This window comes from Eulemur rufifrons, chromosome 2 (assembly GCF_041146395.1).
Source record: "Eulemur rufifrons isolate Redbay chromosome 2, OSU_ERuf_1, whole genome shotgun sequence".
Classification (NCBI taxonomy): domain Eukaryota; kingdom Metazoa; phylum Chordata; class Mammalia; order Primates; family Lemuridae; genus Eulemur; species Eulemur rufifrons.
In genome coordinates, this window is record NC_090984.1 from 83,581,426 (window position 1) to 83,725,604 (window position 144,179).

At 38.9% G+C, this 144,179-nt stretch overlaps 1 protein-coding gene across 2 annotated transcripts; it reads right to left on the reverse strand.

Moving 5' to 3' along the window:
• Positions 1-14,949: 14,949 nt before the first annotated feature.
• FERMT2 (FERM domain containing kindlin 2) lies at positions 14,950-93,386 on the reverse strand. 2 transcript variants are annotated; one of them, XM_069464925.1, is made up of 16 exons: positions 93,205-93,386; positions 92,628-92,793; positions 63,283-63,516; positions 47,087-47,221; positions 38,264-38,489; positions 38,053-38,155; positions 35,993-36,100; positions 32,574-32,708; positions 31,470-31,519; positions 30,133-30,257; positions 22,623-22,729; positions 22,270-22,491; positions 19,011-19,031; positions 18,298-18,422; positions 17,837-17,978; positions 14,950-16,212 (listed from the first exon to the last, which is right to left on the reverse strand). In XM_069464925.1, the coding sequence occupies exons 2-16, from the start codon at positions 92,782-92,784 to the stop codon at positions 16,039-16,041; spliced, it is 2,064 nt and encodes a 687-aa protein (XP_069321026.1). In that variant the 5' UTR covers positions 92,785-92,793; positions 93,205-93,386; the 3' UTR covers positions 14,950-16,038. The 2 variants fall into 2 exon arrangements, with proteins under 2 accessions (XP_069321026.1, XP_069321027.1); XM_069464926.1 differs by lacking the exon at positions 19,011-19,031 and having other exon boundaries at positions 14,992-16,212.
• Between the last annotated feature and the right edge of the window lie 50,793 nt (positions 93,387-144,179).

The following is a 144,179-nucleotide window of genomic DNA, read 5'->3' on the forward strand; positions in this document are numbered from 1 at the left end:
CAAAAGCTCATGCAGGTTTTTGTGTATGTGTGGTAAAATATACCTAACATGAAATTTACCATTCATCGTTTTTGAGTGTACAATTCAGTAGCATTAAGTACAATCATATTTGCCACTATTTCTGGAACTTTTCCATCATCCATAACTAAAACTCTGTACTCATTAAACATTAGCCCCTCATCCTCCCCTCCCCCCAGCCCCTGGCAACCACCATTCTACTTTCTGTCTCTATGAATTTGACTACTCTAGGTACCTCATGTAAGTAGAACCGTGTAATATTTATTCTTTTGTGATAGGCTTATTTCACTTAGCATAATATCTTCAAGGCTCATCCATGTTTTAGCATGTGTTAGGATTTCCTTTTTTAAGGCTGAGTAATACTCCATTGTATGTATGTATCACATTTTGTTTATCCATTCGTCTGTCAGTGGGCACTTGGGTAGCTTCTACCTTTTGGCTATTGTGAATAATGCTGCTACGAGCATACAAAAATCTCTTCCAGCACCTGCTTTCAGTTCTTTTGGGTATATACCTAGAAGTGGAATTGCTAGCTCATTTGGTCTGTGTTTAATTTTTTGAGAAACTGCCATACTGCCTTCCACAGTGGCTGTACCATTTTACATTCCCACCAGCAATGCACACAAGTTCCAATTTCTTCAAATCCTTGCCAACACTTGTTATTTTCTGGGTTTTTTGATAGTAGCCATCCTAATGGGTATGAAGTGGTATCTCATTGTGGTTTTGATTTGTATTTCCCTAATGATTAGTGATGTTGAGCATTTTTTCACATGCTTATTGACCATTTGTATATCTTCTTTGCGAAAAGGTGTAAAGTTCCTTGCCCATTTTTGAACGGCGTTCTTTTGTTGAGTTGTAGGAGTTCTTTATATATTCTGGATATTGATCTCTTATGAGATAGATGATTTGCAAATATTTTCTCCCATTCTGCAGGTTGCCTTTTCACTATATTGAGAGTGTCCTTTGATACATAAGTTTTAAATTTTGATGAAGTCCGATTTATCTATTTTTTTTCTTGCCTATACTTCTGGTGTCCTGTCGAAGAATTCATTGCCAAATCCAATGTCATGATGCTTTACTCCTATGTTTTCTTTTAAGGGTTTTATAGTTTTAGCTCTTACACTTAAGTCTTTGATCCATTTTGAGTTAATTTTTGTCCAGTTTCATTCTTTTACATGTGGATATCCAGATTTCCCAGCACCATTTGTTGAAAAGATTATCCTTTCCACCATTAAATGGTCTTGGCACCTTTGTTGATCATTTAGTTTTCTTTTTTTAAAATTTTTATTTATTTATTTTAGAGGCAAGGTCTTGCTCTGTCACCCAGGCTAAAGTATAGCGGCCTGATCATAGCTCATTGAAATCTCAAGCTCCTGGACTCAAGCAATCCTCCTGCCTCAGCCTTCCAAAGTAGCTGGGACTACAGGCACATGCCACCATGCCCAGCTTACTTATTTATGTATTTATGTACTTATGTATGTATATAGAGAAGGGGTCCCAGGCTGGTCTCTAATACCTGGCCTCAAGCAATCCTCTTGCCTCAGCCCCCCTCAAAGTCTCAGAATCACAGACATGAGCCACCATGCCTGGTGATCATTTAGTTTCATTTTACATTGAGAAAAGGAAACTGTTAGAATTACATCTCATCTTTTAGAGTTATATTTCACTTTTCAATAAGTTTTCAAAATCTGTGCATCTGCCACAGTTTTTCACCAACCCCTTTGCTCAGGAGTCAGTGGGGGTAGTGACTTTACCTGTATCAGGGTGAGGAGACCAGGTCCGGTGGAGGACCCTGCCAGCCCGATGGCACTTGGATGGTTCAAGGAGATTCAGACCTCCCCAGATTATCTTTGTTGGGTATCCTACCAATTGAGTTTTTTTCCTAAGGAACACATTCCTTTAGCTTAAATTTTTTAAATGCCATGACATATGGGAAGAATAAAAAATATTAGTTACATGCCAGTATGAATTCATTTACAACATTACTTAACTCCCAGTTGCTTAGCTGAGAAGAAGGAATTTTAACTTGAACATTATTGCGGGGTTGAGGAGAGGGAGAGGAAGAAACACTGCTTCAGGGACGAGGCCGTGTTCCAGGGAGGGCAGGACTGGGTGTGGTGCCAGCCTGGAGAGCATGAGGCATCGAGCACCTCGGATGGGCCCAGAAGCGAGGACCAAGACGCAGAACGGGAAGTAGGAGAGTCTGCAGATACATTTTGCCTACTTCACAGCTGTGCCAGGGAGAGGCCCTGGAAGTGAGCATGAGTAATCCAGACATGTGCATGCCCAGGACCGGCCCATGCGTGTTTACTTTAATGCTGCCCTGGCAGCAGGACACACTTCTCCAGGCCTGGCGACGTTTCTTTTAGATACTGTCTTCTAATCCGCCCTTAAAGGGAAAAGTGAAAAGTCTACGGTGCTGAAAAACTTCTAACTAGAGGATTTTCTTTCTGTGACACTCACCTCTACCTCCAACACATGTACACACACAACTATCTCTTTTTGGGATCTGGAATGATTTTGTAATGATTCTAATGTGAGTTGGTTGCATTCATTTAAATAGCAGATATTTAAAATCTAGAGTGTATCATTGATGCTGGGATATATCTGGTGAGTACTAGATATTTTAATAGTTCTATGCATATATTTCAAGAATTAGGATGTTTTTTAAATTAATAAAGTCTGACTTTTAGTCCCATAAGCTCCTGTTTCTAGCCAAAATCATCTCTACTGCACAGTAAAGTAGCCTTAAAATTTGGTTTAGTTATTGCTAATGCACCTTTTATTCATTCACAAAGGAAAAGATGTACCTGGATCACATTCAAAATGTGTATCTCAATAATGCCTCCTTAATCTCATTGATTCGGCCATTGGGACTTAGCCATTGCCGAACGTTAGTCTCATAAGCAGCACTGGAAAGCCGGGTGTGATTGTGTGCCTGCAGTCCCAGCTACTCTGGAGGCTGAGGCAGGAGGGTCGCTTGAGTCCAGCCTGAGCAACATAGAGACCCCATGTCTTTAATTAAAAAAGAAAAAAAAAGTACCACTGAAGTCAAAACCATACTCCCTTTGTTCCTTGCTAAGGGTTTGCCCTTTTCTATTACAGAACCAATTAGTCTCTCCTCTTAGTCTTTGTACTGTTGCAAGAGTTGACTTGTGACACCATGCAAGATCTCACAAATCACTCTAGCCAATGCCTTTTCTCTGACAAATCACACAACTATTTTTAAGAAGTTAATGAGAGAGCCTGTTTTATATTATCACTAGGAAGCTGGGGTTTTACTTTCCTGTATCTTTCATCCAACATCTCTTTTTTTTTTTTTCTTATGTTGTCCAATGCTTCAGGGCTTTAAATCTTGTGACTAACTTTCCCTACCCTCAGGTAGAATGTGTGACATCCCCTTAATATACTGCTTACAGAAAAAAAAAATTATGTACCAAACAAAATAATATTTTAACACAGTAGTGGACATCTTGCTAGATTAGCTCATATATATTTCCTTTATTTACATTTTGGGGAGCATTTTTCCCTTTTTGTTAAAAAGGCAAGATAAGTCACTAAGGAATCAACAATGTTTTCAACAAATGGTGCAGAAATACCTAGATAACCACATGTGAAAAAAATGAACTGATATACCTCAATTTCTTCAAAATTACATATTTCTAGTTATCAAAACATCATTAAGAAACAAAAGCAATCCATAGCTTGGAATAAGACAGTGGGAAAGTGTACATCTAACAAAGTATTGGTGTCCAGAATATATAAAGAACTCTAATAAAGACAACCCACTTTTAAAAATTAGGGACCACCAAGCATGGTGGCTCATGCCTGTAATCCTCCACACTTTGGGAGGCACAGGTGGGAGGATGCTTGAGGCCAGGAGTTCAAGACTAGCCTGGGCAAGAGCGAGACCCCATCTCTACAAAAAAACAGAAAAATTAGCCAGGCATAGTGGCATGCACCTGTAGTCCCAGCTGCTCAGGAGGCTGAGGTGGGATAATCACTTGAGCCCAGGAGTTTGAGGCTGCAGTGAGCTATGATGATGCCACTGTATTCTAGCCTGGGCAACAGAGAGAGACCCTGTCTCAAAAAAAAAAAAAAAAAAAAAGTAAAAATCTTAAAAAAAAACATTTCACAAAGGAAGATATATAAATGGTCAGCAAGAACATGAAAAGATGGTGGTAACATTATTAGTTATCAGGGAAATGAAAATTAAACCCACAGTGAAGTGGATTTACACAACCATTAGAATGGCCAAAATTTAAAAAACTGACATCAAATGTTGATGAGGCTGTAAGCAACTAGAGCTCTCATGCATTGCTAGTGGAGATGTCAAAAAATAGGCCAGGCGTGGCTGCTCAACGCCTGTAGTCCTAGCACTTTGGGAGGCCAACGTTGGAGGATTGCTGAGGCCAGGAGTTTGAGACCAGCCTGAGAAACAGAGCAAGACCCCATCGCTACAAAAAGTAGAAAAATTAGCCGAGTGTCATGGCATGCATCTGTAGTCCCAGCTACTCGGGAGGCTGAGGCAGAAGAATCGCTTGAGCCCAGGAGTTGGAGGTTGTAGTGAGCTATGATGACGCCACTGCACTCTAGTCCAGGCAACAGAGTGATAACCTGTCTCCAAAAAAATAATGAAAATTTTTTTAAAGTCCACTTTGGAAAAAGTTTTAGCAATTTTACATAAACATCAAACGTACACCTACGTACCCTTAGACTTAAAAATTCCACTCCTAAGCAAAATGAAAACACATATTCACACAAAAAAGACTTGTATGAGAACATTCATAGTAGCTTTCTTCATAATGGCCCCAGACTGGAAACATTTCAAATGTACATCAGCAGGAGAATGGATAAACAAATTGTTATGTGTTCATATAAGGAATGAACTGATACGTTTGACAATAGTTGATATATCTCAAAAACGTGCTGAACAAAAAAAGCCAAACATGAGAGCATATACTGTGTGGTTCCACTTATATAAAATCTAAACGAGGCAAAACCAAGGTGGGGGCAAAACCCTCCACGTGGTCTGCAATGCCCTGCTTGTGCAGTACGTGTTAGTTATTGCTGGTGGAGGTAAATTGTGGCAGAGATCACCTTTAAAAGAATGTATTCTTATTTGGCTTTGGAAAAATCCTTCTGTGTTTAATTTAAACATGACTGTCTCTGATACTTGGGGCATCCGCATGACAGGGTCACACCACGGGAGGTTTGGCTGAGAAGAAATTAGAAAGGGGCTCCTGTCCTTGCAGGGGACTCTTCTACTTTGTGCTTGACTTGAGAATTAACGCCTGAACGTTATCTCCTAACATAAAATATGGATAATGCAGACAATCCTGAATTGTTTTTCTTGTTTATTTGCTTTTTGAATTTGAACTTACTTGTTTTTCTTCGGAGAGCAACTACCTCAGGGTTGTTTTGATTGGGCCGATATTTAAATTGGCTCCACTTCCTGATTTCAAAACAGCTAGTAGTAGAAAAGGCTAAGATTTTTGGACCTAAAAATAGCAGAAAAAAGGAAAAAGAAAAAAAAAAAAAAACTCTAGCTGGCTAATAAAAAACAAAGTATATAACTATATTCAATCCTAGGCCTGGAGTGCAGTTCCCTCTGAGTTTCTTTTATTAGCAACTTTCACTTCCATGTTTTCACTTTGTTAAAGGCTAATTTTTTCCTTTTGCTGGAATTCCGTCCTTCCCTCGTTCAAGGAACACGTAGGAAGCACCTTCTCTGTGCCAGCCCTGTGAGGCTCTGGGCGCGCGCCGATGAGCAGGGCCCTCCTGTGCAGGCTGGGAGACACACGATGAATAATGATAAGGACCTTGTGGGGACACTTGAAAGAGGGTCGTCAGGGAAGGCCTTTCTGCAAGGTCGTGAACACAGACCCTGTCGGACGAGAAGGGCTCCGCTGGCCTCTTTTTCTTGCTTTACATAGTCATGTTGGTGTCATTTTTCTTTAGAGGACCTAAATGGAATTTGCTAGAAAAAGCTGTCTTTGAAGACTTACTATTTACGGTAGTCATCTTTCCACATCCCCTCACAGAAGCTTCTCTGAGCAGCTTCAGGCACATCTGCTCGGGGTCCAAGGTCTCTGCACTGTCCTTACCGTGTCGCAGAGATTCCCACGCCTGTCTCTGGTTCCTTCCCTTCCTGCCCGTCCTCCCCTGAGGGTGTGCGCACGTCCTCGTGTCTGTTTCTGGCCCAGTTCTCTCCTCACCCTACATGTAAGGAGCATCTTTTAAAATGGAGGTTGGCCTTCCCACGGGTCTTCTCCGGGACATCTTGTTTGGGAAAGCTTCAATGTGTTGCATTCTTTTGTGAATCCTTTTTTGTTGCTTTCTCATTTTTGTTCCTGCACTACTTAAAACGACAAGCATTTAAACAAGTTCAGGCTGTAGCTGATGCTTCCCGCGTTTCTGCGGGATGACTTTCCGTAGACGGTCTCCCTCACGTCCTGGTCTCCCCATCTGCACTTCAGACACGGCTGGCTACATTTAGCTCCGTTTGAGAACTCAGACACGTACCACATTACTGCACAGGATGTCTGTTTGTGTATTTTATCCAATTTATTTTTTCAAAGTAAAATCCCTCTGAGGTGTTCACAAATATTTATTGGGTATCTACCATACCCTCATGTCAGGCTTGGGATTATCTCACTTACCTGGAGCCTTGCTCCCTTCCCCCTGCCCTCACGCCCTCTCCCCAGGGCCGCTTTCCACGCCCTTCAAGGCCCTGCTGGTGTCCCAAGGCCGGCACTTTTCCCGGGTGGCTGTGGCCCACAGCTGTTCTTTCTGCCTCGTGAACACTCATCACCTCATCACTCACTTGGCTGTTAGTCATAAACAGCCGCGTGACATGTGTCAGACTTCTCGTGTACCGTCTTCCCAGGGTCCTCCGTGAGCCTCTTCATCTCTGGCCCCACATCACTTACTATAGTGTTCTATTCCTTGTGGCCGCTCAGAGTATGAGATTTATTAAAAAGATAACAGCCCCTTGCTTTCTATTTATCCACCTTCAGCTTCAGTTACACACTTTGGTCTCCAGCTCTCCCAGAAGTTTCTTCTGTTTCTCAAAAGAATAGTCAACCGAGCGGCTCTACTTGCCTTGTCAGCGTGGACATAGGCTGAGGAGTGGCTCGGAATTTGTAGATCTCTTGGAACAAAATGCACTCACTGGCCTCCAGTGACTTGGGACCTCTGTCTTAGAGACAGAACTCAATTAGTTAAGTACCAAACAGTTAGTTATTATACACCTCCCCCCCCCCCTTTAAAATAGTTGCCTAACAGATTGCAAAAGACTCGGCCCCAGGGTTTTATGAACACAGCTTCTTAGCTCAATTTCTCAGAATATAAACCAAGAACAAAGGTTATAATCAAATCTTACAGGTTTAGAAGTCATTTTTGTTTCGAGATCAACATAGTTTGATCTCATACTTCTTGAGACTAGAGGAAACATTGTTAATTTATGTTATTTGCCTAAAAACAACAATAAAAACCTTCTAGAAGCTCTACATTCTACAGATTTGTCTTAACTATTGAAGATTAAAGAAAACATCTGTCCAGTTCCCTCTTTAAATATCTTCATAGGAGGAATTCTGGGCATGTGAAAAGGTCAAGTTCACAGTGTTAGGCCTCCATCCATAGCACAGCAAGGTCTGGACGGGGCACTGCAAGGAACTTAGTTCCGGCTTCCTGCTAAGAACAAGGAGGCATTTACTCTGCGTTATGTGGCTGCTCTTAACAGAATCTACGAGAAGGTAAAAAGAAGTTTCTGAACTGCTGCCATATGGCAAGTACTTAGAACACTGAAACCAGAGACTAAAGCCCAACCAGAACCAACACTTAGAACAAGACAGGCCTCTTCTGAGAACTCCTGAAACTGAAGCATTATAAACCTTCCATGGAGACATTTGGGCTGATTATGCAAAGTTAATTCTTGGGTATGAGGTTTAGAAATAAAGGTCAAACCTGAGTGACAAAGATGAACCCAACAGTGGTGTCCTCTTGTTTGCTACCTGCTCTTTCCTCAGCAAGTAGGTTTCTTCCCTGTTGCCACTGTTTTTGAAGAGCTGACTTCCTTTCCCCCATCTTGGGTACAGATCAACGGGGATTGTCACCCCCTTGTAAAAGTGGAGGCTTTTCCTTCAAACTATACCGTTGTAGACAAACCTATGTGCGCCTCCTTCAGTCTGTGATACTGTCGATCTTTTCCGTCCTCACCGAAGCTGCCCCTGAGCCAGTTTTACTGAATAATTTTTCATAAAACCGCCTAATGGTTTTACCTGCCTGTAATCATTGCTTTTGCCGGTCCTCTCTATATGAACCGGGGGCATTTTAAAAACAAACAAAATAGAGTCTAGGTATTTCAAGATTGGCTTGCTACATAGCAATAGGTTTTTTATCTAGCTTTCCTATTCTGTTGACTTCATGTTCATACAGTTATAAATCACTTTCAAATCATGACAGTGCGGGTGATTTCTTGACGGGCAGCATCATTTGCAGAACTTCTATTTCGTAAAGTTAGCGTTAGCAGAAGGCTAGATCTAAAGTACAAGAACGACTTTGATACTAAGTATTCCAGGCTGCAAGAGATGGTGTCCAGGAAGTGCCTCGACTCCTCAGCTATGCCTTGGGCGGTTTACTAAGATTTGTGTTGACATTTTCATAATTGCTTATGAGTAGCAATGCTGTGATTTGTCTACCGACCAGACCTTTGAGCTTAGTTTGGTTTTCTCATAGAAACAGATCTGATAGATCTGTTCTTGTCTTGTTCAGTCCCTCTTGTGGGATTTACAGGATAGTGGCACAGCCTGAGTATGAAACAGAGCAAAGCCAACTGGACCTCTGACCCTGGGCTCATTAGCTCCTTTCTTAAACTCTGGCAGCCACACAGTCAGCCAATTAGTCATTCACTTGGCGGCAGGGCCAGACCCAGGACAGCACATCGAGAGAGCAGAGTGGCAGCTGTCGAGAGCAAGACTCCCTCACTTCCCTTAGGCTACGGTCACTCTGTTTCACGCTGGACTTCGGAATCATCAGTAGTCTAGCTTTTAAAAACACAGCTTTTACTCTATTTTCTTTTTTGTTTGTTTAAAGATTTTGCACATTCAAAACTTTAATCATGCTATGTATCTTTTGCAACTGGATTTTTTTTTAAGGCTGACATTACATTGTGATTCATCCATGTTGTTTTGTATAATGGAATTTAATCATCACTATTTTAATTCCACTGTAGGACTGGGTTATAATTTATCCATTCGACCATTATAGACATTTGATTATTTCCAGTTTCTTGCTATTATAAGTAGTGCACCTGCATATTCTTGTGCTCGTCTCCTGGTGTGCATGGGCAAGTTGCTCCAGGGTATGTACATACTTAGCAGTGGATTTCTGAGGTCATAGGATCCACCTGTAATTTTACCAGATGATGTCAAAGTGTTTCTGAAGCGCTCTGTTCCGATTTATACTCCCACCAGCAATATATTAATATATTCCAATGATTCCACATTCTGGCCAATACTCGATGTTGTCAGACTTTAAATATTTTACTAATATGGTATGTGTGAAACTGTACTCTAATTGTATTTAATACCCCCCTCCCCATTTTCCAGAATATTAGTGAAGTTAAAAACACTTTTTCATAGGTTTCTTAGCCATTTCAAGTTTGCTTTTTTGTGAAATGCCTATTCTAGTGTTTTGTCTATTTTTATATTCTGAATACTAATCCTCTGTCAATTACTCGTTTGCAAATATCTTCTCCCCATTTGATTTGCTTTTTACTCTTTATAGCAGCTTTATAGTTATTTTAATGTAATCAGTTTGTACTTTTTGTGTCTTAACACACAAAATCTTTTCCTAATGTTATATAAATGCTCTGTCATCTTTTAAAAGTTTTGTGGTTTAGCTGTTCACATATAAGAATTTAATCCAAGGCTGGGCACGGTGGCTCACTCCTGTAATCCCAGCACTCTGGGAGGCCGAGGGAGGAGGATTACTTGAGGGTCAGGAGTTTGAGACCAGCCTGAGCAAGAGCGAGACCCCATCTCTACTAAAAATAGAAAAATTAGCTGGGCGTCATGGTGCTCACCTGTAGTCCCAGCTGCTTGGGAGGCTGAGGCAGGAAGATCACTTGAGCCCAGGAGTTTGAGGTTGCTGTGAGCTAGGCTGATCCACGGCACTCTACTGAGGGCAACAGAGTGAGGTCTCAAAAAAAAAAAAAGGAATCTAATGTATTTGGAATTGATTTGGAGTGCTGCATACGTATAATATATGAAGTAGTGGTCCAAATTCTTTTGTTTCATAAAGATAAACACCACCACCATTTGTTGGGAAACCCTTCCCTTTTGTGATTTGCAATATGCCTGTCGCCTCTCAGAACCAAGTGACTGCACTTGTGCAAGTGTGCTGCTGGAGTCTCTGGACGCTTTGGTTAGTTTATTTTTCTCCGTGCCAACATTACACTTTCAAGGTAGTTTCTTTCTTTCTTTTTTTTACTACTACTTGCTATCTGGTAGGGCTATTCCCCTCACCTGTTGTTTTTTAGGAGTGTTTTGGCTGTTCCTGGCCCTTTGCTCTCCTGTTTGCCAAATGTTTCTTCTAAGAGCTAATTGAATTCGCCATTATGCAGGAAGATAGAAACAAGGTTGTTTAGATACTGTGATCCGTAAACCTGAGAGTAAATGTATTCACTTGAATTTTACTTGGTCATACAAATAAAGCTCACAGAATTTACATTTGAGATGAGAATTTTATGCTCATAAAAAGTATTCTCTTTATCATGCAGTATCTATAAATCATATTAATACAGATATGAATTTAAACCCATTTGGTTGGTTGTGCTGTTTTTAATCACAAATTTAATTAACATTGAACTTGGACCACTTCCCTGAGCAGTAATACAGATAATGCCTGGCCAATGAAGCCACATGAGACTATAATTAGATTTCATGAAATAATGGTCTCAAATTATTTTAAGTGCTTGTAATTTTTAGTAATACGCAGGCCCATGCACAAATATCAGAAGGGAAACTCAACCGGGAGTGAGAGAGAGAGAGAGAGAGAGAAGGCAGATAACTGTTTATTAAGGGAATGGGGACTTTTTTAATGTATACGTCCAGCCTGGGAAACTTTGTATTGTTTATTAAATAAAGCAGAGCAAACAAGAGCGGAATCAGCAGTGGGAAATAAGGTCAGCAGATAAGATTTTTGGCTACTCTGTTTCCTGTTCTGGGTGGCTCTGCAATGCACTCTGAGAATTTCATTCCCCTTCCCCAGATGGCAAATTTCCCATTTCCTGTCAGTAGTCTCTACCACCTCCCCCATTCTTGACCTGCCAGACCTAGGCAGTTCAAACAGATAAAGTTGCAGTTAATTTGCTGAAAGACACAGAACTCTCCAGTAAACAACTTCTTCCTGGGTATTACTTTGTGGCAATGACCGGAACTCTATCAGTAGAATAAGAGTGGGGGCTCAACTTCTTATTGTACCATGTCCATTAGATCTGCACCCGTATGGTCAGTCAGCCCAACCTTGCCTTTCTGGAGCAATTATATGGCTACAAAAAGAGAGGATGACGAAAATAGCTACCAAAACGTTTGGGGGTGGGGGGTGTCAAGATTTTTTTTTTTTTTTTAATCAGCATCTACATTTTTAGAATAAAGCAGAGCATAGATGGCATCTGTGCATGGTTAAGCATTCAGTATCCGTGATGATAGCGTGAACAAAAGTTCTGTGAAAAGGAATTTGGAAGAAAGAGACTATATTTCAGTGAACAGTTTGTGAATCTGTGAAAAGTCAGCCTCAGGTGTAAAAGGAAGGTGCAAATTCTAGACACCAAAGGGATGACTGGAATTTTATAGCAAAAGCTCCCGTGCAGGTTCCCAATCAGGTCTGTTTATGGAAATGAAGGATTGAAACTTGCTTGGGTCTGATTGGTCACTGCAGCTGAACCCTGGTTGGTTGATACAGCTGAGCCCTGATTCGCCAGGGCAGGTGAGCTCTGACTGGTTGGTTTCCAAGCCCAAAGATAAAAGGTGCTGGTTTTAGGGAAGCTCAATGTGTGTAACCCCAACTCAGCAAATGGCCATTTGGCAGTACTTTACATTTTGGCCCAGGTAGCTGCTCAGGATCCCTCTTGAAAGACTGGCTCTTTCAGGTTCACGTTTGTTCACAATAGTATGTCACAAAGGGATGGATTTCAGAGAGCCCTATGCTTATACTTTTCTGAGTTATCAAAGTGGTGAGTAGATGTTATCATGTTTTACGTGATTAGTCTAAACACAGCTGCATCCCTTGTCAAAATTATAGGGAGTATATAAATTGTTATGAAAGGCACAGTATGTACAGAGGGTAAGAAAAATTTTGAGTTAAAAAAAACCCTAACATTTTACTGAAAAATTACTATATTCAATGTAGCTAGTGTTGAGGACTTTGAACATCTTATTTAACCCTGTTTTTTTTTTCCCCCTAGATAAATTATGGGTCAGAGAACCAGGTTGGCTTGATCTCACTAATCACTAATTGATAACTAATTAAAAGCATCTTAAGACTTTTAACATTAAAAAAAGAGCAAAAACTACAGTATACAGAATGAAAAAAGCGCACTCTGCCACATCTTTGCTTTTTGGCCCATGTAAGAACGCAGGGTCAAGAACTGCAAATGGCATTTCTTTTACAAAGTTCACATCCCTAGCTCCATACTTTTCAAGTTCAAGGCTGTTGTGCTCATTTTGGCAGCACATATACTACAACTGAAGTTCAAGGTTGTGTAAAAAATTTATACTAATGTTACTGATTAACTAAATCAGGGGCTTCCAGCAGGTCTCTAACCTGCTGATTTAAGAGAAAAAGCTGGAAGGAAGCTTGGTTGATGTCCTGTTACCAGCACCTTCATGTCCATGTGAACTTCAGTCACACAGAGCAGAAACCTGCATCTAGGTGTCTGGATGCCCTAGCCAGTCTTACCTTTGTAGAAAGGACACTATACTTACTAGTAAGGTCCCTCAGGATTCATGAAGGGTTTAACACTACTGGGTAGGGAGATGCAAATCTGGGTTCCACTTCTAGCTCTCCTTTGGCACTAATTATAGCTGTGTGACTTCAAACAGGTCACTTGGTCTCTCTGAGCCTCATCTATAAAATGAGGGGGCTGGATTGTATGAATCCTTAAGAGAGAATACAATAGCACTTAACGTAGTTCGTAATGCATAGTTGGTGTGCAAAAAACGTTTCCTCTGTATTAAACTATGGTGACGGCTATAAAAATTCAAAGTTCTAATTCCTTGATTTCTAAAATAAGCAATATTATATACAATAAACAAATGTGTTAACTGACCTCTAAGTAGAATTCATGGTGCTCCGATCTAGTCCTCAAGGGCAATAGGATATACTCAACTATAATAAGGATGATTGCTCTGAAGTTCCACAAAAGGATCAAATTCAGTGGCAGTTCATAGAAGGGAATAGAACATTTTTGGCTTTAAGGAAACCTGAAAGAGCTTATGGAAGAAAGAGCACTTGAGCTGTTTCTAAAATGCTAAAGAGAGGAGGTTTGGACAGGTAGAAGACATCCCAGGCTTGGGGAGTGACATGGAGATGTGTGAGTGCCAAGTGTCTGGAGAATGTGAGCTGCCCAGTTTGGAAGAACACTATTGGGAGACAATGATGAAGATCGGAGTTGGGAGGCCACAAAAGACCTCTGAACATTTTGGCTTTTATTCCTGTAGACAGCAAGGAGTCATTAGAGTGAAAGGGAGCCGGTGCTGTGCTGAGGCTGTATTAATCTCAAAATCACTGAGGGTGGGGGGCAAACCAAAGGCAGAGAAATCAGTACAGAGGCTGTTTTCACTTGTGTGCTGGCAGTGGAACTAGAAAGGACACAAGTATGCTGCGGTCTCAAATATGTTTTGGAGCTTTTTAGCAAGTGACTGCACGTTGGTGGCCTATACTTAAGATGAGGGAAGGGAGTACATTATTTCAAAAAAACTTTAATGGGAAGGAATTCTTAAATTTTGGAGCAAGGCCTGTTATATGGCTTTACAGTACAAAGAAAGGCCATGGAGAATGTGACCAGGGCCTTGCTTTAAGACAGTGCCGCACCAGAGCAGGCACAGGACAAAGAACTGAATTTGGGTGATGGTGACAGCAATGACAAGGGAAAGATGCAAAGCTGTGTGAGGGAAAAATCAACAGGAATTGGCCTGATTAAATGCAAGGGGTAAAGGACTGAAATTTTGAGTCTGAGTGATGATAGCAGTAACTGGCAATAAATTCATAAATATGTGTTGTTTTTCATAAACCAAGATAATTTTGCTGTTTAAAACAAATTCTGCCCTAGTCAACTTCTGTTTATAACTACATTTCTTTTTTTTTTTTTTGAGACAGAGTCTCACTCTGTTGCCCAGGCTAGAGTGAGTGCTGTGGCGTCAGCCTAGCTCACAGCAACCTCAAACTCCTGAGCTCAAGGGATCCTCCTGTCTCAGCCTCCCGAGTAGCTGGGACTACAGGCATGCGCCACCATGCCCGGCTAATTTTTTCTATATATATTTTTTTTAGCTGTCCATATAATTTCTTTCTATTTTTAGTAGAGATGGGGTCTCGCTCTTGCTCAGGCTGGTCTCGAACTCCTGAGCTCCAACGATCCGCCCACCTCGGCCTCCCAGAGTGCTAGGATTACAGGCGTGAGCCACCGCGCCCGGCCTATAACTACATTTCTAACATTTAGATATTACTCATCCATTTATAAGTGTTAAGAAGAATGAGGGATTCTCAACTTAGAAGAAAGACTCTGAAAAAGTATATCTAGCTGTTAACTTTGTAGTACTAGCCAGTTCTCACAACACATGTAGGCAAAGTGTTTCCCAAAGGCAAAAGTTCATTCCTACAAAATTAGTACTGTGTAAACATTAGAAACAAGGAGTACAAAAAGAAACATTAAATAAAAGTTTTGCTTTTATTTAAAATAAAATGCATTTATACAGTCTTTAAATCATGAGTTATTGGACAATACTGGTAATCCACTCCTCCCTGGCACCCTTTTGGGCTATGCGAGCTAGGAATTTTCTGACTAGCACCAAGGCAGATTGTAACAGCACAACAGACTAGAACAAGGCCAGTCAAGGCATTAGAGTTTAAGGACACTGTGGCAAATCATGACCATAATTAAGTCATTCTTAATTTAGCAGATATTAAAATTGCATATTATATCTTTTAAAAGCATTTAATTAATGCAAGATGCTACATTTAAGCCATTTGCTAGTCGTGAGTAGTTTTAAAAAAACTGTACAATTTTATAAAATTTGTGTTTGTACATTAGTTACACAAAATGAATACTTCATAGACCTTTACTTCATATTGTAATGCAAAAGTTGCATATTTTAGGCAGACAGTGAATATGCTGGTGAATACTAAAAGTGTTGTAATACAATATGGTGTAAAAATAAACACACAAGACAATATACATACATGCTATTCAAGGACAAAAATAAACCAAGCATAACGGACTAATAGCATTTTCCTTCAAGGTCAAACAATGACACTATTAAATAATTAGGCATCTTTTGCAGGCCTGATTTGTGGGGGGTGGCAGGAATCAAATGGCTACCAAAAGTAGGATATTTCAAAACATGATGTCAAATTAAGCATACATTAAAACACATGCATTAGACATGATAAATAGACTTCATATAGGTTAAGCCCCTGGGTAGCTTTAAAGTAGATGGCTTGTTTCTTACAGTTTGGTTAGCTTAAATCAGTGACGGTTTGCTCCTGATTTGCCCACTATCTCAGTTTTCGATCCATGGCCCTAAGGGATACGTGCCAAATCCAACAGACCATTTATTGTATCATGATAGCAGATTAATAGTCGTGCTTGTTTAGTGCACATGTTAACTGTTTGATAAGGCAAAAAAGTTTTCATGATAAAATAAATTTCAAGCTTACTTTATTAAGCAGCATGTAACAGACAGCTTTTAAAGTTAAATATTGTTATGGCCGTGGAGTTTCATTACACAAAATTTCTATTCACACCCAACCACTGGTAAGTTTGTAGAACATCTCTTCATCTAAACTTTCATTTTGGTCTTTTGCACGTGTTGAGAGAAATATGTAGCCACCGATGAATTCATGAACCACTTTGCAATCTACTTCAGTACAAATGAAGGACAATCGTACTTCATCTGCAAACTCTACGGTAACCTGGAACGAAGACAAAGAACTATCAGAAAACTTGAGGTGGTTGGGTCCAAGAGAAGTTACTATGCTGCTTAAGATGTGTCTTATCACAAAATACTTCATGATCCTTAAATAGAAATCCTAAACTTGGACCTTTAAGTCCAAAGGAACAGTAAACAGTTTAAAAGGGGGTGGGAGGAGGGCTGGTAATTTTATGTTATAGAAACGAAGACTGAATGCAAGGGTTTAAGGTCATTAAGTTCCCAAATGGTCTCTGGTGAGTCAATTAGTAAGAATGTATCTCTTCAAGTCCTGGAGGAAAACCTACTTCCTGTGTTTTATTTAATATTTGCTTTAGCTATTTAACCTTTAGTATCATGTTTGAATATTTCAGAAATATGAGACTCTATTAATTGATAGGAATTAATACAAATCCACTATGATCCTAAATCAAATGATTTATTAGTAAAAGGTTCTATTTATTTTAATTGATACTCATGTACTCCAAGACTAGGGGCAGCATTATATATAGTGGTAAATGTGCCAGGTTTTAGTTTGAATCCGGATTCTGTTACTGGGCACATGGTCATGGACAATGATGCCCCTTACGCCTCTTTTTCTTTTTTTCCTCAGGAAATGGGGTCTTGCTCTGTTGCCCAGGCTAGATGCAGTGGCATGATCATAGCTCACTGCAGCCTTAAACTCCTGGGCTCAAGCCATCCTCTTGCCTCAGTCTCTCAAGTAGCTGGGACTACAGGAGCGTGCCACCATGCCTAGCTACTTTTTAAATTTTTCTGTAGAGATGGAGTCTTGCTATGTTGCCCAGGCTGGTCTTGAACTCCTGGCCTGAAGTGATCCTCCCGCCTAGGTTTCTAACTTTTAGTGTCCTCATTTGTAAAGTACTGGTAATCCATTTACCATAGAAGGCTATGATAATGTTTTTTTGTTTTTTTTTTGTTTTTTTTTTTGTTGAGACAGAGTCTCACTTTGCTGCCCAGGCTAGAGTGAGTGCCGTGGCGTCAGCTTAGCTCACAGCAACCTCAGACTCCTGGGCTCAAGCGATCCTACTGCCTCAGCCTCCCGAGTAGCTGGGACTACAGGCATGCGCCACTATGCCCGGCTAATTTTTTCTATATATAGATTTTTAGTTGTCCATATAATGTCTTTCTATTTTTAGTAGAGACGGGGTCTCGCTCAGGCTGGTCTCGAACTCCTGACCTTGAGCGATCCACCCGCCTCGGCCTCCCAGAGTGCTAGGATTACAGGCGTGAGCCACCGCGCCCGGCCTATATGATAATGTTTAAAACAGGGGACAAATGTAAACATCTAGTATCATTCCTGGCACAGAGCAAATATTCACCAAATATTAATAGCTACTATTGTGAGTAGAAGGGATGTATCTATTATAGACAGACAACTTTCAAAAAGATCAGGCAATATATTCTAAGTAAATTAGGTCCTTAGAATTTTCATAACTGGGTTAGTTATGAAACAGGCAAATTTAAGTAAGAAATGAATAGCCAACTATAGTTTGTACTTTAAGAGGTAATGGTACAAATCATCTTCAGAATTTATAGGCCTTTTATTCTTAATTTACTGATGTTTATCTGAAGGACTATATCCAAGTATAGCATCATTACTAGCTTACCATTTTGATTTCCCAGTTTACATTCCACTGTTTCATGTTGCTGAAACGCCATGTTTTAATTGCATCTCCTGTGCTGGCATCCATCCTAATTAGTCTGTTGTATGCAATTCCAATAAGTTCTTCTTTTTTGCCCCCTTGGAACCTACAACATTAAAGAATACTTAAAAACATGTTGGGGAAAAGAAACATCATGCTGGTCTGGTTTTCTTCAAGATAAGTGCTCTCTGACCCTAAAAACAAAAACTGCTATTCTCTTACAAGTAAAAACAGAAATGCAATTACTTTGGATTTTTAAAGTGAAAAAGTTTAGAAAAAATCTAACGTTCTTTAAATTTTACTGTAAAACAGGTTAATGGGTCTATGTATGTATGCTTTAACTTCTAATTACATGAAGTATTAATAGATAAAGCAAAAATGTACAGATTAAAGTTTACACATAGATGCTTAGTAGAACCACTGACCTTGCAATGAAGTGTGTGATGCCAAATTCAGGTAATGACTGCCAAGCTTGAATAAATCTCATTTTGGCTTCAATTAAACTCATCTGAGCTACATTCTGGTGGGCCTCCAAGATTCTTGCCGTTATCTAAACATAATTAAACATCACCTTTACCATTAGACATTATTCTTTCATGGTAGAATCAAGACAAAAAAGATTTCAAAAGATTGAATTATGCATTCCCCCCCCCCCCCAAAAATCATACACTGTAAGAGTTGAAATTAGAAAATATCTGAAGCTACATTTGGGGATTTTAATAATACTGACTTTCAAAATTATATCAAGAAACAAAAAGTACTAACAAGAGTACATAATTGCCATACTTGAGACATATTCTAAGTACACACATGGTACTATTATAAAACAGCATATTCTAATACACATATACACAATGAGCCTTAATTAAATTTAGCGCCAATATATATGATCAGAATGAACACCTGGAATACAAGTTTCTAGCAGGAATCTGTGTTAGCAGCTTTAAAGTACTTGAAATCTCCATAACTAAAAATTTCTAAAGAAATTATTATTAGAAAAGTTATTTATTTAGATTATGCTCACTTTGGGACAACTGCTCACCAGGGATGAAATCCATGAGGGAAGGTTGTGACTATGGATTTTAAATTTTTAATTAACTTTTTTTTTTTTTTTTTTTGGTAAATATAGAGAACTTACCAAATCTCTTATATAGCCTGGCTGTAGATGGCAATGCGAAGAAAGAAAAAGGAAGCGGAAAGAAAAAAAAAAAGAGGCAATCAGAAAAAATGGCAATGAAGCAAAGAAAAAGTTGCAGTAACCTGAAAACCAAAATTCCAGCCAAAAACCATGCAAAATATTACTTCAGGTAGAAACCAAGCAAAGTAAATGCGAGAATGAAAATGAGGAAGCAGTAATTATTTTCCATTTAGAATACTGAGAAACATTCCACATTATTTTAGAATGTTAAATGTTACTAAAAAATTAAGGGTAGAAATTTGTAGGGAGAAAATAGAGCAAATACCTCCTTGCCCCCTCATATACATACCAGGTTCTTACTGGTTAGGGTAAAGCTAATTATTTTAGTAGCAAAATAAAAATTAATATTCAAAAAGCCTTTAGAGTTTTCTCAGATTTAGTCAGATAATATCCATGCACTGCTTTTCAGAAATAAGAAGTTGAAGGCATAAATAAGTGCAGTGCCCAAACTGTTTCTTTTTATACACAAGAAAAGCAAACCCCTCAATTACCATCTGTTTTTTGCATCCTTTTTCCTGGAAGGAAAAATAAAGAGATGCCGTACACTATACTAGAAATTGTGGCTATAAACGCATTAGACATTTCAATTTGGATTAACATATAGAACAATTCTTTTCTTTAAAATTTAAAAATCCATGGCCAGGCGTGGTGGTGGCTTATGCCTATAATGCCAGCACTTTGGGAGGCCAAGACAAGAGGATCGCCTGAGGAGAGGAGTTCAAGACCAGTCTGGACAACACAGTGATCAACGCTATTTCTAATTTAAAAAATTTTTTTCAATTAAAATCCAGTTTAAAAAGTCATATTTACTTTAAGACATGGATAGCAAGTTTAGTTAATATATGTATAATTGTAGGAAATTAAAGTAGATTACATAGACCCAAAGGAAAACCGCGTGTTTATGTCCTGGCTAGGAAGCATGACCCTGCTACCTGCAGACTTCAGAATGTCATGGAGTTCAGTTTAGCAATTACTGAGCGCTATGGCCAGTGGATAGCACAGTGCCTGACACACAGTAGCAACTAAAACTTCTGAGTATCAGCACTTACTAGGTGTCAGGGCAGTAACACATGGTCCCTCCTGACCTTCTGGGAACAATCTAAAGCCTAGTTAGAGAAAGGAGGGTTAAAAAGGAATGTGCATTTGGTAAGATGCCAATGTGGAAGACAGATGAGAAGGATTCCTAACCACGGACCACACACATACTGTCCTCCTGTCAGTTAAAGATGAGTGAAACATCATTTTTGTCCTCAAGGGAATTTTCAGTCGACAATTTCTAGTCAAGAACTCAGGAGTAGAAAACTGTCGTTTTAAAGGCTTCTGAGAAAACAACTCAATACAGAGTTGACAGGGAAACCAACGTTTGGCAGTCTTCACATTTATACTTTTTTTTCCTGATACCTAATAGTGAAATGATAAAATTGCTAACATTTGAAATTATTCACTGCCTTTGAAGGCAAACTTTAGAAACAAGTTTCTTTACAAGTAATTTAAAAATAACTAAGAATAAAAACTGAAATGAAATTAGTACTTGCTTTACTTTCCCTTTTAACTTACAACCTACATTCCACAAAGTTCCCCAGGGCAGCATTTCCTCCATTCCTTACTACTCCCACATCGTATGACTATGGGATAAACAACTGCTAGGCTTACACCACCTCTGAAATTTAAAGACAAATACTTCGTGATTAAAACTTCTGAACAATTCTAACTGATTTCAGGGCCATATAATAGACACTATATTTAAAGTTAAGGAATTAATAAATGTTCTGAGTATTTCATTGAGCCTTTTCAGTATGTTTTAAAATTACTGCTAAACGATAAAAGTGAAACTAGATAAAAATGAAATACTTATTTTAAAGGTCTTCTCCCCTACCCACCCCACATCTAAACTGAAGCCTTTTCCTTTTATGGCTGACGTTTGGTGTAGAGAATACCGGGGCTATCCCAAGTGAAACTCCCCTGCAAAGGACCTTTTATGTTGTACCGGAGAACCATTTTCCTAAATAGCAATCCTTTTATGGTATTAATTTCCAGGAAAGGCATTCTAAACAGAGTGGACAAAAGTGAAATTTGGATTTCAATGAAAATCTACCAAACTTTGTAACCTTGTGCAAAATTTTGGTTAAAAAAAGACACTTTTAAAATGTAGACTGTTCCTACCCTTGTAAAGTTTCTTTCTAAAGCTAGAAAAGTCCACTTCAATAGCAAGAATAGGTATTATAGATTTTGTTGGGAAATGCTGGCTGTACTTTGTATCACATCTGCTTAATTATATAAGGAATAAAATCAAATGAACTAAGGAACACAAAGCATTAAGAACATGTTCAATTCTCTGAAATGTTTGAAAGAAGAGCCTGTTAATGAATGATTTCAAGTTGTTTAAATGTTCTCCACTATTCCACCTCATTATTTATTCTATTAAAACGATAAAGATTTTTCTTTCTTTTTTTTTTTTTTGAGACAGAGTCTCACTCTGTTGCCCAGGCTAGAGTGAGTGCCGTGGCGTTAGCCTAGCTCACAGCAACCTCAAACTCCTGAGCTCAAGCGATCCTCCTGTCTCAGCCTCCCGAGTAGCTGGGACTACAGGCATGCACCACCATGCCCGGCTAATTTTTTCTATATATATATTTTTAGCTGTCCATATAATTTCTTTCTATTTTTAGTAGAGATGGGGTCTCGCTCTTGCTCAGGCTGGTCTCGAACTCCTGAGCTCAAACGATCCGCCCACCTCGGCCTCCCAGAGTGCTAGGATTACAGGCGTGAGCCACCGCGCCCGGCCAATAAAGATTTTTCTTTTAAATGACCAATTTAAACTGACTAAAGTCTACTTATTTCCTACAGGTTGAGTATCCCTTACCTGAAATGCTTGGGACCAGAAGCATTTTGGATTTCAGAATATTTGCATTATACTTTCTGGTTGAGCACTCCTAATCTGAAAATCTGAAATCTAAAATGTTCCAATGAGCATCTTCCTTTGAGAGTCATGTCAGCACTCTAGAAGTTTCAGATTTTGGAGCATTTCAGATTTTCACATTAGGGATATTCAACCTGTATTTTATATTCTAACCACTTCATATAAAGACTACCAATTAAGACTAAAAAGTTTTGTTTAAGAGGAAAAACTAAATTTAAAGTATATATACAAAATTATAAAACAAACCAGCAGAAAACAGATGAAGTAAAATGAATCAAGTACCTGCTTGTTCTTATACTTTTTTAGATACCGAGGGGACACCAAACATTCAGGATTTATATCAGTTGTGATCTGCTCTGGTATTAACTGAGGATCTGGGTTTAAATGCTGCATCTTCAGAAAGGAAAGAATATTTTGTACTTCTAAGTTGTAAGAACTGTCTGCCATCGTCTTGCCTTTGGAGGCTAATCTGCAGGCTGCCATCCAGTGTGCGTACTGTTTCTCCTGTTGAAGGAAACAGTGATGTATGAAATGCAACACGTTGTGGGTCTTTCAAGTATAAAATTTAAGGATGGCTGATCAACTCACATAAAAAGCAAAGAAAACCGAGGTGTACTTTTAACTTAAAAACTTACATTGTCACAACGAAGCCAGATTTCATTCATGCCCTCTGCAACTGGAATCAGGAGTTTAATGTTAAATTTTTGGCCTGAAATGTTTACATCTGGGGTAACTTCACATCCTGTAATAAAAAAAATTTGAATATTAAAATAGTTAAGTTTACTTTTAAGAAATGCCAAGCCAATACAAGCAGTCCTCATTTTGTGGCATCTTAACGTGTTGAATTTTGCCACAGTATTTCAGGAATGTATCTGCTACAGAAGGTAGCATACACTTACATACTTGGAAAGTTGGTGTGAAAATAACTGGTATTCAGAATTTCACTTCATAGGCAAGTTTTCAGGAAGACATTTATGGGTTGTAAGAATCCATATAATCAACTCTGTTAAGCTTTAGCTGGGGGCTTTACAGAAGTGCATACAAATTAATTGAACTAGGTGTTAGATAATGGCATAATGGTTGGCATAAATAAGCAGTACCAGTATAATATAGTAGAGAAGAGCTTTGCAATCAGAAAGACTTGTGTTCCAGACCTTTCTGTACCCAGTGGTAAACAAGCAATAATTATGAGCAATTTATTTAACATCTAAGTCCAAGTTTCCTGACGTTACAGGGACGCTATGAGGATAAATAAGATAATGTGCACGTCAAAGCTCCCTAAAGGGTGTTCCAATGTTCTGCACTTAGTTCATGTCACCCTCAATGTCATAAGATCATCCAGTAGGATCTATAAGGAAAACTTTAAATTGTTAGTAGGTCGTGCTATTGCAATTCCTTTTGGCACAGAGAGTACAATGAATAACATAATAAACACCCCTATACCCAGAAAGAATAAATGTTAAAACTGTCATTTTTCTCTCTCCAAAGTATTAAATGAAATAGAACACTTTAGATAAAGGAGAGGTTCTTTTTGTTCTCTTTAGAAGCAACTCCTTTCATGAATTTGGTGGACTCCCTGCCCCACCCCCTTTGTTTTCTTTTTAAAATATTTACTACATATAAATAGTTCCTTTTATAACTCCTCTCATACAAGCTTTAGAAACGATGACAAAGTTATGTGATGATCTGTTTAACCTGCAAAGTTAAAACAGATGTTTGAAGATACACAATCTTTTGCACAAATATCATTAATAATTCAAGAGGATTTAGAGTATACAGTCATATAATAATTATCATATAATAATTAGGTCTCTTTTACCAGGATAACTAAAAAGGGAGAGACAAAGTGAGTGGTAACCCAGGTACTAGCATAGGAACAGAGGCACTTACTGGGCCACATCTCAGACATACATTCCATGCCACCTTGGCTACCTACTTCCATGGCAACAGCTGGACTTTGTCAGTTACCCAATTAGTATACCTCTGAAAGGTTAAATGCAAACAACCCATTCTGATCGCAATCTCCAATCCTAACTCTCATCACACTCTCTGAGAGACGCTATCCTGCGACACCTTGACTTCCTCCCCACTAGCATCGTGTTTTCACCTCTCCCTTCTCCCCCAGTCCGGCCTGGACCTCATTCACCAGCTATCACCTCCAATTCTCTAGACTCACTGTCTTGACATTATATATCCACTCAACAAAACCTCGGCCCAAGTTCACTCCATCTATTTTTTACTTGCCTACACTTAGGCTGCTTAGTACTGTGAGAGGGGAAGGGGCAAGGAAAAAAAAGAAATCACAAAACTGAGCAGATAGGTTTCACTAGAAATTCATGGACCTCAATCTGAACTTGGCCCTTCACACTTCCAACCCTTGTGTTTATACAGACATTTTCAACAGTGTCTATTTCAAATCTTCTCAGACACCCTACAATGCCACTCATTCCCAGGGGACAACTTCACCTCTTTTGTCTCCAAGGAACTGAAAGCCAGAAGTGACGTCCCTCAGCTTCCTGCCACCACACAAGCTAAACCTAGCTGCCCTTGCTTCCACACAGTGGAAGAGGTGTCCCTCCCTCCTCCAGCTTTCCTGTCCAAATGGGCTGTTTATTCACCATCCCAGGAACCTTGCTCCATCACTGAGATCCTTGCTCTCCCCCAGATACTAATATTTCCTTCTTCCTGCTGTCACGTTTCTGTCAGCATCTAATATCCTGAGTGTCTCCCATCTTACACCACAACATACTCCTCTCTCCTCCACTTTACACCTCCTTCTTTGGTTACTGCCCTCTTTCCTCCTTCCTTGTCATGAATAAAGTTCATTAAACAGCTGTCTTTGTCTCAATGACTTTACTTCTCAATGACTATACTTTGGCTCCCATACTCAAAAAGCCGTGAAATCTGCTTGCTCTAATCAAGGTCACTAACCATTTCCGCAATGGCTACATACGATGGAGGCTTAACTATCTCACTTCTCTGTGGCATTTGACACTATTGACTATACCTTTTGAAACAACATTTACCTTAGCTTCCATCATACTTCATGCTCATGGTCTTCCTATGCATTTTTTTTGTTTCCTTCATAAGCTCCTCTTCCCTGCCCTGTCCCTTAAACGTGGGTGTTCTACAGGGTTCTTCCATTAGCCTTCTCTTCTCATAAACAACCATTACAATGGCTGCATTTACATTAATGCTAACTGCTACCCTATCAGGGTTTGTAGCCTGTATCTCTCCCCTGATCCCAGTGGTCTACAGGCTCTCTCCAAATAGATATTCCACATGCATCTCAAATTTAAAACCCCCCCAAAATAATCTCATCATCTTTTCCCCCAAACTCAGCTTCCTTATACATTCTAATCTCAATATCACCCTGCCCATCCAATTACATAAGCCAGAAATATGTGCCCCCCAGCCTCCTCCCGTATCAATCACCCATCTGTTGACTGAACTTCTCAGTATCTATTCAACTTGCCCCCTTTCTCCTTCTATATTGATTCCCTTAATTAGATTACTATCATCTCTCTAAAATTACTACTCTATACCACAGCTGGTAGAAAATACAGATCCTGTTATTTTGCTGTTAATAATCTTTCAGTGACACTTCACTGCTGCCAGTTCAAAAAATAATCTCCTTACCATTTTTATCATCTAATTTCTGCCAGTTTCTTCTGCTATTACCCTTCATGTTAGCAGGAATCAGATTCAATAACTATTAAGAAAGTATTCATCCTCCCCCTTCAATTCTATATTCTATGTTCCAGCAGCACAAAACCCCCTGCAGTTCTCCAGCTGGGTTTTTTTCTTATTTTTTTGAGATGAGGTCTTGCTGTGTAGCCTAGATTAGTCTGAAACTTCTGGACTCAAGCGATTCTCTAGGCCGGGCGTGGTGGCTCACGCCTGTAATCCTAGCACTCTGGGAGGCCGAGGTGGGCGGATCGTTTGAGCTCAGGAGTTCGAGACCAGCCTGAGCAAGAGCGAGACCCCATCTCTACTAAAAATAGAAAGAAATTATATGGACAGCTAAAAATATATAGAAAAAATTAGCCGGGCATGGTGGTGCATGCCTGTAGTCCCAGCTACTCGGGAGGCTGAGGCAGGAGGATCGCTTGAGCCCAGGAGTCTGAGGTTGCTGTGAGCTAGGCTGACGCCACGGCACTCACTCTAGCCTGGGCAACAGAGTGAGACTCTGTCTCAAAAAAAAAAAAAAAAAAAAAAAGCGATTCTCTGGCCTGAGCCTCCCGATTGACTGGGACTACAGGTGCACACCACCATGCCCCGCTCTCTATGCATTTTTGCACAACATTCTTTGCCTGGAAGGCTTTTATATTAATTCTCCTCCTTCCTTCCACAGATCTCAATTTCTCTTTGGACCTTAACTCAGACATCATTTCCCATGGAGTCTCTCCACCCTCACTGCAGACTGACTTGAAGAGCACCCTTATCCCTTGTTCCTTTGACTCTTTACTTACTTTTTAAAGTACTATTTATTGCCCAAATTGTAATTCTTTATCTCCCCAACAGGCCCTAAACACTTTGAGGGTTGGGACTGTAACTGATTCTTCCTCGTGTCTCTAGTACCTAGTACAGTTTTCAGCATAAGAGTTTAATTAGTATTAGCTGAACTGAATTGTTAAAAACTTCATATTATAAATTTCTATGGGGATTTAGAGAGCATCGAGTCCCCCATTTCTCAGAGGAAGATACTGGGGTCCAGATAGACTATCTTTCCAAAATCACAGGGCTTGTTCAGTAGCAGAGCAGAATCGAGGCCATCTGATTCCTAGTCTAGTGTTATTGGTATGATACGTGGGGAAAGTGCTCCTTGAGAGGACTTGGGAGAGAGAAGATGAGAACTGAGAACAGCTTACAAGTTTATTACTTCCATGCCAAGACCTGACCTCTTAGACATATAGGAAGAAGGTTAGGAATGTAATAGGGACAGTGAGGACAAGGGCCAGAAGACCAACCTACTCTCTAAGTCAACAGTGGATCATCCAAGCTGGTCCTGGGCAGCTGGAGAGAGAATCAAGAAGAAAGCTGCAGCGGATTCTGAGAGACCCAAAAGTGAAACTCACGTGAGAGGAAGGCAATGAGCCTAATTTAAACTACAGGATTCCAACACATAATATCAATTCTCTACCCAAGACTGAGTGAGGTTTTCTATTTTTTAATGTGTATAACTGTACAGTGACAGTTTAGATGGCTACTAGGCAGAATTCATCTATTAGGTCACAGACTTGGACATTTTGTTGCAATATACTAAAATATCCTAATGTACAATCTATAGTCATGCACCACATATCATTTTGGTCAATGACGGACCACAATTACAACAGTGGTCCCATAAGATTCTAATGGAGCTGAAAAATTCCTCTTGCCTCAAGTGATCGTAATGTTGTAGTACAATGCATTAATCATGTGTTTGTGGTGATGCTGGTGTAAACACACCGACTGCACTGCCAGTGGTGTAAAAGTACAGCAATCCAGTTATTTAAAGTACATAATACTTGATAATAATAAATGACTATGTTAACACTTTATGTATTTACTATATTATACTTTTAATCATTATTTTAGAGTATATTTCTTCTAATTATAAAAAAAATTAACTGTAAACAGCCTCAGGCAGATCCTACAGGAAGTATTCTAGAAGGCACTGTTATCATAGGAGATAACAGCTCCATGTCTGCTATTGTTCCTTAAGACCTTCCAGTGGGACAAGATGTGGAGGGAGAAGACACTGATACTGATGATCCTAACCCTGTGTTGGCCTCAGCTGATGTGTGTGTTTGTGTCTTAGTTTTTAACAAAAAACTTTAAAAAGTAAAAAAATAAATAAGTAAAAATAAAAAGAAATAGAAAAAAGCTTATAGAATAATATGACAACAGAAAATACTTTTGTATAGTTGTACAATGTGTTTTAAGCTAAGTGTTATTACAAAGTAGTCAAAGTCTTCAAAAAATTTAAAAGTTTATAGTTACAGTAAGCTAAGGTAAATATATTATTGAATAAAATTTTTAAAATAAATTTAGTGTAGCCTAAGTGTACAGTGTTTATAATGCCTACAGGACTGTACAGGAATGTCCTAGGCTTTCACATTCACTCACCATTCACTCACTGACTCATCCAGAGCAATTTCCAGTCCTGTAAGCTCTCTTCATAAGTGCCCTATACAGATGTACCATTTAAAAAAACCTTTATATCATATTTTTACTGTACCTTTTAAAATATTTAGATACACAAATATTTACCATTGTGTTCCAACTGCCTACAGTATTCATTACAGTAACAGGCCCTACATATCTGTAGCCTAGGAGCAATAGACTATACCATCTAGCCTAGGTGTGCAGTAGGCTCTACCATCTAGGTTCGTGTAAGTAGACTCTCTGATGTTCACACAACAATGAAAGTGCCTAATGATGCATTTCTCAGAACATATCCCTGTTGTTAAATGATACATAACTGTACTAAGTAAAATTCAGAATATAGATGCAGGAATATAGATCACCTCTGTGTTGTGTCAAGTGAAATTATTTTGGGAATCATTCTTGCAAAATGAGTCAGAAGCCCTTTTCTTTGGTGCTTTTGTCCAAATACAAGTATTTTAATTAGAAAGGCATATTGCTTTACAAAGAATGATATAGGTACACACAAAATGTACCCAAAGGTGAGATAAGCTGGGCCACTAGGAATAACTCTCAGAACTGGCCCCCCAAGGGAGGTAGAACCTTTGCTACAATCAAGCAGCTGGGAAACCAGGAGGCTGCCGCTGCTGGCTCCAGAGCTCAGATATACCTCACTCCTCTCTCAATTCTCTATCTCTAATCCCTTAACTTAATTCCTAATTCAAGTCTCACATGAATGCATCTGATTAGAATCTAAATCTCACTGGAAATGAGTCTGGAAAATGTTATTTTAGGTTTCTGGCTTTTGCTCTAAGGGAAGACGTGTAAGAGGACTGTGGAATAGAAAGCGAGGAGCCAATCTACTGCATCCTCCACCAAGCATGCCAAGTGCCAAGGAGCAGGTCTCACTTCCTAGAGGAAGTAGTATCTAAACTGGAACTGAACCAGGCAATTTTAGTGAAAATTATCATCACAAGTGAGGGGCTCATTTACACCCTGTCAGACCAGCTAAAGGCTTTGCAAAGAAGTGAGAGCAGCAGCAGGATGTCCTCCATGTGCAGAAGAACCAGATCAACCTGGAGAGGACATTTTCCTACCACCTGAACCAGTGCATGAATCAGATAAAAGTGAAGGAGTGCTGTGCAGAACCAACAGAAGAAGTCATCAGAATAGGAAATGAAGCTATAGACTTGACTTGAATGGACTTGAATGAAAAAAAAGAAAAATTAAAGCCAACAGGTGAGCCTTCATCCAGGCTCACCCAGGATGCTGGAAGCAGGCCTGCCGAAGTTGACACAAGGGAAAGGGAACATGTAATCCAAATACCAGCCCCTAGTTCTGACACAGCTTTGGATTTGAAAAGACAAGAGGAAACCAATGACATTGTTAGCAAGGAGCCTCAGAGGGATATCCTGGGGTTGCCCTGGGAGCCAGGCTGAGGGCAGAGTAAAGACGACAAAACTGCATGAAGAAGAAGTATTGGGGAAGGAGGAGAACATGGCCAAACCCTGATGAGCCAAGAAAATTAAGAGGCTAAAGACCCTGAGTGAGACCAGCCTATCATCAGTGAAGGCGAGGAAGAAGAATGGGATGCCGATGGGGAAGGGAGAAACCAGCAAAGCCCAGGAGGAGATAACTAAACCATGGTTGAAAATAAGGCAGACTCTGAAACAGATGAGGCGGCAGCCCCTGAAGAATAAGGAAAACCTAAATGTCCTTAAATGCTGGAGATCAGAAAACAGACACCATAAATTTATTTGACAAATGAGAAAAGCAGACTCATACACTTCAAGTGAGATCTGCACAAAGATTACAACAAAATATTCATGTGGAACTGAATACTCAAAACTGTGAAAAGAACTAAGTTAAAAAAAAAAAAAAATCTAAACATTTAAAAAGTACCCAAAGCAGTACAGAGACTGCTAAACTTTTTTAATCCCAGGACGTGAAGTTCACTGACTATTAAGGTCAACAGATATTCCACCATCAACACCAGTCACGCGAGGCTCCTCTTACCTCTGAGGTTCATCTGATGAGCTGGTGTGCCACTGGATTCTTCTTTGCTCTTATAGCAAGAAATAGATGTGTCTTTGAAGGTGCACCAATATTGCTTGTAACCTTTCAGAGTCAGCTTTTTTGGCCTACATATCAAATAGAAGTAAAAGAACCACTTTGATGTAATTTTATCAATGCTATATTTTAGTAGCAAAGTTACACAATGTTAAAAGTCTGAGGCCAAGTTTTACACATGCTGAATTCAGTTCCCTTTGGCCAGTGTCCTATAGTCAGTGTTGTCATTGACTATATCCCTCCCCTCTCAATCTATTCCGCAAAATCACGGTGAGTGAGTGGAGGACAGTAGGGCGTACATTCCAGTACTCCTCAGTTGTAGCCACCTCATCTATCATTACCAGGTCACATGGAAAGGATAGGAAAAGAAAGGTGAAGTAAATGTCAATAGTTGGAAGATTCCCAGGTTCCAGGATTATCTGCAGGTTCCTGGGTGTCTGTAGGGCTGCCTTTGGAGCTGTATGAAGAAGCAAGTTTAACTGGCATGACTGGAAGTGAGGGAAGTGCTCCTCTCCCCCAGGGATATATTCCAGTGGTGACATTAACTTGCCACTCCAGTGTCGAATACAGAAAGAGGACAGAGCAATCATGAGGGAGGATGCATAAGGAAAGGTGCAGATGAAAACGGTGTGCATGGGAGAAAGAAGAGGGCATTTCAAATGCATTTGAAATCTTGCCCTATCTCAGAAATGCTGCGTATTTTGAACTTTATATGTTCAGCTATATTTATTCTATAATAGTTTTATGTCTTACAGAGTAGAAAAAAGTATATTTTGCATCACCTCCTTTCTTTTTTCCCCTCTCTGCCTTAATGCCCAGCTCTTCTGATTTGGTGGAATGTAGCTGGACTGTTTTAAAATTTAGGTAAGATATGCCAGAACCTTATATAAAATGTTCCATGAACAAATGAACAGAATTCAACAGAATCTGGGGCTCTGAACAAGGAAATAACCACGGTAATAACAGTTCATTAGGTACTGCTTTCAACTGAGGCCAGTGGGCTGTGCCAACACATTACTAAGTTTCAGCATCTCAGCATCTATATGATGCAATCTAGGTTTCACAATCTTTTTTTAAAGAAAAATGTTTATTTTTGAGCACTGTGATTTAATAATTTGGTAAAAGTGGTTATTTTCTCTCATTATAATTTAGTGTTTACTTAATTGGTAAATCCTCTTACAGATGCATTTGCTAGTTAAACTGACAGTAAATTTCAATAATGTGAACATGACTGTAAAACCAACCTTGTTAATATTTGGAATCCTTCCCACTTTTGTACTTACTTGAAAACTTTAATATAGTCAGCAAGTTCAGGAATGGAAGTAATGTCACCCTAGGGAGAGAGTTCAATCATTTTCTTATTTTTTAAAAAAATTCTAACGTTTGGTATATGATATCAAGAACCAGCCTAATAAACAGAATTACATACGATATAGATTACAAAGATTTTAAAAACATAATCATGTTACATGGTCTTATGGACCATACATACATATTCTTCTTGGAATGAAGGCATTTCCACAGAGGAAAAAGTTTATAAAAATTTGATGAAAATGGCAATTTATACAATACACAAGAATATATTATGTTACTACTTCTAATATAGTTGAAAATGTTTGTAGCTGCATATGGAAAATTTGTAAATCATTAGAGCCCTGAGATAACTGTTTCTTCAGTGATAACTAATTCCTAACTTACTTATTTATTTATTTATTTAATTTAGACAAAGTCTCACTCTGTTGCCCACACTGGAGTGCAGTGGTATCATCATAGCTCACTGCAACCTCAAACTCCTGGAGTGAAGTGATCCTCCTGCCTCAGCCTCCTGAGCAGCTGGGACTACAGGTGCACACTACCACATCCAGCTAATTGTTCTATTAATATTTTTTGTAGGATCTCGCTGTTGCTCAGGCTGGTGTTGAACTCCTGGACTCAAGCAATCCTCTCCCCTTGGCCTCCCAGGTGCTAGGATTATAGGTGTGAGCTACCACGCCCAGTTTAATTTCTAACTTTAAAACCAAACTTTGCATTTAAAAGTTTTCCTGAGATATATTTTTCTCTTTTTGTAATATTTCATATGTGTAGATCATTAAATGAATTTTACTATAACTTGAGATGGTTTCCTTGCAGAAATGCTTTCCCACCACTTGTAAAAGAATGTGTAGTGTATCAAAGATCTATCTTTACTATGTTGAAAGTACTAGAGATTAGTACAATATTACTTTAAAAAAAAACTTCCCTGGAGGTTCCTGAAAAAAATTAATATTTGACTTCTCTAAAGCATTAAATATTTCTCCAATATCCCCAAGTACTTTGTGAGAACCTAAATCCATAAAAAGGAATGCATCAATTCAAACTAAATTAGAAGGTAAAAAGATTCACCCTACCAAAATTGTTGATGTTTTACCCCCTTCCAAAGTAATCTCCAGGTCTGAAAGGGCAGCATCAACTTCATCAACTTCTTTGTCACTGTTGTTCAAATGATTCTCTGACGTCATGATTGACAGCTTATTGATATGATACTGGAACCAGAAACATTTTATTAAAATGACCGTTAAAACTGTAAAACTCTAAAATGAAATTACTATCTGAATCTGTATTGAATGCTTTTCTTCACCTAATCTGAAAAGCTAAAAGTGTCAGAAACTATTAACAGAATGATAGCAAAATAGAGGGCAGGGCACCTGAAATCAATATTCTAAACCTGCCAATAAATATTTAGCCAAAAGAAGTAGGGTCTTTGGATATATACAAATGAATTCATAGTTTGGGAGTCCTAAGACTAGAGAGTTACCTGGTCCTCAATTAAGCTCCACATGAGCAGCAGCAATTTTTGAGTGTTTTTTTCCAGTGTAGTCTTCCCTACGTCTAGAACAGGGCCTGGTATCACTGAATATTCAATGAATGCACAGAATAGGCATGAAGTCTTTTGTAGAAATGCATTAACATTGAATACCTTATATTACTACTATTACGCAGACGGAAAACGTGATCACCATTATGTTAAAAGCAAAAGCTCCACTTGCCCCCCATCCTCAATTTGATGCTCTATATTCTCAGCTATATGCGAGATTATGTTTATATGTGAGTACGCACACAAGCACCCACGTACACCTGTGCGTATGTGTAGATATACTGGGGGAGGGGTAGCGTGTGCATGCTCACGCAAGCATGCACAGTGAGCAGTGGTAACTACTTATATATGTAGATTGGAAAAATCTCTGGGTACAGAGTAACTAGTTATTGATTTTAAACACACTTGGGAAAATGACTTAGAAGAAATATTAATAATCCATTAGATTTTGATGTTAAGCCTTAAAGAGGTTTTATGCAAAGGTCAGCAAAACTTTTAAATCTAACTTAATCAGTTACCTTTCAAAGCAGTAAGTAGCACTCCAAATTTCTGAAGTATTCATTTACTTAAAATCTATTCATGGGAACACTTACTGAACAAATCTGGGGCCAATTATTAGTATCAGTGTTCCTGTCTTTTAAGATTTAGTGAATTACTAATGAAGAGTCTTTGGCTATACCTTCAGTTGTGATGAAATGAGATCCATACAGTGGTAGAAACTTCCACGTTCATTAATTATGAAGAATGAGGTATGCTGAGGCCCTCAGGCAGTGGCCCCAAATGTCAGAGTGTATTAAGAATCACCTGGAGAGTTGGTTGAAAATACAGATCCCTAGGTTCATACCCAGAGATCCTGATTCAGCAAATCTCAGGTCTAGCCTGCACTCTGCATTTTTACTAAGTGCCTTAGGTGATTACAATGCAAAAAGTCTTCATGAGACATACTGGAAAAATCTTGGCTGTGAATGGGAGTTGTCATAAGATCCAGCTTTGCTTTCAAAAGTGTAAGGTGCATAGGATATCTGTTAAATTTTATAATACATACTTGGAGCTAAATGTTTTTAAAAACAAACAATGTTACCAACTTATCTACTTTATTTTTTATCCACAGCTTCTTATTCTGTGTTACTTTGTTTCTTTTTACTATTGTAAATTTATTTTACACAAGGATCCAGACACCCCAAGAAGAGGATACTTCAGAGTACAGGCTCTGTCTCTGAAAGAAAGCATACTAGGCATCTCCTCACCATACTTCCAAAATGTCCTTATTCTGTTGCTGGATGGCTCCCTACAGCCTGAGGGACAGTATCTGAGAAAGCTTCCAACAACTCCGGGGACCTGTACTCCAAAATTCTCTCATTAAATCTAGAGTTTAAAATGATCCAGGAGGACTGTGTATGCTCTGAGACTGACAGTTTCCATGATTTAAAATCCATGGTCTCTGTGGTGTTTCTACTGTACTGATATGGAACATCCACTACACATTAGGAGGGGGTGGGCTGCAGAATAATGCCACTTCTGTGAGAACACGACTGTTTCCTGTCATTCAACAAATACTTTCTGAGCACCTGCTATGTGTCAGGCACTTGCATTTGTTGGCTTTAAAAAAACAAAAATGATAAGCATGCATTTCTGTAATAAAAAAGATAAAAAAGCAATACTATACAATAAAATCTGTGGTCTTTCACACATATATTTTACAAGTATTATTATTCTGTCATCGGCAAAACTTCCACTAGAAAATTGTTGAGTTTGTATTCAAAGTGAAAAAGATGTACGTAGAGGGTACTCCTAAAAACTGCTCCAGAATTTAATTCAAGAAATCCTTCAAATAGTCTGATTCACCCAGAAACACAATGCAGGATTCTTTACTAGTTGATTAAGCAAGTGTCTAGAAAATAACTGATTAATCCATCTGTCACCTAGGATTTTCCTCATTTGTCCTTGTTTTCAATTCCATTCTTTGATCACATAAACTAAGCTGTTCTTGTTCCCCAACAGCAACCTTTTGAGTTGTAACTGAAAACTTTTCTGGGTACATACAAAAAGCATTTGGAAGACCAAGAGCATTTTTGTTTGTGTTCTAAGGAAAAAATGAAATCACTTTTACAGTGAAAGCTCTTCAAAACTAAATGTCAGCTTTGTATCCTGTACTTCTTTTATTTGAAGATCAACTTTATCAAGACTTTATGTGAAATGAGAATCTCATCATAATCTGAGAACACTCTCTAAAGCCTTACTCAGGTACCTGAAATTTAGGAAAGATGAATTAATCTGGTGGTCATCAGACTTCAGTATCTCTAAGAATGTGGATTTGTAGATGCCACCCTAAAGCTATTTTACTAGATGGTGTATCAATAATGAAGCAGATAATTTTTAGAATAAGCCCCATTATAATTTAGAAGCAAGTGATGTACAAGTACCACATATGGCAAAACAGTAGTTTAATCTAAGGAAAATGTTAGCTACCTACTTCTTAAGGATTATCATTCTAAAAGCATATTTATGTTTAGTTTCACTAGTCTCTTAAAATTTCATCACCCAAAAGGGTATCAGTTCTGCCATAGCCTATATAGTGTGTCTTATCCCCAGCTGTTTATGAAATTATGCGGGTGAGCTCTGGATCAGATCTGATTTTTAATACATATTTTCTTTCCTAGGGAAAACTGCATAGCTTTAAGCTAATATACATTTGGGGGTGAGAGGATAATTTTTTCCCACAAAACACATAAAACTAACTATTAAGTATACCACTAAACTCTTATATAAGATAAACAATTAAACTAAATTCATGTATTTGTTTCGCTTTCCTAAGTGTCTATTCACTTTCCACATGGCAAAAAATAAATACTGTCTATCAAATGCTACTGGAATTACTATGCCATTTAACTATTTAAGAACAACCTCCTACCTTTCCCCCCAACAAGTCCCATTTACCAAATCTTTCAATACCTGCAAGGCTGCAAACATCATCATTTCTTCTTCTGTGCATTCAATTTCTTCTAGGAGAATAGCCCATTTGGCCTGCTCATAAAGCTGATTAATTCTGATTGCATCATACTGCAGCAAAAGAAACAGTTATTTTGTAATATATCACCTTTAACAGTGAAAAACTTGAAACTCTAAATATTCATTTTTTCCCCAGGATTTTTATTTACTATCAAATACGGAAATATAAGAAAGATACCTATAGGAGTAGGTAGATCTATACATATGCCCTCATCTAATTTTCCAGTGAAAATGACATTAAAATATGACAGAAGATAACTGATTTTTCAATAATAAAAACAGATTCTGTATATTATTTTCCAGGGAAATAATCACTAGATATTATAGCTTTCAATAGAAGAAATCTCATTTGATGATATTAAAGGTAGAACTACTTGATTACTTTTCAGTATTGTTACTGCAACTTGCCATACTAAAGTGTAATCAGAAAACTAATTATTTGGGAGAACATCTCTGTGGAGATGCATAAAGTGGCAGGTCCTTAGAAAGAGTAGTTATTTTACGTATCCAAAGTAGACGGTACATAAATACTTGTGGAAAATAGATTTACTTACATGTTATTGAAATATCCATTTAATTATATTAATAAAAATCAATAGGAATGCATTAATAATACTACAGGTTAAGTATCCCTTATCTGAAATGCTTTGGACTTTCTGTTTTGGATTTAGAATATTTACAGGTTTTGGAATACTTGTAATATACTAGTTGAGCATCCTTAATCCAAAAATCCGAAATGAGCATTTCCTTTGAGCATCATGTTGGCACTCAAAAGTTTCTGATTTTGGAGCATTTTGTATTTTCAGATTGGGGATGGTCAATCTGTACCTTAGAATGTTAACAAAATACATCTCTCCCCTCCCCTCACAAATGTAACTATTCCCAAAATAGCTTTAGTTTTACTAAAAGATATGATGTGGCCTGAAAATGAATTAAAATTATTTTTTAAAGTTCTATTATGTACATTTTACTGTTGTATAAAGATTATTTACGCACATAAGATGATAAATATATACATTAAAATCTAGACATGAAAAGGATGACAGTATAGCCAAGAGAGGTTTTCCCAGGATGACAGAGAAGAAAAAGATCCAAACCTCTGTGCCAACTGTTTGCTGGGGGGAAAACATCCAAATCTTTATAGCAAAGTTAAATCTTACCAGAAAAGCAAAGTACCACAGTAGCACAGATGATACCAATCAGAGTAAAAACAGATGTTTGTCTGTTACACAGGTAAAAAGGTAGACTTAAAAAAAAGTTTTTTTGAAGCAAGATCTTTTGACTCATAGTTATCAAAAAGTAACTGAAAAGGTAATCTTGCTAAAACTTTTCTTTTACTTAAAATATAGTTGAAGAGAGATGTTAAATTAAGAAAAACCTTTACCAAATTCTCCAGTATCAAACTAGTACCTTCAAAATACAAATCAACCAAAAATGTAATTATCTTGACAAAAAAGAAGGTGGTTTAGTTATGCTTTCAACCTACTAAAACAATAGGCTTATTTAAAATTCAGATGCCTTTGCCTAAAGCTTTGGGTTTTAATTTAAATTTTTTTTTTTTTTTTTTTTTTAGAGATAGGGTCTTGCTCCACTGCCCAGGCTATAGTGCAGTGGTATGACCATACCTCACTATACCCTCAAACTCCTGGGCTCAAGCCATCCTCCCACATCAGCCACCTGAGTTGCTAGGATTATAGGTATGTGCCACCAAGCCCAGCTAATGTTTTAAAAAAAATTTTTTTTGTAGAGACAGGGTCTTACTATGTTGCCGAGGCTGGTCTCAAAGTCCTGGTCTCAAGTGATCCTCTCCCACCTCAGCTTCCCAAAGTGCTGGGATTGCAGGCAGGAGGCACTACACCTAGCCTGGGTTTTTAATATTATTCAAGACTTGCCATATACAAACAATTCCTTACCCCACCAACTTCCAAAAACTAACATCCAAATGAACAGAAAACAAACAAAAAGGAAAAAAAAAAAAAGAGATCCCTTTAAACCCTCGGTACCTTTGGATTCAAATCAAAAAAGCTGTAATACTTGAATCGGAGCAGCAAGGCCTCATTTTCCTTCACATCTTGTTCCATGAGAGATCTTGAAGAATCAAGCCACCTGAACAAATTAACAAGAACAGTGGAACAAAGCAAGACAGAATTAATAAAATAAGTCTACCTCTAGTTAGATAAAGAAATTCAGTTGCTTCTCTATCTTAAAACCTACCCTTGGTTGATTTTTGCTTTATCAAGAAGAGCTTGAGGCTTGAACATTTTTGCCAAGATTTCTGGTGATGTGATAGGTTGACTGACAGCAAGTATACCAGGGTTGCCTTCTGACAAAGCACTATCACCAAACCAGGCAGAAGTTGGTGACAAGGGGCTTCCATCATGAGCATCATAAGTGGGGGTCATTGTTTTACTATAAAGTCCTGGGCTTGAATATATACTTCCTAATAAGTAACACGAAAAATAAGTAGTCAGTATGAAGTACAGAATCTTAGTTTTCAGTAATAACACATACTATGATATAAAGCACATTGTAAAACACAAGTTTCATCCTGAAAGGAAAGCTTAGTATATTATTTTACCTGTTTTGAAAACATGTGAAATTAACTTCATTTGCATAAGATTAAAACATAATAACAGAGCTTTAAAAGTATAATTAAATTGGCAGAAATTCTGGGGAAAAATGAGTTCAAGAGAATTAGGAAATAAGGATATAGCTGAAGCAGACAAACACTTTTGTGTGTAAATTGTGGCAAGGCTCACCTTTCAGAGGGCCAATGTAAAGAACATCAGTGCCTATAGAAAAGGAAAGAAAGGAATTCAGAAGGTAAAGGAAAGGCAACAATAAGAGGACAGAAACAAGGATGAAAAGGAAATCGGAAAAAGAAAAAACAGATTTTTTTTCCTAATTTTGAATGATAAACTGAAGTACGTATTTCAAGTAGATTTCAGAGTAAAGAACCTTGGAAACTACAACCTAAGAAAAACAAATTTCTTGTCCAATTCAAAAGCACGAAGCTGCACTTTAGTTAAGCATATAGTGACAAACATGTCTAGAATGTTTACCACCATTTGAAATTCATACTCTGTTTTAAGATAACTCAATGTAATTGAGTAAATTCACATAAATTAAGAGAATAACTTTATGTTAATGTTTTCTCAGTGAATAGCTAAACTGGTTTCAACAGACTTACAAATAAAGTATTAATGTAAAAAGGTGGATAAAAGTTTGCCCTAGAAAGAGGCTAACAAAGATGCATTTTATCGGGCTGGGCACGGTGGCTCATGCCTGTAATCCTAGCACTCTGGGAGGCTGAGGCGGGTGGATCGCTCGAGGTCAGGAGTTCGAGATCAGCCTGTGCAAGAGTGAGACCCCCGTCTCTACTAAAAATAGAAAGAAATTATCTGGCCAACTAAAAAGATATATAGAAAAAATTAGCCGGGCATGGTGGCACATGCCTGTAGTCCCAGCTACTTGAGAGGGTGAAGCAGTAGGATTGCTTAAGCCCAGGAGTTTGAGGTTGCTGTGAGCTAGGTTGACACCATGGCACTCACTCTAGTCCGACTCTAGCCCAGGCAACAGAGCAAGACTCTGTCTCAAAAAAAAAAGATACATTTTATAATTAAACCCCTGAAAACAGGGATATTGTCTTATCTTCCAATTCTTCAGTAAGATAGGGCTAGGCATTCGGTAGAGGCTACATAATAAAAATGTTAAATGAGTCATCTAATGACACAGTTTCCTTCATTTAAACTACAAAAATTAGGCCAGGCACAGTGGCTCACCCCTGTAATTCTAGCACTTTGGGAGGCCAAGGCAAGAGGACTGCTTGAAGCCAGGGGTTCGAGACCAGCCTGAGCAAGAGCGAGATCCCGTCCCTACAAAAAAATAAAAAAAATCAGCCAAGCGTAGTGGCACATGCCTGTAGTCCAAGCTACTTGGGAGGCTGAGGCAGGAGGATTGCTTGAGCCCAGGAATTTGAGGTTGCAGTGGGCTATGATGATGCCACTGCACTCTAGCTCAGGTGACAGAGCAAGATGCTGTCTCAAAAACAAAAACAAAAAACAAAAAAAAATACAAAAAAAAATAAAAACCCCAAAATAATAAATAAATAAAACAAAGTACAAAAATTAAGGAGATTAGATTTAAGACATTTTAAAAAGTTTAGAATGACATTAAGTAAAAGCAGCTTGCCTCTCACCCCCACCAAGTCTTAACTCAGGTAAATGACACTCTGTCCTATAGTCATAACTTTTAAAATGTGTAATGAGTATAACATTGTTAATGGATGATGGAAAGAAAATGGCTTTTCTATTCCCCAACTTAGGAATATGCTTAGGAATCCCTCTCTTTTCCTCTCTTAAACTTTTTACTCCCATGCAATGATAGAAACAATTACCTGTCAAAAAGTGGTAATGCTAGAGATTTTTACAGGTGTCATGACCTAGTCTAGGAAGAGAAGGCAAAATAAAAAAATTTTTTTTTTTTTACTGAAAACATGTGATCTCTTGCTAGCCACAGTATATCTGATTTGATGTTCCTGATATGTGTTCTTCCAATGTTAGTACTAAAAAACTAGCAAAGTTGTAAACTCTCCTTTTATCAATGTTTAAAGAAGAACATTGAGAGGATGGGCGCGGTGGCTCACGCCTGTCATCCTAGCACTTTGGGAGGCCGAGGCGGGTGGATTGTTTAAGCTCAGGAGTTTGAGACCAGCCTGAGCAAGAGCGAGACCCTGTCTCTACTAAAAAAATAGAAAGAAATTAGCTGGACAACTAAAAACATATAGAAAAAATTAGCCGGGTATGGTGGTGCTTGCCTGCAGTCCCAGCTACTCAGGAGGCTGAGGCAGGAGGATTGCTTGAGTCTAGGAGTTTGAGGTTGCTGTGAGCTAGGCTGACACCATGGCACTCTAGCCCGGGCAAGAGAGCGAAAGTCTGTCTCAAAAAAGAAAAAGAAAAAAGAAAAAAAAAAAAAAAAGAACAACATTGAGATAGTCTTGAGGCTTTGTTTAAAAGCGGAAACCTTAAACTAGGTGGGTATTTTTCAAACTTAAAATTGTGTGACACTTTTGTGAAAGGGTTAATTGGGTACCCCACACTAATTAAAAGGGCTGAAAACATTACTCCTGGTCATCTGGGCAAAGAATAATTCTGCTATAGAGAGTATACATGTAAATAAGATATGAAAAATCATCAACTTCTAGGTAAAATCTTACTGTTTATTTCAAAGATTAAATAAATTTTTTACTTAAGAATGTTGGAATACTGAAAGTTTGTTCCTAGTATGAATCTATAATTACTATTCAAAATTGAGTGAAGTCAGAACTGACAATTTTCTTCATGAAGCTTCTAATACAGAAATATGTTCCCCCTAAATCATACATTTTAATAGAATCAGTCACCTACCCAATCTCTTTCTTCCCTTTCAACTGAAGTTTGTATATCCTTCACTTCATACTTTGTCACTTCACTGTTCCTATTTGTTCTATGGACACGACATGGTAGTAACTCATTTAGTGTTCCCAACAACTCCATTATTCTCATTTTAGAGGAGGACTCTGAGGCAAAACAAGGTTAAATAACTTGTCCAAGGGTCAAGAACCAGTAAGTTGCAGAGCCAAGCTATAAATCAGCCAGTCTAGCTGCAGCTGTGTGCACTGCCTCCATGTATTGTAACTTACCTAAGCCATTCCCAAGTGATTTGTCTAGAATTTTGTTACTAATGTCACTATTGCAAACAATATTTCAATAAATATTTTTGTGCTTATTTCCCAATTCTAGCAGCATTGCTGGGTCAGAGGGTATGGGCATTTTAAATTCCTCAGTCTCAGGTCAGAGGCAATCCCAACTAGCTCGTTTTCCTGATTATCTGACTTAAAACATATCTGAAGCAGAAAACCAATAAAGAGTAAGGTGAAGTAGCAGATTTAGTCAGCTGAATAACATGGAAAGAAAACTTAAAAACTCTGAGGAGAAATGAAGAGTTCAAAAAGCACTATAGTCTAAGGCCACCTACTATAGATATTAAAAATTCCATGTAAATGAATAGCTCCAGAGTATTGCTGTATTTTAACACAGTAAAATCTGCCTCATAACCCTCATAACTCAGTTATCACAAATTCTTATATATTTTTTTAAAAAACATGAAGTATTTAATACATTTTAAAGTTTTCCATCAAAATACCTATCTCATACCATACTTTTTAAAAAGGATTTTTATGTTATTTTTATAGTATTTGTGGAGAAAATTTTCTTTAGCTAGAGTAAAAACCTAGAACTATAAAAGTAAATGACTAACAGGTATTTGACCACATAAAAATGGAAAACTTAATATAGTTTAAAAAGGCCACAAACAAAATGCCAGTACATAGGGGAAACTGTCTAACATATTAAAAAGATTAGCATCACTTAAAAACAAAAATATAAAAGAAAACAAAGCCTATTATTTGAAAATTAACAGAGTAAGAATGGCTAATAAATATGTAAAATATTATTCAGCCATACTAATGTTTTCTAGAGATGGGGCCTCACTATGTTGCCTAGGCTGGAGTGCAACAGCTTTTCACAAACACGATCACAGCACGTTGCAACCTTGAACTCCTGGGCTCCAGTGATGCCCCTGCCTCAGCCTCTTGAGTAGCTGGGACTACAGATGCGTGTCATTGCATCTGGCCTCTGGAGTATATTTGATGGAAAAGTTAGATACCACCTAGGCAGACGATTAGGTAAATACAGATTTTCTACATGGAAAACTTAGAAGTCATTTATAAGATCTAGGGAGACCTCTCTGTTCTGACACAGAAAGATCATTAAAACATATGGTTCAGTGAAAAAAATCAAATTACAGAATATACAGTATATATTAGGATCTCATTTATGTTATTTAAAACAACTAGACATGCAAGTATATACTCACACACGTATATAAACACATAGAAAGGGTATTATCAAGTTAGACTCCAAACTGTTACAACATAGTTATACACAGTAATCGAGAAATGGCTACCCTCTTGAGGAGTAGCCAGGGAGTAAGTTTAGGAGAAATTTTCACCTTTAGCTTAGTACATTTTATAAGTATTAACTGAGTTTATGAGAATTAGACTGTATTAGTGACTTTTGTAATTAAAAATATATATGAAGTCCACTAGTATTATAATTGAGTGAGAAAACACAATGTATATATAACACAGTCCCAATTTTGGGGGGAAAAAACCAAAATAAAAAATACGTAATTCTGTAATATTTAAGCATGCATTACTTTTGTACTTTAAGAATAGTTTTTTAAAAAATGTTTTGATGCTTAAAATGGTTAGGTTCTAGTTAGGAAAAATGACATCCTGCATAAATGACTTTCCTAACAGTGCCAAGCAAGTGAAGTATTCATCACTTTCTGTATTATTTTAGAACTCAGATTTTTCCTTTGTCTAGCTGCCTTTAAGATTTTTTAGAGAAGTTTCTACTGAGATAATTTTCTGTCTACACAATAAATCCCGACATTAGTTAAATTTCTTTGTTAAGTCTGCAACTATACTATAAAATTTATTCTTACCTTGAAAAAAGTTTTCTCCAGACCTAGGATCAGTCTGGAATAGCCCTATTGACTCCTTCCTCACAGGTAATTAGAGATTAGATATTTACCCAGTTACAGCCAGGAATAGCAAAGCATTCAAGAGCATGCCACCGGGACACAGGCATGTAACGCAAGGTATTTAAGAACTCGGATACTTTATCATAATTCTATGTAACAACTGGACTAAGTATGAGAATCATTAATGTTCCCTGTGATTTTTAGGCAACAAAACTGCCTCAGCTTCCCAAATTCTAATTCTCTAAGACTTACAACAACATGCAGCATTATAAGGTTCTAATTTCAATATGAAACTATTTTGATTGCCACTACATGTGCACAGTACAATGTAAAGATTTCTCAGAGAATTTAAATTAACCATTTTTTTCTTTTTTCTTTAAGGTAAACAAGGCTACAAAAATTAAGTAAAAGCTAGGTTGTAGCATCTCTGACCACTGACACATGTGCTAAAATTAAGGGTCTGTGTGTACTCACTGAGAGCACAAGAGGGAAGGAGGAGGGTGCGAGTGCAGCAGGATGATCAAAGCTCCAGCTCTGGAGCAGGACGGACCTGGGCTCAAAGCTCAGCGCTGCCATTTGTTTGGTGTTTGCTCCTAGGCAAGTGATTCAGCCACTCCGAGTTTCTCTTCCCGTGCTACCTATTTTTCAGAATTGTTCAATTATAATAAATATATTTAATTGTGAAGATTAAATATATTACATGTAGTGTTTTGGACAAAAAGTTGCTCAATAAATGTGGTTGTCAGTAATAGCAACCTTTTAATAAAAACATTGGTTTTCCTTTCTGAAAAGAATCCCTTGCGAAGAAATAGTCCACATACGTCCCTTGGGGCACACAAAACTGTCCAAAGTGCAAGCCTCTAAGAGAGAAGAAGTGAGGAATGATACACAGACCAGAAATAAACAGCAGCTGCAGCCTGGGTGAAAAGGGAACTGGTGTAGTAAGAACAGGGAGCCCAAGATGGGGAAGGGCAAGAACTGGTAAGGATGCCGTCCTTGGGTACAAGCTAGCCAAAAATTGAGCAGTATAAGAACAGCCCGGCTGGGCACTGTGACTCACACCTGTAATCTCAGCACTCTGGGAGGCTGAGGCAGGAGGATCACTTGAGCTCAGGAGTTTGAGACCAGCCTGAGCAAGAGACCCCATATGTACTAAAAATAGAAAAAATTAGCTGGGCATGGTGGCATGTGCCTATAGCCCCAGCTACTCGGGAGGCTGAGGCAGGAGCATCACTTGAGCCAGAAGTTTGAGGTTGCTGTAAGCCTGGCTGATACCACGGCACTCTAGTCTGGGCAACAGAGACTTTGTCTCAAAAAAAAAAAAACCTAACAAAAAAACAAACAAACAAAAAAAACCCAAAAACCCAAAAAAACCCAATGATGGAATCACAAAGGAGCAAGTTAGTACAGTCATTTGTCAATTAATAACAGGGATGACAGGGATACATTCTGAGATATGTGTCATGAGGCGATTGTCATTGTGCAAACATCATAGAGTGTACTCACACAATCCCGGATGGCATAGCCGACTACATACCTAGGCTATATGGTATAGCCTACTGCTCCTAGGCTACCAATCTGTACAGCACATTACTATACTGAAGAGCATAGGCAATTGAAACACAATGGTAAGCGTTTGTGTATCTGGATATAAACAGAAAAAGTAAAAATATGGCACTATCATCTTATGGGACCAGTCATATATGTGGTCTGTTGTTGGCCAAAACATCATTATGCAGTACATGACTGTATATATTTCTCATTATGTCACAATATCACATGGACATAATCTTTTATTCTCCCTTACCTCCTCAATCTGTGGGCTCCTTCTAGCAGCCCTTTCCCTCCCACATTCCCTCCTCCACAATTATTGACTGAAAGTAAATTTCATGCTCTTTCTAAAGTAATGATTTGTTTTGTAACATGTCCAGAAACCAATGGCTCTACAGTGCACTAGTCTACTCTGTAGCCAGGTATTAAACACCCTCCCCATGGGATCCTGAAGTACCCTGGAAGTCTCTCCCACATAAACTGGCTCATATGATTTATTCATGTCTTGTACTTTTTTTTGGCCAGGACGTTCTTTGTCAATATCATTCTTTCTGCTTGGATTGCCTTATCTTTCCATCAAAATTCTAGCCACTGGAATTTAAAAGCTTAATTCACAAACTTAATTTCCCAACCCATAAAATTGAATACACTTTATTTGGAATTATTTTGTGCTTTGAATTCTTAAAACATTGTTTTCTATAATAGTAATTTAGTTTATATATTACCTCCTTGAATATAGTAACTGTATTTTTCAACTAACCTATAAACTCAGAGCAAGGATTGTCTTATTTCTTTGTATGTCTCAAATGCAATTAGTACATAGTTACAGAAAAGTTACAAGGTCCATGACTTTAGACTTTACTAGCATTACTGTGCCGTAATTTCTTCACCCTTAAAATGTAATAACAGAATCTACTTCAAAGGGTTGTAGTGAGAATTAAATGGGTTTCCATGGGTAAAGTACATACCCATGAAACAGTTGTGGGCTCTAAACAGTAAGTGCTCTGTATTTGCTTTATACATCATTATTTCAGAATTTTAAAAATCAGAATGAACTAAATTAGTAGTATTAGTTTAGATATTTGCTGATGGGACCCGTCCTAATAGATTTATAAATGTGTAGCCAATGGAAATGTGGGAAACTGTAAGTTCAGTCCATGCATATGCCTAGGACTGAAGAACTATAGAACCTCATTCATTAGTCATCTAGCCTCCCAGCAGACATTACCTACGTGCCTGCTCAATGCCATATGCTGAGTTAGGTTCTGGCAACAAAAAGGTGAGACAGTCCCTTCATGCAGGGAGCTCACAATTACTAGGGGAGAACAAGCAGTGTAACACCAGACACAGAAAAGTTTGTCGACTTATGATAGAAGATGCCTAATTCAGGTTGGGGAAGTGACGAAAGGGAATTTGAGGAAGTTTCTCAAAGGGGCAAAACCTTAAAGTAAAAAAGGTAGACAGGCAAGGGAACCAGCATACGCAAAACAGAGGGTTTCTTTTTTAAAGTATTAATAATTTAATTAAGGTTTTAAGTAATAACACATTAACCAAATAGTGATGTTTTTCAAAACCTAAATACTAAAAAATTTCCAACTTCTGCTTGAGTCCGATTATGGTACTATCCCTTTTTGACTCTCTGAGCAAGAGAACCAGGCTTCCTCTTTAGTGATTCGACTATTAACAGCTGACACGATGATACGCACATGATAGAAACTAATGACACGGATGCTGATTTCATGATTGAGGGAAAACATGCTGAAGGAGAGGTGGTTTTTTTTTTTTTTTAAACCTTGCCCACTCTCCTGACCTACATAATCCATTTATCCACTGTCAGAAAAACACAGGCACACAGTCCACAGTTCCCACTTTGAGCTCCTTGCTTAGTCAAAGTCTTACCTGATCCAGGCGTGATAAGAGGCCCCTCTAATTCAAGTGCCTCATCTTCAGACTGGTCATCTAGCTTTTTCTTTTTTTTCTTTGTTGGATCTCTGGGCTTTTTTAAGAGAGAAAGTTCTTCAGGGTGTCTGATATCTGTTAAGATAAGAAAATGGATTATTTTACTAGAATAAATGAAAATTTAAAAACTTTACACTTAGTAAATTTGTTAATTGTTTTAAGATAAGAATTTGTAATTGCCTTCTGTGTATGCATATGTTTGAGTTTTGCCAGACATTGATGCCATGCAAAAAACTGATATATGACACTGTAAAAAAAAAAAAAAGAAAAATCTACCAAAAGCACTCTTAAATTGTTAACAACTATCTAATGAAAGTAATGACCACAAGGTGGAGAAAGAACAATCTACTGGGGTACATAAAGAAAATATTAGAACTCTAATTTATTTATTTGTTTTTTACCTAAAACTGGAAGAAAGATATTAAGCTTTATAGTACATGGCATCCTTCACTCATTCTCTATGTTATACAATACGCATGATACATGAAGTAAATGTAATGATACTTTCACATCATTTCCAAATTTCAAATTTTAATTGATTCAAACTTTTCTGCCTAAGGTTCATGTGGGATGATGGATTGAACCCAGGAGTTCGAGGCTGCTGTGAGCTCTGATCATGCCACTGCACTCTGGCCTGGGCGACAGACCAAGAACCTGTCTAACAAACGAAAACAAAAACAAATTTCTCTGCCTTGTATTGAATGGCTACAAGTTTCTGTATCTACCTATTTTCATTTGAGGAGTGTGATAAGAAGCAAATGGTTAAATGACAATAACAAAAGGAATTAAAGATGACCACAATAAATAGATATATATTACATTATATGCAGTACCCACCATGTTCTCAAATTGCAATACTCAGTATTGCTAAGAAGTCAATTCTCCCCAAATTGAGCTAAAGACTTAATGGGATCTCAGTCAAAATTCCAACTTGATTTTCTATAGAAATTGACAAGCAGATTGTAAGATTTATATGGAAATAAGAACAATCCTAGAATAGTCAAAGTAATTTTTAAGAAGAACAAATTTGGAGGACTTACACTGACTGATTTCAAGACTCATAAAGCTACAGCAATCAAGACAGTGCAGTTAGTGGCTAAATGATAAGATACATAGATGAATGAAAGAGAAGAGAGGGCCCAAACCTAGACATAGGTGGCCAATAATTTTTTAATAATTTATTTTCAACAGTGAACAGACAGATTCATATTTTTTAAAAAAGAACATTAACCTTTAAATAATTCAATATGCAAAAATTAATTCTAAATAGATCATGGATCTAAATGTAACAGCCAAAATAATAAACTAGAAGAAAACATAAGATAGACACTAGATAGGACACACAAAAAAAGGGAACCACAAAAAATTGCCCTTTATTTAAAAAAATAAATAAACCAACCTGCTCTTTGAAAGACACTGTTGAGAAAACAAAAAATGTAAGCATATACTGGCACAAAATGTTTGCAACACATGCATGTATATCTGACAAAAGGCTTGTATTCAGAATGTATAAAAACTCATACAACTCAATAATAAGACCAATGGGCTGAAGATTGGGATAAGCACTTCATCAAAGAAAAATGGCCAAGCAGCACATGAAAAGATACTTGACATTACTGGTCATCAGGGAAATACAAATTAAAACCACAATGAGATAGCTTTATATCCCCATCAGAGACGTCAGCATTAAAAAGCCTGATGATGCCCAGTGTCAGTGAGGATGTGGAAGAGGAACTGGAATTCTCATACCCAGCTGATAGAATGTAAAAAGAGTTTTTTTTTAAACAGTTCAGCAGTATCATATGAAGTTAAACACAACTACCACACAACTTAAGAAAGGCCTCCAGGGAAGGCAGAATTAGAAAGATATCTCCTTAAGATTCCTACCCATGGTTACGCAATCAAACACTAATCTAGGTACTGCTGGGAAGTCTTTGCAAATGGAATTAAGGTTACTAATCAACTGGTTTTAGGGAGGTTATCCTGGGTTATCTGGATGGACCCAATGTAATCACATCAGGCCTTACCAACAAAAGAGGGAGGCAGAGGAGAGAGGAGACACCAGAGGTCAGATAAACTTACAAAGAATATGACTTGCTGTTACTGTCTTTCAAGATGGAAGAAGGGAGACACAAGGAATGTGGAAGGTCTCTGGAAGCTGAGAATGACCCCTGGCAAACAAGCCGGGGGGTACATTAGTCCTACAACTACATGGAACGAAATTCTACCATGCAAAATTCATTCCCAGAGACTTCAGGAAGGAACGTAGCCATGCTGACACATTAACTTCAGTCTTTTAAGACTCTATACAGAGGACGCAGGTGAGCTATGCAGTGGCCACACAGGAGAGCATGCAGACTCTTGACATACAGAAACTAGGAAATAAATCTGTGTTGTTTTAGGCAACTAAATTTACGGTAATTTGTTATGGCAACAATGTAACACCACCAGAGCTTCTAACATGAAGGACACCAAACAAAAAGGAAAAAAAAAAAAACAAACAACAACTTAAGGAATATAATGCATAGTACAGAGGACAAAACATCATTAATTAAAATGCTGACAAAGGTAAGACAGTAATATCTATAAGAGATGAACAGGATACTATAAAGAACAATCAGAGATGAGGAGATCTTGGATATTAACAATGGTAGAGAAAAGGTCCTTTCCATTTGTTTTCACTATTCTGTTGAAGTATAACTTAAATACAGTCCACAAATCTTTTTTTTTTTTTTTTTTTTTTGAAACAGAGTCTCACTTTGTTGCCCAGGCTAGAGTGAGTGCCGTGGCGTCAGCCTAGCTCACAGCATCCTCAAACTCCCGAGCTCAAGGGATCCTCCTGTCTCAGCCTCCCGAGTAGTTGGGACTACAGGCATGCACCACCATGCCCGGCTAATTTTTTCTATATATATTTTTTAGCTGTCCATATAATTTCTTTCTATTTTTTTTTTTAGTAGAGATGGGGTCTCGCTCTTGCTCAGGCTGGTCTCGAACTCCTGAGCTCAAACGATCTGCCCACCTCGGCCTCCCAGAGTGCCAGGATTACAGGCGTGAGCCACCGCGCCTGGCCACAAATCTTAAATGTCTTCATGAATACCTGTGAAACAAACATCCAAATTTTATATTTATAAAAATATAAAACACTGAACATTAAAATTTGAGAGCCACAATTTAAAAACTCCAACAGAAGAGCTATACAACAAAGTCAGGTAAGAGGATCAATCCAAAAACAATGTCTGACTAATAGTAACAGAGAGAACAGAGAAAACAAAGGGGAGGAAATTATCAAAGCAACAATACGAAAAAATTCCACATAAATTACAAGAACTATCCACTGGTCAGAAGTCTCCACAGTGAATGAAAATAAAACCTCAACTAGGGCACACTACTACAAAATTTCAAAATGGCAGGAAAAAGAAAAGATCCTAAGTATCCAGAGAGAAAAAGTCCACAAAGGAAGGGCAAAAATAAAAATTAAGAACAATATCAGGACTATAAATAACAACACTTGAAGCTAAAGACATTAACTCCCAATTTTGAGGGAAAAATGATTTTTGATCCAACAATTATATCAAAGGGCAGATTAAACATTTTCAAATAAAACATCTCAAAAATTTACATCCCATTCACCTTTTTCTTACTACATTGATGGAGAATATATTCCACCAAAATAAGGGAGCAAATCAAACTCAGGAAAACTCAAGGATCAGATGCAATAGAAGACAAGACAGTATTCTTGGACAACGGTGAAGGTATGTCCTGGGGCTATGACTATGTGCCTTGGCCTAGAAAATATCCACTCCAGACAGGAGGAGGATGGAGGGGCTTCAGAGAGTGTCTGGGAAGAAAAAACAGAAAGAAGTAGGGAAGAGACTGATTATAATCTGATAATGTATTTGATTATGTTGAAAATTATAGGGAATAGAAAGTAGAAGAATCAGTAACAAGTACATGCTGCAAATGAAGCAAATGGTAAACAAAAGCCCTATGATACAGGAAAGATAAAAATATACATTTTGGCTCAACAAGTAAAACTGTAATGGTAAACAATGACAGTGATTTAGCCAAAAGTTATAAAGAGGAGGAAAAGAAAACGTTGAGCAAAAAGATGTCAACTTATATCTAAAATTGATAAATCAAATAATAATATAAGCATATATTTAGATTTATGAAAATAAATGTCAGAAACACTAAAAGAGTAGAAAGTGGAAGGGAATATAATTATGGGCTGGTGAGAAATAGGGCACAGAAACGTGGTTTTGTGTTATAAGACTTTTTTACTTTAATTGTGCATCTATTGCTTTCATTAAAAAATTATTTCAAAAATCTTTCTGCTTACTGTGTAAAGAATACATTGCAAAGAACAAGAATGGATAAAGGAGACTACTTAGGAAGCTGCTGGAACAATCTAGGGGAGAGGTGGTGGTGTGGACTATCAAAGCAGCGGAGGTAGTGGGGATGGAGAGATGTGAAAAGATTCAAGATACATCTTGGAGGCAAAATTAACGTTTCTAGGTAACAAATGAGACATGTAGGTGAGGAAGACAGTGGTGCTAAGGATGATTCCTACGTTTCTGGTATGTGTATCTGGGATGGTGGAGCCTTTTACTGATATGGAGACTCATGTGCGGGGAGGGAGGAGGGAAGAAGGGAGGAGGGAAGGAGGGAAGGAGGGAAGGAGGGAAGGAGGGAAGGGGAGAGGAGGGAGAACAGATTTGGAAAGGAAGACTACAAGCTCAATTTTGAACATGTTCAATTTGAAATTTCAGATCAAGAAATGGTTTTGTTATTATAAGTAATGCTTCAATGAGCAAAGGATGGCTTTCTAACAAAGGTACAAGGCTAGAAGAAAATCTCGGATAAATTGAGAATGGAGGGTCTCAACTAAGATGAAGTACACAAGGACTTGATTTACTCTCCTGCTTCATTTAAACAATAAGAAATAAAGGAAAAGAAAGTTTTTCAGACATTGGGCAACAAGACGCACAGAAGAAGCACCACAAACAGGATGAGCCCTCTGCGTGCACTAGCTTACTTCCTAGAGGCATGGGGGGGGGACGGGGGGGAGGGGGGAGCCAGGTCTTGTTGAGCTGAGTGAGAGATGCGAGATGGCTTTCAGGGAAGCCAAGATGGCTGGAATGTGTGGGTCAGAGATCAGGAAAGAAGGGAAAGCCAGAGAGAGAGCTCTGGAGGTCTGCAGAGGTGTTCCCTGGAGGCTGGCTGAATCCTTATCTGTGCAACCCTGGGATTGCGGGGGGTGGGGTGGGGATGGCTGAAACAGTTAACGTTCCCACCAGGGAGAGCACATACACAGGGTATTGAGGAAAATCCCTAGAAGACTATCAATTCAGTAGTGAGGCTAAATTAGCCCTAAGGCTAACAGTGTCTCTGGATCTACCCTAATAAAGCTTGAAAGCAAGAATCAAAGGTATCCAATTGATTCCAAGCAATTAGAGTGGTGAGCAGAAAAAAGGGCAACACTACTGTTCCCACAAAGACCTGTAAGTGAATGGTCACAGATGCTTTATTTGTAACAGCCCAAAACTGGGAAAAAAACCAAATTTCCTTCAACTGGTGAATGGATAAACAAATTATAGTATATCCATACAACAGACTACTAGTAATAAGAAGTGATAAACATGATAACATGGATGAAGGTCAGAAGTATTATGCTAAGTGGAAGAAGTCTTACAGAAAAGACCACATACTATATGATTCCATTTATGACATTTCCGAAAAGGCAAAACAACAGTGATAGAATGCAGAGCAGTGGTTGCTAAGGGTCAAAAGGGCAAAAAGGACTGTCAGCAGAGGGACACGAGGGAACTTTTTAGGGTGATAGAACTGTCCTGTATCACTCTGGTGGTACATTTGTCAAAACACACTGAATTTTACCCATTAAGATTATTTTACCTTAAATTATACCTTAATAAAACTGACTAATACGTAAAATTAAAAGCCACAACTTATGTAAGCCCTTAGGTACTCTTCTTAATCAAAATTTCATTTTTTATTTTTTTAAACTTTGAGTCTTTTGCTCAGTTTACTGACTACATGCTTAAGAAAGGGGCATGTGGCAGACCCGTTGATGGGCTAACTCACCAGCCATTTCTCAACCCTCTTGCTTGCCTCTAGTATAAGGAAACTGGAAAAGTCAAATATTCATGTTTTCCCAATCTCTCTTGCAGCTAAGGGTAGCCATATGATCCAATAAGATGTGAGGGGAGCTTGTGGGATGTTTCTGCTTCACTAATTGGACACAGGTATGAGAAGAGAGCCCAGCAGATACTCTACCTCCTGGACGTAGCTACAGGTTGAGCATCCCTAATCTGAAAATCCAAAATGTTCCAATTAGTATTTCCACTGAGCACTATGTTAGAGCTCAAAGAATTTCAGATTCTGGAGCATTTAGAATTTTGGATTAGTGATATTTAACCTGTGTATACCTGGAACTCTAGAAGGTATTTAACAAACACAAGGCCCACCCAATATGTTGAGGGTGGGGAACTGAGGGATGGAAAGAGCCTGTCCTTGGAGACACAACAAATAACCCAGTTTCAGCAACCACTTTTGGTTTTCTCATATAACTTGTTACGTGGAAAAAGTAGGCCCTAATTTAAATTTGGATGTCTGTTACTTCTACCAAAAACACTCTTAACTGATAATAGACAAAATATATGGAGATAAATAGTTTGGGAATAAAGTAATATAAAGCAGAATTTTCAGAAATAAGGAAAGTATAATCTCTCCCTGAAGGTACAAACAGAGAAAGAAGACACAAAAAACTAGTTTAAATGATTCTTCATTTCCTTTTCATCTTTATTTTAAAAACAATCAATCTTTATTGTTATCACAAAAACAAACTTTTTGTATTAGAGTTCTTATATATAGCTTAATTTACCTAAGTCAAATTACTTTTATAGTTAAAAAAAAAATTTTAAATACAATAGAACTTCACTCAATCTGAATTCTGTTCACTAGTACTGTGTGCTTCTCTATCCCTACCAAGTACAGATTCTTCTTCACAAGGGTAGAAGAAAAAAAATGGCAATGAATTAGCATATGTCTAATGCAGAAAGACCCGAATTACATGTCCTGTTGATAATACAGAAGGCTAACAAGCTCTGAACACAGAATGTATTCTTTTATAATAGCTCTCTATTAGTTGTCAGACTTAGAGAGAAAAATTTCCATTTACTCTTAATAAAGGTTCCTCATTTGCAAAGCCTGTGTGTGCTGGAATACACGTTACACAAAAGAATTTTGCATTCTTTGCCAACAGTGTTTCTTTCAAAAGAGAAAAGGAAAATCCAACTAAAACTTCATTTAATCATTTTCTTAAGAGTTAAATTAAAAAAGAAATATAATTTTTACCATATAAAAAACCTGGAAAGGTTATCAGTGTTCAGCAAAAGCAGATATTTCCCTTTATGTAAAAACAGTGTTTAGGCTGGCCTTGCGTCACTGTCCTTTTTTAGTGGTTGGTATACCCTTCACATTAATTGGTAATCTTAAGTAACAATATATTTTGGTAGCAATGGAAATGTCCTCATCTTTCTTAGTTTTAATTCTACTGTTCTTATAGTAAGTAAGCAAGAGCCACAGGAGTAGACACAAGGGAGCTAAATTAATTAAATCATGGTGACCAATACTTAAGCGAATTCATTTTAATTCAAGGAAAATACTCCATTACTTGGGTTGAATATTAAGTCACCTAAAATAATTAACAGGAAAAAAACTCAATTTATTCTGGGAAAAGTTACACACTGTCACTTCAGTGTTCAGTTTCCGGTAGTGAAAAGAAACCACTACAGTAGTGTCTCCCAATAATGTAATTCAGAGATGGGCAAACTTTATCTGTAAAGGTCCAGATAGTATATATTTTAGGATTTCCAGGTCTACTCAACTTTGCTGTTGTAATGCAAAAGCAACCACAGACAACACCTAAGCAAATGAGTGTGGCTGTGTTCCAATACAACTTTACCTACGGTCATGGTAATTTGAATTTCTGTAATTTTCACATGTCACAAAGTATTCTTTTGATTTTTTTCAACCATTAAAAAATGTAAAAGTCTAACTTTTATAGTTCATGAGCTATACACAACGTAGGCAGTGAGCCAGTTTTGCCACCCTGATTTAACTGCTTTGCAAATCAAATACCCCTCCCTCTTTCCTAATATACGCACAAAAATTTTATGGTATTTCCAAGGAATATTTTATAGCAATAAGAACAGTGTTAAATTATTGTTAAATATATATTAAAATATTATTTAAGGCCAATTAGCTGTTTTCTTCCTTATTTCTATAACCAAATCTCAACTTCATAACTGTTTAATTGGATCTTGATGCACTAATTTCTTCCTGGTTTCCTACAATTGAGGACTCTATCTTAGGACCCCTGCTCTGTGATTATCAACCCCCACCCTACCCCCAAATTCTCTATGATGCTAAGCAGACTGCAGCACAGAGCCTGCTCTCACCCCACTTTTCTGTTGTGCTGCCAACAAAGACATCTATCTATTCCGACATGTCAAAAACTTACTTGGGACCAGGTACAGTGGCTCATGCCTGTAATCCCAACATTTTGGGAGGCCAAGGCAGGAGGGTTGCTTCAGTCCAGGAGTTTGAAACCAGCGTGGGCAACATAGCAAGATTCCATCTACACAAAAAAATTTAGGCTGGGCGCGGTGGCTCATGCCTATAATTCTAGCACTCTGGGAGGCCAAGGCGGGAGGATCGCTCGAGGTCAGGAGTTTGAGACCAGCCTGAGCAAGAGCGAGACCTCCGTCTCTGCTGAAAATAGAAAGAAATTAGCTGGACAACTAAAAACATATAGAAAATATTAGCCGGGCATGGTGGCACATGCCTGTAGTCCCAGCTACTCGGGAGGCTGAGGCAGGATTGCTTGAGCCCAGGAGTTAGAGGTTGCCGTGAGCTAGGCTGATGCCACGGCACGCACTCTAGCCTGGGCAACAAAGCAAGACTCTGTCTCAAAAAATTTTTATTAAAAAAAAAAAAAATTTAAAAATTGGCTGGGCACAGTGGCTTGAGTCTATGGTCCCAGCTACTGGGGAGGCTGAGACAGAATCACTTAAGCCCAGGCGTTCAAGGTTGCAGTGACCAATGATCACATCACTGCACTCCAACCTGGGCAACAGAGGAAGCCTCTGCCTCTTAAAAAACAAACAAAAACCCAACAAACTTATTTGGACTCTCACCAAGCTCTGTGATTGTCTGAATTTTTTTGTGCCTCTTAGAAATCTGTACTGTGTCCTTGGTACAGTCTATAAAGCCCAATCCCTTTTGTTTTGGACAATTTCATAATCAAGTGCTTTAGTTCCTGGAGTATTCTTTAATATATCTGCAAATAAAATTATCATTCATTAAGACTCTCTCTTTTCTGCAAGCAAGACTTGCGGTCTCACAACCTATCGAAACATTATGTAAATTTATACCCATTAATACTGATGGCTTATAAACCCTTAACTGTTAAGACTGTTGAGAGGAAATATAATTTATCCATCCAACAAAGCAGAATACCCCCAAACATCTTGTAAGAGATCACTGCCTTCCATATAATCCCAGTAGTATGATTAACTGATCCTCATTATTCAATCATTTATTCAATCTTTTTTCCCTCTTATTCATTTAATTAATGTTCTCTAAGGCCATGCCCTATGCTGACAATACAAAGATGGAAACACAAACAAACAAAACATCAAATGCTAAAAGTGGTTTTGTTCTCCAAATGGAAAATAGCTTTCTTTTCCTGTTTATACAAATATTACACATTAGATTGTTAAGGACAGTAACGACACAAAAGATTCCAAAAGTATAAGAAAAGAATTGGGAATAAAAAGAGCATACTTGAACTTTTACCACTGAGATAACCTCTGTCAACATTCCAGTGAAACTCCTCCAATGTATCTCTATGCAGATGTATCAACATAAATGGGATGATAATATAGACATACTTATCATACAGCACTTTCTTATAATCTAAATTTCAAACTTTGAAAGTGAAAATTTTGGCCGGGCGCGATGGCTCACTCCTGTAATCCTAGCACTCCGGGAGGCCGAGGCGGGTGGATAGTTTGAGCTCAGGAGTTCGAGACCAGCCTGAGCAAGAGCGAGACCTTGTCTCTACTAAAAAAAATAGAAAATAATTATCTGGACAACTAAAAATATATAGAAAAAATTAGCCGGGCATAGTGGCACATGCCTGCACTCCCAGCTACTCAGGAGGCTGAGGCAGTAGGATTACTGGAGCCCAGGAGTTTGAGGTTGCTGTGAGCCAGGCTGATGCCATGGCACTCTAGTCCGGGCAACAGAGTGAGACTTTGTAAAAAAAAAAAAAAAAGTGAAAATTTTAACATTATGAGAGACCCCAGGGTAAATGGGCCAGTATACCCATGCATGGATAAGTGCTCTCACTGGACTATGGCTACTCTGTCCTTAGAAGTTGGATGTTGCTGTCACTTATGCCATTGGAATGGGCTGTTTGTTGTCCTGGCTTATTTGAGTCACTAGCTCCTAACTCAAAGTTCTAGGAGAATTTTCTGATGTGCATGTGACCTAGACCCAACTGCCTGCACCCTATCTGTGAGGGGGGCTGGGAAACAATTACCTGGACTTTTTGGTTTCTGTATGGGGAGATGGGCTTTGTCTCATACTACAACTCATAAAGTTTGAAATTTCTAAAACATAGGGCCAGAAGTTCAGATGCTAGGCAGCCAAAAATAGTAGTAGTAGTAATAATAAAAGACCAACACACACCACAACTATATTTAGGAAGGCGGAATAAGTAATGGTAATGTAATAACTTGAAAATCCTCTCAACATCTAACCTCATTCTATACAATACAATGGAATGAGGGACTAATGTAGGAAGAAAAATCTACAAGATTTGATGACAACATGTGGCCAATGGAAATGGGAGTACAGCATAAAGCGCTCTATCTTAGGGCACTTGGTTAGTTCTTGTATCTCTCTGTATGATTGGGCGAGTCGCTTCCTGAGCTCCATTTGATTAAAATTTCACATGTGTTCATGAGTTAAAGCCATTAATAATTAAAACGAAACTAAACAAAGAACCTTCCCACAAACACAACAACAAATATTAAACTCAGTGTAAAATGTTAAAAGCATTTCCATGTAATCCTAGCACTCTGGGAGGCCGAGGTGGGCGGATCGTTTGAGCTCAGGAGTTCGAGACCAGCCTGAGCAAGAGCGAGACCCCATCTCTACTAAAAATAGAAAGAAATTATATGGACAGCTAAAAATATATATAGAAAAAATTAGCCGGGCATGGTGGTGCATGCCTGTAGTCCCAGCTACTCGGGAGGCTGAGACAGGAGGATCGCTCGAGCTCAGGAGTTTGAGGTTGCTGTGAGCTAGGCTGATGCCACGACACTCACTCTAGCCTGGGCAACAGAGTGAGACTCTGTCTCAAAAAAAAAAAAAAAAAAAAAGCATTTCCATCCAAGTCAGGACAACACAGCAATACTCATCATTACTGCTATTATTCAATACTGTACTAGAGGTGTAATCCAACATAGTAAGACAAGATAGAGAAATAAGACATACAAAAAATAGAAAAGGAAGAGAGAAAAGTTAATATTTACAAGGAATATAATCACTTACATAGAAAATCCAAGAGAATCAATAAATTAGAATTTATAAAGGAATTCAGCAAGGCATTACATAACAGGTTATAAGAAAAAAAATCAATAGCATTCTTAATAGTGTTACCCAATAGAAAAGGTATAAAGCACCTAGGAACAAGCCTTTTTTAAAAAGTGTAGTATCTTTCTAGACAAAATAAAATGTTATTTAAGGACATAAAAGATTACATCAACAAACAGATTTTATTCAGAGATGGAAAGATTCCACATAAAATCTCTCTATGTTGATGTCTGTATTCAATGCATTTCCAATCAATCACTATGGAAATTTTCCTAGAAATTAACAATCTCTTCCAAATTTCAAATGGAAACATAAAATTCCAAAAACAACCCAGACAATTTTGAAAAACAACAAGGATGGGGTACTTGCCACAGCAGATATAGAGATTTATTATAAAGCTACAGAAATTCAAACAGTGTGGTATCCATGTAAGAACATACAAATGTACATTATGAGGACATACTGTATCTAACAAGATATACTGTTAGACTCTTTGATTCTGTAAAATTAAATTGTTATTAATGATAAAAAAAAAAAGTCACCTAGCCACCCTCCTTAAAAAAAGAACAATGTTTAGAATACACACACAATAATTCCAGACTTGGCTTTTTCCTTACCCCATCTCCCATCCACATTTCTCCTGTGTTCCTCTGGCTAGTTCATTTTTGTGTGTCGGTGTTAGAAAAAGTGTCAAATTTCCCAGGAAAATGTCCCTTATTCACCAAACTAAGAAACACTATGTCCACATCTCTGTCATTGAATTATTTCATTGTACTATCATCATGTATTTATGTGCCTTGTGTTCAACTAAAACTCTTCTTAAGGAAGAAGTGCATCTTAATCAGCTTTGTTTCTTTGCTATGCCTGGGACATAGTGAGCTCTCAATATTTATGTTTTTCCAAAAAAAAAAAAAAAAAAAAAAAAAACATACAAATGTATCAATAGAAAGGAAGAGAGAACAGAAAAACAGAGCCATGCAACATGGAATTTTGGTATATAAATTCTGTATGAACAAAACAAATGTTCTTTTAAATTAAAAAAAAAATCAATCATGAACACAGGTTAAAAACAATAAACAGACTGGGAGAAATTATTTATAACACCTATTACTTTCAAATAATTAGAATTTATAAAGAACTAGAAATCAGTAAAAGATAAACAAAAGAAAAATGGACAAACGGACCAAATGAACTGAAAACTGACCACATAAAAGCCTGTACACAGCTGTCTATAGCAGCTTTATTTAAAACTTGGAAGCAACCAAGATGTCCTTTGGTAAATGAGTGGATAAATAATCTGTGGTACATTCAGACAATAGAACACTGTTCAGCACTAAAAAGAAATGGGCTATCAAGCAATGAAAGGACATGGAGGAAATTTAAGTGCACATTACTAAGTGAAAGAAACCAATCTAAAAAGGCTACATACCATATGATTCCAATTATATAACATTCTGGAAAGGGCAAAACTATTTAGAGGGTGTAAGAATTAGTGGGTGTCAGGGATTATGAAGACGGAAGAATGAACAGGCAGAACAGCAAGGATTTTTAGTACAAATTATTCTCTACAATACTATGATAGTAGATACATATCAGTACATATTAGTATTTTTCCAAACCCACAGCATGTACAACACCAAGAGTGAACCCTAATGTAGACTACGGGCTTTGGGTAATAATGACATATCAATGTAGGTTCAATAATTATAAAAAACATACCACACTACTGCAGAATTTTGATAGCGGAAGTTGTGTGTGTGTAAGGGCAGGGAGTATGTGAGAACTCTGCAGTTTCGCTCAATTTTGCTGTGAACCTACAAATTGCTCTAAAAACTAAAGTTTATTAATTTTTCAAAAATGGACAAATGATATAAATAGGCAAACGTATTTAACTTCATGAACTAAAAAGAAATACTGTCTTTTTCACTCAGAGAAACAAATAATAAAAACAGACAATATTCAAGTGCTAGAATCTGATGCAATGGGTTTTCATATATTGGTGGCTGGAATATAAACTGGAACAACCACTTAGAGCAACTGGACAGTACTCTGAAATGAATTAGGTGTACACTTAAAACAAAGTAATTCTCCTTTCTACTTCTAGGTGGATACTCGAGAAATTCTTGCATACACGTACGAAATTGTATAAGAAAATACCCACACAGCAATGGCAATAACATATATCATTTATGGATACATATATATATATATATATATGGATAGAGATAATGCAGCCACGTATGTGTATGGATTTTAATGGTACTGGAGGGATAAACACTAAATTCATGACAATAGTTGCTTTTTGAAAGGAACTTAGGAGAACGAGACTCAAGAACTTTACCGGTATTATTTTGACTTAAACAAAATTTGGAAAAATGACAAAATACCACAGCTATTAATTCTAGATAATGAGAATTAGGTATTCTTTGTACTTTTTATATTTTTTTCTGAAAAACCCCGTTAAAATAAAAAAATATTAATTCCAGAGGTATAAGATCAAAATGGTAATGTGCATCTGCCTGTATCTCCTCTCCTAACACCCCAAATATCTTTTTTTTCTCATGCAGAGTGCTTTAGGGATACACCCCAAATATCTTCAAATGACTGCCAAAGATAAAAAAAAAAATTGGAGAGTGGGAGAGGGAAGATGAATATCCATAACATTGCTAGAAAAAATACAGCAACAGGGTAAATAAGTGATTTTTGAAAGACAGAAAAAAGTTTGGCATTGGATTGATTAAAAGAAGACATAACCCGAACTACACATTAGAAATGGATGAGGATCCAGAGACTCCTCCAAGCTCCAAGTCTAGAAATATAAGGAACAGGAGGGACCCTGGATTAAGGGGTAAGCAGCTCCAGCCCCTCCACACCATCCCTGGCTAGAGCTTGAGACAGTGTACAGAAGCAGCACTTGCCCCAGGCTCTAGCAGTGAGTGTGAGTGCTGACATAAGCAAGGAAGTCTGGACGCTCCAGTAGCTATACCAACTAAAACTTTTTCAAATGTTTTCAACAATATTTAAAACATTTGAAAATGTTGCATTTGCTCTAATAGTGATGCAACCTAATTATGTCCATTAATAGGGAAATCTGGGTATAAACTGCACTTACCTTAGCCAAAAGGTCGAGAAGTGACTGGGTATAAATATTACATCTATACTCTGAATTACTGTGAAATAGTTTAAAAGAATAAAGTGTATACATAACACATGAAAAAAATTTCTAAGACATTGCTGAGTAAAACAAAAATACATACAAAATACTCCTACTTATAAAAAACAAAAAACCAATCTACATGGATAAAATTAATCCAAAGAAAATCATCGAACTATCAACAATAGTTACTTATGGGAAGGGGGAACTTATTAAGTATGTCTGTATTGCTTGATTCTTTCACAACAGACTATAATCATAAATTACTAGTGTAACTTAAAGATACAACATATGACTGGGCATGGTGGTTCATGTCTGTAATCCTAGCACTTTGGGAGGCCAAGGCAGGAGGATCTTTTGAGGGCTGGAGTTTGAGACCAGCCTGGGCAATGGTGAGACTCTGTCTCTACAAAAAAAATTTTTAAAAATTAGCTGGATGTGTGGCACATGCCTATAGTCCCAGCTACTCAGGAGGCTGAGGCAGGAGGATCACTTGAGCCCAGGAGTTGGAGGCTGCAACGAGCTATGATGATGCCACTGCACTCTAGCTTGGGCAACAGAGACACTCGCTCAAAAAAAAAAAAAAAAAAAAAGCATAAAAAGATGTAGTTTTTCTACTTGGAATTAAAGTATGGAAAGTCATTAAATGTAACTTTACCCAAGAATTTTTATTCAAGGAACAAATACAAAAGTTGGGCACCAGTGGTAATGACAATAGTTCACATTTTCTTTGATGGCTGAATACTTCCTGTCATATGACATAACTGGGTCAGCCAAAAGTAATCCACATCTCATTTCAGACAGCATAAATAGAATTACTACAAGAGTGTTCAAACTGTAGACTGGTTAAGGAAGACAACACTCATAGTCATTTCCTCAGGCGCTGTGTCAGGCCTTCAATGAAGGAAGTGACACAATCTTCCTCAATAGCTAAAATCAAACAGTGACTTATGTCAAGGAAACACTGCAAAAGCCATGTTCCCCTGAAAATGTCTTTTCCCTTCCCCACCCCACAAAAAAAAGGTCATCAGAATAAAGTATTACATAATAATAAATATATAATATAATCCCAGTAAGGAAAGAATCTCTACTAGATTCCTCCTGCTCCACCTTAACCCATCATTTCTTTATCTTAAACAAATATAAAAACCTTAAATAATAAAGTAGAAATTTCACACACATACATAATAGATAGTTCACCTCAATCCCAAACTCCCTGGAATAGCTAAATGCCAGTCATCAGTTATATGTATATCACATAACTCATATTTTATTGAAGAATTTATCTGATACTTACTAAAAGTCTTACAGATGTCAGAAACAGCTTTGAAGACTCTATCAGAGAAATTCACTTTCACCTTCACATACTTCATGTTGGGAAGTTGCAGGCGGAGCAGTTTGTGCTGGGGGGTGAACTGAAGCTTAGCATCTGCCTGAATACCATACTTATCCAAGGTCCAATGTGTCTTAAGAAGCCAGGTTCTCTTCTTTTCCCACCAGAGAGCATGGTCAGACCAATCTTTTTTTACATCTATAAAAAACAAATAATAAACAAAACATTTAAAAATCAACAAGATAACTTTGAGAGAAATTAAAAGTAGAAAACTAAATAACTGGGTATTTAATACAAACAAGTACTAAGTTCCTGTTATGTGACAGGTACAAAAGAAATACTAACAGCTGAGAAAACATACTCTTTGGCCTAAAAAGCCAATATAATATAAAAGGTAGCTGAGGCAAAAAACACAGGGTAACTAATATTGCTTAAGTCGAGCACAAATTGGGACACATGGAGAGAGTAATCTCTGTTATCAGAAAAAAAATAGAGCCCTGGGGGCAAGAATAGGAAACATTAATAAAGGAGTGGAGTTGGTAGGTTTGGAGCTCAGCCTTGCGGAATGGACAATAATAATATTCCTACGATAAAGTGGGGGAAAAGGCTGTGGTTTATGAGGTTGCAGAAATGTGCTAAGGTGGACAGGGGTGGTGAAAAATAAGCTGGGAACCAAAGTGAACAAAAACAATATCCTAGGAGAAGAGGAGTACAGAAAAGAAAACACCCACGAGCAATACTCCATAATCTAAGAGAAAGCTCTAAAAACAAACTACGTCCCAACCACACATGCTTTCCCAAATACATTCCCCCCAAAGTAACTCATAAAGTCACACAGTCCAACTGTTTTCCCTGAACGTATTTTGGTGTAAGTACAATAGAAAACATTAATATCTGTTAACTTTACATAATTAAATTAAATGTAACCAAATAAAAGAATGTAATCTACACAATATTTGGCCACCTCCAGATAAGGCAGATCATAACAGTAAACTTAAAGCAATAAAATTCAACTCCAACTAGTTTTTTTTTTTTTTTACAGCTGGTCAAGTGAAGCAGTGGGAGTGGAGACAGAACAAAGGAATCTGTAACTGGTTGTGATCAATTAATTGTAAACAATACTGCATTCGGACCAACCCAACTAGTTTTTAAAGTAGCAATAAAAGTAAAAACTTTTTGGATCAATTTTATGTTAAACTTATTAAGTGCCAAAAAAGGGAAAAGTGATGTTTCTAAAAAAAGAATAGCAGCCATACAAAGCCTTCCAGGAAAAGAAAAAAACAACCCTGGAGAATAACTTTCTTGCGAATAAAAATTAAAACTATCATCATGCCTCCGATATAAAGCTCATTTTAATATAATTATAGCTTTAAAAAGAGTTTATCAACTTTAAGACATTCAAAAGTATGTATTATTAATCTGGAACTTTACAAAATACATACACACACAACTGGTCTACCTTTAAGTAAAAAATCAAATTTCCACATGGATTATATGCCAGAAACACCTCTGTAACACCTTCTATAATGGTGAAATTTACTTGATATAATTGAACTTATTCTCTTTATGGAAGAAAAACAAGTAGGAAAAGACTTTCAATTCCCCATACAGTAAAAAAATATATTTTAATCAGCAAGTACTTTAACAGGAGAATTATAGATACCTGTGATTATACTGCCATTTTGAAATTTTTATATTTGTTCTGTTTTGGGAAAGTCCAGCCAATTATGGTATTTGAAGTTTGGCTACAGAAATATATATAACTGTTATTTTACAACTACTCACCTAATTGTGATACTTATTGTGTATGGTACCCTCCATCTTAAATTATTCTCCACTACAGAATTTGCCAACTGACTTTTAGAAATAGTAAATTCTGATCTAGACCATAGAAGACAACCAAGGTTGGGGCCTTTTCATATGCGATGAGGTAATTGGTCACGTTACTTTTCGGGAATAGAGAAGCAAGGGCAGAAAAAGAATACTTCCAAAGAATGTTGGTAACCAAGTAGAGTAAGGCTGGACTAAACTGAATTATTGGCAGGTAGGTAAATACAAGTTGAGGTTCCCTAATCTGAAAATCTGAAATCTGAAGTGCTCCAAAATCCAAAGATTTCAGATTAAGGATGCTAGTAAATATAATGCAAACATTCCAAAATCCAAAAAAATCTGAAATTGGAAACACTTCTTGTCCTAAACTTTCAGATCAGGGAGATTCAACCTGTGATACTTTCTTCCCCACACCTCCATCTAGTCACTTCTGCTGTACTAGTGTTAACCATTAATTAAGGAAGCTACATCATATAATCTGAGTGGGGGAGGGAGGGAGGGAAAGAGCTGTGACAGTAGTAACAGTCAGTCTGAGTCCGTAGGCACTGACTTACATCATTTGGGGTCCCGCAAAAGGCAACCCTGAGGTAAGAACTTGGGTGCAAGTAGTCTTATTTCAGGGAAAGGGAATGCCAGGAAGCACACTTGAGAGGATCCGTAAAAATGAGATGAAAGATTAAAAAAAGTCAATTAACGATTCATTAACTGCTATGAGCAATTGGAATTTAGTCCTCCTAAGGAATCATGTATAAAGCAGAACATGCCTTAGAACTGTCCCACTGAGGAAAGAGAAAGATGTGGTACCTCTCCACTTCCTTGGTTAAGAGTTGTTCCTGAGGCCATTAAATTTTAAATTCCTCACACTTCTTAGCTGCCAGCCATGGCCTGGCCGCCCTGCACTCTGGCAGGACAAGCTCAGAGATCCCTGTGCCTGAGGAAAAGCAGCTGTCAGCATGTGGGGGATGTGTCCACCACAGCTGCAGGTGAAACGTAGGGGGCTTCGATGCATCTGTTACAAGCCTGAAAGAAATGCTTACTTTAAAAAAAGCAGCTGTTTTATGGTAGTAGCAGGGCAGAAGCAATGCTATATAGACATAACAAAGGACAGATTCAAACAACAGCCCAGCAATAGGTGCTAAAACACAGAGGCAAAGACACCAACCTGGTAAGGAGCTCTTTGGGACAGAAGTTACAGATAAACTTTGATAAAGAGGCAATTTGCCACCAATCACAAAATTTAAAGACAGTTTCTATAATGTGAGGTGTGAAAAGAACTACTGGTCAAGAATCGGACTTTTCAAGTCAAAACTACACAAATGGACACCAGTACTGTTAAGCTGGGGCTGGCAAACTATGAATGGCCCAGGGACCAGATCCTGCCTTCTGCCTGTCTTTGTATGGCCACTAGCTATGAACAGTTTTTATACAGTCATTCCTCGCTTAACGATGGGGACACATTCTAAGAAAGCCATCATTAGCCGATTTCATCATTGTACAAATATCAGAGTGTACTCACACAAACCCAGATAGTACAGCCCACTACACATCCAGGCCTATTGCTCCTAGGCTACAAACCTGTGCAGCATGCTACTGTACTGAATACTGTAGGCAACTGTAACACAATGGTAAGTATTTGTTTATCTAAACATATCTAAAACATAGAAAAAGGACAGTAAAAAATATAGTTTTATGGTCTTATAATTTATGGACTACTATTGTATATGTGGTCTTGTCATTGACCACAACATTGTTATGTGGCTCATGACATATTTTTACATGGTTGCAGGGAAAAAAAAATATCAAAAGAATAGTATTTTAAATAATTTCACATAAAATTCAAATTTCAGTGTCCATATATAAAGTTTTATGGAACATGGTCACAACCTGTCTGTTCACATATTGTTTATGACTGATTCTGCACTACAACATCAGCATAGAGAGACCTTTTGGCCCAAAAGTCCAACATACCTACTATCTGGACTCTTGCATAAAAACTTTGCAGACCCTTGCTGTAAGCATTGTTATCTTGGACTTAATCAGATAATGTTGCAATAAAATCTCAACTTTCCATCAGGCTTCAAACTTTGACCTCAGAAACACACACCTCCCACTAATGCCTACCTTCCCCTTTAAAAACTGACCCTATCCATCAATTCCGCCATGGTTTTCATCGAAGGAATAGCCTACCTACACCTAGCAAGAATAAACATAGACAAGAAGGGCATATGATCCGAAGATTATATAACAAATACCCTATGACTGGTTTGTTTACCCACAGAAGGGAAGAAGCTCTCTTACTGTCAATGCTGGTAAGACAAGTCTTTTTTATCCAGAGAAAACAGTGTATAAGTAACAAAATAAGAAAGAAAAAACATAACAAAATCAAAGCAGAAACAGGACACCAGAAAAAATGAGAAGTATCAATAGTGCTCATGCCAAGAGACAAAAACAGAAAAGCAAGCATTCTGACAGCAAAGTAGAAGACAGTGCTGGAAGATGGATAAGTTGGACTGTAAGAACTTGTGATATATGTTAAAATAGCAGACTTTCGGTAGCATTCTTAACACATTACCAACCAGGTCAGCACTAAATATACAGTAATCACTACCACAGAATAAGACCATCAAACAGTATCTATTAAAAATATTCATTAACTCAACAAATATCTGTTGAACATGTACTATGTACAAGAAGGCACTGTTCTAGTGCTAGGGATATAACGATGAACAAAACAAAGTTCCAGCAACTCTGAAGGAAGCCAACATGACCTGAGGGGAGGTGGTGAAGTGAGCAGTAGGAGATGGCATCAGAGAGCTACAGGTCATAGCAAGCTGTTTACGTTTTATTATGAGTAAGAAAGCAGCCACTAGAGCAGGTTTTCAGCCTGATTGGCATTAGAATTAACTGAGTAGCTTTTTAAAAATACTGATGCCGACCCCCACCCTAAACTAGGGTTATCTTGGTTTGTGGACCGCTCTCTGTATTTTTTGACTAAAGGATGAAGGCTGGTATTTCCTATTTCACCATCTTGGTGACATCTCTTAACCCAAATATATAAGAATCTCTGGAGTGTGGGTCTGGAAATTGGTTTTCAAGCAGGGATGATTTATGTTGCAAAATCATCACTGATAATCTTGAAGAACTGCAGTGATAGGGGTGTGCAAGAATGAAACCAAGAGACCTTGCGAGAAGTTACGGTGAGAGTGGAAGTGATGAATGCATTTTGATTATAATGGTTGGGTGGTGAGGAAGTAGAAATAAGATTACAGACAACTTTTCCTGGATATTTCTCTATAACAGGGAGCAGAATAATGGATGATAGGTAGACAGAAAGGGGATGGTGGGCCCAAAGAGTATTTTTAGTTTTTAGCTTTTTTTTTTTTTTTTAAAGGGAAAGCTACTGCAGCATTAAACAGTGATTGGAATGATCCCATAAAGCTTAAAACACATTTATAATCATTATCATTCTTTGAGTGTCACTTGAAAACTTTGTAGAGACCTGATCAAGCCCTCTTAAATAGGCAAAGCAATGTTTTCCCAGTTTCTAGAAATTTTCATCTTTCTCTGGTGCTGGGTTTGTATTATCTGGTTAGTATCTTATCTCAAAATTAACAGTATCTCCACATCAAGTTCCACAAATGGCTCTACTCAGAGTAGCACAAGAATGCATCTAAATTATTCATTAGTAGCAAAAACAAATTTTATATGCTGGTCAGAATCCTGAGAAAAATGATGGTACAACAATTGAGAAGCACTTACCCGGGCAAGCGTAAGAGCCAACTGCACATCAAAAAGCACTTAACTGCACAAATTGTGTGTGGGGCTGTGGTGTGCAAAGTTTTATATCTCAAGGCAGTAACTCTTGAAAGCTCTTAAGTTATCTATCGTATTATAGCACAGCTTATCTCTACAGTGGCAAGTTAAACTGTAACAGTCTATGCTACTGTAACTTGTATAACCAATTATGTGCAGAATAGATTTCAGATACCAACATACATTTAAATATTTCTTGTTAAAGACTGAGTAGAAACATAAAAACATAATGACTTTAAAAGGAAAATGGGTATCTACATAACGGGAAGAAAAAGAAAATGCTATTGGATCACTAAAATAAAGGTTTATTTTTCTTGTGCGGCAATAGGATACATAAGGGAATAACTATTGAAATTCCTTGCATATGTTTTGGAACAACTTTCCATACATGTAACTCCCCACACCATGTTCTAATCTGGGCTCTGGACCATGCTCAAAAACATGCTCTGAGAGTCAATTTCTCCAAAGTCACAATTTTCAGTTATCCTCCAGGTATAGGGCAACTTTTTTTTATTTGATATACTGTGCTTTTAAAATTTTGATTTTAGATCTTCAGAAGCAACCTACCACAAATACAACCTTTCCCAGAAAAAAAGACTAAGGGGTAAAAAGTTATGAACTCATTGTTTATTTTCCTTCTTTGGGGGAGAAAAGGAGGAGCTTCATGATTTATTTATAAGTTTAGCTTGTTTAGTAATTCTTTAGAAGTCAAGAACTACTTAGATTATAGTTTAATATACCTAGCAAAGTTCTTACTTTTATAATAAATTTTAGTAAAATATGTTAATTCTTCAAAACATATTGCCAGGATTCTGGAAAGAATTATTCCTGTGTCCCTCCCTTATTTAACAGATCCAATCACATTGTACTCTGTTGCACATAAACAGTACCTGATAGGCAGTCAAACTCATATCATTAAAACTGCAAATTGCTAAAACATTAACTGGATCAATGAAAATCTCCTCCCTTGATTGTAAGAGAATACTATTCAAATTCAGGAAGTGGTCGTATATTTATTTTACAAAGATACCATCTGTGTATTCTAAGGAACAGAAGGGTTTTGGAGTTTCATCACTAGAGGCTGAGTATACAAATATTGCTTATTCTACCAGATAGCTTTTGGTATCACAGCATTCACCACTCCATGAGTCACCAAAAAAAAAGCAAAGAAATAAAATATTTCAAAACTTTTTGCTGTAGAGAAAATATTATGCCCCTCTTTATGCAATTACAGCTAGTTTACACTTTAGAAAATATGAGCACAAAGGGATACATTCTTAAAAACACACTATTTAATCTTTTCCTAAGAGGTTCACCAATTCCTGCTTGATTGTTTTCATATGGGCTTCTAAAATGCAATTATTGGCTTTCATTGTTAAAATTTTTTAATTGCTTGAAATGTCAAGAAAAATGCTAAATAGAAAGTTGATCAAATTATTTTTTTCTTACCTTAAATAATCACATCTAAAAATAATTAAATCTTATTAGTAAGAGATAAGATGTTACTTATAGATGGCAAAAATTTCTATTGCATATTTTAAAAGTATTCATTCAGGAAAGAAATGCAAATTTGTTTAGCATTTTCACACTTCCATAAACCAGAAGCAAAATTTATATTACAGTAGATAATCTTTGATTAGACAACTTTTCATTGTACTGGGCACATGCCTTATTTCTGGTAAATATATATTTTTGCACTCTGCTAATATCGTAAAACTTTCTGCTCTTTCCTTTTGTTTTAGGATCCTCTTGAGCCCCAAATGAGATAATATAACTATTACCATAATTAAGAATTTAGCCTGTCTTTAATGATGGTAAACAACACTAAAATCCTAGCATGCTAGTAACAAAGCTACTAAGCAGCTGGTTCCAACCCTCTCATGAGCAAACCACACAGACTGACTAGACCAGATAACATCACAGGCCAGTGTCTTCCTGCCTTCCAAATTAAGATTTTCAGACTATTCGCTCATGCCATTTACTTATACCACCTAGTCACTCAGCTGTCAAACTTTTAGAGGACTTTACCCCTTTCATTTCACAATGTGCTTAATTTCACTGAAACAATTACTAAAAGTTTCTGGTCAACAGGGCCCAAGACATCACTGGGGAATCCTATGTTTCTTCTGTTCACCACTGTATTTCAAACTTCCTAATCCTCGTCAAACTTCTGAGAATCCTGCTCCTCCACCTCCTCCTCAGTAGACAATCATAGATTCTACCACAGAAAATAAATACAGAAGCCATCAGATTGGAATATTTCACCTTCATGCTCACCACATTTACAAACTTCTTTGAACTTGTACACTTGGGCCTCCGATCTTTGTGTTAAGATGAAAGAAGTATCTCTTCCTATCTATTAATAAAACTGATCCCACTACCTATGCTCTGCTGCTCTTCCTATAGGAACCATGCTCCTCTCTCCTCACACTGGCTCTCTAGGTATCTCATCCATTCTCACCAGTTTAAAAGACACCTACTTGCCATCACTTTCCTAATTTGTATCTCCAGTTCAACCTTCTGCTCAGAGTGCCAGTTTACACACCCTGCTGCCTGCCTTACATCTCACATCTCCTCCTGGCTGACTCATGGATATCTCAAACTTAATATATTTAAAACTTAATTTATTCCCATCCCTACTATTACTAAATAACATGAACCATCAACCCAGGTTGCTCAAGCAAGGAATCTAAAAGTCATAGGTTTTCTCTTTCACTCATTTCCTACATTTATCCGAAAGCCCTGTCAATTCCACTTTCAAAAATCTCCACTGGCACCACCCTATTTCAGGCCACCATCAAGACTTCCACTGACTACTGCCTGCAACAGCCTCTTCAGTGGTCTCCTTGATTCCATTCAGCACTTGCCACACAACAGCCAGAGTGATCTATTCAACACTTTCATGTCATTCCCCTGCTGAAAATCCTTTTCAACCGCTTTCAGCCGCACTTAAATAAAACCCAAATGCCTTATCATGGCCGACGAAGCTTCACACAGTATGGCCTGTCTACTCCTCCAAATTTATCCTGTGCTACCCTTCCTTTGCTCCAGCCACAATGGCTTCTTTTAGTTCTAAGAATCATCTAATAAGCAAGCTCTTTCCTCCCTCAGTGCCCTTGCACATGCTATTCCAATCTCGGAATGTCTAATTCCCTCTCACCTTCCAGATTTTAGCTTAAATTCCATATTCTCAGAGCAGCCTTTCTTCACTACCCTACCTAAGACGAGTCCTCAAGAGTCCTGTGTCCCTCCATTACTTTCTACACTGTGGTAACACTGATCAAATTTGTATTCATTTTGTTTGTCTGTTGTTCGCAGGGTTGGGTGGGAGGCTGTTTCTTCCCTTATGGATCATAAACTCTGTCTAAGAAGACAGGGGCAATGTCTATTTTGATCCCTATTATATTTTTAGCACCTAGCACAGTGCTGAGCATGCAACAAATATTTGATAAATGAACGAATCCTCATTTTGAAAATTTTAAAGAACTCTAATTATTCCAAGAGAACCCCAATCATTACATTCCCAAAGTTCATTTGTAAGTCTCAGAATTCACATTAACCACAGAAAAGCCGTATAAATAATAGTTAGGTTCCAAATCAGACGCTAAGTTATCCAACCAAAATAACCCAAAGTATATTACTAGCAATACTGTGCTGACCGTCATATCATAAGGCTTTTTGTAGAATGTATGGTCATGTTTTAACTTGAGGTGTAAGAAAAACTGTTAAGAGGCACCTGCAGAGTGTGTGTTGCAAGGGGGAAGAAACACCATGTGCTAAGTTGTGAAGCAGACATGGTCTTCCTGCTACACATGAAACTGCAGGGCACTTGTCTATTCCCTAGCCATGGGTACCAAATGCCAAGAATTAACCTATTTCCTTTTTCCCAGCTACAATTTGTTGCCTTAGGCCAGGGTTCCTTTTCTCTGCTAAGCTAATAATAGAAGAGTTTTAGCTTGTCTTCCTTTCCAATCCCTCAAACAAATATTCAACTCTTCTAATAGTTCCAGTGAGACAGTATTCCCAATAGTGCATAAAGACAGGGTCTACAAGTAAAATCAATGCTTGAATAAGTTCTTTGAATAACCTCCATAATATTATCCCCAATATTTATTAAAATGTAAAGGATGAGGCCAGGCGCGGTGGCTCACGCCTATAATCCTAGCACTCTGGGAGGCTGAGGCGGGAGGATCACTCGATGTCAGGAGTTCCAGACCAGCCTGAGCAAGAGCAAGACCCCGTCTCTACTAAAAATAGAAATAAATTAGCTGGACAACTAAAATATAGAAAAAATTAGCCGAGCATGGTGGCACATGCCTGTAGTCCTAGCTACTCAGGAGGCTGAGGCAGGAGGATTGCCTGAGCCCAGGAGCTGGAGGTTGCTGTGAGCTAGGCTGACGCCACAGGCACTCTAGCCTGGGCACCAGAGCAAGTCTCTGTCTCAAAAAAGAAAGTAAAGGATGTTAGACATTAATCTTGGTATTCAATCACACAATCTTTTGTTCTTTTTTTTTTTTTTTTTTTTTGAGACAGAGTCTCACTCTGTTGCCCAGGCTAGAGTGAGTGCCGTGGCGTCAGCCTAGCTCACAGCAACCTCCAACTCCTGAGCTCAAGGGATCCTCCTGTCTCAGCCTCCCAAGTAGCTGAGACTACAGGCATGCACTACCATGCCCGACTAATTTTTTCTCTATATATTTTTAGCTGTCCATATAATTTCTTTCTATTTTTAGTAGAGATGGGGTCTCGCTCTTGCTCAGGCTGGTCTCAAACTCCTGAGCTCAAAGGATCTGCCCACCTCGGCCTCCCAGAGTGCTAGGATTACAGGCGTGAGCCACTGCGCCCGGCCAATCTTTTGTTCTTAAGAACTCCCTACTCTCACAGCTTTAGGTCCCTCTCCTCCCAAACTCCCCTTCATTTCAGAGTTGAGGATCATGGGGCTTCCTGCCTCCCACCCTGCTTTTAAGATGTACCCTCTTGTTCTGGTCTCTTTAGTCACTGAGACCTTAAAAAAGGGAAAGAGGAGACAAATGGATGAAGAGTATTGCTCTTCAGGTACATAATCAAAGAATGAATTAATAAACATTAAACATTTCCAAGTGCCTATCTTCTGCCAGGCACTAAATTAGGCCATGGAACATAAAAATTAGTAAGATCCCATCCTAGAGGCACTCATAGTCCAAGACAAGTAAAATGAGCTAAAAAGATTAAAGAACAAAATGTCACAGAGGCAATCAATTTTAAATGTAAAATTCTAATTAAGCTGAGTTGGCATTTTACCTGGCTCTTAAAAGATGTGGGAGTTCAAACACGTGCTAAGAGAAACTGTCCTGTAGTATGGAGGCTCTCAATCAGTTTGATGAACATGGGATTATGGAGAGCAAATTAGAAAGCGGAGTCTTGCAACAGGAAACTTACTGAAATATTCTAGGCAGCAGGGCCTGACCTAAGGCAAAAGCTGAAGAAAAGGAACCAAATATGAGGATATGTCTAAGTTAGAACCATGGGTCTCAATGATATTGATTACAGATGAAGGAGGACAGCCAGAAGGTGAAGGGGAAAGCTAAAAAGTTCCTAGCCTGATAATTATTAATAAATGGTTCATAATAACAGCACTAAGATTTGTTTGCTGAACATTCAGTGTGTACCAAACACTTAACATATCCTTATTTGATTCTTACAAAAATGCTAAGAAGTAAATACTATTATAATCCCTGTTTTATAGATGAGAAAAACCAAAGGACAGGGAAGTTATATAACTTGGCCAAAGTTTATAAAGTTAGTATTAATATACACAGAGTTAGGACTTGAATCCAGATCAGTGTAACTTCAGAGGTGGCACTCTTAAATAACACTCCATTAACCAAGATATTCAGAAGGGAAGCAAGTCCGGATATGTTGAATTTGAAGACAAAATACTAATGTTAAGATTCATTTACATTTCACAGTAAAATTCTAATGATTATCCTGCACATTTTTTATAGGAAATAGACAGGTTTTTAGGAAAGAGAAAGAAGACAGACTAAACATCTACAGAGAGGTAAGGAGATTATTAAATAAAGACTATAAATATGAGGTCACACCAGGAGGACCAATGAGCAAAGAGAAGAAAAAAGTGAGACATGCTTCACATCAGGACCATATTGCCTTCTTTTTATTGCTTAACTAGGCACCTGCCTTTTCTACTTCAGAGCCGAGTGACCTGACAGGTGAGAGGACTACTGTGGGATAGATTTCAAGCAATCCTGAAGGCAAAGAGCTTTAGCAGGGAGTAAAAGTTTGGTGAGAGGTCCAGAAACTACCCATAAGCCTGGCATCACCTGATTTTACTGCAACTTGCTTAATTTGTGCCCTTCCCCTATCAGTATCATCGGGATGCTATGGGACTCATGTAAATTAGGAACTACAAAGGTCCTTAGAAGTTGATCCAATCTAAATACTTCCTATGGATAAGGAAACCAGATCAATGAAGTCAAGTGACTTTCATGAAGACCCACAGTTTCTCAGTGGCAGAGTTGAGACCAGAATCCAGTTCTCATAAAAATCCAACTGATAAGTCAACAACTGAACAGAGATGATCAGCATGAAAAAATGGGTTCACAGATTAAATTTATGTTCACCTGGCTCTGCCCTCAGGCACAGAGAAACTTTGTCACCAGAAAATGCTATTGTTGGGTGGAGCCATTTCATTAGAGTCTCCCAGAGCTACAGTGAAATAGTCACACCATTTCATTTCTGTTTTGATACTATGCATACATTGGAATGTCAATAAATTAATATATAATAGACCCCATCCCACACCATACATTTAGCAGTTCACCACCAAGAAGCTAATCAATTTGAGATAAATCCTAGGGAAGATAAGGTACGACACCTGAAAATTAAAGACTGGACCATGGAAATTGTAATTCAAGTGAGGAGGAGCTAACTTAGGTCCTGTTCAGAACCAGCCAATACTACACAAAGTCTCTCATCAGTTTACTCCCAAAACACAAAATGTGAAGGAATATTTTTATGTATGTCTTTCACTGATTTAATAATGGTAACCACAGACAATAAAAGTCAAAAAGGTGATGGTTAGCAGCTATATAACTATTTAAAGAATGCACATGCTAGTATGTGAGGGTGATCTAGCTGTGACATCTGTCACCCCATTGATCACCAGAGTTCATTCAGCTGATCTGGATGGCTAGGTGGGTGTCCCTTTCCTCCCTCACCATTCCATGTGCGTCCCTCCTGAAGCCCCAGGCTCAAAGAGGATGACCTTCCCTGATAGACGAGGACCATTCTTCGGTCAAGGGTATATGAGTAGCCGTGTTCCCCTGCTAGAGCCTCCAAATAAGCTCTCGAGAATGCACATGCTAATATGCAAAATTAAACTGATTTTAAAACAACCAAAGAACACAAACAACTATCAATAACAAGAAGCAATTCAGAAAAAATTAATGTGCCCACTTTTGGTTTTATATTAGAAATGAGACATATTAATATAAATTGAATACTCTATTGTCAAAAAATAATTGGAGGCTGGGTGCAGTGGCTCACGCCTGTAATCCTAGCACTCTGGGAGGCCAAGGCGGGTGGATCATTTGAGCTCAGGAGTTCGAGACCAGCCTGAGCAAGAGCAAGACCCCATCTCTACTAAAAATAAAAAGAAATTATATAGACATCTAAAAATATATAAAGAAAAATTAGCCGGGCATGGTGGCACATGCCTGTAGTCCCAGCTACTCGAGAGGCTGAAGCAGGAGGATCGCCTGAGCCCAGGAGTTGGAGGTTGCTGTGAGCTAGGCTGACACCATGGCACTCTAGCCCAGGCAAAAAAGTGAGACTCTGTCTTAAAAAAAAAAAAATAAATAAAAATAATAATAATAATTGAAGTAACTTTCAAGTCATTCCTATCTTCCTTAAGACTGTTCGTTGGTAATCAGATTATTCTAGAAAGATCAGAAGCAAATTCCTAAATTGCTCAATCTTATTCTAGAGAGGTAACCTTCCCTTCCAGAACTATTCCTTATTCTGGAGAAACAGAATTCTCAACAGTGCAATCTACAACATTAACATCCAGGACTTAACTGAAATTTCTATAATGATTTTCCACAGCTATGAAAAACAGGAAAAGAATGCTTCAATAAAAGCTCCAACTCTAACTTGATATATACTTTTGAACTCTGCTGAATCTTATTCTCCTGCATCAAGTTATCATTAATCAACAAAATAAAAAAAAGAAATACTGGTAATGAAGCACATAAACATTTCATAATATTGTCCCCCCCACCCCATCTAGCAAATTAAGGGAAGACTATACCAAGATCATAAAATAGTAATTATATTAACCTCATCTTTATGTCTTCAAAATTGTACACTATATATCTAAGTTGTCTTTTACTTCTTCCTCTCCCTCAATTTTTATTTCCACCCAAGTACTATGGATGGTGTCTACCTGTTAAGCAGCTGTTCACTTGTCCCTTCCTCTCCTTTAGTTTGCCTTAGTTCAGGTCCTCAATATCTCTATCCCGGACTACTATAACTCTATTTTTTACAGTACTACCCAGAGTTATCTTTTAAAATGCAAACCTGATCACTTTACTTGTCTAGTTAAAAACTTTCCAAGCCTCTCTGTTGCTGAAGTGTCTTCTAATCCCTTAATAGATTATGCAAACCTTAAGCATCTGTGTCCCACATTGTCTTTGTCCAGGGGGCTCTCACCATTCCCAGGAGCAGCTCATGCTCTGGCCTACTTTGTGGAGCAAGCTGGTGTTTCAGGTTTCCTTGATAGGATATCTTCTTCTGTCCCCTTCTATCAAAATGGCAAAATCATAGAAAACCCAGCAGCAATATTACCATCTGAGTTTTCACTGACCCTCCTGTCAAAGCACCAAGGCAGACTTTAGCACTTAGAATGATACATCACACTTAATTATAATTTATTTTATGTAACTCATTTCCCCACTAGATTAAGAGTCTTCGATTTTATTCATCTAGTATCTCAGAGGCTGAGACCAGGGCCTGGCATATGGAATTAAACCAATAAATATTTGTAATATACAGGCAATACGTAAGCAATTTGAATAATCAATTGAAAAACTAAAATTGTTCCATAAGATTTCTTCTCAAACATTAAAATATCTGTGATTATATGAATGTATGTATGAAAATGGAAAAAATAGCAAAGCCACTGTTTATTTAGTGTACTATAGTTTAAAACACTAAAAACATTGAGAAATGTTACCTTTTTCTATAAAAATGTAACAAGAGTAGCTTAAATAGTGCTTGCCTTCTCATGTAACTTATGATGTGGAGCTAGAACCTTATGCCTTGCCAAACTGTCATACTCCTTTCTACGTTTAGATCAAATTCCAACATTTTATCCTTTGTACTTTGAATATCAAGAAATATCTCTTGAAAGTTCCTTCAATAGGCAGGGTTTTTTTGTTTTTCGGTTTTTTTTTTTTTTTTTGCTGATGTCACTTCCTCTGGGACATCTTCATCCTTTCTGTCACACCACTTGCCTCATTTATGTCAACAAGTTCACCTTCGCTAAATTCCGTTGGCTGAACATCTACAGTCTGGCAAATGGAAAAGGCATTCACATTCCCTGGTGAGCTATTTCTTTTATAACTACCTTTATATTTCATTTGAATTTCATTTCCAGCATTTCATTATCACTTTGTTTCTTTGCTGGTCATTTTCATTCTTCACTTTATCTTTCTTGGTCAATTCTCTTTTTCAATTACCCATTTTTGTAAAATATCACATGAGTTTGTTACTAGAGGACAGGGAGGCAATACAACTACACACTTTGCTGTCTGTGCATGAATAGTATAAAGGTACAAAGTGATCAATCATAGACAGATTTTGAAAAAAGTGACATGACTGGTCACTGATCATGACAAACATCTGTTATTTCCACAGTGATTTGTGGACCGAAGAGCTAGCAAACAAAATTTGTACTTTATGCAATTGTGAGCCATGTTGTTAAACAACTGTTGTTATTTAATTAAACTATGGTAAGTGAAACGTGCATATTGAAACTGTGCAAAGTGTTGTTTCCAAAAATCTGGCTGATATGTCATACTAAAAAAAAAAAAAAAAAAGTTCATTTTGTTTTAGTTTGTTTATTTTTAAGAGACAGGGTCTAGCTCTGTTGCCCGCACTGTAGTTTTATCCTCTTGGCTCAGTCTCCTGAGTAGCTAGGACTACAGAAGACATCATGCACAGCTAATTTTTTTTTATTTTATAGAGGCAGGGTCTCAAGGCAATCCTCCCACCACCTTGGCCTCCAAAAGCACTGGGATTATAGGTGTGAGCCACTGCACCTGGCCAAAAGTTTTTACTCTGTTAGTAGAAGCTATAAACTGCATCAAAGTTGACATATCATTCAAATTGCCAACATATTTCATTTAAAGTACCCCATTCAATTTTACCTTAAGAAAATTATTGTTTTTACATTAAAGCTTCAAGTGCTGAGATAGACAGTGTTCATTTATGGAAGGCATTTAGAAACTGCTATGGACTCAATGTCCATGTCCTCTCAAATTCATCATGTTAAAACCCTAATCCCCAATGTGATGGCATTTGGAGATGGGGCTGTGGGGAGATAATCAGGGCATGGAGGGTAGAACCCTTCTGATGGTATTAATGCCCTTACAAGAAGAGAAAGGAGAGAGCTGGCTTTTCTCTCTCTCCCTCCCCCATATGAAGAAACCAGGAATAGGATCCTCACCAAAAACCAACCATGCTGGCACCCTGATCTTGGACTTCCCAGCCTCCAGAACTGTCAGCAATAAATGTTTATTGTTTAAGCCACCCAGGCTATGATATTTTTTATGGCAGTCCAAACAGAAACTAAACTTCTAATAAAAAATAACAAATTGTTATTTCTTCCACAGAGCTAATTGACTGAAAACTTGGGAATTTACTCTTCAAAACAAAATCAACAGATCAACTAAGTTTACAAATAGCCTTTTGAAGTTACAAATCCAAAATATGTCTATCAATCCCAACTTATTATTTGATACTATAAGATACACTAACTCAAAGTTGTTGGGAAGTTTTATCAAATCATATAAGCCATACATGCAATTAAAGAGTGCACAAATAGAAAGTATGCCAATTATTCATTTCTAGAAGGTGGGTAACTTTCTATCCAATCCTGAAGGCTTATTGCTAATTGTGTTCAACTTGGCTTAGTTCCTAGAAGATAGGGCTCGGAGTCCACACAGTGTAAATATCTGACAAATTCTAAGACAGTAACATCAGGGCTAAATTCAGTTAGTACGTGACTCACTGACTGACTAACTGGATTTGTCTTTTAAAAGTGATCAAAGGCACTAGCTATTCTATAGTTCAAAAGAGAAATAATTTAATAAGACTATTTAATTGGCTTTGACATTTTAAATTTATCTCAGAAAATACTAAGAGAGAACTGGAATGTAGACTGCTGGAAAAAATATTTCTTAAAATCCGAGAGGCTTATCACTGCTTATATCTTATATTATTGACTTATATTAATGCGATAAACTTCAAATTTATAAAAATCTGATGTCTCTCCCTGTTTCAAATCTTTTATTGGCATCTCACAGCTCTAGGATAATGTCAAATCTTTTAAATCTGGTTCACAAAGCACTTTAAGCACTTGTTTTCTTCTTCAGCCTCATGTTAAGTCACTGGTTCCCCAGGACTGCTTCCCCATCATCATTAGACTTCTTTCAGTTCCTTAACTGGCCACCCTCCTATGCTCCCCTTCTCACCTTGGGAATTCTCAGCTTCTCCCCAACCTGTTGTTCTGCCATCTCATCCCCTCACCTGGGTATCTCCTGCCATTTTTCTCCTGACTAACCTAATTCATCTTCAGGTCTCAGCTTAAGTCACTTCCCTCTAGAAATCCTTTTGTATATACTAGGTCAGGTTCCCCAGTACATACCCCTATAACTATTTCAATTACCATAACACTCATCACACTATAGTAATTACTATGTAAAGACTATCCTTACCCTAAGACTGCAAGTTGGATGAAGGTAAGGAAGGAGTTAATTCTGTTCACTCCAGTTTGCAGTATAGTCTTTGTCATTCAGTAGGCTCTTATTTAAAAATATTAAGTGGTTGAGTGAAGGAATGGAATATTTCACATTTATTAACTACATCTTTCCTTTCTATAAACTTATCTTCTGTTTCTCCAAGCTATTCTACAATACACCGTGAACACTGCAATCCCCAACCTGGAATACCTTTCTTCCTAACTTTTCACTCTGGCACTCTTCAAATAAGGCCAGTCATTACCCATGCTTCTAAATCTCTATCTCCTAACTGTACTCAAATGCCATTTATTTGGCACTTCTCAACCAGACCATCAACTCAAAGCAATCTTCTGTTTTCACTTTGTTAGTAGAAAACTGCTCACATGGAGAGCAAGGACATCCCATTACCTAATGCTTGGCCCTCCATAAATATTTGCTACTGCAAGTCAAGTTCACATACCTCTTATTTCCACATGTCTCATGCCATATACCTCTATAACCTACCAAAAATAGAGCATGAGTGTGCAGAATTATCTTCATGCAGAAATGTTTACACAAGAAATGTCCCATCTCATCCGAAGGCCCCTCTCTGCTATTCTAAGTTCTTTAAGGCATTTATTTCCCAAATTCATAAGGTGAGATAATTGTGCGATTTCCCAACATCCAACAGGACCCTCAATAAAATAATTGTTACAACTAGTACTATGTGCCAAGAACCATTCTAAGTGCTTTACACATGTATATGCATTTAATCCTCACAATAACCCAATAACCCAATGAGGTAAGTCGAATACTATCTCCATTTTACTTAATAGGCAACTACGTTACAGAGATGTTAAGTAACTTGGCAGAAGGTCACAAAGCTTATATGTAGTGAAGGTAGTATTCAAACCCAGGGAGTGTACTTAGAGAATTCACAACCATTAAACAGAATCTACAAAGGCAAGAAAATCTTCTAAAATGGTTTTAACAAGAGATAAAATAAGAAGGGGTTTCTGGTTAAACACTATATAAATAAAATGAAAATAAGTCAATTAGAATATTTAAAACTGCAGTTCAAATTTATGTTTCAGGTTTACATAGTATTTGAAAGATAACTGTGGATTACATTTTATGGAGCTCTTAGTATAGTCATTCTATTAACAACCAGGGATTCTGTTAATCCTTTTAACACCATATTTATGCAATACATTAACTCCTAAAAACAGGTAAGTAAACAAAGGTTAAGTGAGATTAAATAGTGTGTTAGGCAAAGCTAAAATAATTTGCCCAAGGTCATATATAACTACACAGTATCCAGGTCTTACTTAGACTAAGCTCTTAACCACTAACAAAATTCACCTTCTAAAGGCATTTGTCTAACCAGAATATTAAATTTATAGAAATACTCTCCATTTAGCAAAGTATATCTATTTTCCCGATGAGGAACCGTAAGCACAGATAAGGCGGTTGGTCACACAGCCCAAGGTCATACACCTAGAATATGGTAAAGTCAAATTTCTGACACAGAACTGCTGTCTCTCACAATCTATGCCCTATAACAAGGGCATTCTATCTGAGCAACAGAATTCATCACTACCTTCCATAAAACTTTTTAAATTGATACAACAATCATTTGCTTTTTTTCAAGTTATTTTTAATTTCAAAGGTTACAAAATTCTTAAATCTGAACCCAGGAACTACATTAAGGAACATTAAGCTGGGAGGCACTTATCCAATAGACAACTTCATCTACAATCAATAATGCTAGCACTTTACTGGTGTTTTATTCATAACCCTGAATGTTCCATTAAGAAAAAGATATCAAAAACATCATTACATTAATGCTTTGAAATTACAATTGATCTTTAAAATACGTATTTTTTAGTTACAGTATGATATAAAAATAAGACAGTTAAATATCTGAGAAAAGACTACAGATTCTAAAGAAAGTATCACCCCCTCTGGGTTGGAAGTTATCAGCTCAATAACCACGAAAGGTGTACAAGGGTCGCCCCAAGGATGCAATGATGCTGGCTGGTCCTTGTACATCTAGACAGTACAGTCTGAAACCCGAATCATGAATGAAAATGCAGATGTAATCCTCACATTTTAATCATTTACTGCTTATCTCCTTTTTAATCTCATATACACTAATTCACTTAAAAGCAGAATTACTGAAGTTGAGAGAATATCAGAAGATATTTTCAATTAATTTTCAAAACATTTTACTATGTAACTCTAGGTAAGCCACTATGAATAAATATGTAGAATATTCTCAAAGAAGGAAAGCAGACTAGGATTTGGATACTAACCCTTTTATTCACAAGAGTATAGTTGTATAATAGATATTTTTATTTAAAGAGATTTAGATATTGTTTACATATGTTCTAGTTTAGAGTGTTGCCATTATTTGAAGAACCATCTTCACAGAACCCTAATATATTACACATTACAAACGGAGGGGAACAAACTTAAATGAAGGCTTACTCTGTGATTATCTATATTGAGACTCTGAAAATTGAAAATCTACCTAGCCAGTAGGTTAGTCATTGGGGAAATGCAACTAAAATTGCAATGAGATACCACTACTGTTTATCAGAATGGCTAAAATTAAAACAAACAACAAAATAAACCCTGACAATAACAAGTGTCGGGGAGGACTTAGAGCAACTGGAACTCTCCCATAATGCTGAAGGCAAAATGATGTGGCCACTCTGGGAAAGTACGGCAGTTTCTTATAACTTTAAGCATGTACTTAGGACACTACTCAGCAATCCCACTCCTAGGTTGTTACCAATAAAAATATATATTCACATAAATGTGTACAGCAGTCTTAACTCATAATCTCCAAAAACTGGAAACAACCCAAATGCCCAATTGCTGAATGGATAAACTGTGGTACATATCCTTTCAATGGACTACTAGTCAACAATAAAAAAACTATTAACATACAAAGGAAACTCAAATGTATTATGTGAAGTGAAAGAAACCAGATTCTAGGAGCTAGATATTGTATGGTTCCATTTATAGGATATTCTAGAAAAGGCAAACTATTTTCAGAAGCTGGAGTTGAGATGGGCTGATTACAAAGAACACAAGGAAACTTTTTGGACTGTTGTAAGAGGTCTACATCTTGACTGTAGTAGTTCTACATGACCATGAGTATGTTGAAACTCAGAACATTATACTAAACAGGATGTATTTTACTACATATAAATTATACCTCAATAGGCCTGACATTAAGAAAATAATTACACTAACTACAAGGCTGTAGTAACCAAAACAGCATGGTACTGGCACAAAAATAGAGACATAGACCAATGGAATAGAACAGAGAACCCAGATATAAAACCATTCACATACTGCCATCTGATCTTTGACAAAGTGGACAGCAATATACACTAGGGAAAAGAATCACTACTCAATAAACGGTGCTGGGAAAATTGGACAGCCACATATAGAAGACTGAAACAGGATCCATCTCTCTCACCACTCACAAAAATTAATTCAAGACGGACAAACAAAATCTAAGACATGAAACCATAAGATTTTTAGCAGAAAACATTGGAAAAACTCTTCTACATGCACTAGTCAAAGAATTTATGAAGACCCCAAGGGCAATCACAGCAACAAAAATAAATAAATGAGACTTGATTAAATTGAAAAGCTTCTACACAGCCAAGGAAACAGTCAACAGAGCAAACAGACAACCTACAGAATGGGAGAAATGCAAATCAAAATCACAATGAGACAGAAGTCTTAGATATCTGAATTCATTTGCATGCTATACATCCAATAAAGGGCTAATAACCATAATCTACAAAGAACTCAAGCAAATTAGCAAATCAAACAACCCCATTAAAAAGTGGGCAAACCACATGAGCAGAAGCTTTCCAAAGGAAGACAGACCAATGGCCAATAAACAAGAAAAAGTGCTCAATGTCACTAATCATCAGAGAAACGCAAATCAAAACCACAAGGAGATATCACCTAACCCCAGTGAAATGGCTTTTATCAAAAAGTCCTAAAACAATATATGCTGGCATGGATGCGGAGAGAAAGGATCACTTATACAGTGTTGGTGGGACTGCAAACTAGTACGACCTTTATGGAAAATAGTACAGAGATTTCTCAAAGAACTAAAAGTAGACCTACCATTTGATCCAACAATCCAACCACTGGGTATTTATCCAAAGGAAAAAAAGTCATTTTATCAAAAAGACACTTGCACTCGAATGTTTATTTATTTTATTTTATTTTTTTTTTTTTGAGACAGAGTCTCACTCTGTTGCCCAGGCTAGAGTGAGTGCCGTGGCGTCAGCCTAGCTCACAGCAACCTCAGACTCCTGGGCTTAAGCGATCCTCCTGCCTCAGCCTCCCGAGTAGCTGGGACTACAGGCATGTGCCACCATGCCCAGCTAATTTTTTCTATATATATTTTTAGCTGTCTATATAATTTCTTTCTATTTTTAGTAGAGGGGGTCTTGCTCTTGCTCAGGCTGGTCTCCAACTCCTGAGCTCAAACGATCCACCCACCTCGGCCTCCCAGAGTGCTAGGATTACAGGCGTGAGCCACCGCGCCCCGCCTCAAATGTTTATTGCAACACAATTCACAATCACAAAGATGTGGAATCAACCCAAGTGCCTATCAGTTCATGAGTGGATTAATAAAATGTGGTTATGTATACCATGGAGTACTACTCAGCCATAAAAAATGAAGAAATACCTTTTGCAACAATCTGGATGGAACTGGAGACCCTTTTCCTAAATGAACTATGGCAAGAATGGAAAAACAAACACATGTACTCACTCTTAAATTGAAACTAACCAATCAGCACTCATCTCATGTGCATAGATGGAAGTAAAACTCCATGGAAATTGTGCAGGTGGGAGGGGGAGGGGATGGGCAAAAATTATACCCTAATGGGTACAATGTACATATACTATCTGGGTGATGGGCACACTTACAACTTTGACTCAAGCATTATAAAAACAATCCATGTAACCAAAACATTTGTAACACCATAAAATTCTAGGAAAAAAAAAGAAAAGAAAAAAACTTAATAGGAAAAAACAATTATATAATAATTATGCAAATAATTTAAGAATGAAATATAATGAATATGAATTTGTAACCACAAATCCAAGTGCAGAATGTTACATCTCTTAATTTAAAAAAAGAATTATTTTTAAAATATGTTTACCTCACACTGGACATATATACCATTTTTTAATGTACCATGGCATTAGCATTTTTATTTCAGTAAAATACTTAAATAAAAATACTACATACAGTAGCTGTTTTCTGAAACCACTTTCATTAGTTTCTAAATAGGCCCAATGTTTTCATGTGCCAAGAAACAATTTTATATCATTCCTTTGTTATAAATGAATAAAAATCATTGCTCTTATACAATGTATTAAGTAGAGAATTAATTTACTACTGATGCTTTCATGGGTATAAATTTTTCAAATCCCTGGAATACTATCATCCACTTATTGGTCCACTGCATTTCAGAAACCTTGTGAAACAGTACTTAAATAGCTTTGTTACATTACAGAGGCAGGTGTGTGTCTGGAAGTGGGTGAAGAGTGAATGATAGATATTTTTCTTATTGTTTGGGGGATGGGAACAGAAAGCAATCCCAAACTAAACACCTCTGAGAAGTACAATTCCCCACCAGTAAAGCTGGAACTTATTAATGTTAAATATTCTAGATTACATTTTAACCCCTTCAATATATGCAGCAACTTTCAACGCCACTTCAATATATGCAGCAACTTTCAACGCCACTGAGAAAGTAGTCAATCTCATTTGTATAGCACTAATAGTTTATATAAAGCAACTTCATGGGTATGATCTCATTTAATTCTCACCAAAACCTATGAGGAATTTTTTTTAATTTTTATTTTATAGAAGTCAAAACCCATTCAGTAGAATGAATTAGTTGCACAAAGATCATACAAACCAGTTAAGCAGCAGTTGTATTCAGATCTGACAAAAAAAGGCAACATGTTTCTTAATAATCTGTGTATCTATTAGTACCTACTACAGTCTGAGGACAGCTGACATTACAGGAAATCTGTATCTAACGATGTCTAAAAATATTATCCACAGTTTAATAGGAAGCTAAGAAGTAAACTAAATTTTAAAGATAAAGTATATGAAACAGAACCTATAAAAATATCACTCTGGCAAGTGAAATGCACTGACAAAGAACCTTATTTTAAAAAGATAAAACAATGTCTTGAAAGACAAAAGGCTGAAGAACTGTTCTGCAGGGTGGCCGTAAAGTTTGGAAATAGACACTATTATTTTACTTGTATCTTAATGCAGTATCAATAAGCCATTTATTATATATTCTCCTGTGGTTCCACACTTGGTGGCCATTCTGTATATTAAAGGAGATTAAGAGGCCAATTTGGTGACAACTAAATGTAGAATGAGATCCCAGATGGAAAAAAGCAAAGGCCATTACTGGGACAACTAACAAAATTTGAATATGGATGTATATTAGATTACGGTATTGAATCAATGTTAAATTTCCTAAATTTGAACATTGTACTGCAACTAGGTAAGAGAAGGTACTTGTTCTTAGGTGATACACACTTCAAGTACTGAGGGATGAAAGGTTAAGATGTCTGCAACTTACTCAAATGGCTCCAAAAAATGTGTTTGTGTATATAGAGAATTCAAATGGCAAAATGTTAACTAATGATCTAGATGAAGATTATACAGTGTTCACTAAGTCACTCCTTAAATTTGAAGTTTAAAATTTTAAAAAATTAAGTGCTGAAGATAAAAAGTAAAACTTTAAATAGTTTCTTTCGATTTTCTCCAATAGCTATTAGACATTTCCAACAAGGTCTTTTGTAAGGAAATGAATAAAACATACATTCCTTTTAGTATCTCTATAAGTAACTCTATTTGGAAACAGTTTTTATCTTAAAAAATTGGGTATTAGACATGGCAGCAAAAAAAAAAAACCCCACACATGACAGCAAATACCCCATAACATGTCCAAAGAATATCTCAAACTTTATTAGATGCCATAGAATGATAGTGAAATTTATGTACTGTCCTCTATTTTTAAGGAGCTTAAAATTTGCTAAGAAACAGATAAAATTCAATATCCATTTCCTATGAATCACTAACAGTATTCTAAACACCAGCTAAACCTGCTATCAGACTTGACTAAGACCCAATTCACTTTAACATTTTGCCATTAAGTGGTTCTCCCATGCCACCTCCAAAGATTTTTCAAAATTTCTTATAATTTTAATATATTTCACTATGAATGCAATGAGGATGCAGCATGTAGACATTTAATTTCCATAAACCCTCAGGAAGAAAAACAGGATTTCAACAGCATAGACACCATTTCACTAAAAAAGCCTATGCCTTCCCCAGGGAGCACTAAGCATGCGTCTGAGAAGGGAGCTGTCCAGTTACATATGCATCTCTCTCCCCGTGTGCATCTTGCCAAGCTCTGATCCTAGTGTTTAAAGTATTTTTTTGTGTAACAAAGCCCCTAACGCAAGCCAACTTCTTTGGCACTCAACTAAAGAGACTTATTTGTGGAGTTCCTAGAGGAAAAACTACCTATTTTCTACTTCTGTGAGATTCAATGGATGTATAGCATACTTAATGATCATTTTAAAGGATTTTTAGTATAATTTTACTACAATCTACTTCTTTTTTGGTCATGTGTGCAGACTTTACAACCTAACTTGATCCTAACATGCAACTCCAATATAAATGTACTTTTTTCATTATTACATGGCAAGAACATGGACACACTTAAAAGCAGGGACTACTTCTTTCCAAAGGCCACATTCAGAAACATAATCTTCAAATTTTCTAAGGCAACTCTATACATTTCTTTTTATTTATTCCTGAGTCCCCCAACTTGCATTTTTTTCCACTGGATTATTAACTGACCTGATCTAACCCAACTTCTACATTCCTCATACTCACAGAATCAGAGCAAGGAGAAACTTAGCAATCACCCAGCCTATTTTTCCCTCTAAGTTCATGGAGCTGGAGGTTGGACACTTCCATGCAGTGAGCTCCATATTACAGTAAGTACCTTACTCTCTACCTAAAATGAATTTTTATAGAAAGGTAGAAATTTAATTATATGTGAAAGTTTTAAAAAGATAATTTTTATAAAATGATACTAAAACTCACTGAACACCATCTCTTTGTTAAAGCTAATCATCTCTTTGTTATTCAGAGTCCTCAATGCTCACTAAACTCTGAATCCCACTGAGTATAAAGGTTTTCTTTAATCCTTCTCAATGGCTGCCAGAATCCCATAAAATTGGGATTTTTCCCAATTCTTTACAAAATTCATTTTTGAATACAATTATTTTAGTTTAATTCTCTAATGTCTTGTTTTTATAATCCTTATCCCTAATGTTTTATATTTTTTCTTTAAAAAACACTATACACATTTGAAATTTGTTTTTAATAAAAAAACCCCACTAAATTTTAAAAGTTCTATTTAAAGCTTTCAATTTTGATGTTTAAAATAAATGGGTGAAAATAACAATTTTTCATTTTCAAGATGAGGTATAAACATTGAGGGGATCAATTATTTGTCTAGTATCAGCATAGACTGAGTCACAGATGAAAAAGACTTTGTCATATCAGAATATAATTCCCTAAAGCTCACTTCCTCATGGCATATAGTCTTTATTTTCTTTTAAAAGATTAATGCAGAATGACAAATGTGTTTTATACTAAGACTGAAAAGAGAACTTGCAGATCTTTGAAATCATAAATCTAAGAATCATATTTTAATGACGATAACTGAGGTGCAAAAGTTCTTTATAAGATTCTAATTCAAGTTGACACATGAGGAGAAAAAAAAATTCTAACTAAATCCAAAGATATTGCTGACCCATACTGAGGAAACATTATTTACGTTTTTTGTCTTAATTAAAATGCCTCAGTCTGAGATAAACACTGTAGCTTCCCAAAAAGACTGATGCTCAAGGGCTGAACTGTAGAGCTAAGTCAACCTTTTTGATCACTGTCCTCTTTGAGAAACCAATGAAAGCAAATAAGCCTCTTCCCAGAAACTTCCATATGGGGACACACACAAATTTTAATACAATGTTGAGGAGTCACCCTGGGATCTATTAACTCCAGGGAAACAATTGCTGTCACCAACATTAAATGGGAAGACAAACTTAACATACAATAGTTCCAACGAGATTAGGAAGTTATCAGGCCATTTGGAGTTTGAAGATGTAGGTTAATGGTGCTGTACCTTCTGCTATAATTGCTCCAAGGTCATAGTAGCCTGATTCTGCTAATTGCCCATCATTGGTCTGAGACGCCAGACTCCTGTGCCATCTCATCCCTACGGTGTTCTCCATCTCTTATCTAGAATGCAAGCTCCTTTGATCCACCTTAGCCACTGTTGGCAAGCAGTCATCCAGTCTGCCCCTTAATACCTTCAGTGACATAACTCAGGGCTTCAAAAGGCAAGCCATTCCAGTTTCAGGCAACTCTAAAAAATTACAAAGTTCTTTTCTCATTTGACTAGCCTGGTTTGTGGATGTTTTCAATGCTTTCCTGCTGAATTTTTCTTCTATTTACTTGCCAACAGGTTAACAAAATAGTTTACTATTCAAAGTATCTTGTCCTAAAAACCAGGAGCAAAAAATTGTCTGACTTCACTTTTGCCAAACAGGAAAGTCAGAATTACGCTGAAAAGTACTTTCTATTTGGAACAAGCACAAGAGGAATCATATTTGTTCAATTCAAGAAAGATGCAAGGTTCCCATATGCACAGCACTTCCTACCTTGTTAGGCTTCTTTCTCTGCATAAAAAAATTTAAAATGCATCAGCGTTAAAAAAAATTAAGATTATAGTCACTTAAAATTAACATCAATTCTGTCTGCATACAATTTATTCTCCATATTTCTATTTATGACTGTGAATCTGTAATAAACAGTTCTAATCAATGCAAAATAAATATAGAAATCATTATTTATTCATTAAAGCCTGGCTTTCAAGAACTACAAGTTGTCTCAGTCACCTTCAACAGCTCCTTTTTTTTTTGCAATATACATAATATCTCATTGAGACCAATGTATTAAGGTCCATTTATCATATATTTGATAATCTCTGATACAAATGCTTGTTTCCTTTGAGAACAAAGGAAATATAAACATCATATTTGATATTGCCATCTTTAATTCCATACCAGTACTGGACAAAAAAGGTTCATACACATTTTGCAAACAGATATTTACCTATTCAAATCAGATAAAAACACTGTTAACCGCCAGTTAATTGGCTAAGCAATAGGGGGAAACCCAATTTCCAAAGGGCTACCTAGGAGGGCTCTCTTTCCTAGGCTATGTCTCCCAGAGCCAAACAATGAACAGTCTTAGGAGGAGGCTACCTTGTAAGGAGCTTCTCTTTGATCTTTCAATAATTAAGCTTCCTACAGCAGCAGAAGGCAGGCCCATCTAAATGAATTCTGCCTTATTTTGCAAATTGCATTAGATTGCTATTTCAGTAAGTTTATATGGTAGGTATGCAATAATCCCCTGATAAGAAATAGATTTTGTGATAAATAACCACTTCTCTACTTTTTCAGTGTGGCTTGAAGAATGAATGCTGTGTTTAAAAAAAACACCAAAGAAAGAAAGCCCCTCAAAAAAGCCCCCAAAACCAAAAAACAATTCCAGCCTAGAAAGACAATGCCACCACACATATCACCTTATCCCACAGCTGCATTATATACAAAAGACACTTTAAAGCTCATGAAAACAATCTTCTGAGCATTTCTCTTATGATAAAATGATCTATTTAGTTGATTCTTCCAGCTACAAAATGGTTTCATTCACGAAAAAAATGTGTAGTGCAAAATTCTTATACTTCGTATTGTAAGATACCCGATGATTTAAAACTGAGTCAGAATCTATCCAGTATGTGTTTATACTCAAGCAAATATTGTCGACTTCGAATTAATTTAATAAAGTGCTTTTTAACACAAAGTTATTTCACTGGCATGCTATTAATATAAAATTGAACGCTCGAAATAGTTTACTTCGAGCACGGTCTATGTAGACACCAAGTTTGTCAAACAGTGCCCCACCCCTCGTAAGAGTGGATGACTGGAACATTTTAATGCACTCCACCACGTAACAGTACAGCTACAAAAACTTCATACTGGCGCCAACAGTTGTACATTTACCAGTATGTTTATTCTTAAATGGATTTTGTATCAACCTCAATACCAAACGTCACCAACACTGAGGTATACTGAAGAAACAGATGACCACAGATCCTATATCACCCTCCCAACATTCATTTGCATACTTTCCTCATTTCTTTCACATGAAGTAGATAGATGTTAACAATTAAGGAATTCCCCGCCCCCGTAACTACGCAATTAAGTTTGTAATTGGAAGGCTCGAATCACATTATGAAAATTCAAAGAGTAACAAAACAAGATGCAAACAGGAACAGGTCTATTTGCTTAAATATCACAACATTTTAAATTTTTAAAAAAGCATGTGCGGGATGCCAAGATTTCCAGATTTCCAAAATCCGCCCCTCCCCCCGCCGCAAGTCTCTTTCCTCTCCTCCCCCCCTCCTTTCTGGGAAGTCGCGACTTTGACGCGGCTGGGATGCTACTCACCGAGTTTCTCCACCAACTTCAGCATCACCCCTCCAATGTGCACCTCCCCGGTCACTCTCAGGGTGACATCGCGGTTTAGGTCCGTTACATGGACACTCAGTTCCCACGTCCCGTCCGCATAGCAGCCATCTGGCATCCTTATCCCGTCCAGAGCCATGGCTCCTTCCTGCGAGCACGGAGGAAATGGCTCTCGTAAGCAAGCGTCACTCCCCCAAAGGCAGGCAAATCCCAGCGAATTCGCAGTGTCGGACGCGGGGTGGGAGAAAGTGAAGGACCCAGGGGGTTCCGCGCAAACTCCGGCGGGCAGCGATGTGGCCGGGCTGCGGGGAGCACTCTGCGCCCCGCGCCCCTGCCCGGCGGCCGCGCCGCGCTCACCCCCGCGGCGGTCCTCTAAGTCCGCGGCGGCCCCGGCGCCGCCCGTCCGCCCCGCACAGTCCCAGCCTAGCGGACCGCGGCGGGCTTCACCTGCCCGCCGGCCGGCCGCACCCCGGCCGGGAGAGACGCCGCCGGAGGCTTAACATTCCTCTTCCCTACCCGCGCTCCCCCTCAGATCCCAGCCCGGGCCCCGGCCCCTCACCGCGCGCTCCTCGCACTCCCGGCCTGGGGCCCGTGCGGCAGCAGGCGTGAGGGTGGCGGCTAGCTGGGCGGCGGCGGCGTCCGCGTCCCGCTCCACAGCCAGCCAACCGCTGCTCCGGGCCGGAGCCGCTAATGGAGTCCCGTCGCCGCGGCCCCTCGCCTGCTCCCCGCGCTCCACCCCTCTCTCCCCGCCCCCTCAGTCCGAGTCCAGCTGGGGCTGGGCGCGCCTGCTCCCTCCTCCCCCGCCCCGCTGAGCGGGCCGGAGCCGGAGCCGGTCCGGCCGGCCTCGCCCCCTCCCCCGCCCCCCCTCGCGGGTGCGCTCCGGGGAGGGGGCTGCGCGGCCTCCGGGGCGGGGGCGGGGCGGCGCGCGCGGCGGGGTGGGGGCTGCGCGGGGGGGGGCCGGGGGCGCCGGCGGCGGCGGCGGCGGCAATCTCAGCCCTGCGGAGTGCTGCCCTTTTATGGAAATGAAGGACCCAGCGCAGGGATTGAATCCAACATCCGGGCTCTCGGCGGCGGGCCCTGAGGAGGGGGAGCGGAGGGAGCGCGGGCGGCCTCCCCTGGGGGCACGGGTGGGCGGCGGGGCGCGCCTGTCCGCGCCCGGGGCTGCGGCTTTGCGGGGGCTCGCGTTAGTGGGTGTCTGTGCTCCCTGCCGGAGGAGGGGGCTTGCCCGTGAGAAACGGTCGCAGGAAATTCCCAGAGCAAGGTCGTTTTCGGGGAACAAAGTCCTCCCGCCCCCTCCCCACACCTGGAGTGAGTCCAAAAGTCTCAGGGCTGTGAGACGTGCCGCACCCCGGGAGCTGGAGAGAGGAATTTGGGATGTAGAAACTTTAAAAAGTAAATGCCCAAGCCAGCTCCATGAACATCCCACAAAAAAATGAGAAAACCCAAGAGGGAGGTGAACCACAAAAATTGCTTTGCAAGCAATGTCCGACACTATCAGCAACTCCTACTGGACTCCCAGGAGTTTGCAGGCGTCCTTAACTCATTCGGAAGCTCCCACCAGATACTAGTCAAACATGTTCTACGATGCTCTCGTTTGGGGGCAGGGGGAAGACACAACTCAGCTGTACGAATTTTACTGAGAAACCGTTTCCCCAGCCTCTCCAGCTCTTTGTACGTATTTGAACATTTTTACATGCGATTTAGAACTAACAGTGTATTAAAGCTTTCAGATGGATATACATCCTCCACTCCACCCTCAGCCACACCTTGAAGAATTTTAATAACTCTGGAACAGTGCCTGCAGGGACAGGGAAGAGCTTAAGAACTTTACCTGTTGAAGACTGACTAGTGATGGAGAACTGGTCCTTCTGTTCCCTACTTTTCTTGCACTTCCCCCATTTACTGTTGCTCTATGTTGAGGGGACTCGGTTCAGAAACAAGAAACCAGGGTAACTTCCGCTAGCAGATGCACGGCTCAAAAAATTTAGGTCAGAGAGACTCAGATAAGACACCTCTTAATTATAACACCCCAGTTTTAAAAGTCTTATAGTCTTCTTGAACTGTCTCAAACACTTTGAAAGGGAAGCCACCAGGCACTAACCCTTTGTTCGTTGACAAAACTGAGAAACAAGATTAGAGACCTCGAGAAAGCGGTGGGACCCTAAAAGGAGTGAAAGAAGCAAAATTTTGTCAGATGCCAGAGGTTTGGCACAAAAAAAATAGGGAAAACCACTACAGTGTTTTTAGCCAGTCATCATGGAGAAATTGATGCCTACAGTCTCTAGTCTCTCTACTCCTCCAATTATTTTTACTCATGGATGTCCCACATAGTTCACTTGCAAGCAGTGTGCCATGTCCAGAGAGGAGGGAGTGTTTATGTAAATTACGGTGTTGAAAGTATGTAGCAAAATGTTTTTGATAGAATAGGAAATTGTTTGTTAGGGTACAAAACTGTGCAAAAGTGGACATACAGCTGTAAAGTCACGAGCTTATTTATTTTTAAATATTCAGAGAAAAAAGACTGGAAGGATGGTGAGATCATGGGAGTTTTTTTTTTTTCATTCTATTCTTTATTTTCTACAAACTCAGAAACTTTGCATACAAGACTTTTCTATCACCACCTCAAAGTGCATCCAGCATCTCTGTTTTTCTGTACATTCCGTTAAAGAAACAATAGGTCTGTCCCATGGAGAAATCTCATTGTTGGGAAAATCCCCACTTTTAAAATGTACTTGTTTATTTCCCCACCTTATCCCCAAAAGATTTATGGCAATGTATAATGATGCATAAACTATGAGATAGCATACATAAGTGGCACAACGAGAAATAAAGATGGGTGGGGTTGAGGAGTTTAAGGGGCAGGGCAGATTTAAAATGGAACTGGGAATGAAGCTAAGAATTGTACTTTAATGACCTCTGCACATCTCCAGTAAGCTCTGAATAACTGTGGCTTCTCAAATATGTCTTTATAGAACCAAAAATATACTTGTCCCTCCAGAATATTCCCTTTCCTCGGACAAAATTGTTGAAGCTGACTGTTGTGGCTCAGAAACCCTTTTAATACAGATGGTCCCTGACTTACGATTTTTTTACTTTATGGTTGTGTGAAAGCCAAATGCTTTCAGTAAAAACTACAACTTCAAGTACCACTACAACCATTCTGTTTTTCATGTTTAGTACAGTATTCAACAAATTGCATGTGAGATTCAACACTTTATTATAACACAGGCTTTGTATTAAATGATTTTGTCCAACTATAGAGTAAAGTAAGTATTTTGAGCATATTTAAAGTATGCTAGGCTAAGCTATAACATAATGTTTGGTAGGTTAAGTGTATTAAATGCATTTTCAACTTATGATATTCTCAGTTTATGATGGTTTATTGGAATGTAACTCCATCATAAGTGCACTCAGTTTCCACATTCTAGTTGTTTTCCCACTCGCCAGTGAGAATTACTTTCTGACAACTCTCCACCGAGTGCCTGCTGCTCTGACTACTGTGCTATCTTTAATCCACTTCTATGAATGTTCCCTACATTTAGTGATGGGAGAATTTTAATATTATAAATAACTACCCCATTTCTTAACATTTGAAATAGCTTAATTGTAGCTTTATAAGAGGCTTTACTAGCTTTAGAAAGTCAGCAGTTATGTTTAAGCAATATCATGCACAGGAAGGCAGACGCCCTCAGTTAAGTACCATTGGAGGAATAATTAGATTAGAATGAGCGCAACTGGAAGCTTTAGACCCTCTTTTTGAGTATTTCAAGCTGTTGTTTGCTTTGAAGATTAAAGAGGAGTCAGACTCGAATCTCTGAAACTGAAATTTTTTTTTCTAGTTTATCAAATGAGGCCTTCAAGTGCATTTCTTAAATGTTTACTTCCACCTAAGGTTTTCCAATGTATTCAAATGTAGAAATCCCCCACTAGAACCACTAAGACAATGCAATACTTGTGGTACTTACATCATACTGAAAAGTAGCCGAGAACTCCAGTGTTTGGAAGAACAGCTCAAGCATTGAAAGCAGCAATATCCAAATAAGGTACCAAGCACTGAACTTAGATTTAGACCAAACGATACCTCACAGATCTGCCGTCAAATACAGCCCTTGGGCTCGGTAATCCTCAAGTTGACTTTAGCTTTTTCTCTGAACTTGTTTACGCTGTGCTTTATATTTCTAACAGGTTAATACAAAATATAACCACTGGGTTTGAAAGAAGGAGAGAGGTTGGGGGCAAAAGAAAATAAGAGAAGGTTTGTATGAGTGTGAATGTGTTGTGGGGGGGGGGCTTAAGAAATGCAAATGAGGTCAGCAAGATGAAACATGAATTATTTCTGTCAAATACCAGGTGAGCAGAATTCTCTCTTTGTCCCAGGGATTGCCCCAAATGGAACATGCCAATAAAGCTACTAAGGAGGTAGAAATCAAGGGGGCTGGGGTTTGATCTAAGAATGGAAAGGAAGGATGCAGAAGCCACTTTTTGATTAGAACTGAGTAGTCACTGTAATTAAGAAAAGGACTGGCAAACTGAGAAACAAGGAACATTTGGTAGGAATAGGGCTATTTTTACATGGACTGAAAGAAGGTCTCTGAGATAACAATGAAATCTCTACTTCCAGGGGAAAAAAATGCACTGCTTGCATTTACTGCTTTTGTTACAGAAAGTTTATTGTAGAAAACCATGCTGGGTGATACTTTTTTCCCCTGTGACTTAAGTTTGAATATCATGATTCTTGTGAAATGTTTGAACCACCACAATAATATAAATGTTCACACACCCCTGCACAAACATAGTAGCTAATTGTGAACTTATCACAGGGTAGGGCATTGAGACAGATATGTAGAATGTATAACACATGTCATAAGCTCTTAAGGAACATCTATCTAATGCAGGAGGCTTATATTTAAAATGTCAGGATATCCACATACAAAAAAATGAATTTAGACCTCTACCTCACACCATACACAAAAATTGACTACAAATGGATCATAGACTTAAACATAAGGTCTAAAATTATAACATTCTAAGAAGAAAACATAGGCCTAAACCTTTGCAACCTTAGGAAAAGCAGTGGCTTCTTAGACAAGACATTAAAGCATAAGCAACAAAAGAAAGAATAAATTGAATTTTGTCAAAATTTAAAATAACTGGCTGGTCGTGGTGGCTCGCACCTGTAATCCTGGCACTCTGGGAGGCTGAGGTGGGAGGATTGCTTGAGCTCAGGAGTTCGAGACCAGCCTGAGCAAGAGTAAGACCCCATCTCTACTAAAAATAGAAAGAAAGTAGCTGGACAACTAAAAATATATATAGAAAAAATTAGCCAGGCATGGTGGCACATGCCTAGAGTCCCAGCTACTCAGAAGGCTGAAGCAGAAGGATTGCTTGAGCCCAGGAAGTTGAGGTTGCTGTGAGCTAGGCTGATGCCACGGCACTCCAGCCTGGTCAACAGAGTGAGACTCTGTCTCAAAAAATAAAATAAAATAAAACAAAATAATCATTTTTCAAAGGACAGCAACAAAATGGGAAAAAGCACCTTATAGACTGGGAAAATGACTTGCATATTATATTATATCTTTTAAGGAACTTGTCTCTAAAATATATAAAGAATTATTATGACCCAACAATAACCCAAGACAAATAACCCAATTAAAAATGGGCAAAGAATATGAATAGACAGTTCTTAAAAGAAGATACACAAATGGCCAATAAGCACATAAAGAGCACATCATTCATCATCAGAAAAATGCAAATCAAAACCACAATGAGATAACATTTCATGCCCATGAGAATGACTATAATAAGAAAGATAGGCCGGGCGCGGTGGCTCACGCCTGTAATCCTAGCACTCTGGGAGGCCGAGGTGGGCGGATCGTTTGAGCTCAGGAGTTCGAGACCAGCCTGAGCAAGAGCGAGACCCCACCTCTACTAAAAATAGAAAGAAATTATATGGACAGCTAAAAATATATATAGAAAAAAAAAATTAGCCGGGCATGGTGGCGCATGCCTGTAGTCCCAGCTACTCGGGAGGCTGAGACAGGAGGATCGCTTGAGCTCAGGAGTTTGAGGTTGCTGTGAGCTAGGCTGACGCCACGGCACTCACTCTAGCCTGGGCAACAGAGTGAGACTCTGTCTCAAAAAAAAAAAAAAAAAAAAAAAGAAAGATAATTACAAGTGTTGGCTAGGATGTGGAAAAATTGCAACCCTTATACACTGCTGGTAGGAATACAAATGGTCAGTTGCTTTGAAAAACAGTTTGGCAGTTCCTCAAAAAGTTAAACATAGAGTTACCCTATATTATTGTCTAAATGTTTGTGTCCTCCCCAAATTCATATATTGAAATCCTAACCCCAAAGGATGGTATTAAGAGGTAAGACCTTTGATAAAATTGTGAGGGCTCCCTTTGGGTAAATCACTAATCCCTTTTTTGAGGGGATTAGTGCCCTAATAAAAGAAGCCAAAGGGAGCTCATTCACCCTTTCCACCATGTGAGGTCACAGCTAGAAGGCACCATCTATGAACTAGAAAGCAGCCCTCACCAGACACAAATCTGTTGGTGTCTTGATCTTGGACTTCCTAGCCTCCAGAACTGTGAGAAATAAATTTCTGTTGTTTATAAGCCACCCAGTTTATGGTATTTTGTTATAGCAGCACAAACGAACTAAGACACCACATAAGCCAGCAGTTCTACTCCTAGGTATAGACCCAAGAGAATTGAAAACATATGTCCACATAAAACTTTGCACATACATGAATATTTATAATGTCTAACAAAGATGGGAAAACTCAACTGTCTTTCGAGCAATGAATGGATAAACAAAATGTAGTATATCCATACAATGAAATATTATTCAGCCTAAGAAAAGAATGAAGTATTGATACATGCTACAAAATGGATGAACTTTGAAATTATGCTGAAATCATGAAATCAAGTGAACGAAGTCAGACACAAAAAGTCAAGTATCATATGATTCCATTTATATGAAATAACCAGAATAGGCAAAACCACAGAGACAGAAAGTAAATTAGTAGCTATTAGGAGCTGGGGAGGGAGGTGAGAAGAGAGTGGGAAGTACTACTAATGAGTGCAATGTTTATTTTGGGGGTGCTAACATGCTCTGAAGTTAGATAGTGGTGATGGTTGCACAAGTCTGTGAATATAGCATAAACCATTGAATTGTGCCTTGAACAGATTGAATTTTATGGCATGTGAATTATATCTTAACAAAGCTGTGATTTTAAAAGTGATTCATGAAAAAATCAGAAGGGAGGAAAAGGAGCAAAACAAAAAGGCTGAAGTACAGATCCATTTTTAAGGACAGTCATAGTCTAGGCTTTGAAAGAAGGTGAGTAACTAAGTCATGGAACGTTTTATGAAGAAGATAAAGCTAAGTGGACCTGAAGGAGTAGATGGAGTCAGGCCCATCAAGAGAAGTAGTATGGAAAAACCACAAGGGAGAAGTAAGCATGATGTGTTCAGCAGCCAGGAGAAGAGAGGAAGAAATGCCAAGGAAATGCTCAGGGGAAGAGTGAGCACAGAGTGAGGCCAGACCAGGAAGGATGGAAATTTAGTCTCTGAGGTTAAGGACAGGGAGCCATTTAAAAGTTGGTGCATGGTATTTCATGAAAGCAATGTTCAAATAGATTAATCTGGTAAAAACATGCAGGATGGATTGAAAGAGTTTGGAATCTGGAAGGTTGGTTTGGAATCTGTTTATAACTTAGATCTGAGAAAAAACATTTGGCTGATAAGGTAAGCAATAGAGGGCAGAGGGTGCAGAGGATTTCAAAAACCTTATTAGCAAAAAAGCTTCAGAGTATTTTCGATGTTCCAGGTGCAGTGCGGAGCACTTTAAATGTTCCTCACAATAACCCCAGGTTTTTATTACTATCCTTAGTAAATGTGAGTTAACTGATGGCTAGATTGGTTATTTGGTTACATAACTTGTCTTAAGCCTTGCAGCTGGTATGTGGAAGAACTGCAATTAAAACCTAGGTTTGAAAAAAAGATGGTTGCAGTGAAGCTACTGAACTGGGAAACAAAAGTTGAGAGGAGCCGATTTCAGGGAACAAGGGAAGGATGAAGAGTTTTTAAAAAGAAATATTGAATTTGGGGTGAAAGCATCATATCCAGTGGAAACATTTAGAGAGCATTTAAATGAATAGTCTGGCAGTCTTGTGAGAAGATCAGATCACATGGAGAAATCATTAACGTAAAGACAGGCCTTAATGGATGGCTCAGCACCCCCAAATGAGGCTGACCCTTGGGGAACTGCTCCCCAAAGGCAGAAGCAGGAAGAAGAGCCATCCAAGGTAACAGAGAAGAAAGGATCAGAGCTAAGAAAAGAATCAGGTTAGCCCAGTGTCAGGCAAGCCAAAAAAGAAGAAGAAAGAAGAAAGGAAAGAGGCTGGGCGCGGTGGCTCACGCCTGTAATCCTAGCACTCTGGGATGCCGAGGCAGGCGGATCGTCTGAGCTCAGAAGTTCGAGACCAGCCTGAGCCAGAGCGAGACCCCCGTCTCTACTAAAAATAGAAAGAAATTAGCCAAATAACTAAAATATATATACAAAAAATTAGCCGGGCATGGTGACACATGCCTATAGTCCCAGCTACTTGGGAGGCTGAGGCAGAAGGATCATTTGAGCCCAGGAGTTTGAGGTTGCTGTGAGCTAGGCTGACACCATGACACTCTAGCCTGGGGAATAGAGTGAGACTGTGTCTCACAAAAAAAAAAAAAAAAAAAAAGGAGAGAAAGAAAGAAATTATTTCAAGAAAGAGAAAGGGTAGTTAGTCAGCAGTATCAAATGACAGAAAAGTTCAGGAGAATAGTTAATCTTGCAGAGGAGAATTCTAGAGCTGACTGAAAACAGATTTCAAAGAGTTAAAGAAGAAAAAGGGAAGTTTGGCAGAGAAAGGAAAGCAAGAAATAAGATGGTAATTTGGGTGTGCAGTGGAAGCAAAGATGCCTTTTCAAAACAAAGGAGATCTGAGCATGAGTAAAGACTATGGAAAATATAAGGGGGAAATGTTTGCTTAAAATTAAAACCAAGATCCCTCACCAGGATAATTCCAAAGATTCAGGAGGAAATAGGAGAAGCCCTTGCCAAGCCAGAAGAAATACACATCAATTTGCAAGGATAGGATTGGGTTATTGGAAGGCTCTGACCGCTGTATAAAAGTGGAAAGGCACAGCAGGATAGGGTAAATTGGTCATAAACATATTTCAGCAAATACTGTCAATGTTAGTCAACGAGAGGGTGGGGCTGGCTGGGTTATTGTGCTGCTCAGATGGACGCGCTCCCAAGTCGGATCTGGGCCGGGATGTAAGGAAGGAAGGATGTGATGGAGCGATTATTTCAGTACAACTAGGGCAGAGATTCAGAGGCCCATAAAGGAAAACCAGTGGTGACAGCACAGATGCTAATCTGTCCAGCCTAGAGGTGCTGCTACACTCGTGAGTCACTGGAAGGCCACAGGCTGAAGGGCCAGTCCGCACAACTGCCTTCATCCTGCAACACAACAGAAACTCTGGCTTGACCAGTGCTTCCATGTTAAGAAACATGCTGGGTTCCTCCCTGATCTTCAGTGTTATTTATTTTCTAGGAGGTTCCTCCTAGTTTTGAGTGGCAGGTAAACTGCTGCCTCCAAAAGCCCATTCTGAGAAATGTTCTCTACCCTTTGTCCTTTGTATCACAATGTCCTCTTTAAATGCATAAACCCTCTATTCTTCCCAAACCAGGAGTGGCAGTTCCACTAAAAGAGCCAAACCAGAAAATCATCTACAATTCCAATTGCCCTAGGGCTACCTTGGTCCAACTTGGAAGGACAAAAGTGCTTTTTATGTACTAGCTTTTGGGAAGGTGCTCTCAGGTGACAGAGAGGGACCAGCAGCTGAACATTGCCATCTGGTGCCTGGGAGGTGTCACTGTAAACCTTTTCCCTCCCTTGAACTAAATGCAACAAATAATACATTAAGAACTTAGTAAACCAATGGAAAAAGTGTCCCTGCACCTATTAAAAGATACACTCTTCATAGAAATTCACAATATTCTATTAATACAACACGGATGAACCTTGAGGACATTATGTTAAGTGAAATAAGGCAGTCACAAAAAACAAATGCTGTATGATTCCACTCATACGAGGTACTTAGAGTAGTCAAAATCATAGAGACAGAAAATATTCAGTAGAATGATGGTTGCTAGGGACTGAGGGGAAAGAGGAACGGGGAGTTATCGTTTAATGGGTATCGAGTTTCACTTTTACAAGAGCTGTGGAGATGGATGGTGGTGATGGCGGCACAATATTGTGCATGTTTGTAAATACCACAGAACTGTTCACTTAAAAATGGTTAACATAGCAAATTTTGTTATATGTACTTTACCATAATAAAAAATTGAAGAAAAAAAGATAAACTCTTGATTTTTGGATCTCATCTTCTCTTTAGGACTGTCCTCTTGGAGGTAACCTATCCCCACATCATCAATGTTTCCTGCTTTATCTGATTCTCTCCTTGCTTCCAGATCATTCTCATCACCATATAAACAGACTCTACTATCTCCCATTTAAAGAAAGAAAAGAAAGAAAAATTTCTGTCTTGATCACATATATTCCTCCACTACACATTTACTGCTATGGTTCCCTTAAACACAAAACCACTCATATGAAATGCCTGTATGTAATATCTCTCCTTCCTCAATTCTAAATTACTTTTAAACTCACCTCCAAATTGGCATCTGAAGAAAACAAGACTATGTCGCTCCAAATTATGCCTCATTTTTTTCAGACTTGCACTGCAGCTCAATCAAAATATGCCTCTTTGACATAAAAATTATTTTTGAGCTGAAGGCAATTAAGAAGCAGCAAATGGAGGAAAAAGATCTATCAAACCCCTTTTCTTCCTAAAGACAGGATATAAATTCTCCTTTACTGGAGACAATTCTAGACTGTTATCAGTCCAGATATGGCACCAGAGGAATCTGCAAATGAACCTTACTTCCTTCATTTCCTCTCATAAACCTTTCCACAGTGTCCCGACCTTGGAAGCCTAAAACTGCTTTCCTTTGTCCTTTCCCTACAAATTTATTGTTCTTTGCTAAAGATGCTACATAAGCCAGAGTTCTAAGCCACTGACTTATTTTTCATTGAGGCTTCTCCCAGGTACTGTACTCTGCAGGTGTTAATAAACTTGTTTTTCTCTTATTAATCTGTCTTTTGTTATAGGTGTCCCACCTAAGAACTATGAGGTTTCTCTTTCCCAACATCTCTGTTTCTACCATACCACTGAAACTGTTTTTTAACATCACCAATGATCTCCATGTTGCAAAACAAATGCTGCCTTTTCCATCCTCTTTTTCAACCTCTCTTAGACACTTTTCCGCTCTTTTTCTAGACATGCACTCCTCTTTGAGTCTAGAAATTGCCATCTCATTGTTTTGCTTCTATCTCTCTGTGCTCTTTTTTCAGTCTTTCTTGCTGGCTACTTCTCTAGCTGGTATCTAAATTCAGCATCCTATAGAACTCTGTCTGGGATCTCTTTTCTTCTCTGTATCCATTCTCTCTCTAGCTGAGCTCCTCAGACCTTGAGGCTTAAAATTCCCAAATTTGGCTGATGAGTCTCAAATCTTTAGCTCAGACCTGTGTTTGGGGCTCCAGACTTGTAGATTTCTGTGTATGCAGTGGACGTTTCAAATTAACATGTGCAATGCAAGACTCTGGACTTTTCCTCCAATATCTATTCCTGCTCCAGCATTTTTCATCTCATCAGATGATATCGTCATTCACCCAATTGCTCAACCTAAATAGTTTTAGGAGTCAGCCTTGATTTTCCACTTTCCTTTACTTCCCTCCTGCAAAGACTCACCTAATACTAAGTCCTGTTTGTTTCTAAAATAGATTCCAAATTGATCCACTTCTCACCAGCTCCACCATCAGGCCCTAATCTTATCTGTTGTCTTCTCACTTGGATTACTTATTCAATAGCCTCCTGAGTGGTCGCTCTGATCTTCCCCCTCCTGTCCATTTTCTACACAGTAGCCAGAGTGATCCTTTAAATCTGTAATCACAGCACTTACTCTTTTCTTAGACACATCAGCAGCTTTCCATTCCACTTAGATTAGGATCCAAACTCCTTACCATGGCTTAAAAGGCCTCACATGATCTGGCCCCAACCCACCTCACTGAGGTCCTGCTCACCGCATCCTTACTCTTCCAGCCTAGCATATGCCATTCCCCCTGCCGGCAGGCTTTTCCCTGGCTCTTCCTGTGGCTCTCTGTTTCTGAGCCCCAACATCCTCCCTCGGAAAGGCTTCTCCTAGCCATGCAATCTGTAGTAGTCCTTGCTCTCCTTCCCCCCACCCCCAGTTACTTTCTATTTCTTCATCTGCTTTTTTTCACCTATAAAACTTATCAAAAATTTTAAATCGTCACATATTTGACTTTTTTAACTTATTTGTCTCCGTCCCACTCAGCCAACATTCCTTTCCACCATTATGTGAGCTCCGTGAAGGGAGGGACCTTCCAGTACCATCCATGGGCACCATTTCCACGTCATGGTCATTGTGAATGGAGGTGCCCATGGCTCCCTGCTTTCATCTGCTTTGTTCATAGCCATATCCCCCAAGCACCTAGCACAGTGCCTGGCACGTGACAGGTGCTCAAGAAATACTTGCTGAAAAATGAAAGAACGCGTGTGGGATCTATGCCTCCCAGAAAGTTAACTCTAGAAGGCTAATAGAACCAAGAGTATAAACACCACGTAGGCATATTGATGTGTTTCTCAGGCCCACATGCATATTTAGTAGTGTGGTACCTCTGATCTTTGAGCTGTAAGCAAGTGTATTAAGTATTAATACAAAAAGATGAGGACATAGATACTATCCTCCAGTCTTCTGTAAATCTGATCAGGTCTGTTTGTAACCATTCAGTGCCTTTGCTTTCCTCTCAGGACAAAGACCGACATCCTTAACATGGCCCCTGGGCCCTGACTGATCTGATCCCTGCTCATCTTGTTCTACTCTCCCTCCCTTTCAGCATATTCTTTCAGGTCCTCTAACCACAGACTCCCTCCTGCCTTTGTGGAAGGGTCTTTGTTCAAGGTTTCCTCCACCTAAATAGCTCAAGTTTCCCTCTGACTCTTTCTCTACTTGGTGACTATTATCTTTTAGATATATGTATGTGGCAGATACCATTGATGCTCTCCCCATAGTGGTCTAGAGAGTTTCCCATGAGATTGAGCCCCAGTTACCCACGGTGGTAATTTGCTCATTACCGGACCTTTTACTGGTTTTCCTTCCTTCCCTGTCTCTCTTCCCTACTGCTTCACGGAGCTTCCTGGGATCACCATAAGTCATTTGTACCCAAATCTTTATTTTAGGGTCTGCTTTTGGAGAAACCCAAATTAAGACACACAATGCAAATACCCCACATGAAGGGTGCCTCCCCTCCCCCCAAACTAGACCAATTCACTCAGCGACATGCTCTTTCTTTGCATCACAGCATTTTCCACAGTTTGGAATTAGATATTTGCATGATTCTTAGATGAATGTATGTCATCCCCACCTTGAAGGAATAGTGTCTATCCCATCCACTCCCCAACTTTTATTGTATCCTCAACACTTACCTGTGTGTGGCACAAAAATAGACACCCCATAAATGTTTGTTGAATGAATGACTGAATAAATGGCTAGTACCCTTTCAGTCATGACTTGCTCCAGGATTATCTGAGAAATGCTCAGGTTTTCATCATCTTCATGCCGTCTACATTTCAATACATTTTTCTTTTACATCCCTTCTAGTTTTCTCCTCCTTCCTTTCATAAAGTTCCATTTTTTCATTTCACGTTTAGGACAATGGCATTCTCCACGTAATACCATATACTATTCTCCCTTAATTTTGTCTGAGTTTATCTTTTAAAGTATATCCTTTCCAACTAAAACATTCATCTTTATATTCTAACTATGGAAAAGTGTCCTTTTGGAATAGGACTTTGTATTTCAAGCCACAACATTCTTTTTGACATCCATCCTCAAAGCCTATAAAGGTTTTTAATTGCAGGCTTCCATTGGCCTTCTCATTCCTGAAGGAAGCAGACATATGAATACATATTAAATAATTTTGCATTTCTGAGATTTAGTCAGCTCTCATAAATACGTTTGTGGGGGGTGGGGTGTGAGAGAGAGAGAGAGAAAATGGGAAAGAAAGGCCTTCCTCCTTTCCCCACACCTTTAAGTCTCTGCCCATTTGCGTTGCCTGCATTCAACAGAGGAGTTGATAATGTTCTTGTTTAGAGCCCAGATTATTTAGCTGGGATAGTTTTGCTAGGGGGCAGGGTTACTGTACTTAAGATTTGTGCCTATGTACAGCATGTTTTTTTGTGATAAGTATCCTATACCTAGGGCAGGCTCAACGTCTTTGTCTCTTTCATTCCATGTGGCTTCTGGAGACTCAGGCCCCTCCTATTTGGAGGAAAGAAATGAAATCTCACCTACATCTTACGCAGAAGCTACATTCTCCAATCCAGCCAAGGACCCCTTCCCTCTTTGTGGGAATATCAAGTGCTTGCTCAGCTCTTAATGAAGGAGAACTTTGTTTCGCAGGCTGCTCTTTCTTTTCCTGTGGTTAGAGCCAGCTGAGTATGAGGACTGCTTGGCTGTGCAGGATCTGGGCATTTCTGGGCCTCTGGTTTAATATACTCAAAAGAGGACCAGAACTTTACCTTGTTTTTTTTAGAAACTCTGAACAGTCATTTCAGAGCTTGTGCCATATGGGTTTTGCTTCTTGGCAGGATATTTAAAATATAATAAATAATAGAAAAGCCCCAATAAGTCTTCCAGTCTGTCTCCCCCAAACCAGAACAGGATCATTTCCTACATTAGGCTCATCAAATGCTTTATCTGATTTAATTTTTAATATTTTGGATGATGACTTTCACAATTTCCCTGAGGAGGCCATTTCATAATTTAATATTTACCTCCCAGACCAGGGAGTGTTTCCAGTAATCAGCTCAAATTTTTAAATTTCATCTTGTTCTCTCGGAGATTAAATATTCCCTCTCTGTGAAAAGTTAAATTTTTCAAATAGGATATTAGTATACCAACAATTCCCAGCAGGAAATCTATTTCTTTAGTCTGTTCAAAGAAATTAATACTCTTAACCATTTATTTTTATTGCTTTTCTGAACACATATCATTTTCTTCTATACTTTTATTTTCTATAAGAACTTATTTTCTAATTGTGTTCTCATTCTATTTAAAAATTTTTTTTTCTCTTTATCATTATAATTTTTTAATTGGCTATTTTTTATGGTGGCTTTTTTTGTGGGAAAATACACATAACAAAATTTACCATTGCAACCATTTTTTGGTCGTTTTAGCTTTTTATAATTAAAATTTTTAAATATATACAAAAGCTGAAATATAACATGCCCATCATCCAGCTTCAACTATTATTAATATTTAGCCTGTATTTTTCATCATTTTAACCATTTTTAAGTATACAATTCAGTGGCATTAAGTATATTCACATAGTTGGGCAACCATCACCACCATCCATCTCCAGACTTTTTCATCATCCCAAACTGACACTCTGAGCCGTTAAACAATACGTTCCCATTTCCCCAACCCCAGCCTCTGGGAACCACTATTCTACTTTCTGTCTCTATGAATTTGACTTTTCTAGGTACTTCATATAAGTTCATTATTCTTTTTTCAAAAGAACTAATACCTCTGAATTCTAATACGCAGTGATTTAAAATGACAGAAATAATAATAACCTTATTATAGCTCTTAGTTCAAGGGTGATACTCAAAATATTTAACAACTGGCATGGCAGGGGCACTGGGCGATTGGAATGAAGCCCAGCCTGGCCAGAGTGGGTGAACGAGGTAAAGGACAGCACGGCCAGACCACTGCTCACAGCTGCACGGCAATCCTTTATCCGTTACATAACTCATTCTAATGTTGCTATTTGCTTTGTGCCATTTTTAGATATTTTCTTTTCATGCAATAATTGTGTAGCTAACTTTATTGACTCACTGGATATTTTGCAGATCTAATGAAATTGTAAATCCCTTAAAGTACGTGAGGAAAGGCATATACTATATGTCTGTCTCTATGTATATATACACATATGTCAAGGAGAATGCTGTCAGTGGCAAGACACAGAGAACTCCCCTGAAGTTGTCCCATGGATGACACGGTGGAAGACTTTGCACAAAAAGCATTCCAATCTGTAAATTCTAATAGACGCTAGAATTTATGGTGATAAGCCAAAGGAACACATTTTTACAAAGGATTTGAGGAAATAGCACTCTGGGGAAAGTCAAAGTCTAATTTTCAAATCCTGATTTTCGGACAAATATATAGTGAGCACATGTCAAAAATTTATCTAGCTCATTAACCAGTAAGACAGCAAGATGGTAAAGTTGATCCAAAGAGGATCTAGAAAGCTGATATCTAGGACTGGTGAGAAAATTAATACTGGGATAAGATGGGAAAATTAAATCCAAAACTGGTAAATGTCCTACAGGGCAATACAACCATAACCCTGGAGGTTATTTTATTAACTGGACAAAAATAATTTTAAATTTTCTGCAAGATAATATTTAATTTTACAGAGTCTAGGCTTTAACCAAAAGTAAATGGTAAATCAAACAAAATTACACTTTCTAGAGAATCAGATGACTTTTAGGCAGGCTTGTTAGATAAGGCTATATTATTATATTGAAAGGGACACATGGTACTTTCTGTTTTATTTGTGAGTTTTGAATGCTTTTTCTTTAAAATGTACATAGAGAACATGGCTTCTCAAATGTCCCCACTGTATTTACTAAAGACATGTTGAGTTGTTGGAAAATTCTTCCTGCCTGGAATGAGGTCCCTACAGGTTGGGAGAAGACCTGAATGTGGGCTGACAAATTTTTTTATACCCCCAAATTATGTCACCCTGAATCTCCAGCATTAGATAGTTACAAAATCTAATCTTAGATAGTAACAGTGTCCACCTTTAACATTAGGGTGCCAGATACAATTTCTTACTATGCTACCAGTGCAACAGGAAAGTTGCAAGAACAATACTACAAATACCCATATACACTTTGCTTAGATTCACTAATTTTTACCATTTTATAAGTTTGCTTTATCTCTTCCTCACACTCCCACAAATGTATTTTCCCGAACCATTGAAAGTTAGCTGTACATATTGTGAAATTTCACTTCTAAATATGATATATAGTGTGTGCTAAAAACAAGCCCTTTTTTTTTTTTTTTTGCTAGTGGATACCTATGATGTTCTGCCCAGATCCCCCTTCAGGAATAAAGAACTTATTCCCCCATATTTTTGGAATACCATTGGCAGATGACCCTTAGCTGTGGGCCTTCTCTGGAAATTGTCTTGGCTGAAGAGACCTGGTAGCCCAAGGTCACACCCTCCCCAGGGCCACACATCCAAGGACTGATTGCTGGGGAGGTCTAAGGGCCTGGAGTGTTTTCTTACTCAGGAAGCTCTGAAGGGTCCTCCCAACTTCAGCTTCCCGTGGTGTCAGCTGAGGCCTTTGCTGAGGCTGCCTTGTTGCCCAAACTTTCTCCCTGCCCAATTCTGCTTGGTTTTCTTCCAGCCTCTTTCATAGGTGTTGAGCCCATGAGCACTTCCTAATAACAAAATTCCTGAATGATGAACTCCATTTCAGAGTCTGCCTCTCAGGAACCCCAACCTGTGCATTTGGTGCCAGAAGTGGCTTGAGAGAGCTGAAACCAATATTGTCAGTTTTAGTGACTTTTTCCAGAATTTTATCATTACGACAATTAAAAAGACTTTCTCATGTTAGATCCAAAACTCTCCTGTTGCAACAGTCTCCAAGATATATAAAATGAAAAAAGCAAGATACAGAATGTTGTATATTGTCTTCTTTCATTTGTGAAAAAGAAAATGGAGAAGTACATTTGCATATGTATTTATATGTGCAAAGAATACTTCTGTAAGGAAATAAAAGAAACCTGTGACAGAGGTTGCCTCTGGGGGAAAAGATTAGAGGCCTAGGAATAGAGGTCTTACTTCTTACTATAAACCCTGTGATATTATTCTAATTTCTATATATCTATCATTTACTGTATGATTTTTTTCCTTTAAGGAAGGTTGGAAACAAAATAAAACAAAATGGTAGTAGTTGCTAATTCTAGGTGGTAGGAATATAGGTTTTATTTGTATTGCTTGCAATTTTCTGAAGTTTTAAAAATTATAATTTCTAAAACCAAAAACCCCTCTGTTTAAATTTAATTTATTTCTTCTTGTGGACATAGAGACCATCCTACTTACTGAAATACTTCATTTATTTGAAAAGAGTAATCAAATAATTTCTTAGCCTTTTATTCTATAAGCTTATAGAATGATGATCAAATCAATAGATATTAAGTTATTGCAATGAAACTTTAAATTACCTTATCTTACACTTTCATTGCAATAACTTATCTATTGCTTTGATCATCTTTTTCACTTTCTTAGAACCTTAAGCACATTCACTATATCTTTTTTTGAGACCTTTATTTTTTTAGAGTAGTAGCAGGTTCACAGCAAAATTGAGAGGAAAGTGCAGAGATTTCCTACATTTCCCCTGGACCTGTACATGCATAGCCTTCCCCATTACCATCATCCCCCACCAGAGGGGTACATTTGTTACAGCTGATGAACCTACATTGACATGTCATTATCACTCCAAGTCCATAGGGTTCACTTTTGAGGTTGTACATTCTATGGATTTTGACAAATGTATAATAACATGTGTCTACCATGATAGTATCACACAGAGTATTTTTGCTGCCCTGAAAATCCTCTGTGCTCCACCTGTTCATCCCTCTCTTCCCACTAATCCCTGGCAACCACTGATCTTTTTACTGTTTCCATAGTTTTGCCTTTTCCAGAATGTCATATGGTTGGAATCATAGTATGTAGCCTTTTCAGATTGGCTTCTTTCAGTTAGTAATATGCATTTAAGTTTCTTCCATGTCTTTTTTTTTTTTTTTAAAGGGACATGATCTCACTGTGTTGCCCAGGCTGGTCTCAATCTCCTGGGCTCATGCGATCTTCCTGCCTCAGTCTTGGGGACTATAGATGCAGGCCACTGTGCCCAGCTTCTTCCATGTCTTTTCCTGCCTTGATGGCTCATTTCTTTTCAGTACTGAATAATAATCCATTGTTTGGATGCACCACAGTTTATCCATTCAACCTACTAAAGGACATCTTGGTTGCTTCGAAGTTTTGACAATTATGAATAAGGCTGCTATAAACATTCACGTGCAGGGTTTTGTGTGGATGTAGTTTTCAACTCCTTTGGGTAAATACCAAGGTGCTTGATTGCTGGATTACATGGTAAGGGTATGTTTAATTTTGTGAGACATTGCCAAACCAGCTTCCAAAGTGGTTGTGCCATTTTGCATTCCCACCAGCAGTGAATGAGAGTCTCTGTTGCTCCACACACTACATCTTTTCAGAGTATAATTGTCAAAACTTATTATAATGCTGTCTACCAAAGATCTAAATATTGCGGAGGACAGAGCTAACTTTTTATCAATGGCCCTTGCTGGTAGAATCATGTTCAGCCAATGCTCAATGAGATTGTTATTCAGTGTCAGTATAATCTGAAATTTTGATTAATCTGTTGGGATTTTCTTGACTAAGAAAGTGAACAGTCTTCAAAACTACAGGTTTACCCATAGCTTATTGCACAAGACAGAGCAAAGGCGAACACACCCCCTGTGTGGGCAGGCAGAGGCAGAAGAGAGAGAAGGTGCTGAGGTAGGCGTGTATAATTTCTTTTACAAAACTCACCATCACATCGGTCAGACCTTCTCATGGGGCAAAAAGGTGAGGGTGGAGGAGAGTTGTTATGGGCATTAAATATATTAAACATTAAATATTAGTAAATGTTAAATATCTTATATATTATACTATAGTATCTATTTATATAATTCTATTATTATATTAATATAAAATAAATTATGTTAACAAAATTAAATAGTATAACATATAGTCATTAATGTATTTAATATAGTAAATAATAGGAAGCACTTAAAAGAGAGCTAGGCATATAGTATGTGTTCAGTAAAGGTTAGTTTTGTATGTCCAATCCTTAGTGTTGTCCTTGACACTCAGTAGATGTCTGGTCAATGTTTATTCACTCATTCTTTCAACCATCTATCCACTGATTTATTTGCTAGGGGTAGATTGCTCTTTACCCACTTCTCTGGTTTCTATGAGCAAGGGTTTTCCCAACACCTTCAGCCTCTTGGAGCTCTTCTTATTCCTCCCCACAGAGGTGAAGTGGGTCACTTGGCTGGCGAGTTTGGGGAAGGATCTCAAGGAGGTTAGTGGGGGTTCAGCCTGGCCCCTTTCTCTTCTCCTCTCTTGGACACATATTCTGTTCTTCCTCTTGGGGCGAGTTCTGTGGGGGCCGTCTCCCGTGGGAATGTGTGTGGCATTTCCAGCACAGCGAAACCCGGGGAATGAAGCTGCCTGACTGGGGGTCTGTACTGGGGATACCAATGTTGCTGCACACCTAAGCTTCATTTTTCAACTCTGTTGATGATCAAAAACTGATATTTTGATCTTCATCTGACTGTTTCTGCCATGTCTTATCTTTCAATTGGTTCTAAACCCAGGTAGGGAAAAAAGTTTTACTTACAGGTCCCCACCCCCGCCCCAACCCATCTTTGTTAAAAAGATTTAACAAATCTTTTTGTGGTAAGTGCCGTGGAAAAGACAGTTGAGATCCGAAGCATGAATTGGAGTGAATGCCAAGAAGATGTGGCAAAGATTTCCAGCTTGAAGAACAAAGGCCCTTGGTAGGGGGACATGCAGACACGAGAGCTTGAAGGAAGACTGCGGGGCTGGACGGAGGAGCCAGGGGGATGCAGATCTCAGAGGGGCCAATGTAGGCAGCAGGGGCCACATTTATCCTAAGGGCAGCAGAAAAGCCGCTGGAGAATTTTGTATTTTGAAAAATGAACACTTTGGCTGTTCTGCAGAAAATGGATTGTAGGAGATCAAAATGGTTGTGGGTAGATAAGTAGGAGTCAAATCGAGAGGATTTATGATCTCTGTGTGGATTGAAGTGATGGCGGTCGATGTGAAGAGGACAGATTTAAGAGATATTTAGGAGGCAAACTGGTCAAAACTTGGTGATGGATTGGATGTGGGCAGTTAGAAAGATAGAAGTGTTACAATAACTCCTGGGTTTTCAGCTTGCAGAACTGAATGAATGGGAAGCACCACTCACTGTTAGGAGGAGCAAAGAAAGACCAGGTTTTGAGAGAGAAAGAATACGAATTCAGTACTGACTTGTTGAGTCCGTGGTGCCTTTGAGACATCCACGTGGAGACGTAAAGAAGGCACTAGGTGTGTGGATCTGGAGTACAGAGGAGAGAACCAGGCTGAAACTATGCATTCATTTGCAAGTCACTGTATACTATATATATATATAGAACTATGTAATGTATTAATAGATATATTACTATATATTAACATTTATATCACACAGTGTGCAAATTAAAGACAAGGGTGTGGTGGGACCACCTAGGGAGAATGTGTAGAGAAATGGAGAAGGGAAGGTGACCCAAGACCGAGCTGTGGGGCTCTCCAACAAGTAGAGGTCAGATAGAGGAGGAGCAACCCACAAAACACACTCAGAAGCAGCAACCACAGAAGGAAGAAGAAAAGCAGGAAAGTGTGGAAGCCACAGAAAGAGGGTGTTTCAAGAGCATGTTTGTTTTACTGAATTGAGTATCTAACAAATGGCTCTGCACACCATTCATTCTAATTTTTATCCCTTTGTGTCCAGGTTCTCAGAGCTTGCTTTAATTTTTGCGTCCCACCTGTTTTAGTCTGTTCAGGCAGCTAAAACAAAACACCTTAGACTGAGTAATTTATAAACTATGGAAATGTATTGCTCATGGTTCTGGAGGCTGGGAAGTCCAAGATCAAGGCACCAGCAGATCTGGTGTCTGACGGGGGCCCATTCCTCATAGATGGTGGCTTCTTGCCATTTCCTTACCATGGCAGAAGGGGCAAATAAGCTCCCTTGGGCCTTTTTTTTTTTTTTTTTTTTAAATAAGGGAATGAATCCCATTCGTGAAGGCAGAGTCCTTCTGACCTAGTCACCTCCTGAAGTCCCCACCTCTTAATACTATTACATTGGGGATTAAGTTTCAACATATAAATGTTGGGGGGACACAAACATTCAGATCACAGCACTACCTATGCTGGAAAATATCTTGCCTCACATTCTGTGTGCTCGATGCTTACTAATGCCAAGTCTATTCGAATATCCTGGGGTTTGTTTAGCATTATTTCCTCCACTTTGGGAAGGAGAGTGAATTCCTGCAGCTTACAGGCAGGCCTCCTCAGTGGCAAACCATAGGTGGAAAAGAAAGCAAGCTCCAAAGCTCTGGAAACCTGATGGGCTGTACCAATGGACAGGATGCAAATAGTTAAAAAAAAAAAAAAAAGTTTGCAAATATTTTCTGTTTTGCATTTAAGAGTTTGAATTTTGTGAGGTGATGCTGCCACAAATGTTATAATAATGACAGCCTTTGAGTACCTGCTCACTGTGGATATCCTGGTGCCAACAGTTCATGACTCAGAACAGCAGGGTGTCATCATTTAGGGCAGGGGTCCCCAACCTATGGTGAGTTGTATAATGATTTCATTATATATTACAATGTAAAAATAATAGAAATAAAGTGCACAATAAATGTAACGCCCTTGAATCATCTTGAAACCATCCCCTCCTCCCCTGTCCGTGGAAAAATTGTCTTCCATGAAAACGGTCCCTGGTGCCAAACAGGTTGGGGACCACTGGTTTAGGGGAAGTTGTACCACATGAGGGGTTGTCATGCTGTGACAGAGGCAGGTAGAATGACATGTACTCACCTTTCTTGTGTCTGGATGACTCCTGGTAGGCATATGAGTAAGAATTGGCATAGCCTCCACTCTGTCTCTTTTGCTCATTTTTGGCCAAAGGTTTTTTGGGGGTGGTAAAAGTACTAGCCATCAACACTCTCTGCTATATTTATTTGTAGTTATTAAAGCAAAAGTTGTAAACAATTAGTCATAAACTTCCTGAGAGCTGGAACTGTTTTGTTCACTGCTATAACCACAATGGCTGGTGTGTCATTGTGGACTCCGTAAGTACGTGTTCTGTAAGCGAATGAATACATGAAAGATCATCTCCGTCAGTTATTATACAACAGGGAAATGTGCTCTCCACTGAAACAGGGCTGCCGAAGTTGTGCCACCTGCCAGGTCTCAAATGTGAAATAAAACAAAGAGCTGGCTGAAGCCTGTTGGATCCTCTCCCTTCTGCCCCCGGTTTGCCCGGGCTGCACAAATGGCAGAGCTCCGTCAGCTCCTCAGTGCGTGTCACACATGCTATGGAGAAGGGAGACTATGAGAGGGAACAACTAGCACAAGCTTTGTGCTCAGTAAATGTTTTTGACTCACTGATGATAATTTTTACAGTATCAACATATTTAAATCTATGGTGCCTGGTGTTTTGCCTCCTGGTACACATCATGAATTAGTTAAGGTCACTGGGGTGCTGCCTTGCTCGCAGCAGCTTCTGACGGAAAACTGGAAAAAGGCCAACTTAATGTCTTTCTGAATGAAGGATGAAACGGATGACCTTGAAAATTATTAAGCTTGCAGCAATACCTTGAAAGGTAGTGCAATAAATCAGCAAATATCAATTTAGAAATGCTAAGATGAGAACAGAGCACGAGGCATGGTTTGGTAATAAATGATCCTTGTCTGACTTATCTAATTTCCTTCTAGGCAGCTGTGTAAGCCTGGTTGAAGGAAAGGGAACAATAAATTAAACAATTTTTTTAACCTGCCAAAATTTTCATTTTGTCTTGTGTGACAATTTAAAATGAGAAAAACATATTCGAGGCAGATATATTGGTAGGGGGACTAAATTCTGAGAAAAAAAAATCATTGTCAACCACATAACAAATGTGTTTCAAAGGGATTTCAAAGGGATTATGTTCTACTGCTTCCATCTGCAATTATGCAAAACATATTTATTGAAAACTTACTGTTTTTCAGGCACTGTTCTAGATAATGGGGACATAGCACTGAACAAAAAAGACTAAAGTCCTTGCTTCCATGGAGCTTACATGCTAGAGGGGGAATGGAAAATATACATATGATATATTAGATAATGTTAGGCATTAAGAAGTGGAAAGAAGGCAGGTAAAGGAGACAAAAAGCGTGGGGCGAAGTGCTACAGTTTTAGATAGAATGACTATAGAAAGGCCTCATGAGAAGGTGATATTTGTGTAGAGACTTGAATAGGTAAGAAAGAGAGTCATACAGATACTTGGGAAGAGCATTTCAGACATTAAAAATAGCATGTACAAAGGCCCTGAGGCAGGAACATGTCTGGTATTTTGTGTTGAGGCTGCAACAGAGTGAGGAGTTGAGGTCAGTGGGGTAGCAGGGGTCAGATCATGACAATTTGCTGTTTTTATGACTACTGGTCGTTTAGTACTTGGTAGCTCTTTGTACTCGGAGGGAATACTCCGTAATGTAAATATTGGTAGGAGGTAGAATATGCCCAGCCCCAACCTTTCAGGTGGAAGGGACCCTCTCCCCACTTCCTGATTGATAAGGGGGCAAACAGACTTGGACAATTGGTTACTCCTGCCCAGGACTTGGAGTCATAGGGGAAAAAAAATCAAAGCCTCAGGCACAGGAATGTGGCACTAAGAGCCCCTTAGCAGCAGTGCCCACTGTCCAGTGTGTGCAGCACCAGCAGCAGTGCCCTGTCCAGAGTGTCCTTGTGGTGTCACCATGGAGGTGTCTTCCTGCCCAGCCTTCCTTAGGTTCTGTCCATGTTCTGAGTCTAGTTCTCCAACCTTCCTATCTTCTGTAAGCTACTTGATAAACTAACAGAAAATCCCCTTTCTTAGGTTGAAAGTCACATACAAAAAAAAAAGAGAGAGAGAAAAGAAAAAGAAAATTCCCTTTCTGCTTAAGTGAGCCAGAATTGCTTCTTGTGCCTTCAAGCCAAAAATACTGACTGATACCTATGGAACTCAGGATTATAATTCAAAACATCCTTTACCAGCTAATGTGCTGATTAATAAAAAGGATTTGGACATACAGGGAGAAAACAAACAATACTAGATTCATTACTACTGCCTAACTTGGATTTATATTGGATTTAATAATATAACATAAAACGAGTCTGTTTAGTGTGGTAGCTCATGTTTCCAAAGGCAGCTGCAACAATATCTCCGGTCGTTCACGATCATTCTCACCATGACCTTGCCACTCCCCCAAAAGAGGGGGCATATGCTTCCTTTCTCCTTGAATCTGGGCCAGCCCTGTGATCTGTTTTGACCAATAAAATGTGAGAAGTGACGTGTCATTTCCAAGATTGGGTCTCCATTTTGGAAGCAAACTGCCATGTAAAAATTCCCATTCCTCTGGAGAGAGATCAGAGGAGAAAGGCCTGAAGACACCTGGAACATTCCAGTCCCGGCCAAATTCACAGCTAAATGCAACTCCATGAGTGAGCTCAACCAATGTCCTGTGAAGCAGAAGGACCACCCGGCTGAACCCAGTCCACATTTCTGATCCAAGAATCATGAGCTAATAAAATGATTGTTGTTTCAAGTTTTTTTGTTATACAGCAACAGATAACTTAAACACATAGCTATTGTCACAATAAAAATTTAGTGCTTGGGCACTTAATTGCATGTAGTTTCAGTCAGACATACAAAGACAGACATGTATGTGTGTGTGTAAGCTATGTGCACCGGGCCTTACTTTGCAGCAGAAACAACTCTTCTAAGCACAAAAGCAAGAGATTTAGACTGGGGAAGAAAACCATGGAATTGAGATATACATAGTTATTGCTGTATTTAGATTAAATACAGGATAAAGACAAGCTGTGTATGTGTGTATCTATGTGTCTGTGTGTTGGGGGAAGGCCCAGGAGATGTCTGGAAAGATGGAAGGGGAAGAAAGGAGGAAAGGAAAAGCAGTCATCAGGAGGGCACACCTTTCTCTCAGGCCCACATGCCAAGCCCAGGGCTTTGAACCTGAGAAGCACTGAAATAAGTTTATGAAACTAACCCTTGTTCAACCATTGCTCGTATAACGTCATTCACCTGCCACTACATCCGTCAGTATAGAAATTGGCAGGAACTTGATTTTGCCAGTTTTTCTGTCTGATCCAACCCCATAGGACTGAAACTGGACCTGCCTCATAGGTGCTCACTGAAAACTTTTGTTAGGAAATGAACACATAGGAAAACACCAATATAATTTAAAATTTTTGCCTAATAAATATTGGAAATGTAATAGAGTTCATCCAACTTAGGGTTTCCAAACTGATGAGAAGAGGGGAAATGAGTTAATTGGAGAGCGTTCCAGAAACCTATCAAATAAATATAATACATTACCAAAAACTCAAAAAGGGTTAGGAAGGCTAACAATCCAAGAAAAGCCAAGGTTTGTGAACACTATGCAACAAAAGGGCTTTTAAACCTATATTCTTCAGCAATATTTCCTTCTAATTTGGACCTCTAATCTTACCTGTATCTTTTTCTTTTGTCTTATCTTCTTAAATTGGAGAACGATCTTCAAATTGATTATGTTTAAAATACACATGTAAAGAGATTGAAGAGATAGAGCTGCTCACACCTCTCTGCTTTAAATGAGTTTAGTTCTCTAGGCCCTGCAAGAAAGCTTTGGAGAGGGTATTGTGGCCTCGCCGAGCTTCCACAGTTGGATCTGCCTCGGCTGGCCTGGAGGCCCAGCTTCCAGATTGGAGATAAGTCTGTGTCTTACAGGTTTGGTCTTGAGCCCAGGTATTGTTTAGGCTGGGGAGCTCCATAATGACCCCTACTAATCCCCCTTTGAGGAAATGCGCCCTTATAAGCCTTTAGTGAGTCCCAGTCATATTCAATTGGCCTTTTCCCACCCATCGCTCTGCCCTCCAGCAGATGTAGCACATGCCATGCCTGAGGGCTGTCCCCACTAGACAGCCCTGCCAACCAGGCCACATAGGAGGGGGCAGATGGATGGAATTTCCCCTTTGGCCAAATGGAACGCCAGCCTCTGCAGTAGCAGGTATGTACAAGATAAACATACAGAATCCACACTTGTCTGTTCTGTACAGTGGAGCAGTCAGAAAACCAACAACTGACCTCTCAGCCTCTGGAATGAGGAGAGTCTTGAAACTGATGCATTATGCCTTCCTCGAAAGGTCCGTGGTACTCTGGTTGTAGATAGACATGCTGAGCTCTTCTCCTTTTTGTAAACCTTTGCTGCACTAGCATCCCAAATAAAACTTAAAATTTTACTGATCATCAAAAGTACCAAGATGATTGAGCTTTTTCCCAAGGGGAACTCTGGAATGCTGCTCTGTCCAAATGACCTTGGCAGAAACTGCGAAGTTTACACATACGCTGCCTGCTCCAGTGAAATGAACTCATACTCTGCTATATCATCCAAAATTCTTATGGAGAAATGCCCAGAAATGAACTCATAGAGTTGAATAACTTTTCAGGCCATTGATCTAGGGTCTAACCTTAATTTATCCTTTAGCAAATATCACATATTGGTTGGCTCGTAGATTAAAAGAAACATTTTTTGAAATAAAGTGAAAGTCGAAAAGTTAAAAGAACTATACATTGAATCATACTACATCATATCATGATGAAATGTGCATAATTTAAGCATTATTTTCAAAAAAGATTAGAAATAACTCAAATGTCTATCAATAAAGGTTTGGTTAAATAAATTATGATATATCCACATACTGGAACACTATGCAGCTGTACAAAGGAATGAGGAAGCAACAGATAAGGAAATGAATAGGTAAGAAAAGTTTTGTGAAACATATTAAGTAAAAAAATCAAGGTTCAGAAAAGTATGTTGTACTTTGGTAAGGAAGGGAGAAATGGAAAAATGTACATTTGCAATTTGTGTGTGCATTAAACAACTCCAGAACCATGTATGTGTAAAAAATTAAGAAAAGTGGTTACCCGTGGCATGAAGGAACTGGGGAAATGGGAGACATGGGTTGGGGTGGGTTTCACTATGTACCTTTTTATGCATTTTTGTTTTGACTCAGAGAATGTATTACCTATTAAAAATACTAAATTAAAAAAATCACATGTATATGCCAAACTTCAGTAATTCAGGTTATACTCACTGGGAATTTATGGTGAGTCAATCATGTTAAAGGCAGGGTGATGGGTTATCCCCTCATTCCATGGGGAAGAGGGAGGTGCACAGACTCCAGAAGAGAAGCAGGACCTCCTTGAGAGTCTCTAACTTTCATAAAGGAGTGAATGGGAAAAGAAGAGGGCCATGCCCCTTTCCTTATCCCTGCTTTATCTATGTCCTCTGCAGGAATTCCAGTGTTCTTGCAAGTTGCTAACAAAAGCCTGAAATCATTGGAGATGTGTGCATTCAACAAACATTTATCAAGCACCTGGTATGGGGATTGACGTTGATAGTAGTCAATCCCAGTCTTTAGGAGAATCACAGTCCAGGAATTGGGGGCAGGTAGTCAAGTTGTGTGGCAAGGCAGGACAACATCATGTGAGCATAGAGGAGCACCTACTCCAGCCTTTCAAGGTATGTAGGTGTGTGGCTGTGGGCTGTGGGTTGGGTGTCAGGGAAGGAGTCCCCCAGCAGGACAGATGAGCTGAGTTTTGTAAGACTGCCAGGACTTCAGTGAAAAGGAAAATGGGACGGGATTCCAGAGACAGGGTCATGGAGTCCCATCCTCCTGGCTTGTGAGGTGGGGGCAGGTGTGAGCATGAGGGACGAGAAAATGGCAAAGAGAGAAGACAGAGACCAGATTATGAAGGACCTTGAATGCCAGGCTAAGAAATCTGGATTCTGACGTAAAGGCTAAGGGGACTTACATATTAGGTTTAGGTGTGGAGAGAAGTGAACATGGAGATGCTAAAAATTCAAGGTACTACTGAAGAGGGAGATATAATGATTTGCCTTTGAATTATTGCTTGTGATTGTTATTGATTGCCCTAAAATCTACAACTGCCTTACTACGTTCTGGAAATATGCACAAGATTTTGCTACAATTTTTGAGGATGAAGACAAAGCAATATTGTCTTAGTCAGAGTGCTAACAGAAAACAGATGGCACACTCCAAGTAGGACAATTCTAGGAGAGTTTATCTACAGCGGGACAAGACAGTGTGTGGGCATAGACTCCCCACAAGGGATGCTGTAGTAACCTGGGTCTATAGCAGCCTGGGGCGACAACACACCTCTAGGCCCAAACAGACAAGGGCAGGGAACCCATATTGGAGCCCAGAAGGAGAGAGAGAGCCTTGTATGACAGGCCAGTGGAGAGGAGCAATGAACTTCTGTTAGGACACATAGGCAGCCCAAGGGACCTTGCAGAGAGCAAACCAGGGCAAGAAATACCCTGACCTCACTCTCCCCACTCCTTCTCATCTCCCAGGCAGTCAAAGGGCTGAGAGGCCCAGAGATGTAGGTCAGACTTCAGGGCACAGAAGGACAGAGCATGGATCTAGATGGGTACTTGAAAGATATCTAGCACAAATATTATAATTACGTTTCCTTCAATGTATCCTTTCTTGTGTGCCCCCCCCACCAAAAAAAGTAAAAGAGAAAAATTTTGCTAGTCAAGTATGTGAGTTAGAAAAAAATCCAACCACTATAACAAATTGACCTTAAAATGTATAACAGCACAAATATCATAAAGTTTATTTCTTGTTCACAAAACAGGTCAGTGGGGTGCCTCCTTCATGTAGTCATTTGGGCACCTGGGCTGATGGGGGCTCTGCTTTTTATAACTGGTGGCTTCCGAGGTTGCCCTGGGGTCATCTCCATCCCAGCCAGCTGCAAGGTGCAAAGAGCAAGGAGGATTAAGCCTGGGAGGTTTTAATGGGCCAGGCCTGGGGGTGGGGCACATCACTTCAGCTCTCCCAGTTGGCTGGACTCAGTCACGTGGGCACACTTCTCTGCCAAACAGTCTGGCATATGGTCTAGCCATGTGCCCAGGAAGAAGAGAGCTTGGCAAGGAAGCAGCTAGCGTCTCTGCCATCGCATGTAAAATCATGTCCTTTAGCAAAATTGGCTTGTACTAAGTAATAGACTAAACTCATGATGGAACCATACTGCTCTGAATGGTTTTATGAACTTTATGCCCATCTCCTAACAGTGAAATTGTCAAGTGTAGTGCAGTGCATGGACCAAATCACTAGGGAGATGAATTAGCTGAGAATGTAAAATTTTTTCAATTTCAAAATTTATAGCTCTTTTATTTTACTTTCCTTACAGTGAAACCCCTCTCTGCTTCCAGTTTATTTTTCTTATTTGGTGATTGTCATCCTCACATCACCTATGTGAATAAGCCCAGTCAGGTCTTTGAAAGTTGCTATGCTGAGAGTACATCAGGAACACATACTGCCAATAATAAAGAAGCTGATGATGTAAGCGGCAAAAATTAGTCTATTTAGATGGCCTAGAACTGTAGTTATGGAAGTGAAATATAGTCCATCATGGATCCATTAACAACATTGATCATCTCTCCGACTTTTACCACATAAGCTTCTATATGATGTCCTCTAAAAGCTCCTGGACACAGCAATTCACTCTTTTCACGTGGGCTGCTGTGTGCTATTATTGTGCCCATCAGAGTGAATCGTACACACATTCTCGGTTACTAGTCTATCCTCATCTTGAGAGCAGGCTCCCTGCCTTATGGCTTTTATCCTTAGCCTCTATTGGATTACAAGGCACACACAGGCAATCCATTTGAAAGAAAGAATGAATGAATGAACATTAATGAGCACAGTTTTACTTTGGGTCTCCAAAAATACTAACAGGTGAAGTAATAATCATTATTTTTAACTTAACATTCACACATAAGCCTGTGTCAGCTTTCTATTTGGGGAAAAAAACAACTCAAAAACAGCTTATATCCTGGGACCAGTTTTGTTTTTTTTTTTTAAGAGAATCTAACTGTAACAATCATTATGGCAACAATCACTACAGCATGCCTTCACTTTTATTCAACTGTATTATGGAAGGTGCAAACATATCCTAACAATTCAAACAAAGTTACAACAAAGAAATTAAACAAGTGAAGAAAGAACAAATTTGATATCCAAACAGATTTCAGACAGTAGCAACGTAACAAAGCACGAAAATGTCACAACTGTTTGCCATATCGTTATTAGTAACACCCTATTCTTTATATAAACAAGTTAATAGTTTGATTTTGATTAAGCAATTGGCGGTTAAAAGATACTTTTATGTAACTCTATGCAAACTACATCACAGTTTATAGTTTAAACAAGAGGAATGTTATGCTTTTTTTTTTTTTTTTTTGCTTAACTGTGTATTTGTGTGTGTTTAAGAAAAGAAAGGCACAAGATAAAAGCTCAAATAGCACAAGAGGGTATATATTTTAAAATGCTTCCCTCCTGTCTTTGTTCCTCTATTCTAGTCCCCTTCACCAGAAGTGTTAAATAATTTCTTGTATATTCTGAATTTAGAGAGAATGCTAAACGTATATAAGCAGTTTGTTTTTAAAAGTTACATAGGTAGGCCAGGCGCGGTGGCTCACGCCTGTAATCCTAGCACTCTGGGAGGCCGAGGTGGGCGGATCGTTTGAGCTCAGGAGTTCGAGACCACCCTGAGCAAGAGCAAGACCCCTCTCTACTAAAAATAGAAAGAAATTATATGGACAACTAAAAATATATATATATACAAAAAATTAGCCGGGCATGGTGGCGCATGCCTGTAGTCCCAGCTACTCGGGAGGCTGAGGCAGTAGGATCGCTTAAGCCCAGGAGTTTGAGGTTGCTGTGAGCTAGACTGACACCACGGCACTCACTCTAGCCCGGGCAACAGAGTGAGACTCTGTCTCAAAAAAAAGAAAAAAAAAAAGTTACATAGGTAGTTAACAATATGACTTTAAAGGGTTTTTCTTTGGCATATAGGATCATGAAATTTAATTTTTATGTAAGTCATGGAAATGATCCTTCTTGGTCACTTATAATCAGAGGCCCAAGGGACAGGGTCTCAGAGAAATGCTTAAACCCTGTATTAGTTTGCTAGGGCTGTCATAACAAATTACCACCAACTGGGTGATTTAAAACAACAGAAATGTATTCTCTTACGGTTCTGGATGCCAGAGGTGTGACATGAAGGTGTTGGCAGGGCCACACTCTCTCTCTGAAGGCTCGAAAGGTGGATCCCTCCTTGCCCCTTCCGGCCTCTTGGCCTCAGATGGTTCCTTGGCACAACCACAATCTCTGCATCCGTCTTCACACGGAGCTCTTCTCCTTATGTGTCTGTGTCACTCCCATTTTCTTCCCTTTTGAAGGGGAACGTCTCTAGCTGCTATCCTTTTCCTGCCCCTCCACTGGACGCTGGGTGTCTGGGGAGACAACTTGTCTCACTAGTTCCACAGGTCCGTAGACGAGGAGTGTTGTGCCCAGGAGTTACACCTGAACCTAACGAGTTACACCCGAGGAGCCTCGTCCACACACCTAGCTCTGATTTAGACAACCAGATTTTGAACTTCAAAGGGCTGCTGTAGTGGGATGAGACCTTCGGAGAACCTGAAAGGGTAGATGTACTTTGCCTGTGGGAGGGGGTGGGAAGGCGGACTGCAGCAGGCGGACTCTCCCGGTGAGTCCCACCTCTGTGCTCTCACCCTTGTATGGTCTCCTCCCCCAGAGTGTGAGTGGAACCTGCACTTGTTTCTAACCAATAGAATGCGGTGTGGTAAAATTAGCCGGGCGTGGTGGTGCGCACCTGTGGTCCCACTACTCAGGAAGCTGAGGCAGGAGCATCACTTGAGTCCAGCAGTCTGAGGTTACAGTGAGCTGTGATGATGCCACTGCACGCTGCACTCCAGCCTGGGCAACAGAGCAAGACCCTGTCTCAAAAAAAAAAGAATATTGTATGGGTGATGGAATGTCGCTTCTGTGATTATGTTAGATAAGATTGTAACTTCCGTCTTGTCAGCAGACTCGTGATTCACTCCCTTGCTGGCTTTGCTGAAGTAATCTGCCACTGTGGAGAGGCCCCTGTGGCGAGGACCTCAGGGCGCCCTCTGGGAGGCAGCCAGCAAGGAGCTGGAGCTCCCAATCTGACAACCGACAATGAACTGAGCCGTGTGCGCTTGAAAGCAAATCCTCCTCCAGCTGGTTCTCTGATGAGACCCCAGTCCTGGATGACACCTCAACTTGCACAGCTGTGTGAAAGGCCCTGAAGCAGGGGATCCGGCCACGCTGTGCCCGAATTCCTGGCCCAGTGCGTGGTGTTGGCACTTCTGGATGGCAGCTGGAGAAAGACAGTAGCGGAGCCCTACTGTCTCGCTACTACAGTAAATTTTGGCTGGATCACAGATCTAAATGTGGAACACAAAATAATAAATCTTCCGGTAGAAAATATTGGGGAAATTTTTCGTAATTTCAAGGGAAATGCTACCTAAATGCTAAACTTTCTAGATGCCAAGAATGAAAAGATAAATTCAACAATATAAAATTAAAAAAAGTTCTGTATGAAATAAACACTAAGTATGGAGGGAAGAAGAAACAAAGTGGAAAAATTTCTCTATATGCATTGTCAAAGTGCTATTTTCCTTAATATATAAAGTCCAACAAATCAAAACAAACAGAAGAGCAATAGGAAATGGGCAGAGAGTATAGTTCACAGAACAGAAAATGCAAGTGGCCCGCAAACACAGGTAGAGATGCTCAGCCTTGGAATACAATGAAACCAAATTAAAATTATGAAGACACCATTTTTAAACATATCAATTAGGAAAGGCAAAAAAGTTGGAATACTTTGTGCTGAGGAATAGTGAAAACAGGCACTCTTGTGTATGCTTAATATAAATTGGTGTAATCTCTGTGTAGGGCAATTTTCCAAAATATCCATCAAAATATCAAAATTTGACATAGCAATCCTACCTCTAGAAATTTTACCTACACATGACATATCTTCAAAGATATTCACTGAAGCAGTTTGTAATAAGGGAAGACTGAAAATAACCAACATGTTTATAAACAGGGTACTGTTTAAATAGCTAGTTAAAACGAACAAATAAACAAGGCAGTTCTATTTGTACTGACATGACACAGTTTCTAAGGTTGTTTTAAAAAAAGAGCAAAGAGGGAACATCATATAATGTATGCTATTTGTACAAAAAATTTACATATATCACACATGCTTATACATGCAAAGAATGTTTCTGGAAAAATCAAGAAACGAGTGACAGTGCTTGCTTCTAGGAAGGAGAACTAGGTGGCTGGGGTGGGCACAAGTGAGATGGACACTTCTTATTTCATAGATTTTAAAATATTTTGGGTGAACATTATCAATATATCCTCTATTCACAATTGTTAAAAAAAATTTAAAAAGAGGTAATGTTTGACATCCAAAGACTTTTTCCAGGACCTAAAAGGGAGGCGTCCTTTCAGGCAGGGAAAGCCAGTGAATGCCCCCTCTGTTGGCGCAAAAGGAGAGAACGCCCACTGCATTTTAAAGTACATCTTAAAATAGTGTGTTGCAAAGCTCAGAGGGCTCAGCCCTTTATGATTGTTGGTTAGAGGACAGTCAAGGATCATTTTCCAAATGCCAACTTGTAATCCTCTATAATCCAGAAGGTTGTTTTTCCTGTGAAAATTTTTAGAATTTGGAGAATGTGGCCAGTGGAGCTGACAGCCCCACACAAAGCAGGTGGTGAAGCTTCAGAGGAGAGTCCCCATACGGCTATTTTCTCATTGTTTTCTTTCCTCATTCCAGCCAGTGCTACCCCTCCTCTTTCCTGGGTCCAGGCTTTGACATAAGCTCTGCAGCTGAGGCCACCGACCCTTCCTCCCCGTTCCCTCTCTGAGGCTAGAACAACCCTTGTTGGCACCTCTGCAGCTGTGACTCATCACAAATGCTTTGCATTCCGGGATGTTCTGCAGGCTTTGGGGTCTCCCTTGTGGCTTGAATCACCAGGCAAGTTGAAAGGGAGGAGAAAAAGAGGCCTTACAGCTGCCAAAGGATTGCAGGGATGAGAGGGAAATTGTTAGCAAGACTGAAAAGGTTTTGGGCCGGAAGGATCCCAGCCAGCAGCTCCCTGGCTTGGGCCTGCTTGTAACTGGAGCAGGACTAGGGGACAGCTCCGTGGAGGCTGAGTCAGGCTCCATTCACAGTTCCAGAAGCACCACACCCCATCTGGAGACCATCTCCTTCTGTCCGTGATGAACAGGGTTGAAGCTACTCTGGAAAACAGACACGTGTGTGTCATCTAAAGTGTTGTCTCAAGTATTAGTTTACCTTTCATTCACTGGAATTATTTTGTTAGCTTATTTCTCTTCCCCACCATCATTAGGTGTACACAATTTATGTTTATATTCAGGTCAATTGACATCTTTTAAAATAGTAGTGCTCTGGCCTGGTGCAGTGACTCACACCTATAATCCTAGTGTAACCAAAAGCTCGAGACTTGTCCTCAAGGCCGCATCAGAAGAATGAGAACAGTGGTTTGAGGAGAAGGAAAGAGAAGTTTATTACTTTGCTAGCAAAGGAGGAGGATGGAGACTCCTGCTTATAATGTCATCATCCTAATATTATAATAAGCAGGAATATAGAGCTTTTAAAAGTGGGTTCTCAGCTTCAGGTGATTGCTGTTCAACTATAATTGTTTATTCTAATGTCCCATCTCCACTGAAGACAATCCCATGACCTCCACCCAGGACCTCTCTCCGCCAGATCTGGGCTGAGCCATCTCCTGGCCCGAGCCATCTCCTGTAGCACAAAGAACAAAAGACATTAGTCTGCTCCTCCCAACCGCTGGCTGAGGCAGGGATGCAGGTTTTTGTTCTCAAAAAGGAGTGGGGTATGTTTTAAACAGACAGAAAATATTTTTGCAGTTTCCAGGCCATTCCCTCTGGTACACTAGCATTTTGGGAGGCCAAGACAGGAGGATCACTTGAGGCCAGGAGTTCAAGACCAGCCCGAACAAGGTAGTGAGACCCCCCCATCTCTATAAAACATAAGAAAAATTAGCCAGGTATGGTGGCATACCTGTAGTCTCAGCTACACAGGAGGCTGAGGCAGGAGGATTGCTTGAGCCCAGGAGTCAGAGGTCGCAGTGAGCTGTGAACACACCATCGCACTCTAGCCCAGACAACAGAGCAAAACCCTGTCTCAAAAAACCCAAACAAACCAGAAATGTTCTCCCCTGCCCCTTAAAGCTATGGAACCCTATGTTGAATGTCTTTCTGTAAAAGAAATGAATGTCCAACTGCCCAGGTTAATTCAATAGACATGGGGGACAGAAAGTCCTGCCCACTCACCTTTACCTACACCTCCCTGATCCTCTATGGAGATTCCAATGGGGCATAATTTTAAAAAACCTTTTAAATAAACTTTATCAAGATAAATTTATATGTAATAAAATATACCCATCTTAAGTGTATAATTTGATGAATTTTGCAAATGTGTATACCCACGTTAAGGCATAATTTGAAGCCATTGTAACTGGCTCTATGAACAAACTTCAATGACCCTTATACGTGTTTTTTTTTATAATCCCATCCCTTAACTATTTGAACTTTTTGAGCTGTTTTCCAGAAATGGTGGAATTTTTACAAGACAAAGGAGTTGCGATTCTGAAGGCCCCTGAGCAAGACTCCCTGTGCCAAGAATCACCATCCCCCACAACCTGACCCAATACATGTGACCTGTCCCAATGCATGTGGCTCCTCCTTAAAAAGCCCATGATCTCTGTTGGTTGAAGAGATGGCCTTGAGACTATTTCTCTCATTCTCCTGACAGATGTCTTTCACATTAAAATTCTTTTGTTCCTTGGCAATCCTCATTGTCTCAATAATTGGATCTTTGTGCAGTGAGTAACTGGATCTAGGCTGAAACTCCCTTGTGATTTTGATAACACCACTGGCTTAGTAGATATGAACATGAAGAAATAAATGTACATTTTTTTGTGTGGGGGGAATTAACACATTCATGTTCACCTATATTGCTCTTACACCATGGGTGCAGCGTCATCACATGTTAATGCTCCTTTCTTTTGCTATCAAATAAATAATATTGAATATAGTTTTACTTGGATTTCATAGAAGAAAACAACTTGGATTTAACAAAAAACAATATTGAAGTGAAATGGAGAGGATTGCTAAATTTCAGGTAAATTTTTCTTCTTAGTAAGAAATATTAGCTCCTAAAAGTTCTTTTTAAGATTAAGAAGAGAGGCCGGGCGCAGTGGCTCACGCCTGTAATCCTAGCACTCTGGGAGGCCGAGGCGGGTGGATCGCTCAAGGTCAGGAGTTCGAGACCAACCTGAGCAAGAGTGAGACCTCGTCTCTACTAAAAATAGAAAGAAATTATCTGGCCAACTAAAAATATATATAGAAAAATTACCCGGGCATGGTGGCACATGCCTGTAGTCCCAGCTACTCAGGAGGCTGAGGCAGTAGGATCACTTGAGCCCAGGAGTCTGAGGTTGCTGTGAGCTAAGCTGACGCCACGGCACTCTAGCCCGGAAAACAGAGTGAGACTCTGTCTCAACAAAAAAAAAAAAAAAAAAAAAGATTAAGAAGAGATTTTGAAAGTCATGATGCTTTTTTGTGAGCCATATATTTCAATATACATTGATTGACTCCTTCTATAAAAAAATAATTACCATACCTTCTCCTCTCCTCACATTCCCTTCTCCCCTACTTTTATAGTATTATTTTAATATTGACAAGTTTATAACATTAACATTCTCTTCAGCAATAGTCCAACAGTTTTATATTGGTCTATCCATATTTAAATGGATTTGGTGTTCACCAAAAGCCTTTTATATGGCTTCTGTTCCTTCCTTTCTTTCTTTAATTCTTCTCTTAATTGCCAGGATATCATCATTAAGTCTTTTTTTTGAGAGAGGTTCATGGGTGTTGCGTTTCCTGATGTTTTTCATGTTTGGGAAAGTGTATTTTGCCTACATACCGGAACTTCCGCAGATAAGACATCCTTGGGTCACACCCCATTAGCCATTGCTCTGCTGTCTTCTGCCATTGAGTTCTGAGGTCAGCCTGTCCCCTGCAGATAAATTGGTGTTATTTGTCTAGGTGCCTCAAGAATTCTTTCTTTATTTTTGAATTTCAATTCAAAAAGTAAGTTATGTCTCAGTATTGAATGTTCCATGTTGAAGTTTTCTGAAACACAATGTGTTCTTTAATTATGCAGATTCACTTTTCTCTGTTTCAGGGATATTCTCCTGAATAGTTTTCTGTTTAATTTGTTGGGCTTTTTACTTCAGGGACACCATTTATCACGATGTCAGATCTTTATCTAGGCCCTTCCACCTACTTTCTACTGAAGGAGAGGAAAAATAACTTTTTCTCTACTCTTCACAGTTCTTAGTGAGACAGACCCTGGAAACAAAAGATAGATTAACAAGAGAAAAACAAATAGAAGTTAATGATTAACATGTATAACACATGTATACATAGGAGATACCCAGAGAAATGAATAAATCTCAAAGAAGTGGCTTTAAATTCAGTCTTAAACACCATTGTCCACTGAAACAAAGAAATAAAAGTGTGGGGAAGGCCAGTTATGGAGAGGTAGCCAGGAAAAGCACAGTAAACAAGGGTAAGGCACCCTTACAAATAAAGATTTCCTTTACAGATACAAATTTTCCTTGCCAAAAAGGTAACTTCTGTGCTGTTTTCAGAGCTACTCCTTTTATAGCTGTTGCTCAAAATAATCCTTATGCCATAAAGGCATATTTTGGGGTGACATATTCTGGCCTCATACAGTCATATTTTGGGTGCCATTTTCTGGTTTACACTACTTACTTTAATCTCTTAGAGTTGTGTTTTTTTTTTTTTTTAGTCTGCTTTTACCAAGATTACTTCAAGACTTTGCTCTATGTTAGTAATTTAAGTTTTAGTTATTTCTACTCTGTTCCTTGCTGCTTTTAATTTACTTATAAGTTTTGTAATTATGTTGTTTTGGCCTCATTTTCATCCATCTTCTCCTTTTTTCTTTTTTAAAATCATAAGATATTTGAGGTTGTTTTATTTAATTCATGTTCTGAAAATGTTCTGTAGTATAAAGCATTTATAGGAAATTCCCCTGTGTCTAGGGTTATCCTAAGTTGACTCCTTTATCTATCATGTTTATGCTCTTTTCCTTTCTTGAATTTTAAGGAAAGCAAGTATATTTATAAAATTGCTTTGCAATTTTTTTCATTTGGCTGACATTCTACCTAAATTTTCTACTTTCTAGTTATTTTGAATCAGGACATTTTTTCCTCTATAAATATCTGACACCAGTTTGTTCCAGTTTGTTTTCCTTCCTACACCATGGTTTGAGGGCTGGAAATTTTATATCTTCACACTTTTCTGTGACTTGAGGTGATGACAGAGGGTGGAGGAGACAGACAGCAACTGAGGCAATATGCAGTGCTGGTTAGGATATTTGGGCTCTGCTTCCCTAAAATTTTGTTAAATATCTTGTACCAGTTTTATTTCACCCAGTTGGAGATTATATCCTATTCTTATGTTTGGGTGGTGTGTTATGGGAGAATGAATACTCTTGAGTTCAGGATGACTTAATGAAGAAGTTAAGGACATGCCACCTCAAAATATGCTGCTTTGGCATGTTGATTGTTTTGAGCTGAAGGTGCTTGGGAAACAGCAGATGCAGAAAGGGGTCTCTGACCTGTGCTTTTCTACCTGAGAACCGGCCACCAAATTTCCCATAAGAAAGGAGCCCTCCCTGTACCAGGAAGAGAAGAGCACCCTTCACTCCAGACACTGGGAATCAACGCTGACTGAAACGGATCTGTACAAACTTACTAAAATGAGCCTCATCTTCCACTGGTTTTATCCCCCTCCCCATATATCTCCTAGTCACTTCCCCACAATTTACTGCCCACAGCCCAAAGCCCTTTGTCTTGTCCTCTCCTCACAAATTTACCATTGCTCTGGCTAGCAGGTATACAAGCTTTCTGCTCTGCTCCCTTCTTTGGGCTTTTACTCTCTTGTGAAGGCCCCCAAGTGCATGTAAAAATTTAATACGTGTGTGCTTTTTCTCCTGTTAATCTGTCTCATGTCACTTTAATTCTTAGGCCGACCTGGAGAGCCTAAGAGGGTGGAGGACTTTTCCCTCCCCAACAGTTCTGGCGATGAGGAGGGAATTTCTCTGTTTGCTTCAGGGCTGCTGCAGTGGAGAGACCCTGGGTCCTCTGACAAAAGCCAGCAGAAGGTGAAAGTTCTTACTGCTTCCGTTTCCTAGATCTTTGCCTGCAGGGTCTGGTTGAAGCAAGAGAGCAAAGAGTCGCTTCTGTCTTTTCCCTTTCTAAATTTAAATAAGCAGGAAAGAACGTTTGTGTGAAGTAGTCCTTTGGGTGTTTCAACTTTGGCATTTTTCTCTTTCAAGTACTCTTATTTCCTATTTGATCCCTTTCCTCCCAGAGATGATCATTGTTTTCCTCGTCCCTATCTTTTGGGTGTTTTTTTTTTTTAGACAGAGTTTCATTCTGTTGCCTCAGCTAAAGAGCAGTGGCATCATCATAGCTCACAGCAACCTCAAACTCCTGGGCTCAAGCAATCCTCCTGAGAAGCTGGAACTACAGGCATGCGTCACTGCACCCAGCTAATTTTTGTATTTTTTGTAGAGACAGGGTCTCACTATAGCCCAGGCTGGTCTTGAACTCCTGGCCTCAAGTGATCCTTCTGCCAGGGCCTCCCAGAGTGCTGGGATTACAGATGTGAGCCACCGCGCCCGGCCCCTTTGTCTCTATCTTTTGTGTCATGGATCATAAGGGGGAGAATCACAGGGTGGAACTCAGGAATAGATCTGTGAACTAAAATAAAATCTTATGCCCCCCACCTGACTGAATGAACCTCCTCTTGACCAAGAAGACCCCAGAAATACCCCACAGCTGAGTTGCTGGCCATGAGAAGGACCGTCACACATACCTTGTCATGCCCCCTTCCCTTCTTGGAGACATCCTTTGTAGCTCATTAACAGGCCTAAGGCTATCCAAAACAAAGCTTAACCCACATCTGCAGTTCATCAATTTACTTAACAGATCACCTGAGTCTGGGTATATGTCTGGTGGCTTGTCTCTGATTAACAGACTTCCTTATCTTAACTCAAAACATTCCAAGCCTTAAACAAAGCTTTGTTTCTTTAACCAATCACAAATCAAAGAATCTTTAACCCCCCCTATAACCTGTAATCCTCTGCTTCCAGATGTCCTGCCTTTCAGGCCAAACCAATGTACGCCTTCCATATATTGATTTATGTCTTTGTGTGTAATTCTTGTCTCCCTAAAATGTATAAAATTAAACTGTACCCAACCACAGCAAGAACCCTTGCTCAAGGCTTTTGGGGGCGTGGCCTTGGTCACCTTGGTAGTGGTAGTGACCACTACCATGGTCACTACCAGACCATGGTAGTGAATATTCAGCTCAGAATAAACTTCTTTAAATTACTTTATAGAGTTTGGTTTCTCTTCTGTTGACAGGTCCTACTGTCCTATTGTTGGAGCTGGCCTCACACACTGGTGAGTTCATGGTTGTCCCCAGACCTGTGTCTGTTTAGACAATGTGGGTTCCTGAGACAAAAACTAGAGAAGAATCTTCTTTATATTTTTCTTTTATAGAGATGGGGGCTTGTGTCAGGTGGCCAGCCCAATCAAGTTGGAAACCCCAGACAAGAGGTGACAAGCAGCATTCTCTCTGAGCATGCCAGCTTTCAGGGGTGTTTGTCTTCATAAGAAGTCTCAGTCCATAAGGGACCTTTGTCGTGTCAACCTTCATTGTCTTATTAGTACTGGGAAAACCCCATCCTAACATTGCCCACACGATGCCACAGATTAGTAGGTCTGTGGCTGGAGGCTTCTCATGTTTTGTAAGTGACCAGAGATGCTGTTTCAAATGTCTTTGCTTTCCTAGGCTATCTCTGGGAGTGAACTTCTTAGAGTCATGGGGCTGCATCTGCTGCATTCACTTTAGGGGTGCCTCTTGTGTCCATGGTGAAGATTTATTCTAAGCCTGGACAGTGACCTCCCAGTCTTTCCATGAAAAGGCTTGTTGGTTTGAGTTGCTGTTGGAATAAACACACCCTTGGAGATCCTATTTGTTAATGGCCAGACAATGGATCCTTTGAATTGGAAAAACTTCTGCATTTGAAAAAAAATTTTGAGCGCTTTCATCCAAAACAACTATCTTATTGATACCTATGGGAAGATCAAATTGTAAAAAGGACACAGAGAAGTGTAAGAGCTGGCCTTAGGGACCTCCTTAGCAAGATTAAAGAACAGAAATCAGACTTAGAACAAAACTTAAAATCTACACCCACTACAAATCCTCCTTCTCCGCCACCTATACTGCCCTATACCCCCAGCTCCTTGTCCCTGACATTCCAGAAGATCTTTTGGATCTCTGAGCCCCTGGCTTAAATTCCCCCCTCAAAACCCAGCCCCATCTCCTCAGCAAAATCCTTTAACTTCTAACACGTTTCCAATCTTCCCAGAAAATCCGTTAAACCTTCAGCTGCCTGCTTTACCTTACTTTTCCCTGCAAACTTTACAGAGAGCATTCTGGCCCGATCTCCAGGCTGGAGGCATACCGGTTACTTGTGTAAATGCTGACAGCCAGGAAATAAATCTGGCACAGACTCCAGGAACACACTTTGCTGTACCTTACAACTCCCACTGCTCGAGCTCTGTAATCAAACTCGGTCAACTCCAGACCTTCCTATGCAGTGAGTGCCCCCTGCCAATGTTATCCTGGATCCCCCATCACAGAGAATTTGTGTCTCCAGGCAGCAGCAGATCTTTTAAATTACAAAACCTTTTTGTCCCCACTTTCAGAAAATTCTGAAATTGAGAGGAGTTAGAGAGATTGCTGGCCATTCACAATCCTGCTCATAGGGACCTCAACTGGCCATAAGGTGTGTCTTTCCCACCTGTGATTATACTGTAGTTATTAGGCAGGGCAAATGGCCTCTGGGGGGAAATTCAGTCCCCCAGAGAAAACAGGTGGCCATAACTTCTCCTAGACCCTCCTGCAAATGACCAGGAAATGGCTCAGATGAAGGCAAATAGGCGTGATAACGGAGGCCTGTCCTGTAAGGCGAATTGGCCTAAGGTTGAATCATGCTCTTGGAAGGAAGGAGAACCTGCTAAGGCCTTTCTGGAATGTTTTATACAAACTTTTAAAAGGCACATTGTGTGAAACCATGAGGCCCAGAACATAGAAATCTTTTACTTTTTGCCTTGGTTGGAAATCTCCCTGATATAAAGAAGCAAATCCAAAATAATGTGGTTGGGTGGGTGAGTCAGTCTCTGAGTGTTCTTATAGAAGCAGCTACGCAATTCTTTGAAAATAGCTTGCAGAAAATAAGAGGAAAAAGGAATTCAAATCAACAGCTCTTGCCTTCCACGATGAGTATTTACTGAAACAAATGTCTGACTACAACAGAAACTCAAAGTCCCCTTACTTTTCTCATCAACCACAGAGCCTTCCCTGTTTGCAGATACTATCAGAAGCCAAGACACTGGAGAAACAATGGTCCTGTACTTCAAAGAAAGGAAAGATTAAAAAGCACACTCTCCAGACCCCCATGTTCAAAAGTTTCATTTTTGCTCCCTTCTGTGGGACAATACTCTATTAACTGAAGGGGTCAGTTGATCCTCAGTCACAGCCCAGAACCCACCATTAAACTTAAAGTAGAGGATTGCGAACTGGATTTCTTAACTGACATTGGTTTGACTTTCAATACCACCACTCAGATGATTAATTTCTCCTGTCACCTCTGATTCTATTCACACTGTCAGTCTCTGGGCAACCTTTTGCACTGCCCATATCTTAGACCACCTCAGTATCCAGAGGTCTTCTTAATGCCCACCGTGCCTTTCTCATTTCTGACTCCTCATCAGCAAATCTTTTCAGAAGAGATTTTTAATGTAAGTTTAATGCAAGCATATAATGTAATGAGAAAGGTGTTTTTATTTCCCTGCCCTCAGAACAAACATGAAACTTCCCATTTTCTGTAAGGGAAACCTGTCTCGAATTAAAATCCTCTAAAGAGGATGCAACCCTACTAGATGTTCCTGCTAGTCTCTGGGCCTCACATGCAAATGAGGTTGGACTGCTACTAGGTGCAGGGTCTGTGCACATTGCCTGGCAAAGGAGCAAACTTTTCCCATCAGCAGCCCAGTACCCTCTCTCATGAGATGCAGTGTGGGTAGTCCAACGTATAACAGCCTCTCTTTTACAGCAAGGGGTTCTTGTCTTTACTTCCTCACTCTGTAACACTTTGATCTTGACAGTAAAGAAAGAAAGGAAATTTAATTCAGATGGGAATCACTTCTATGGATCTGTACAAAATCTGAGGGCCATGAACTCCTTTGTAATTCCTGCCACTCCATGGTCCCGGATCCAGTGACCACTCTTACCTCAATTCCTGCTGACACAGCCTGGTTTACCCCAAAGAAGTGATTGACCTATGCTTAGCTTTCTTTTGGATTCCATTGCACCCTCACTTGCAATTTCTCTTTGCATTTTTAAAGGAAGACAACACAGACTCACATACCTTACGGATATTGTGAGTCTCTCTCAGTATTTTCCAAAGTCCGTAAAGCCCACTTAGACTCTGTAGCTTTCACCTAAGGCTCCACCTTTGTAAACCAAACAGGTGCTCTTATAAACTGTTGCATTCACCTAAAAACTCTAGCTGAATGAGGCCATAAAGCTTTCCTATCTAAACGTCAGTGGGTACAAATAACTTACCTACTAAGGATGGGCGATATCTCCAGGCATTCAGAAACTCACCCCTAAATGCCTTGAGTCAAGTTCATCCATCCCTCACCCCAAAATGAAAAACAGCTGCATACATTTCTAGGGGCAGCTGGTTATTGTCACCAATGGATTTCTAATTTTGTTGTCCTTGCTAACCCTCGATATGCCTTCCTCCCCAGATACTAGCTCAGAGCCTATTCTTTGGCCCTCAGTGGCATTAATCTCCTTTGAAGCCTTAAAATTCGCATTGTCCACGCCCTCTGCTCTTGGCTTACCTAACTTTGACAAACCGTTTCACCTATATTGCCATGAAAATAATGGGATTTTTCAGATATTCTAGGACAAACTTTTGCATCTCGGATATGTCCTGTAGCATATGTTCATGTCAGTTGGACCTTGTGGCAGCAGGCATGCCCTCGTGTCTGTGTGTAGTAGCCACAGTTGCCACCCTAATTGAGAAAGGCTCCTCCATTCACTTCTATGTTCCCTGTGCTATGTCTGCTCTCTTTTAAGACACAGAGCATCTTTACATGATGACATATCTCCTACCAACAGGCCCTGTTAACCTATCCCTTCATCATCTGACATCATCGCAACACTTTATATCTGGCTACTCTACTACCTCTTCCTGACGATGGAGAGCCTCACTCCATTTCACCATGCCTGGCCAATAGACAGACTAACAGGGGAGAAGGCATACAAATTTTATTGATGTTAATATTTTTATGTGGATGAGAGCTTCACAAAAAAGAAGTGAAAACCCAAAGAAGCAGTTAGACTTGGAAGCTTATATACCATTTTAATAAAGGGTGGTACATTATGAAGTGACTAGACAAAGGAAAGGGGGTTTGGGCTTCCAGGGATGGCACATGGTGAAAAGTGACTAGGAAATTTATGGGGGAACTAATGGAAGATAAGGGTTTAGTAAGGTCCATGTTTGCAGATTTATCTTGGTGCTGACTTTTTATCTCTGGTGATAAGATTGCTCTCCTATTCTTGGTACAGGAAAGGGGGATACTTTTACAGGAGACATTTATGTTACTTTTACAAAGGCAAAGTTATGCTCTGCTTTTAGGCAAAAAAAAAAAAAAAAGATTTATTATTCAATAAAAAATGGTTGACAGTTAACTGAGTGACAATCTAAAAAAATGAGGTCAAGGCAGGTGTGGTGGCTCATGCCTATAACCCTAGGTGTGGTGGCGCATGCCTGTAGTCCCAGCTACTCAGGAGGCTGAGGCAGGAGGATCGCTTGAGCCAGGAGTCTGAGGTTGCTGTGAGCTAGGCTGATGCCATGGCACTCACTCTAGCCTGGGCAACAAAGGCAACAAAAAAATTTATTTATTTTTTCAAAATAAATAAATAAGCAAATAAATAAAGTCACACCCCCCTACCTCACTCTTTATGTTGTGAAATTAAATAATTCAAAGTTAAGTCTGTTGGAACTTTAAATTATTTTGAGCCTTGAGAGGAATGTGGCTATGTGGCCTGAGCCACACAGTATGTAGTTGCAACTTCTGCATCTTCAAAAATAAATTAAATCTCTTCCTCATTCTTGTCCTGTAAATGATTAGGAAAGACCAAATGGCACCAGAGATAAGACTCCTGGAGACCATTGCCCCTCCTTACAGAATGTTAAAGCATTACTGAGCAAGCCATATAATAGTGAAGAAATAAAAGAAAAATTAAATACAAAAAAAAAAGCGCAACAAAACAAAAAACAGAATGTTAAAGCAATCTTCCCTGGAGCCTAGCAAGCTATAACCAATCAAATTGCTATAACGGTATGTACTGACCTCGTATGGAAAGTGTTGCAACCCTGTTAAACGTCTCTGTCTCTGCCTATATAAGTGAAATCTTAACTTCCCCACTTTGGAATGCTGACCTATTCTTTTGGAGTTTGTGTTTCCTGGTGGTCATCACCAAGCTTTGCACTCGAATAAACTCTATACTTAAACATATTTTCTGAATCTCATTATGTAAGGTTGACAATACCAAAATAAATTTGAGATAAAGCAACAAAGATTTAAATGTAAACAAAATAATTCATAAAAGCACTAAACAAAAACATGGGAAGATTTTTACGAGTAAATTCTCTGGGGAAGGAATTTAGGAAGTTCACTGGAGGAAGCAAGTGTTTTAAAAAAGTCTCAGGAAAAATTGGAAGTCTTAAGAAGCCTGATTTCCTAACCAAGAGTTGGAGATTGGGTTAAACTTCTGAAAGTTTATTCTTAGAGGAAGGAGTGGGAATTATAAACACTCCCTTGTGTCTTCTTCATGCTGTTGATATATAAATTTATTGCCTATTCCACAATCTCATGGTATAGGTCTTGAGTAGAGGAAGGTATAACCCAGATGTCTGCTGAAGCTCCTTCTTTGAAATTCAAAGGAAATTAGCTTGAGCTCTTATGTCCCTCCTCAGGGAAATCTGGGCAATTTATGCATTTTCTAGTTACCTTAGGATTTGGAGAATTAATTTTATTTTTCTTTATTTACTTTGGAGATGGAGTCATGCTATGTTGCTCAGGCTGGACTTGACCGAATTCCTGGGCTCAAGCAATTCTATCGCCTCAGCCTCCCCAGGAGGCTGGGACTATAGGTGTGCAGCACCACCTGGCTTTAATTTTATTTTTTGGCTGTTGTGCCTCCCTAAGTGCTGTTACTCTTCTGCATTGCTTTATCCCAACTGAGGGCTCAGCCCTTTCTCCCTCATCTGCCCTCAAAACAACACTCTCACAAAGCATTTGTTTATGGAGCAAACTTTACTGAAGATTGCTTGGTTTCCCTTTCCCATTTCACATCTTTTCTCTTTTCACATTTTCCATTCTTGAACTTACCTATGCTCCAGGGTTCTCTATTCTTCAGTTCAGTTCTTTCTTTAAATGCAAAACTACTTTGAGTTTTCTTCTCCAGCCCAGCCTTGTCCTATCCCAGAACTCATTAGTGTATTTTGCAAAACAAGGGCTCATCTAAGAAATGTGAACTTTGAGCTGCAAGAAGTGCAGGCAAAGGCTTTTCTTTTCAACCTCTGTGTCTGAAGAAGGGAGTAGATATTTCCCCACTGGAAGGAATTAGTCCACTGTCCTTACAAGGCAGAAGCGGCTACAGTGAGTTTGGATCTTACGTAATTTGCTTGTTCTCCATTATAGAAAGGACCAGATTTCACAGTGAGAAATAAAAATAAAGTCCTGAGCCCCCCAACCAACTGAATGGACCCCCTCTTGATCAAAGGGACCCCAGAGAAACCTTAAAAACTGAAATCCCAGCCATAACAGGCTGGGGGTGGTCAGACTCACCTTATTATACCGCCTCCCGCATTAACCTCCATTAGGCTTTCTTCCCTAAGAGTTAAACAGAAACCAGCCCTTTGGAAAGACCCAGTGCTATCTCCTTTAGCGGTTTCAACACAGCTGCCCAGCATTCCTTCCTGGTAAGAGACCACCGACCATAGAATGGTTCTGACCAGTGTGTCGAGGGTGGGCAGTGAGGATTTTTGTGTACTCTCCTTCACCTTTTGACTTCTGAAGGTTGAAAACTCCACCCTCGGATCACACTAACCCATTTTTTGAACATGTGTCCCATGAAGGGCATGAAGCTCAATTGCGCATGTGCATGTTTCTCCTAATAAATATTCATGTGGCTCCTGTAGCTTGTTAAATATGTATATTCGGCCACCCTGCTCAGCTTAAATTCCTGTTGCTTTTATCCTACTCTGGCAGAGCTTGCTCTTTCTGCCTGAGGCTGTGCGTCCCAGCCTGCAAGATGGCCAGCTTGCTGGCTGCAACTCTTTTTGAGAAATAAAGCTCTCCTTTCCAAATTTATAAACCTCGTGATCCTTTGGTTGTCAGTAGCTATCCCCTCCCTGTCCCACCCCCACCCCCCCGGCCTAATTTCGTTCAGTACACAAAGGAATACTTCAAAGGTAAAACAAAACAAAACAAACTCATTATGGAGTTCCAAGGTCTTGTGAGAAAGTGCTCCATCTGAACGCTATTGAGCATCAATACTATTTCTAAAATGTTTGGATTACTCAAAGACTAGGGCTCAGGGGCAAGTGTTATGATTTAAAACATTGTCTAGGTTGTTAGGTTGACATAAACCCATGTCTGGGCCAACACTCCAGTTACTGAATTTCTTTCAGGGCACAGGGACAGATAGTTAAATCATCTCACTTTGAAAGGTTTGTAATCCTTTATTCCTCTAATGTCTGAGTAAGGCGTTTCTTTCCTAATTCCCACATTCTACAACTCCCAATGTCTGCCTCTGGGATAATCGTCATATTTATAGTGCTCAGCACTCTCAAAAGAATAAGGAACATTTACATTCCTTGGTATTTAGACTGTAATACGTAAACTTATCAGAGATTATTCCTTATATTATTTTATTTCTGCTATCAGTGTTGTTTTTTAAAAAAGAACAAAAGACATAGTTTTGGATAGGTAACTCATGCATACAATTAAAAAGTCAAAAGGCACAAAAAACTATATATAGCTAAAAGTGAGTATACCTTACACACCTGTCCCTCAGTTACCTAATTCTCTTTTGCAGAGGAAACCACTAGGACTAATTTCTTGTTTATCTTTCAGAGGTATTTTCTACAACATCCTCCATCACCACCCCCATGGTATACATCCTAAACACTCTACACTCCACATTCTATACATACTGTTGTGCATTTGGGTTTTCATTTAACCATATTGCTTGAGGATTGTTCCACACCTGTCAGGACTGCCTTATTTTTAATTTTTTTAAATCTTTTTAAGCTGCACATCATTACACCTGTATGGAGGTACCATTATTTATTTAACTAATCTCAATCACTGGACATTTACATTGTTTTTAATATTTTGCTGTCACCAATAATCCTGCATTTCATTATATGATATGTAGGTCATTTTGTAGGGGTGAGAATATTTGAAGGATAAATTTGTAGAAGTGGAATTGCTGGGCTAAAGGCTATGGGTATTTTCGATTTTGATAGATATCGCCAAATTGCCCTCCAAAGAGGTTGTACCTATTAATGTTTCCATTAGCAAATGTTTGGGAGTAACTCTTTCCTTCTACCCTCACCAACAGAGCGTGTTATCAAGCTTTTTGAACTTTGTCAATCTTATAGGTGAACAGTGGTATCTCATTGTACTTTTAATTTATTAATAGATTCTTACTGAATAATTTGAAATGTCTTTATCACTAAAATTGGCTATGTATTTGATATATTTCTGGCCTTTCGTGTATTCCATTGGTCTCTCTTGTCTCTTCATACCCTATTACTATAGTGTTTTGATCATACTGTCATTATATAACACTATGTTTCCTTTCTGCAAACAGGGAGTTTATGAATTGATTATGTAAGGCAAAGATCTTGAAAGAATTTTCTTTCGTGAATATTTTTGATTTTTGATATTGTAGCATATTAGCAGATTACTTAGGGAGACTATTACTTTTTAAAGTTTATCATTGAAGCATATTGCTTTTTGTCCATCTTCCTGTGCTTATAACAATAACAATGATACCTTAAATAAAATGTTATCTTATTCTTTATAACAACTTTGGGAAACAGGAAGGGTAGATAGAAGATACGGGCTTAGCTCAAGATTATATATGATAGAAAGTCCTAATCCAGTTGTTGTTTTTTTTTTTTTTTTTTGGAGACAGGCAGGGTCTCACTCTGTTGCCAGGGCCAGAGTGCAGTGGCGTCATGATAACAAATTCCTGGGCTCACGTGATCCTTCTGCCAAGGCCTCTTGAATAGCTGGGACTACAGGTACATGCTACCACACCTGGCTAATTTTTTAATATTTTGTAGAGACAAGGTCTTGCTATTGCTCAGGCTGGTCTCAAACTCCTGGCCTCAAGCAATCCTCCCACCTCAGCCTCCCAAGGTGCTAGGATTATAGGCATGAGCCACTGTGCCTGGCCCTAATCCAGTTTTATGTCTACTATTTGCTAATACCTTACCAGTAGATTTTTTGCAAATTAAAAAAAAAAAACCAAACTTTTCTACTAAGGGTTAAATTTTCCTTTTGCAAAAAGCTAGCAGTATGCAAGCACAATTCTGTAGTGTATTTCTGTGTGATGCTCTGTGGCCAAGCACTGTGGAATGTATTCCAATCATGGAGTAACAATCTCAAAAAGAATTTTGAAACCAGAATTGGCTTGAATGTTGTACAATGACACCCAGGATCTTGGCCTACTTCCCAGATTTTCCCTTTTTGGTTTTCTAGCAAGTTCGGTCATGCCTGGGAATTTGCTGAATATGGTACTTGGATCAGTGACTTTCTGAATCTGACATTGGGATCAATGGCATTTGTCTGCCCAAATGTTTTTGGACTATAATTTTTACAACCTATTGCAGTTGTAATTAAGTTCTCAACTGAACTGGTGCTCAGGAAGCCTTGATACAAGGGTGCAAACAGAAAGAGGAGTTTGTGAACTGATTATGGAAGGCAAAGATCTTGAAAAAATGTTCTTTTGTGAGTATTGACTTGCACACCTGAGCACACTGGTGTTCCAGCTGGAGGATCTTCAAGTCTTTAAATAAAGATTTAATGGATTGAAAACTTCCCTTACTGCCTCACTTGACAAATGGCTACCCAGGAAAGGTCAGGCAAAACTTGATAAACTGAGCACCTCTTACCATCTCCCTACTGCAGTTAACATGGAGAGCTGAGAAGGAGCCTGTGTTAGTTACCAAATTA

Excerpts from the sequence above, each read along its gene's own strand:
- FERMT2 (XM_069464925.1), bottom strand. The coding sequence starts at position 92,784 with ATGGCTCTGGACGGGATAAGGATGCCAGATGGCTGCTATGCGGACGGG. Across the intron at positions 31,520-32,573 it reads GTAAAACATCAACAATTTTG|GGTGACATTACTTCCATTCC; the intron begins GTAGGGTGAATC and ends CTCTCTCCCTAG. Across the intron at positions 30,258-31,469 it reads GACTATATTAAAGTTTTCAA|GCCAAAAAAGCTGACTCTGA; the intron begins GTAAGTACAAAA and ends TTTGATATGTAG.